Source organism: Hemitrygon akajei, chromosome 2, assembly GCF_048418815.1.
Source record: "Hemitrygon akajei chromosome 2, sHemAka1.3, whole genome shotgun sequence".
NCBI lineage: Eukaryota > Metazoa > Chordata > Chondrichthyes > Myliobatiformes > Dasyatidae > Hemitrygon > Hemitrygon akajei.
The window spans coordinates 173,345,545-173,465,863 of NC_133125.1; the positions used below are offsets into that span (position 1 = coordinate 173,345,545).

The 120,319-nt window shown below is 48.2% G+C and overlaps 1 protein-coding gene and 9 non-coding genes across 10 annotated transcripts; 9 read left to right on the plus strand and 1 right to left on the minus strand.

The window, feature by feature from the left end:
* The first annotated feature begins 3,830 nt into the window (after window positions 1–3,830).
* Window positions 3,831–3,994, plus strand: LOC140722562 (U1 spliceosomal RNA). Its single transcript, XR_012097662.1, has one exon. It is a non-coding gene; the product is annotated as a U1 spliceosomal RNA (small nuclear RNA).
* Window positions 3,995–11,781: 7,787 nt separating this feature from the next.
* LOC140722566 (U1 spliceosomal RNA) lies at window positions 11,782–11,945 on the plus strand. Its single transcript, XR_012097664.1, has one exon. It is a non-coding gene; the product is annotated as a U1 spliceosomal RNA (small nuclear RNA).
* A 7,976-nt stretch (window positions 11,946–19,921) lies between these two features.
* Window positions 19,922–20,085, plus strand: LOC140722585 (U1 spliceosomal RNA). Its single transcript, XR_012097677.1, has one exon. It is a non-coding gene; the product is annotated as a U1 spliceosomal RNA (small nuclear RNA).
* Window positions 20,086–28,062: 7,977 nt separating this feature from the next.
* LOC140722540 (U1 spliceosomal RNA) lies at window positions 28,063–28,227 on the plus strand. Its single transcript, XR_012097658.1, has one exon. It is a non-coding gene; the product is annotated as a U1 spliceosomal RNA (small nuclear RNA).
* Window positions 28,228–36,196: 7,969 nt separating this feature from the next.
* Window positions 36,197–36,360, plus strand: LOC140722641 (U1 spliceosomal RNA). The gene has a single exon (XR_012097702.1). It is a non-coding gene; the product is annotated as a U1 spliceosomal RNA (small nuclear RNA).
* Window positions 36,361–44,332: 7,972 nt separating this feature from the next.
* Window positions 44,333–44,496, plus strand: LOC140722591 (U1 spliceosomal RNA). The gene has a single exon (XR_012097678.1). It is a non-coding gene; the product is annotated as a U1 spliceosomal RNA (small nuclear RNA).
* A 7,973-nt stretch (window positions 44,497–52,469) lies between these two features.
* Window positions 52,470–52,633, plus strand: LOC140722601 (U1 spliceosomal RNA). Its single transcript, XR_012097682.1, has one exon. It is a non-coding gene; the product is annotated as a U1 spliceosomal RNA (small nuclear RNA).
* A 7,962-nt stretch (window positions 52,634–60,595) lies between these two features.
* Window positions 60,596–60,759, plus strand: LOC140722653 (U1 spliceosomal RNA). Its single transcript, XR_012097708.1, has one exon. It is a non-coding gene; the product is annotated as a U1 spliceosomal RNA (small nuclear RNA).
* A 6,453-nt stretch (window positions 60,760–67,212) lies between these two features.
* LOC140722525 (U1 spliceosomal RNA) lies at window positions 67,213–67,376 on the plus strand. Its single transcript, XR_012097651.1, has one exon. It is a non-coding gene; the product is annotated as a U1 spliceosomal RNA (small nuclear RNA).
* Window positions 67,377–69,534: 2,158 nt separating this feature from the next.
* LOC140738047 (zinc-binding protein A33-like) lies at window positions 69,535–104,330 on the minus strand. Its single transcript, XM_073065044.1, has 6 exons — window positions 103,910–104,330; window positions 80,263–80,358; window positions 78,159–78,392; window positions 72,242–72,264; window positions 71,137–71,249; window positions 69,535–70,194 (listed from the first exon to the last, which is right to left on the minus strand). Exons 1-6 carry the CDS (start codon window positions 104,306–104,308, stop codon window positions 69,647–69,649), a joined length of 1,413 nt encoding a protein of 470 aa, XP_072921145.1. The 5' UTR covers window positions 104,309–104,330; the 3' UTR covers window positions 69,535–69,646.
* Window positions 104,331–120,319: the final 15,989 nt, after the last annotated feature.

A 120,319-nucleotide genomic window follows, 5' to 3' on the forward strand; every position in this document is an offset into this window, starting at 1 on the left:
CCCGGCGACGTAGAAGGAGAGCGGCCGCCTTTCGTAGCCCAGGAAGATCCTGATCCGCTCGGGCTTGGCGTTGGCGCACGAGTGGGCCGAATCCAGCCCGTCCCGGGGGCAATGCACCCTGTCGTTCCACAGCCTGACCGTCCCCAAGCCGTTATCGGGTGCGGTAATCTCTTTGGCGGCGCCGACCATCCAGGCGGACGAAGCTTCCACCTCCCAGTGTTGGGTTCCGGAGGCGAAGCCTTGCTTCTTTTCAAATCTTTTTATTACTATTATCCAAAATAACAAGAGTACAGCGATGTAAGTAACACTTACAATGTCTCAAAAGAGAGAAGAAAAGAATATTAAGGTTTGAAAAGTATGGTGACGCAAAAAAAGAAGAAAAGAAAAAAAAACTACTAAAGCAAGAAAAAAGTGAGAAAAAGACCCATTCGGTGTTCAACCCCGGAGCCATGCGTCATACAGAAAGCTTCTAAAGATAAACATCAAACCGCCAGCAAAAAAAATTACACCAAAATTTACAATATAGATCGTGGAGGAATTCTATCAATTATCTCCAATGGTAGTAACGAGCAAATGAACCCCATCTTTTCTCAAAATCAAACATAGGCTCGAAGGTTCGACTTCTAATCTTCTCCAAACTAAGACATAACATCACTTCAGAGAACCATTGTGACAGAGTGGGAGCTGACGTATCCTTCCACTTCAACAGAATGGCCCTCTTAGCTATCAGTGTAAAAAACACAAAAACATGTTGCACAGACAAAAAAATACCGCGGATATTTTGAGGAATTATTCCAATGAGCACAGTTAATTTGTTAGGTTGTAAATTAATTTTAAGTGCTTTGGAAATTGTAGAAAAAACTGACTTCCAAAACTGTTTCAGTGTAGAACAAGACCAAAACATGTGTGTCAGTGTAGCTGTCTCAGTTTTACATCTATCACAATAACTACCAACATTAGGAAATATTTTAGACAATCTCTGCTTCGTCACATAGTAACGATGCACAATTTTAAATTGAATCAGTGAATGGCCGAGGCGTCAGCGCGGCGGCGCAGGAGGTGAAAATCCGGTCGCCCTCGGGCACCTGCCGCAGCTTGCTCCGCCTCTTCACCATGGTGTGGGCCTTGGACAGGATGAGAGAGGGGCTCGCCGTCTCCGGGTCCAGAGTCGGCGGCGCCGGAACTGGGTGTGGGAAGAAGGGGGAAGGTCAACAGCGGAGCGGCGGGGGTTGGAGCAAAGGGCGGAGGCCGAGGGGTAAGGAGGATGATGCAAGGGGTAGGATAGGACAAGAGGAGGAAGTGGGAGGTGAAGTAAGAGAGTGAGAACCGGGACAGGAAGCTCCGGGAAGGCAAGGGGAGAATGGTGCGAATGAGACTGGGGTTGCTGTGCAGAAACAGTCATGGGGTTCCGAGGGGTGACGGGCGCGCGTTCTGAAACGTTCCGGTGTAGGAGGGAGTTAGACGCGGACGGCTGAGGGGTGGTATAGGCCGTCGGAGGAAGACGATCATGGGGGTCGGTCAGGGATAACTCACACCGGATGGTGAGTGGGGAGTCTGTGGGATTTCCGGACGAAGGGAAGAGAGTTTTAGAGGGGGCCGATGTCCAGTGACGGGTAGGGTTGTGGCAGATAGGGCCTTTGGTGAACTAGTGGGTTGGGGGAGGGACAGTGTGTTTGGTGATTAGCGGTATAGGGCTGGATGGGATGGTAAGTCCTGGGAATTTGGTGTGGTGGGAGCAGTTGTAAAGGAGAGGTTTGTAGAGGTAAGCGCAAGGTGTGTTAGGAAGGAGTGGCGAGGTGTTCTCCGGGAGAGACAGTGGGGTGCCGGAAGACTATGTGTGAGTGTTGGAGGCAGAGCAAGTAAGGAGTGACGACCAACAGGATTTCGCAGTTAGGAGGTGAGTGAATTGCTCGGGCGGAAGACCTGGTGGAGTCCCTGATCCCGATGGCGTGAATGGGATCCCCGGGAGTTGTGAGTCCGTAATGAGGGACGACGGTCCCGGATGGAGGATGGAGGGTGGGAGGAAAGGTAAGAGAGGAGGATGTCTCGAGGTAGCACTGAGTTGTATGCGTATCCGGACAGAGAGCATATCGGGTGAGGAGTTTCGGTCTGAGGGAACGGGAGGGTAGTCAGGACCGCTGTTTTGGGACCTCACCTGGGCTGACGACGTTTAGCATCTGACTCCAGGACGCACACTATAGCGGGCCGCAGAACTCAACGACGCTCATCTCGGCCGGATGGAGCATCGGCTCCCGGTGCAGGTCGCTCCCGAAACGGCGGTAGTGCTGGCAGTCAGATACGTGGTCGAGAGCACGGCGCTCGTTATGATCGTGTGGGCGTGAGAGGCCACGTTTGCAACAAGGATTCTACATTTGAGATTGCGAGCAAAAGTGCGCACGTGAAGGGTTCACGTGGAAGAGCACGACTGTGAGTGCATGCTAGTAACGGAGAGGGCACATTTGGCCCAATCTCAGTTGGACAGTGGATATGGCTGAACAATTCGATAGAAGAGCGTTAATTAAAGGCCATGTATACGCGGCAGTGCAGTTGTGTGTGGGGGTGGGGGGTAGGGTGGAAGAGTGACATCATGTGACTGTAAATGGTGCACGAGTGTTTGAAAATGAGAGAATGTCATGTATCTATATGCATATGAGGAACTGTGCCAACATATGTATCTGCCCATTTAATTAATTAGTGGCTGGATACGTTTCTGGATAATATTTTGTTAATGTTATAGTGTGTGTGTATAAGTGTGAGTATCCAGGAGGGAGGAACGCACGGCCGGGGTATAAATACCACCGGACTAGAGAGGCCCGGGGATTATCCCTGATGACTATGGCAGAGTGTGTCAACGAAACGTCGGTTGTAATAGATACCTTTACCCGGCTGGAAGCCCGAGAAGAGTTTAATTGTATTGTACGCCGGGCAGGAACTAGATCCTTTTTGACCATACGGTGCATTCATCTTCCTCAGACAAACCTAATGCTTATGCTAACAACACACAGAAAATGCTGGTGGAACACAGCAGGCCAGGCAGCATCTATAGGGAGAAGCACTGTCGACGTTTCTGGCCGAGACCCTTCCACCAGCATTTTGTGTGTGTTGTTGTTTGAATTTCCAGCATCTGCAGAGTTCCTCGTGTTTGCTCTTTAAATCTTGTTTAGCACCGTTCTGACCAAGTTCAAGGATGCCTGCAGACCAGACTGGTATTGTCACTTTGCCTAGCGCATCCAACATGGTCACAGGCATAGTTGACCTGTTGACTGTTGGGATATTTACGCACTCAGAGAGTTGGCATATGAATTTTGGGTGCAAGTGGGATCTATTGTCCCCAGAAGGTTTGGGAGCATTCTTATTCATTGCTTTGTCCGAGGAAAGGAGTTTGTGCATTCAGATATGCCGAAGGTTAACTTAGTGGAGACATTGTCAGCCTCACCATATTGAAATAAAGAATGTCACTGTAAATCCTGAATTGCATTCAATCAGCAACTGTTAACTCTGATCTTAAGGGTTATACTCTAAACGTCACGTTCTGAGCCTTCCAGCCTCCTTGTTGCTCCTGCACTGACACCTCGTGGTCACTTTCAGAATAGCAACAAACAACGATTCCATGTATGGCAAATATACAAATTAGCACTTGCAGCAAATTAACGCAAAAAATCACAGCTGCGGCCCAAGAAGAACAGAAAGTAAGAATGAACTTCTACGTTTTCTTCTTGCTTAATAAGATAATGCAAAATTACGGACATGGATCTCCCGAAATGGTGTGTCACCTTTAACTGAAAGAGTAACGTTTAAGATTGGATCGTCACGTGGAGCTGTGATCAAACATACTTACCTGGCAGGGAACCGTTGGTGATCAGGAAGGCCGAGGTTCCAGGACGAGGCTATCCCATTGCACTTCGGGTGTGCTGACGCCTGCGATATCCCCAAATGCGGGATACTCGACTGCACAATTTGTGGTAGTGGGGGACTGCGTTCGCGCTCTCCCCTGATAATGCAATGAACGATAGAATAAGAATTTGCTTCCACTTAAAGTAACTAATCATGTGGAGGAGGGTGCAAGAGGCGTTGTCACGCTTCATCCCCAGCAGCTGCGTAACAGAGGACTCTCTGATCTACGGGCTGTTCCCGGGGACGCACACCGAGACCAACATCCGGTGCTGCTGGCAGATCATCAACTCGGTGAAAGACGCTCTTTGGTCGGCCCCGATACTTGATGGTCTACCAGCACACGGAGATGTCCGTGGGGGAATGCTGCCGACTGGCGCATTCTCGGCTGCAGGAGTACGTGCTGAGGGACGCACTCAAACTCGGTGCAGCCACCGCAAGGACCCGGTGGGGAAGGACCAAAGTCTAGGGTCCTTCTCCCATGGGAGTTGAGGGGTAGGGGCGTTGGGGTTTTCCCCCTAAATGTAAATATGAAAGAACAAACTGCCACGTGGGTGGCAAAACATTAGAACTTTGAAAATGTAAGGACAGCAATGGTACCAACTGTAAAGAATTGAAAGTCTTTGAATGGTTATTGTATATAACTTTAATTTGGAATAAAGTATATTTTGATTAATTTAAAAAAATAATCAAGCAGAGGCTTCACTGTGTTACTTTCTTTCTCCAATTGTTGTCGTTGCCATTTGTCTCCACACTACTGTCCAGTCGCAGACTTCCACCCCACCCCTGTCAGTTTGACTCAAGACTCTTCATTTCACTTTACCTACGGCCGAGTGACTCCATGGGGGCAGTTACACAGCAGTAGCAAACCACCATCTTTGCTACCACTTCCATCAGTTTTTTTATTAAACAAAATAGACTTTATTCAAAAAATAAAATTATATACAATAAACAATTCAATGACTTTCAATTCTTTACAATGTTTTCCATTACGGTCTTTACATTTTCACATTTTTCGCCACCCACGTGCCACTCTGTTCTTTCAGAGTTACATTCGAGGGGTATACACCCAACCCCCCCCCCCCCCCACCCACCCAACACCACTAAACTCCCGCGGGAGAAGAACCCTAGACTGTGGACCTTCCCCATCGGACCCCTGCGGTGGCTGCACCGAGTTTGAGTGCATCCCTCAGCACGTACTCCTGCAGCCGAGAATGTGCCAGTCGGCAGCATTCCCCCACGGACATCTCCGTGTGCTGGTAGACCATCAAGTTTCGGGCCGACCAAAGAGCGACTTTCACCGAGTTGATGATCTGCCAGCAGCACCAAATGTTGGTCTTGGTGTGCGTCCCCGGGAACAGCCCGTAGATCAGAGAGTCCTCTGTTACGCAGCTGCTGGGGATGAAGCGTGACACTGTCCCTTCCATCCTCCTCCACACCTTATCCGCGAACCCACAGTGTGCAAAGAGGTGGGTCACCGACTCCTCCTCTCTGCAGTCCTCCCGTGGGCAGAGGGGTGTGGAGACGACGTTCCGGGCGTACAGGAGGGATCGGACAGGGAGGGCCCCTCTCACCGCCAGCCAGGCGAGGTCTTGGTGCCTGTTGGTGAGGTCTGGTGATGAGGCATTTTGTCAGATGAACTGGACCGTCTGCTCAGGGAACCACCCCACTGTGTCCAACTCGTCCTTCTCTGCGGAGCCTATTCACATACCCGGGAAGACAACTACGTCTCAGGAATAAAGTCCAATTTCGAAAAGTTATTACATTAACATCAGAGGGTGAAATTTCAAAATAGTTTTATTATAATAATGCCTGCAACATTACGCTGTCTTACACGAACATGCACCTTGCGCTTTGTATCAACCTGTTCATCGGCAGGCCAAGCAATTCAGGGACCTGAGCTAATAGTATTTTGTGACACTATGTACTTGACTGTAACTATATGTGCTGCCTGTGACTCTGTACAGCGTTTTGCACCTTGGCCCCAGAGGAACGGTGTTTCGTTTAGCTGTTTGTCTGTACATGTGTATGGCTGAGTAACAATAAACTTGAACTACTACTGATCTCAGTAATGATAACCACAAAATCTGCTGGATTGTTATAAAAACAAAATCCTGCATCGCTGGTCTCCTTCCTAGCCCAATACAGCAAGGACTCAATGTGGATCACTCGCTTCCACTGCACAAACCTGTCCTCGGGACACGGATGGTACAAGCAATGGCCGATTAAAATTTACAACTTGGTCATTTTTGGTGCGTTTTAGCAAAGTGCGCAGTGCCCCAGCGGAGCGAAGTTTCTGTGCAGTGTGGACTTCAATCAGCAAAGGCAACAGTGCGGGTTTATACTGAAAGAATTCAATCAGTAAGAAATCGGGACAGACAAGAGTGACTCCGTGAACTGTTGTGTCTGTAGTTTGTTGGAGCCGGTGAGATAGGCAGTAGGAGGGACTCCAGCTTGAAGAACTTTAGCTCAGAATAGGTGAGATGGAGTCTAGGATTCAGACGTGGCGTGCTGCGACAGGAAGGGAGTACGGTACGTACCTGGACCATGTTCCAAAGTCAGTCACAGCGCATGTTTTGATGAATGGAAGGCTGCCACTGTGAGTTGCACGGTTCTGGGAAGGAGGTGTTGGAGGAACTTCCGCCCTACCCTAGTGGATGAGGTTAGTGACTACAAGGACGACGAGGAATCTGAGCATAGTGCCATGGTAAAGCAATGTAAGAGTGATCGGGGACCGCGGGGAAGGGAGAATGAATGGCAGCATCTGCGTTTGCCAGTGTGGGTCCAGAAGGCTGTCTTGCCCACCAGGTCGGGGTTAAAGACATCTGCTCGGGACCTTGCAGCAGGGGAGGAGGTTGTTACATCCTTGTGGGAACTCAGGGTTTGAGGACGACTGAGGAGGAGGTTCCTCTGAAGGCACGGGAGCAGCCAGTGCCTATATGGGGGGGGGGGGGGGGGAGCGGAATAGCAATGGTAGGGGTTAAGAGGGGACCGAGCGGTTTCACTCAGTGATATCAGGGAGGGTGCTGGAGAGCAGTAGGGATCCTGTCAGCTTCCACTGGGACTGGAACTGGATTCTTCCCGGTTGTGTGAATTAATCGGGGAAGAACTCTGCCGTGGCCACACCTATGTTTGGAGGGAGAAATGTCCCAGTAGACGTTACAAGAAGCTGAGAATAAATGAGTCCACCGGGGATGGAGAGGAGTAGTCTCTCCATTGTCTCAGACCGTGACCCTTGGTTCTAGACTTCTCAGAGAGCGAAAATGGCCTCCCTACCCAGCTCGCTGAACTCTGTAAGGATTTTATACCATTCCATGTGATCTCCTCTCGTTCTCCTGAGCTGTTAAATGGAGCAGCTTTAATGGTTAGCACAATCCTTTGAAGCTCCCTCTGTGAGATCTGTTTCAATTCTCGCCGCTGTATGTGAGGAGTTTGTACATTCTCCTTGTGACCTCATAGGTTTCCTCCGAGTGTTGCGGTTTCTTCGCACGTCGCCATGACGCACGGGTTAGGGTTAGGATGTTGTGGACATGCTCCTTTGGCGACGGAACGTAGCGACGTATGCTGGCTGCCCTGAGAACAATCCTCTCTGATGTGATTTGACGCAAGCAAAGTATTTCACTGTATGTGCCCATGTACTTCTGATAAATACATCTCATCTTTACTCTTCATCCCTATAGAGTCTGCAGTTCCTGTCGATACAATCTCATTCAGCAAACCTACCATCCCTGCATCCCGCCTCTTCGTTGCGTTCCCTCTCTGGAGATGAGATCTGCAAGACTCTGGGTAACTCCTGTAATGCACCGTGATCCCATACTCCAATCTCCTTGAGAGCTCGACTAATAAACGATTTCCCCAATCGAAAGCTTGTTCTGTGACTTTCAGTTCCTCTGGACAAGCCAGTCTGATCCCTTTCAACATCAACACCACCGACATTAAAAGAAAAATTCCGCGTCGATGCCAATGTGGTTGACTTCAGTATTTTTGACCCTATGCTCCTTTTGTAACTCACTCAAATAACCCTTTTCCTCCCTGAATTTTCTTTACATCTGCTGTCCCACCCGGCGACGTAGAAGGAGAGCGGCCGCCTTTCGTAGCCCAGGAAGATCCTGATCCGCTCGGGCTTGGCGTTGGCGCACGAGTGGGCCGAATCCAGCCCGTCCCGGGGGCAATGCACCCTGTCGTTCCACAGCCTGACCGTCCCCAAGCCGTTATCGGGTGCGGTAATCTCTTTGGCGGCGCCGACCATCCAGGCGGACGAAGCTTCCACCTCCCAGTGTTGGGTTCCGGAGGCGAAGCCTTGCTTCTTTTCAAATCTTTTTATTACTATTATCCAAAATAACAAGAGTACAGCGATGTAAGTAACACTTACAATGTCTCAAAAGAGAGAAGAAAAGAATATTAAGGTTTGAAAAGTATGGTGACGCAAAAAAAGAAGAAAAGAAAAAAAAACTACTAAAGCAAGAAAAAAGTGAGAAAAAGACCCATTCGGTGTTCAACCCCGGAGCCATGCGTCATACAGAAAGCTTCTAAAGATAAACATCAAACCGCCAGCAAAAAAAATTACACCAAAATTTACAATATAGATCGTGGAGGAATTCTATCAATTATCTCCAATGGTAGTAACGAGCAAATGAACCCCATCTTTTCTCAAAATCAAACATAGGCTCGAAGGTTCGACTTCTAATCTTCTCCAAACTAAGACATAACATCACTTCAGAGAACCATTGTGACAGAGTGGGAGCTGACGTATCCTTCCACTTCAACAGAATGGCCCTCTTAGCTATCAGTGTAAAAAACACAAAAACATGTTGCACAGACAAAAAAATACCGCGGATATTTTGAGGAATTATTCCAATGAGCACAGTTAATTTGTTAGGTTGTAAATTAATTTTAAGTGCTTTGGAAATTGTAGAAAAAACTGACTTCCAAAACTGTTTCAGTGTAGAACAAGACCAAAACATGTGTGTCAGTGTAGCTGTCTCAGTTTTACATCTATCACAATAACTACCAACATTAGGAAATATTTTAGACAATCTCTGCTTCGTCACATAGTAACGATGCACAATTTTAAATTGAATCAGTGAATGGCCGAGGCGTCAGCGCGGCGGCGCAGGAGGTGAAAATCCGGTCGCCCTCGGGCACCTGCCGCAGCTTGCTCCGCCTCTTCACCATGGTGTGGGCCTTGGACAGGATGAGAGAGGGGCTCGCCGTCTCCGGGTCCAGAGTCGGCGGCGCCGGAACTGGGTGTGGGAAGAAGGGGGAAGGTCAACAGCGGAGCGGCGGGGGTTGGAGCAAAGGGCGGAGGCCGAGGGGTAAGGAGGATGATGCAAGGGGTAGGATAGGACAAGAGGAGGAAGTGGGAGGTGAAGTAAGAGAGTGAGAACCGGGACAGGAAGCTCCGGGAAGGCAAGGGGAGAATGGTGCGAATGAGACTGGGGTTGCTGTGCAGAAACAGTCATGGGGTTCCGAGGGGTGACGGGCGCGCGTTCTGAAACGTTCCGGTGTAGGAGGGAGTTAGACGCGGACGGCTGAGGGGTGGTATAGGCCGTCGGAGGAAGACGATCATGGGGGTCGGTCAGGGATAACTCACACCGGATGGTGAGTGGGGAGTCTGTGGGATTTCCGGACGAAGGGAAGAGAGTTTTAGAGGGGGCCGATGTCCAGTGACGGGTAGGGTTGTGGCAGATAGGGCCTTTGGTGAACTAGTGGGTTGGGGGAGGGACAGTGTGTTTGGTGATTAGCGGTATAGGGCTGGATGGGATGGTAAGTCCTGGGAATTTGGTGTGGTGGGAGCAGTTGTAAAGGAGAGGTTTGTAGAGGTAAGCGCAAGGTGTGTTAGGAAGGAGTGGCGAGGTGTTCTCCGGGAGAGACAGTGGGGTGCCGGAAGACTATGTGTGAGTGTTGGAGGCAGAGCAAGTAAGGAGTGACGACCAACAGGATTTCGCAGTTAGGAGGTGAGTGAATTGCTCGGGCGGAAGACCTGGTGGAGTCCCTGATCCCGATGGCGTGAATGGGATCCCCGGGAGTTGTGAGTCCGTAATGAGGGACGACGGTCCCGGATGGAGGATGGAGGGTGGGAGGAAAGGTAAGAGAGGAGGATGTCTCGAGGTAGCACTGAGTTGTATGCGTATCCGGACAGAGAGCATATCGGGTGAGGAGTTTCGGTCTGAGGGAACGGGAGGGTAGTCAGGACCGCTGTTTTGGGACCTCACCTGGGCTGACGACGTTTAGCATCTGACTCCAGGACGCACACTATAGCGGGCCGCAGAACTCAACGACGCTCATCTCGGCCGGATGGAGCATCGGCTCCCGGTGCAGGTCGCTCCCGAAACGGCGGTAGTGCTGGCAGTCAGATACGTGGTCGAGAGCACGGCGCTCGTTATGATCGTGTGGGCGTGAGAGGCCACGTTTGCAACAAGGATTCTACATTTGAGATTGCGAGCAAAAGTGCGCACGTGAAGGGTTCACGTGGAAGAGCACGACTGTGAGTGCATGCTAGTAACGGAGAGGGCACATTTGGCCCAATCTCAGTTGGACAGTGGATATGGCTGAACAATTCGATAGAAGAGCGTTAATTAAAGGCCATGTATACGCGGCAGTGCAGTTGTGTGTGGGGGTGGGGGGTAGGGTGGAAGAGTGACATCATGTGACTGTAAATGGTGCACGAGTGTTTGAAAATGAGAGAATGTCATGTATCTATATGCATATGAGGAACTGTGCCAACATATGTATCTGCCCATTTAATTAATTAGTGGCTGGATACGTTTCTGGATAATATTTTGTTAATGTTATAGTGTGTGTGTATAAGTGTGAGTATCCAGGAGGGAGGAACGCACGGCCGGGGTATAAATACCACCGGACTAGAGAGGCCCGGGGATTATCCCTGATGACTATGGCAGAGTGTGTCAACGAAACGTCGGTTGTAATAGATACCTTTACCCGGCTGGAAGCCCGAGAAGAGTTTAATTGTATTGTACGCCGGGCAGGAACTAGATCCTTTTTGACCATACGGTGCATTCATCTTCCTCAGACAAACCTAATGCTTATGCTAACAACACACAGAAAATGCTGGTGGAACACAGCAGGCCAGGCAGCATCTATAGGGAGAAGCACTGTCGACGTTTCTGGCCGAGACCCTTCCACCAGCATTTTGTGTGTGTTGTTGTTTGAATTTCCAGCATCTGCAGAGTTCCTCGTGTTTGCTCTTTAAATCTTGTTTAGCACCGTTCTGACCAAGTTCAAGGATGCCTGCAGACCAGACTGGTATTGTCACTTTGCCTAGCGCATCCAACATGGTCACAGGCATAGTTGACCTGTTGACTGTTGGGATATTTACGCACTCAGAGAGTTGGCATATGAATTTTGGGTGCAAGTGGGATCTATTGTCCCCAGAAGGTTTGGGAGCATTCTTATTCATTGCTTTGTCCGAGGAAAGGAGTTTGTGCATTCAGATATGCCGAAGGTTAACTTAGTGGAGACATTGTCAGCCTCACCATATTGAAATAAAGAATGTCACTGTAAATCCTGAATTGCATTCAATCAGCAACTGTTAACTCTGATCTTAAGGGTTATACTCTAAACGTCACGTTCTGAGCCTTCCAGCCTCCTTGTTGCTCCTGCACTGACACCTCGTGGTCACTTTCAGAATAGCAACAAACAACGATTCCATGTATGGCAAATATACAAATTAGCACTTGCAGCAAATTAACGCAAAAAATCACAGCTGCGGCCCAAGAAGAACAGAAAGTAAGAATGAACTTCTACGTTTTCTTCTTGCTTAATAAGATAATGCAAAATTACGGACATGGATCTCCCGAAATGGTGTGTCACCTTTAACTGAAAGAGTAACGTTTAAGATTGGATCGTCACGTGGAGCTGTGATCAAACATACTTACCTGGCAGGGAACCGTTGGTGATCAGGAAGGCCGAGGTTCCAGGACGAGGCTATCCCATTGCACTTCGGGTGTGCTGACGCCTGCGATATCCCCAAATGCGGGATACTCGACTGCACAATTTGTGGTAGTGGGGGACTGCGTTCGCGCTCTCCCCTGATAATGCAATGAACGATAGAATAAGAATTTGCTTCCACTTAAAGTAACTAATCATGTGGAGGAGGGTGCAAGAGGCGTTGTCACGCTTCATCCCCAGCAGCTGCGTAACAGAGGACTCTCTGATCTACGGGCTGTTCCCGGGGACGCACACCGAGACCAACATCCGGTGCTGCTGGCAGATCATCAACTCGGTGAAAGACGCTCTTTGGTCGGCCCCGATACTTGATGGTCTACCAGCACACGGAGATGTCCGTGGGGGAATGCTGCCGACTGGCGCATTCTCGGCTGCAGGAGTACGTGCTGAGGGACGCACTCAAACTCGGTGCAGCCACCGCAAGGACCCGGTGGGGAAGGACCAAAGTCTAGGGTCCTTCTCCCATGGGAGTTGAGGGGTAGGGGCGTTGGGGTTTTCCCCCTAAATGTAAATATGAAAGAACAAACTGCCACGTGGGTGGCAAAACATTAGAACTTTGAAAATGTAAGGACAGCAATGGTACCAACTGTAAAGAATTGAAAGTCTTTGAATGGTTATTGTATATAACTTTAATTTGGAATAAAGTATATTTTGATTAATTTAAAAAAATAATCAAGCAGAGGCTTCACTGTGTTACTTTCTTTCTCCAATTGTTGTCGTTGCCATTTGTCTCCACACTACTGTCCAGTCGCAGACTTCCACCCCACCCCTGTCAGTTTGACTCAAGACTCTTCATTTCACTTTACCTACGGCCGAGTGACTCCATGGGGGCAGTTACACAGCAGTAGCAAACCACCATCTTTGCTACCACTTCCATCAGTTTTTTTATTAAACAAAATAGACTTTATTCAAAAAATAAAATTATATACAATAAACAATTCAATGACTTTCAATTCTTTACAATGTTTTCCATTACGGTCTTTACATTTTCACATTTTTCGCCACCCACGTGCCACTCTGTTCTTTCAGAGTTACATTCGAGGGGTATACACCCAACCCCCCCCCCCCCCACCCACCCAACACCACTAAACTCCCGCGGGAGAAGAACCCTAGACTGTGGACCTTCCCCATCGGACCCCTGCGGTGGCTGCACCGAGTTTGAGTGCATCCCTCAGCACGTACTCCTGCAGCCGAGAATGTGCCAGTCGGCAGCATTCCCCCACGGACATCTCCGTGTGCTGGTAGACCATCAAGTTTCGGGCCGACCAAAGAGCGACTTTCACCGAGTTGATGATCTGCCAGCAGCACCAAATGTTGGTCTTGGTGTGCGTCCCCGGGAACAGCCCGTAGATCAGAGAGTCCTCTGTTACGCAGCTGCTGGGGATGAAGCGTGACACTGTCCCTTCCATCCTCCTCCACACCTTATCCGCGAACCCACAGTGTGCAAAGAGGTGGGTCACCGACTCCTCCTCTCTGCAGTCCTCCCGTGGGCAGAGGGGTGTGGAGACGACGTTCCGGGCGTACAGGAGGGATCGGACAGGGAGGGCCCCTCTCACCGCCAGCCAGGCGAGGTCTTGGTGCCTGTTGGTGAGGTCTGGTGATGAGGCATTTTGTCAGATGAACTGGACCGTCTGCTCAGGGAACCACCCCACTGTGTCCAACTCGTCCTTCTCTGCGGAGCCTATTCACATACCCGGGAAGACAACTACGTCTCAGGAATAAAGTCCAATTTCGAAAAGTTATTACATTAACATCAGAGGGTGAAATTTCAAAATAGTTTTATTATAATAATGCCTGCAACATTACGCTGTCTTACACGAACATGCACCTTGCGCTTTGTATCAACCTGTTCATCGGCAGGCCAAGCAATTCAGGGACCTGAGCTAATAGTATTTTGTGACACTATGTACTTGACTGTAACTATATGTGCTGCCTGTGACTCTGTACAGCGTTTTGCACCTTGGCCCCAGAGGAACGGTGTTTCGTTTAGCTGTTTGTCTGTACATGTGTATGGCTGAGTAACAATAAACTTGAACTACTACTGATCTCAGTAATGATAACCACAAAATCTGCTGGATTGTTATAAAAACAAAATCCTGCATCGCTGGTCTCCTTCCTAGCCCAATACAGCAAGGACTCAATGTGGATCACTCGCTTCCACTGCACAAACCTGTCCTCGGGACACGGATGGTACAAGCAATGGCCGATTAAAATTTACAACTTGGTCATTTTTGGTGCGTTTTAGCAAAGTGCGCAGTGCCCCAGCGGAGCGAAGTTTCTGTGCAGTGTGGACTTCAATCAGCAAAGGCAACAGTGCGGGTTTATACTGAAAGAATTCAATCAGTAAGAAATCGGGACAGACAAGAGTGACTCCGTGAACTGTTGTGTCTGTAGTTTGTTGGAGCCGGTGAGATAGGCAGTAGGAGGGACTCCAGCTTGAAGAACTTTAGCTCAGAATAGGTGAGATGGAGTCTAGGATTCAGACGTGGCGTGCTGCGACAGGAAGGGAGTACGGTACGTACCTGGACCATGTTCCAAAGTCAGTCACAGCGCATGTTTTGATGAATGGAAGGCTGCCACTGTGAGTTGCACGGTTCTGGGAAGGAGGTGTTGGAGGAACTTCCGCCCTACCCTAGTGGATGAGGTTAGTGACTACAAGGACGACGAGGAATCTGAGCATAGTGCCATGGTAAAGCAATGTAAGAGTGATCGGGGACCGCGGGGAAGGGAGAATGAATGGCAGCATCTGCGTTTGCCAGTGTGGGTCCAGAAGGCTGTCTTGCCCACCAGGTCGGGGTTAAAGACATCTGCTCGGGACCTTGCAGCAGGGGAGGAGGTTGTTACATCCTTGTGGGAACTCAGGGTTTGAGGACGACTGAGGAGGAGGTTCCTCTGAAGGCACGGGAGCAGCCAGTGCCTATATGGGGGGGGGGGGGGGGGGAGCGGAATAGCAATGGTAGGGGTTAAGAGGGGACCGAGCGGTTTCACTCAGTGATATCAGGGAGGGTGCTGGAGAGCAGTAGGGATCCTGTCAGCTTCCACTGGGACTGGAACTGGATTCTTCCCGGTTGTGTGAATTAATCGGGGAAGAACTCTGCCGTGGCCACACCTATGTTTGGAGGGAGAAATGTCCCAGTAGACGTTACAAGAAGCTGAGAATAAATGAGTCCACCGGGGATGGAGAGGAGTAGTCTCTCCATTGTCTCAGACCGTGACCCTTGGTTCTAGACTTCTCAGAGAGCGAAAATGGCCTCCCTACCCAGCTCGCTGAACTCTGTAAGGATTTTATACCATTCCATGTGATCTCCTCTCGTTCTCCTGAGCTGTTAAATGGAGCAGCTTTAATGGTTAGCACAATCCTTTGAAGCTCCCTCTGTGAGATCTGTTTCAATTCTCGCCGCTGTATGTGAGGAGTTTGTACATTCTCCTTGTGACCTCATAGGTTTCCTCCGAGTGTTGCGGTTTCTTCGCACGTCGCCATGACGCACGGGTTAGGGTTAGGATGTTGTGGACATGCTCCTTTGGCGACGGAACGTAGCGACGTATGCTGGCTGCCCTGAGAACAATCCTCTCTGATGTGATTTGACGCAAGCAAAGTATTTCACTGTATGTGCCCATGTACTTCTGATAAATACATCTCATCTTTACTCTTCATCCCTATAGAGTCTGCAGTTCCTGTCGATACAATCTCATTCAGCAAACCTACCATCCCTGCATCCCGCCTCTTCGTTGCGTTCCCTCTCTGGAGATGAGATCTGCAAGACTCTGGGTAACTCCTGTAATGCACCGTGATCCCATACTCCAATCTCCTTGAGAGCTCGACTAATAAACGATTTCCCCAATCGAAAGCTTGTTCTGTGACTTTCAGTTCCTCTGGACAAGCCAGTCTGATCCCTTTCAACATCAACACCACCGACATTAAAAGAAAAATTCCGCGTCGATGCCAATGTGGTTGACTTCAGTATTTTTGACCCTATGCTCCTTTTGTAACTCACTCAAATAACCCTTTTCCTCCCTGAATTTTCTTTACATCTGCTGTCCCACCCGGCGACGTAGAAGGAGAGCGGCCGCCTTTCGTAGCCCAGGAAGATCCTGATCCGCTCGGGCTTGGCGTTGGCGCACGAGTGGGCCGAATCCAGCCCGTCCCGGGGGCAATGCACCCTGTCGTTCCACAGCCTGACCGTCCAGAAGCCGTTATCGGGTGTCTGAGCGCACGTCCTCGGTGCGCTCCGCCGTCTCTTTGGCGGCGCCGACGATCCAGGCGGACGAAGCTTCAACGTCCCAGTGTTGGGTTCCGGAGGCGAAGCCTTACTTCTTTTCAAATCTTTTTATTACTATTATCCAAAATAACAAGAGTACAGCGATGTAAGTAACACTTACAATGTCTCAAAAGAGAGAAGAAAAGAATATTAAGGTTTGAAAAGTATGGTGACGCAAAAAAAGAAGAAAAGAAAAAAAAACTACTAAAGCAAGAAAAAAGTGAGAAAAAGACCCATTCGGTGTTCAACCCCGGAGCCATGCGTCATACAAAAAGCTTCTAAAGATAAACATCAAACCGCCAGCAAAACAAATTACACCAAAATTTACAATATAGATCGTGGAGGAATTCTATCAATTATCTCCAATGGTAGTAACGAGCAAATGAACCCCATCTTTTCTCAAAATCAAACATAGGCTCGAAGGTTCGACTTCTAATTTCCTCCAAACTAAGACATAACATCACTTGAGAGAACCATTGTGACAGAGTGGGAGCTGCCGTATCCTTCCATTTCAACAGAATGGCCCTCTTAGCTATCAGTGTAACAAACACAACAACATGTTGGTCAGACAAAGAATTACCGCGGATATTTTGAGGAATTATTCCAAAGAGCACAGTTAATTTGTTAGGTTGTAAATTAATTTTAAGTGCTTTGGAAATTGTAGAAAAAACTGACTTCCAAAACTGTTTCAGTGTAGAACAAGACCAAAACATGTGTGTCAGTGTAGCTGTCTCAGTTTTACATCTATCACAATAACTACCAACATTAGGAAATATTTTAGACAATCTCTGCTTCGTCACATAGTAACGATGCACAATTTTAAATTGAATCAGTGAATGGCTGAGGCGTCAGCGTGGCGGCGCAGGAGGTGAAACTCCGGTCGCTCTCGGGCACCTGCCGCAGCTTGATCCGCCTCTTCACCATGGTGTGGGCCTTGGACAGGATGAGAGAGGGGCTCGCCGTCTCCGGGTCCAGAGTCGGCGGCGCCGGAACTGGGTGTGGGAAGAAGGGGGAAGGTCAACAGCGGAGCGGCGGGGGTTGGAGCAAAGGGCGGAGGCCGAGGGGTAAGGAGGATGATGCAAGGGGTAGGACAGGACAAGAGGAGGAAGTGAGAGGTGAAGTAAGAGAGTGAGAACCGGGACAGGAATCTCCGGGAAGGCAAGGGGAGAATGGTGTGAATAAGACTGGGGTTGCTGTGCAGAAACAGTCATGGGGTTCCGAGGGGTGACGGGCGCGCGTTCTGAAACGTTCCGGTGTAGGAGAGAGTTACACGCGGACGGCTGAGGGGTGGTATAGGCCGTCGGAGGAAGACGGTCATGGGGGTCGGTCACGGATAACTCACAGCGGATGGTGAGTGGGGAGTCTGTGGGATTTCCGGACGAAGGGAAGAGAATTTTAGAGGGGGTGATGTCCAGTGACGGGTAGGGTTGTGGCAGATAGGGCCTTTGGTGAACTAGTGGGTTGGGGGAGGGACAGCGTGTTTGGTGATGAGCGGTATCGGGCTGGATGGGATGGTAGGTCCTGGGAATTTGGTGTGGTGGGGGCAGTTGTAAAGGAGAGGTTTGTAGAGGTAAGGTCAGGGTGTGTTAGGAAGGAGTGGCGAGGTGTTCTCCGGGAGAGACAGTGGGATGCCGGAAGACATTGTTTGAGTGTTGGAGGCAGAGCAAGTAAGGAGTGACGACCAACAGGATTTCGCAGTTAGGGGGTGAGTGAATTGCTCGGGCGGATGACCTGATGCAGTCCCTGATCCCGATGGCGTGAATGGGATCCCCGGGAGTTGTGAGTCCGTAATGAGGGACGACGGTCCCGGATGGAGGATGGAGGGTGGGAGGAAAGGTAAGAGGGGAGGATGTCTCGAGGTAGCACTGAGTTGTATGCGTATCCGGATGGAGAGCATATCGGGTGAGGAGTTTCGGTCTGAGGGAACGGGAGGGTAGTCTTGGACCGCTGTTTTGGGACCTCACCTGGGCTGACGACGTTTAGCATCTGACTCCAGGACGCACACTATAGCGGGCCGCAGAACTCACCGACGCTCATCTCGGCCGGATGGAGCATCGGCTCCCGGCGCAGGTCACTCACGAAACGGCGGTAGTGCTGGCAGTCAGATACGTGGTCGAGAGCACGGCGCTCGTTATGATCCTGTGGCCGTGGGAGGCCACGTTTGCAACAAGGATTCTGCATTTGAGATTGCGAGCAAAAGTGCGCACGTGATGGGTTCACGTGGAAGAGCACGACTGTGAGTGAATGCTAGTAACGGAGAGGGCACGTTTGGCCCAATCTCAGTTGGACAGTGGATATGGCTGAACAATTCGATAGAAGAGCGTTAAATAAAGGCCATGTATACGCGGCAGTGCAGCTGTGTGTGGGGGTGGGGGGTAGGGTGGAAGACTGACATCATGTGACTGTAAATGGTGCACGAGTGTTTGAAAATGAGAGAATGTCATGTATGTATATGCATATGAGGAACTGTGCCAACATATGTATCTGCCCATTTAATTAATTAGTGGCTGGATACGTTTCTGGATAATATTTTGTTAATGTTATAGTGTGTGTGTGTATAAGTGTGAGTATCCAGGAGGGAGGAACGCACGGCCAGGGTATAAATACCACCGGACTAGAGAGGCCCGGGGATTATCCCTGATGACTATGGCAGAGTGTGTCAACGAAACGTCCGTTGTAATAGATATCTTTACCCGGCTGGAAGCCCGAGAAGAGTTTAATTGTATTGTACGCCGGGCAGGAACTAGATCCTTGACCATACGGTGCATTCATCTACCTCAGACAAACCTAATGCTTATGCTAACAACACACAGAAAATGCTGCTGGAACACAGCAGGCCAGGCAGCCTCTATAGGGAGAAGCGCTGTCGACGTTTCTGGCCGAGACCCTTCCACCAAAATTTTGTGTGTGTTGTTCGAATTTCCAGCATCTGCAGATTTCCTCGTGTTTGCTCTAATGCTTGTGCTAATTGGTCTGGATCAAACCCAGTAAATATTGTTTAGAACACAGCAGGCTAGGCAGCATCCTAGGCAGGGTGCTGCCTAGCCTGCTGTGTTCCACCAGCATTTTGTGTGTGTTGTTGTTTGAATTTCCAGCATCTGCAGAGTTCCTCGTGTTTGCTCTTTAAATATTGTTTAGCACCATTCTGACCAAGTTCAAGGATGCCTGCAGACCAGACTGGTATTGTCACTTTCCCTAGCGCATCCAACATGGTCACAGGCATAGTTGACCTGTTGACTGTTGGGATATTTACGCACTCAGAGAGTTGGCATATTAATTTTGGGTGCAAGTGGGATCTATTGTCCCCAGAAGGTTTGGGAGCATTCTTATTCATTGCTTTGTCCGAGGAAAGGAGTTTGTGCATTCAGATATGCCGAAGTTTAACTTAGTGGAGACATTGTCAGCCTCACCATATTGAAATAAAGAATGTCATTGTAAATCCTGAATTGCATTCAATCAGCAACTGTTAACTCTGATCTTAAGGGTTATACTGTAAACGTCACGTTCTGAGCCTTCCAGCCTCCTTGTTGCTCCTGCACTGACACCTCGTGGTCACTTTCAGAATAGCAACATACAACGATTCCATGTATGGCAAATATACAAATTAGCACTTGCCGCAAATTAACCCAAAAAATTACAGCTGCGGCCCAAGAAGAACAGAAAGTAAGAATGAACTTCTACGTTTTCTTCTGCTTAATAAGATAATTCAGAATTACGGACTTGGATCTCCCGAAATGGTGTGTCACCTTTAACTGAAAGAGTAACGTTTAAGATTGGATCGTCACGTGGAGCTGTGATCAAACATACTTACCTGGCAGGGAACCGTTGGTGATCAGGAAGGCCGAGGTTCCAGGACGAGGCTATCCCATTGCACTCCGGGTGTGCTGACGCCTGCGATATCCCCAAATGCGGGATACTCGACTGCACAATTTGTGGTAGTGGGGGACTGCGTTCGCGCTCTCCCCTGATAATGCAATGAACGATAGAATAAGGATTTGCTTCCACTTAAAGTAACTAATCATGTGGAGGAGGTTGCAAGAGGCAGTGTCACGCTTCATCCCCAGCAGCTGCGTAACAGAGGACTCTCTGATCTACGGGCTGTTCCCGGGGACGCACACCGAGACCAACATCCGGTGCTGCTGGCAGATCATCAACTCGGTGAAAGACGCTCTTTGGTCGGCCTGAAACTTGATGGTCTACCAGCACACGGAGATGTCCGTGGGGGAATGCTGCCGACTGGCGCATTCTCGGCTGCAGGAGTACGTGCTGAGGGACGCACTCAAACTCGGTGCAGCCACCGCAAGGGCCCGGTGGGGAAGGACCACAGTCTAGGGTCCTTCTCCCGTGGCAGTTGAGGGGAGGGGGGTTGGTGGTATATCCCCTGAATGTAAATATGAAAGAACAAAGTGCCACGTGGGTGGCAAAACATTAGAACTTTGAAAATGTAAGGACAGCAATGGTACCAACTGTAAAGAATTGAAAGTCTTTGAATGGTTATTGTATATAACTTTAATTTGGAATAAAGTATATTTTGTTTAATTTTAAAAAATAATCAAGCAGAGGCTTCACTGTGTTACTTTCTTTCTCCAATTGTTGTCGTTGCCATTTGTCTCCACACTACTGTCCAGTCGCAGACTTCCACCCCACACCTGACAGTTTGACTCCAGACTCTTCATTTCACTTTACCTACGGCCGAGTGACTCCGTGGGGGCAGTTACACAGCAGTAGCAAACCACCATCTTTGCTACCATTTCCATCAGTTTTTTTATTAAACAAAATAGACTTTATTCAAAAAATAAAATTATATACAATAAACAATTCAATGACTTTCAATTCTTTACAATGTTTTCCATTACTGTCTTTACATTTTCACACTTTTCGCCACCCACGTGCCACTCTGTTCTTTCAGAGTTACATTCAGGGGGTATACACCCAACCCCCCCCCCCCCCCCCCACCCACCCAACACCACTAAACTCCCGCGGGAGAAGAACCCTAGACTGTGGTCCTTCCTCATCGGACCCCTGCGGTGGCTGCACCGAGTTTGAGTGCATCCCTCAACACGTATTCCTGCAGCCGAGAATGTGCCAGTCGGCAGCATTCCCACACGGACATCTCCGTGTGCTGGTAGACCATCAAGTTTCGGGCCGACGAAAGAGCGACTTTCACCGAGTTGATGATCTGCCAGCAGCACCAAATGTTGGTCTCGGTGTGCGTCCCCGGGAACAGCCCGTAGATCAGAGAGTCCTCTGTTACGCAGCTGCTGGGGATGAAGCGTGACACCAGCCCTTTTATCCTCCTCCACACCTTCTCCGGGAACCCACAGTGTGTAGAGGTGGGTCACCGACTCCTCCCCTCTGCAGTCCTCCCGAGGGCAGAGGGGTGTGGAGACGACCTGCCGGGCGTACAGGAGGGATCGGACTGGGAGGGCCCCTCTCACCGCCAGCCAGGCGAGGTCTTGGTGCCTGTTGCTGAGGTCTGCCGATGAGGCATTTTGCCAGATGAACTGGACCGTCTGCTCAGGGAACCACCCCACTGTGTCCATCACGTCCTTCTCTGCGGAGCCTATTCACATACCCGGGAAGACAACTACGTCTCAGGAATAAAGTCCAATTTCGAAAAGTTATTACATTAACATCAGAGGGTGACATTTCAAAATAGTTTTATTATAATAATGCCTGCAACATTACGCTGTCTTACACGAACATGCACCATGCGCTTTGTATCAACCTGTTCATCGGCAGGCCAAGCAATTCAGGGACCTGAGCTAATAGTATTTTGTGACACTATGTACTTGACTGTAACTATATGTGCTGCCTGTGACTCTGTACAGCGTTTTGCACCTTGGCCCCAGAGGAACGGTGTTTCGTTTAGCTGTTTGTCTGTACATGTGTATGGTTGAGTAACAATAAACTTGAACTACTACTGATCTCAGTAATGATAACCACAAAATCTACTGGATTGTTATAAAAACAAAATCCTGCATCGCTGGTCTCCTTCCTAGCCCAATACCTGCAAGGACTCAATGTGGATCACCCGCTTCCACTGCACAAACCTGTCCTCGGGACACGGATGGTACAAGCAATGGCCGATTAAAATTTACAACTTGGTCATCTTTGGTGCGTTTTAGCAAAGTACGCAGTGCCCCAGCGGAGCGAAGTTTCTGTGCAGTGTGGACATCAATCAGCAAGGGCAACAGTGCGGGTTTATACTGAAAGAATTCAATCAGGAAGCAATCGGGACAGACAAGATTGACTCCGTGAACTGTTGTGTCTGTAGTTTGTTGGAGCCGGAGAGATAGGCAGTAAGAGGGACTCCAGCTTGAAGAACTTTAGCTCAGAATAGGTGAGATGGAGTCTAGGATTCAGACGTGGCGTGCTGCGACAGGAAGGGAGTACGGTACGTACCTGGACCATGTTCCAAAGTCAGTCACAGCGCATGTTTTGATGAATGGAAGGCTGCCACTGTGAGTTGCACGGTTCTGGGAAGGAGGTGTTGGAGGAACTTCCGCCCTACCCGAGTGGATGAGGTTAGTGACTACAAGGACGACGAGGAATCTGAGCATAGTGCCATGGTAAAGCAATGTAAGAGTGATCGGGGACCGCGGGGAAGGGAGAATGAATGGCAGCATCTGCGTTTGCCAGTGTGGGTCCAGAAGGCTGTCTTGCCCACCAGGTCGGGGTTAAGGACATCTGCTCGGGACCTTGCAGCAGGGGAGGAGGTTGTTACATCCTTGTGGGAACTCAGGGTTTGAGGACGACTGAGGAGGAGGTTCCTCTGAAGGCACGGGAGCAGCCAGTGTCCATATGGGGGGGGGGGGGGGGGAAGCGGAGTAGCAATGGTAGGGGTTAAGAGGGGACCGAGCGGTTGGACTCAGTGACATCAGGGAGGGTGTTGGAGAGCAGTAGGGATCCTGTCAGCTTCCACTGCGACTGGAACTGGATTCTTCCCGGTTGTGTGAATTAATCGGGAAAGAACTCTGCCGTGGCCATACCTATGTTTGGAGGGAGAAATGTCCCAGTAGTTACAAGAAGCTGAGAATAAATGAGTCCACCGGGGATGGAGAGGAGTAGTCTCTCCATTGTCTCAGACCGTGACCCTTGGTTCTAGACTTCTCAGAGAGCGAAAATGGCCTCCCTACCCAGCTCGCTGAACTCTGTAAGGATTTTATACCATTCCATGTGATCTCCTCTCGTTCTCCTGAGCTGTTAAATGGCGCAGCTTTAATGGTTAGCACAATCCTTTGAAGCTCCCTCTGTGAGATCTGGTTTCAATTCTCGCCGCTGTATGTAAGGAGTTTGTACATTCTCCTTGTGACCTCGTAGGTTTCCTCCGAGTGTTGCGGTTTCTTCGCACGTCGCCATGACGCACGGGTTAGGGTTAGGATGTTGTGGACATGCTCCTTTGGCGACGGAACGTAGCGACGTTTGCTGGCTGCCCTGAGAACAATCCTCTCTGATGTGATTTGACGCAAGCAAAGTATTTCACTGTATGTGCCCATGTACTTCTGATAAATACATCTCATCTTTACTCTTCATCCCTATAGGGTCTGCAGTTCCTGTCGATGCAATCTCATTCAGCAAACCTACCATCCCTGGATCCCGCCTCTTCGTTGCGTTCCCTCTCTGGAGATGAGATCTGCAAGACTGTGGGTAACTCCAGTAATGCACCGTGATCCCACACTCCAATCTCCTTGAGAGCTCGACTAATAAACGATTTCCCCAATCGAAAGCTTGTTCTGTGACTTTCAGTTCCTCTGGACAAGCCAGTCTGATCCCTTTCAACATCAGCACCACCGACATTAAAAGAAAAATTCCGCGTCGATGCCAATGTGGTTGACTTCAGTATTTTCGACCCTATGCTCCTTTTGTAACTCACTCAAATTATCCTTTTCCTCCCTGAATTTTCTTTACATCTGCTGTCCCACCCGGCGACGTAGAAGGAAAGCGGCCGCCTTTCGTAGCCCAGGAAGATCCTGATCCGCTCGGGCTTGGCGTTGGCGCACGAGTGCGCCGATGCTAGCCCATCCCGGGGGCAATGCACCCTGTCGTTCCACAGCCTGACCGTCCAGAAGCCGTTATCGGGTGTCTGAGCGCACGTCCTCGGTGCGCTCCGCCGTCTCTTTGGCGGCGCCGACGATCCAGGCGGACGAAGCTTCAACGTCCCAGTGTTGGGTTCCGGAGGCGAAGCCTTACTTCTTTTCAAATCTTTTTATTACTATTATCCAAAATAACAAGAGTACAGCGATGTAAGTAACACTTACAATGTCTCAAAAGAGAGAAGAAAAGAATATTAAGGTTTGAAAAGTATGGTGACGCAAAAAAAGAAGAAAAGAAAAAAAAACTACTAAAGCAAGAAAAAAGTGAGAAAAAGACCCATTCGGTGTTCAACCCCGGAGCCATGCGTCATACAAAAAGCTTCTAAAGATAAACATCAAACCGCCAGCAAAACAAATTACACCAAAATTTACAATATAGATCGTGGAGGAATTCTATCAATTATCTCCAATGGTAGTAACGAGCAAATGAACCCCATCTTTTCTCAAAATCAAACATAGGCTCGAAGGTTCGACTTCTAATTTCCTCCAAACTAAGACATAACATCACTTGAGAGAACCATTGTGACAGAGTGGGAGCTGCCGTATCCTTCCATTTCAACAGAATGGCCCTCTTAGCTATCAGTGTAACAAACACAACAACATGTTGGTCAGACAAAGAATTACCGCGGATATTTTGAGGAATTATTCCAAAGAGCACAGTTAATTTGTTAGGTTGTAAATTAATTTTAAGTGCTTTGGAAATTGTAGAAAAAACTGACTTCCAAAACTGTTTCAGTGTAGAACAAGACCAAAACATGTGTGTCAGTGTAGCTGTCTCAGTTTTACATCTATCACAATAACTACCAACATTAGGAAATATTTTAGACAATCTCTGCTTCGTCACATAGTAACGATGCACAATTTTAAATTGAATCAGTGAATGGCTGAGGCGTCAGCGTGGCGGCGCAGGAGGTGAAACTCCGGTCGCTCTCGGGCACCTGCCGCAGCTTGATCCGCCTCTTCACCATGGTGTGGGCCTTGGACAGGATGAGAGAGGGGCTCGCCGTCTCCGGGTCCAGAGTCGGCGGCGCCGGAACTGGGTGTGGGAAGAAGGGGGAAGGTCAACAGCGGAGCGGCGGGGGTTGGAGCAAAGGGCGGAGGCCGAGGGGTAAGGAGGATGATGCAAGGGGTAGGACAGGACAAGAGGAGGAAGTGAGAGGTGAAGTAAGAGAGTGAGAACTGGGACAGGAATCTCCGGGAAGGCAAGGGGAGAATGGTGTGAATAAGACTGGGGTTGCTGTGCAGAAACAGTCATGGGGTTCCGAGGGGTGACGGGCGCGCGTTCTGAAACGTTCCGGTGTAGGAGAGAGTTACACGCGGACGGCTGAGGGGTGGTATAGGCAGTCGGAGGAAGACGATCATGGGGGTCGGTCACGGATAACTCACAGCGGATGGTGAGTGGGGAGTCTGTGGGATTTCCGGACGAAGGGAAGAGAGTTTTAGAGGGGGGTGATGTCCAGTGACGGGTAGGGTTGTGGCAGATAGGGCCTTTGGTGAACTAGTGGGATGGGGGAGGGACAGCGTGTTTGGTGATGAGCGGTATCGGGCTGGATGGGATGGTAGGTCCTGGGAATTTGGTGTGGTGGGGGCAGTTGTAAAGGAGAGGTTTGTAGAGGTAAGGTCAGGGTGTGTTAGGAAGGAGTGGCGAGGTGTTCTCCGGGAGAGACAGTGGGATGCCGGAAGACATTGTTTGAGTGTTGGAGGCAGAGCAAGTAAGGAGTGACGACCAACAGGATTTCGCAGTTAGGGGGTGAGTGAATTGCTCGGGCGGATGACCTGATGGAGTCCCTGATCCCGATGGCGTGAATGGGATCCCCGGGAGTTGTGAGTCCGTAATGAGGGACGACGGTCCCGGATGGAGGATGGAGGGTGGGAGGAAAGGTAAGAGGGGAGGATGTCTCGAGGTAGCACTGAGTTGTATGCGTATCCGGATGGAGAGCATATCGGGTGAGGAGTTTCGGTCTGAGGGAACGGGAGGGTAGTCTTGGACCGCTGTTTTGGGACCTCACCTGGGCTGACGACGTTTAGCATCTGACTCCAGGACGCACACTATAGCGGGCCGCAGAACTCACCGACGCTCATCTCGGCCGGATGGAGCATCGGCTCCCGGCGCAGGTCACTCACGAAACGGCGGTAGTGCTGGCAGTCAGATACGTGGTCGGGAGCGCACCGCTCGTTATGATCCTGTGGCCGTGGGAGGCCACGTTTGCAACAAAGATTCTGCATTTGAGATTGCGAGCAAAAGTGCGCATGTGATGGGTTCACGTGGAAGAGCACGACTGTGAGTGAATGCTAGTAACGGAGAGGGCACGTTTGGCCCAATCTCAGTTGGACAGTGGATATGGCTGAACAATTCGATAGAAGAGCGTTAATTAAAGGCCATGTATACGCGGCAGTGCAGCTGTGTGTGGGGGTGGGGGGTAGGGTGGAAGACTGACATCATGTGACTGTAAATGGTGCACGAGTGTTTGAAAATGAGAGAATGTCATGTATGTATATGCATATGAGGAACTGTGCCAACATATGTATCTGCCCATTTAATTAATTAGTGGCTGGATACGTTTCTGGATAATATTTTGTTAATGTTATAGTGTGTGTGTGTATAAGTGTGAGTATCCAGGAGGGAGGAACGCACGGCCAGGGTATAAATACCACCGGACTAGAGAGGCCCGGGGATTATCCCTGATGACTATGGCAGAGTGTGTCAACGAAACGTCCGTTGTAATAGATATCTTTACCCGGCTGGAAGCCCGAGAAGAGTTTAATTGTATTGTACGCCGGGCAGGAACTAGATCCTTGACCATACGGTGCATTCATCTACCTCAGACAAACCTAATGCTTATGCTAACAACACACAGAAAATGCTGCTGGAACACAGCTGGCCAGGCAGCCTCTATAGGGAGAAGCGCTGTCGACGTTTCTGGCCGAGACCCTTCCACCAGCATTTTGTGTGTGTTGTTCGAATTTCCAGCATCTGCAGATTTCCTCGTGTTTGCTCTAATGCTTGTGCTAATTGGTCTGGATCAAACCCAGTAAATATTGTTTAGAACACAGCAGGCTAGGCAGCATCCTAGGCAGGGTGCTGCCTAGCCTGCTGTGTTCCACCAGCATTTTGTGTGTGTTGTTGTTTGAATTTCCAGCATCTGCAGAGTTCCTCGTGTTTGCTCTTTAAATATTGTTTAGCACCATTCTGACCAAGTTCAAGGATGCCTGCAGACCAGACTGGTATTGTCACTTTCCCTAGCGCATCCAACATGGTCACAGGCATAGTTGACCTGTTGACTGTTGGGATATTTACGCACTCAGAGAGTTGGCATATTAATTTTGGGTGCAAGTGGGATCTATTGTCCCCAGAAGGTTTGGGAGCATTCTTATTCATTGCTTTGTCCGAGGAAAGGAGTTTGTGCATTCAGATATGCCGAAGTTTAACTTAGTGGAGACATTGTCAGCCTCACCATATTGAAATAAAGAATGTCATTGTAAATCCTGAATTGCATTCAATCAGCAACTGTTAACTCTGATCTTAAGGGTTATACTGTAAACGTCACGTTCTGAGCCTTCCAGCCTCCTTGTTGCTCCTGCACTGACACCTCGTGGTCACTTTCAGAATAGCAACATACAACGATTCCATGTATGGCAAATATACAAATTAGCACTTGCCGCAAATTAACCCAAAAAATTACAGCTGCGGCCCAAGAAGAACAGAAAGTAAGAATGAACTTCTACGTTTTCTTCTGCTTAATAAGATAATTCAGAATTACGGACTTGGATCTCCCGAAATGGTGTGTCACCTTTAACTGAAAGAGTAACGTTTAAGATTGGATCGTCACGTGGAGCTGTGATCAAACATACTTACCTGGCAGGGAACCGTTGGTGATCAGGAAGGCCGAGGTTCCAGGACGAGGCTATCCCATTGCACTCCGGGTGTGCTGACGCCTGCGATATCCCCAAATGCGGGATACTCGACTGCACAATTTGTGGTAGTGGGGGGACTGCGTTCGCGCTCTCCCCTGATAATGCAATGAACGATAGAATAAGGATTTGCTTCCACTTAAAGTAACTAATCATGTGGAGGAGGGTGCAAGAGGCATTGTCACGCTTCATCCCCAGCAGCTGCGTAACAGAGGACTCTCTGATCTACGGGCTGTTCCCGGGGACGCACACCGAGACCAACATCCGGTGCTGCTGGCAGATCATCAACTCGGTGAAAGACGCTCTTTGGTCGGCCTGAAACTTGATGGTCTACCAGCACACGGAGATGTCCGTGGGGGAATGCTGCCGACTGGCGCATTCTCGGCTGCAGGAGTACGTGCTGAGGGACGCACTCAAACTCGGTGCAGCCACCGCAAGGGCCCGGTGGGGAAGGACCACAGTCTAGGGTCCTTCTCCCGTGGCAGTTGAGGGGAGGGGGGGTTGGTGGTATATCCCCTGAATGTAAATATGAAAGAACAAAGTGCCACGTGGGTGGCAAAACATTAGAACTTTGAAAATGTAAGGACAGCAATGGTACCAACTGTAAAGAATTGAAAGTCTTTGAATGGTTATTGTATATAACTTTAATTTGGAATAAAGTATATTTTGTTTAATTTTAAAAAATAATCAAGCAGAGGCTTCACTGTGTTACTTTCTTTCTCCAATTGTTGTCGTTGCCATTTGTCTCCACACTACTGTCCAGTCGCAGACTTCCACCCCACACCTGACAGTTTGACTCCAGACTCTTCATTTCACTTTACCTACGGCCGAGTGACTCCGTGGGGGCAGTTACACAGCAGTAGCAAACCACCATCTTTGCTACCATTTCCATCAGTTTTTTTATTAAACAAAATAGACTTTATTCAAAAAATAAAATTATATACAATAAACAATTCAATGACTTTCAATTCTTTACAATGTTTTCCATTACTGTCTTTACATTTTCACACTTTTCGCCACCCACGTGCCACTCTGTTCTTTCAGAGTTACATTCAGGGGGTATACACCCAACCCCCCCCCCCCCCACCCACCCAACACCACTAAACTCCCGCGGGAGAAGAACCCTAGACTGTGGTCCTTCCCCATCGGACCCCTGCGGTGGCTGCACCGAGTTTGAGTGCATCCCTCAACACGTATTCCTGCAGCCGAGAATGTGCCAGTCGGCAGCATTCCCACACGGACATCTCCGTGTGCTGGTAGACCATCAAGTTTCGGGCCGACGAAAGAGCGACTTTCACCGAGTTGATGATCTGCCAGCAGCACCAAATGTTGGTCTCGGTGTGCGTCCCCGGGAACAGCCCGTAGATCAGAGAGTCCTCTGTTACGCAGCTGCTGGGGATGAAGCGTGACACCAGCCCTTTTATCCTCCTCCACACCTTCTCCGGGAACCCACAGTGTGTAGAGGTGGGTCACCGACTCCTCCCCTCTGCAGTCCTCCCGAGGGCAGAGGGGTGTGGAGACGACCTGCCGGGCGTACAGGAGGAATCGGACTGGGAGGGCCCCTCTCACCGCCAGCCAGGCGAGGTCTTGGTGCCTGTTGCTGAGGTCTGCCGATGAGGCATTTTGCCAGATGAACTGGACCGTCTGCTCAGGGAACCACCCCACTGTGTCCATCACGTCCTTCTCTGCGGAGCCTATTCACATACCCGGGAAGACAACTACGTCTCAGGAATAAAGTCCAATTTCGAAAAGTTATTACATTAACATCAGAGGGTGACATTTCAAAATAGTTTTATTATAATAATGCCTGCAACATTACGCTGTCTTACACGAACATGCACCATGCGCTTTGTATCAACCTGTTCATCGGCAGGCCAAGCAATTCAGGGACCTGAGCTAATAGTATTTTGTGACACTATGTACTTGACTGTAACTATATGTGCTGCCTGTGACTCTGTACAGCGTTTTGCACCTTGGCCCCAGAGGAACGGTGTTTCGTTTAGCTGTTTGTCTGTACATGTGTATGGTTGAGTAACAATAAACTTGAACTACTACTGATCTCAGTAATGATAACCACAAAATCTACTGGATTGTTATAAAAACAAAATCCTGCATCGCTGGTCTCCTTCCTAGCCCAATACCTGCAAGGACTCAATGTGGATCACCCGCTTCCACTGCACAAACCTGTCCTCGGGACACGGATGGTACAAGCAATGGCCGATTAAAATTTACAACTTGGTCATCTTTGGTGCGTTTTAGCAAAGTACGCAGTGCCCCAGCGGAGCGAAGTTTCTGTGCAGTGTGGACATCAATCAGCAAGGGCAACAGTGCGGGTTTATACTGAAAGAATTCAATCAGGAAGCAATCGGGACAGACAAGATTGACTCCGTGAACTGTTGTGTCTGTAGTTTGTTGGAGCCGGAGAGATAGGCAGTAAGAGGGACTCCAGCTTGAAGAACTTTAGCTCAGAATAGGTGAGATGGAGTCTAGGATTCAGACGTGGCGTGCTGCGACAGGAAGGGAGTACGGTACGTACCTGGACCATGTTCCAAAGTCAGTCACAGCGCATGTTTTGATGAATGGAAGGCTGCCACTGTGAGTTGCACGGTTCTGGGAAGGAGGTGTTGGAGGAACTTCCGCCCTACCCGAGTGGATGAGGTTAGTGACTACAAGGACGACGAGGAATCTGAGCATAGTGCCATGGTAAAGCAATGTAAGAGTGATCGGGGACCGCGGGGAAGGGAGAATGAATGGCAGCATCTGCGTTTGCCAGTGTGGGTCCAGAAGGCTGTCTTGCCCACCAGGTCGGGGTTAAGGACATCTGCTCGGGACCTTGCAGCAGGGGAGGAGGTTGTTACATCCTTGTGGGAACTCAGGGTTTGAGGACGACTGAGGAGGAGGTTCCTCTGAAGGCACGGGAGCAGCCAGTGTCCATATGGGGGGGGGGGGGAAGCGGAGTAGCAATGGTAGGGGTTAAGAGGGGACCGAGCGGTTGGACTCAGTGACATCAGGGAGGGTGTTGGAGAGCAGTAGGGATCCTGTCAGCTTCCACTGCGACTGGAACTGGATTCTTCCCGGTTGTGTGAATTAATCGGGAAAGAACTCTGCCGTGGCCATACCTATGTTTGGAGGGAGAAATGTCCCAGTAGTTACAAGAAGCTGAGAATAAATGAGTCCACCGGGGATGGAGAGGAGTAGTCTCTCCATTGTCTCAGACCGTGACCCTTGGTTCTAGACTTCTCAGAGAGCGAAAATGGCCTCCCTACCCAGCTCGCTGAACTCTGTAAGGATTTTATACCATTCCATGTGATCTCCTCTCGTTCTCCTGAGCTGTTAAATGGCGCAGCTTTAATGGTTAGCACAATCCTTTGAAGCTCCCTCTGTGAGATCTGGTTTCAATTCTCGCCGCTGTATGTAAGGAGTTTGTACATTCTCCTTGTGACCTCGTAGGTTTCCTCCGAGTGTTGCGGTTTCTTCGCACGTCGCCATGACGCACGGGTTAGGGTTAGGATGTTGTGGACATGCTCCTTTGGCGACGGAACGTAGCGACGTTTGCTGGCTGCCCTGAGAACAATCCTCTCTGATGTGATTTGACGCAAGCAAAGTATTTCACTGTATGTGCCCATGTACTTCTGATAAATACATCTCATCTTTACTCTTCATCCCTATAGGGTCTGCAGTTCCTGTCGATGCAATCTCATTCAGCAAACCTACCATCCCTGCATCCCGCCTCTTCGTTGCGTTCCCTCTCTGGAGATGAGATCTGCAAGACTGTGGGTAACTCCAGTAATGCACCGTGATCCCACACTCCAATCTCCTTGAGAGCTCGACTAATAAACGATTTCCCCAATCGAAAGCTTGTTCTGTGACTTTCAGTTCCTCTGGACAAGCCAGTCTGGTCCCTTTCAACATCAGCACCACCGACATTAAAAGAAAAATTCCGCGTCGATGCCAATGTGGTTGACTTCAGTATTTTCGACCCTATGCTCCTTTTGTAACTCACTCAAATTATCCTTTTCCTCCCTGAATTTTCTTTACATCTGCTGTCCCACCCGGCGACGTAGAAGGAAAGCGGCCGCCTTTCGTAGCCCAGGAAGATCCTGATCCGCTCGGGCTTGGCGTTGGCGCACGAGTGCGCCGATGCTAGCCCATCCCGGGGGCAATGCACCCTGTCGTTCCACAGCCTGACCGTCCAGAAGCCGTTATCGGGTGTCTGAGCGCACGTCCTCGGTGCGCTCCGCCGTCTCTTTGGCGGCGCCGACGATCCAGGCGGACGAAGCTTCAACGTCCCAGTGTTGGGTTCCGGAGGCGAAGCCTTACTTCTTTTCAAATCTTTTTATTACTATTATCCAAAATAACAAGAGTACAGCGATGTAAGTAACACTTACAATGTCTCAAAAGAGAGAAGAAAAGAATATTAAGGTTTGAAAAGTATGGTGACGCAAAAAAAGAAGAAAAGAAAAAAAAACTACTAAAGCAAGAAAAAAGTGAGAAAAAGACCCATTCGGTGTTCAACCCCGGAGCCATGCGTCATACAAAAAGCTTCTAAAGATAAACATCAAACCGCCAGCAAAACAAATTACACCAAAATTTACAATATAGATCGTGGAGGAATTCTATCAATTATCTCCAATGGTAGTAACGAGCAAATGAACCCCATCTTTTCTCAAAATCAAACATAGGCTCGAAGGTTCGACTTCTAATTTCCTCCAAACTAAGACATAACATCACTTGAGAGAACCATTGTGACAGAGTGGGAGCTGCCGTATCCTTCCATTTCAACAGAATGGCCCTCTTAGCTATCAGTGTAACAAACACAACAACATGTTGGTCAGACAAAGAATTACCGCGGATATTTTGAGGAATTATTCCAAAGAGCACAGTTAATTTGTTAGGTTGTAAATTAATTTTAAGTGCTTTGGAAATTGTAGAAAAAACTGACTTCCAAAACTGTTTCAGTGTAGAACAAGACCAAAACATGTGTGTCAGTGTAGCTGTCTCAGTTTTACATCTATCACAATAACTACCAACATTAGGAAATATTTTAGACAATCTCTGCTTCGTCACATAGTAACGATGCACAATTTTAAATTGAATCAGTGAATGGCCGAGGCGTCAGCGCGGCGGCGCAGGAGGTGAAAATCCGGTCGCCCTCGGGCACCTGCCGCAGCTTGCTCCGCCTCTTCACCATGGTGTGGGCCTTGGACAGGATGAGAGAGGGGCTCGCCGTCTCCGGGTCCAGAGTCGGCGGCGCCGGAACTGGGTGTGGGAAGAAGGGGGAAGGTCAACAGCGGAGCGGCGGGGGTTGGAGCAAAGGGCGGAGGCCGAGGGGTAAGGAGGATGATGCAAGGGGTAGGATAGGACAAGAGGAGGAAGTGGGAGGTGAAGTAAGAGAGTGAGAACCGGGACAGGAAGCTCCGGGAAGGCAAGGGGAGAATGGTGCGAATGAGACTGGGGTTGCTGTGCAGAAACAGTCATGGGGTTCCGAGGGGTGACGGGCGCGCGTTCTGAAACGTTCCGGTGTAGGAGGGAGTTAGACGCGGACGGCTGAGGGGTGGTATAGGCCGTCGGAGGAAGACGATCATGGGGGTCGGTCAGGGATAACTCACACCGGATGGTGAGTGGGGAGTCTGTGGGATTTCCGGACGAAGGGAAGAGAGTTTTAGAGGGGGCCGATGTCCAGTGACGGGTAGGGTTGTGGTAGATAGGGCCTTTGGTGAACTAGTGGGTTGGGGGAGGGACAGTGTGTTTGGTGATTAGCGGTATAGGGCTGGATGGGATGGTAAGTCCTGGGAATTTGGTGTGGTGGGAGCAGTTGTAAAGGAGAGGTTTGTAGAGGTAAGCGCAAGGTGTGTTAGGAAGGAGTGGCGAGGTGTTCTCCGGGAGAGACAGTGGGGTGCCGGAAGACTATGTGTGAGTGTTGGAGGCAGAGCAAGTAAGGAGTGACGACCAACAGGATTTCGCAGTTAGGAGGTGAGTGAATTGCTCGGGCGGAAGACCTGGTGGAGTCCCTGATCCCGATGGCGTGAATGGGATCCCCGGGAGTTGTGAGTCCGTAATGAGGGACGACGGTCCCGGATGGAGGATGGAGGGTGGGAGGAAAGGTAAGAGAGGAGGATGTCTCGAGGTAGCACTGAGTTGTATGCGTATCCGGACAGAGAGCATATCGGGTGAGGAGTTTCGGTCTGAGGGAACGGGAGGGTAGTCAGGACCGCTGTTTTGGGACCTCACCTGGGCTGACGACGTTTAGCATCTGACTCCAGGACGCACACTATAGCGGGCCGCAGAACTCAACGACGCTCATCTCGGCCGGATGGAGCATCGGCTCCCGGTGCAGGTCGCTCCCGAAACGGCGGTAGTGCTGGCAGTCAGATACGTGGTCGAGAGCACGGCGCTCGTTATGATCGTGTGGGCGTGAGAGGCCACGTTTGCAACAAGGATTCTACATTTGAGATTGCGAGCAAAAGTGCGCACGTGAAGGGTTCACGTGGAAGAGCACGACTGTGAGTGCATGCTAGTAACGGAGAGGGCACGTTTGGCCCAATCTCAGTTGGACAGTGGATATGGCTGAACAATTCGATAGAAGAGCGTTAATTAAAGGCCATGTATACGCGGCAGTGCAGTTGTGTGTGGGGGTGGGGGGTAGGGTGGAAGAGTGACATCATGTGACTGTAAATGGTGCACGAGTGTTTGAAAATGAGAGAATGTCATGTATCTATATGCATATGAGGAACTGTGCCAACATATGTATCTGCCCATTTAATTAATTAGTGGCTGGATACGTTTCTGGATAATATTTTGTTAATGTTATAGTGTGTGTGTGTATAAGTGTGAGTATCCAGGAGGGAGGAACGCACGGCCAGGGTATAAATACCACCGGACTAGAGAGGCCCGGGGATTATCCCTGATGACTATGGCAGAGTGTGTCAACGAAACGTCCGTTGTAATAGATATCTTTACCCGGCTGGAAGCCCGAGAAGAGTTTAATTGTATTGTACGCCGGGCAGGAACTAGATCCTTGACCATACGGTGCATTCATCTACCTCAGACAAACCTAATGCTTATGCTAACAACACACAGAAAATGCTGCTGGAACACAGCAGGCCAGGCAGCCTCTATAGGGAGAAGCGCTGTCGACGTTTCTGGCCGAGACCCTTCCACCAGCATTTTGTGTGTGTTGTTCGAATTTCCAGCATCTGCAGATTTCCTCGTGTTTGCTCTAATGCTTGTGCTAATTGGTCTGGATCAAACCCAGTAAATATTGTTTAGAACACAGCAGGCTAGGCAGCATCCTAGGCAGGGTGCTGCCTAGCCTGCTGTGTTCCACCAGCATTTTGTGTGTGTTGTTGTTTGAATTTCCAGCATCTGCAGAGTTCCTCGTGTTTGCTCTTTAAATATTGTTTAGCACCATTCTGACCAAGTTCAAGGATGCCTGCAGACCAGACTGGTATTGTCACTTTCCCTAGCGCATCCAACATGGTCACAGGCATAGTTGACCTGTTGACTGTTGGGATATTTACGCACTCAGAGAGTTGGCATATTAATTTTGGGTGCAAGTGGGATCTATTGTCCCCAGAAGGTTTGGGAGCATTCTTATTCATTGCTTTGTCCGAGGAAAGGAGTTTGTGCATTCAGATATGCCGAAGTTTAACTTAGTGGAGACATTGTCAGCCTCACCATATTGAAATAAAGAATGTCATTGTAAATCCTGAATTGCATTCAATCAGCAACTGTTAACTCTGATCTTAAGGGTTATACTGTAAACGTCACGTTCTGAGCCTTCCAGCCTCCTTGTTGCTCCTGCACTGACACCTCGTGGTCACTTTCAGAATAGCAACATACAACGATTCCATGTATGGCAAATATACAAATTAGCACTTGCCGCAAATTAACCCAAAAAATTACAGCTGCGGCCCAAGAAGAACAGAAAGTAAGAATGAACTTCTACGTTTTCTTCTGCTTAATAAGATAATTCAGAATTACGGACTTGGATCTCCCGAAATGGTGTGTCACCTTTAACTGAAAGAGTAACGTTTAAGATTGGATCGTCACGTGGAGCTGTGATCAAACATACTTACCTGGCAGGGAACCGTTGGTGATCAGGAAGGCCGAGGTTCCAGGACGAGACTATCCCATTGCACTCCGGGTGTGCTGACGCCTGCGATATCCCCAAATGCGGGATACTCGACTGCACAATTTGTGGTAGTGGGGGACTGCGTTCGCGCTCTCCCCTGATAATGCAATGAACGATAGAATAAGGATTTGCTTCCACTTAAAGTAACTAATCATGTGGAGGAGGTTGCAAGAGGCAGTGTCACGCTTCATCCCCAGCAGCTGCGTAACAGAGGACTCTCTGATCTACGGGCTGTTCCCGGGGACGCACACCGAGACCAACATCCGGTGCTGCTGGCAGATCATCAACTCGGTGAAAGACGCTCTTTGGTCGGCCTGAAACTTGATGGTCTACCAGCACACGGAGATGTCCGTGGGGGAATGCTGCCGACTGGCGCATTCTCGGCTGCAGGAGTACGTGCTGAGGGACGCACTCAAACTCGGTGCAGCCACCGCAAGGGCCCGGTGGGGAAGGACCACAGTCTAGGGTCCTTCTCCCGTGGCAGTTGAGGGGAGGGGGGTTGGTGGTATATCCCCTGAATGTAAATATGAAAGAACAAAGTGCCACGTGGGTGGCAAAACATTAGAACTTTGAAAATGTAAGGACAGCAATGGTACCAACTGTGAAGAATTGAAAGTCTTTGAATGGTTATTGTATATAACTTTAATTTGGAATAAAGTATATTTTGTTTAATTTTAAAAAATAATCAAGCAGAGGCTTCACTGTGTTACTTTCTTTCTCCAATTGTTGTCGTTGCCATTTGTCTCCACACTACTGTCCAGTCGCAGACTTCCACCCCACACCTGACAGTTTGACTCCAGACTCTTCATTTCACTTTACCTACGGCCGAGTGACTCCGTGGGGGCAGTTACACAGCAGTAGCAAACCACCATCTTTGCTACCATTTCCATCAGTTTTTTTATTAAACAAAATAGACTTTATTCAAAAAATAAAATTATATACAATAAACAATTCAATGACTTTCAATTCTTTACAATGTTTTCCATTACTGTCTTTACATTTTCACACTTTTCGCCACCCACGTGCCACTCTGTTCTTTCAGAGTTACATTCAGGGGGTATACACCCAACCCCCCCCCCCCACCCACCCAACACCACTAAACTCCCGCGGGAGAAGAACCCTAGACTGTGGTCCTTCCCCATCGGACCCCTGCGGTGGCTGCACCGAGTTTGAGTGCATCCCTCAACACGTATTCCTGCAGCCGAGAATGTGCCAGTCGGCAGCATTCCCACACGGACATCTCCGTGTGCTGGTAGACCATCAAGTTTCGGGCCGACGAAAGAGCGACTTTCACCGAGTTGATGATCTGCCAGCAGCACCAAATGTTGGTCTCGGTGTGCGTCCCCGGGAACAGCCCGTAGATCAGAGAGTCCTCTGTTACGCAGCTGCTGGGGATGAAGCGTGACACCAGCCCTTTTATCCTCCTCCACACCTTCTCCGGGAACCCACAGTGTGTAGAGGTGGGTCACCGACTCCTCCCCTCTGCAGTCCTCCCGAGGGCAGAGGGGTGTGGAGACGACCTGCCGGGCGTACAGGAGGGATCGGACTGGGAGGGCCCCTCTCACCGCCAGCCAGGCGAGGTCTTGGTGCCTGTTGCTGAGGTCTGCCGATGAGGCATTTTGCCAGATGAACTGGACCGTCTGCTCAGGGAACCACCCCACTGTGTCCATCACGTCCTTCTCTGCGGAGCCTATTCACATACCCGGGAAGACAACTACGTCTCAGGAATAAAGTCCAATTTCGAAAAGTTATTACATTAACATCAGAGGGTGACATTTCAAAATAGTTTTATTATAATAATGCCTGCAACATTACGCTGTCTTACACGAACATGCACCATGCGCTTTGTATCAACCTGTTCATCGGCAGGCCAAGCAATTCAGGGACCTGAGCTAATAGTATTTTGTGACACTATGTACTTGACTGTAACTATATGTGCTGCCTGTGACTCTGTACAGCGTTTTGCACCTTGGCCCCAGAGGAACGGTGTTTCGTTTAGCTGTTTGTCTGTACATGTGTATGGTTGAGTAACAATAAACTTGAACTACTACTGATCTCAGTAATGATAACCACAAAATCTACTGGATTGTTATAAAAACAAAATCCTGCATCGCTGGTCTCCTTCCTAGCCCAATACCTGCAAGGACTCAATGTGGATCACCCGCTTCCACTGCACAAACCTGTCCTCGGGACACGGATGGTACAAGCAATGGCCGATTAAAATTTACAACTTGGTCATCTTTGGTGCGTTTTAGCAAAGTACGCAGTGCCCCAGCGGAGCGAAGTTTCTGTGCAGTGTGGACATCAATCAGCAAGGGCAACAGTGCGGGTTTATACTGAAAGAATTCAATCAGGAAGCAATCGGGACAGACAAGATTGACTCCGTGAACTGTTGTGTCTGTAGTTTGTTGGAGCCGGAGAGATAGGCAGTAAGAGGGACTCCAGCTTGAAGAACTTTAGCTCAGAATAGGTGAGATGGAGTCTAGGATTCAGACGTGGCGTGCTGCGACAGGAAGGGAGTACGGTACGTACCTGGACCATGTTCCAAAGTCAGTCACAGCGCATGTTTTGATGAATGGAAGGCTGCCACTGTGAGTTGCACGGTTCTGGGAAGGAGGTGTTGGAGGAACTTCCGCCCTACCCGAGTGGATGAGGTTAGTGACTACAAGGACGACGAGGAATCTGAGCATAGTGCCATGGTAAAGCAATGTAAGAGTGATCGGGGACCGCGGGGAAGGGAGAATGAATGGCAGCATCTGCGTTTGCCAGTGTGGGTCCAGAAGGCTGTCTTGCCCACCAGGTCGGGGTTAAGGACATCTGCTCGGGACCTTGCAGCAGGGGAGGAGGTTGTTACATCCTTGTGGGAACTCAGGGTTTGAGGACGACTGAGGAGGAGGTTCCTCTGAAGGCACGGGAGCAGCCAGTGTCCATATGGGGGGGGGGGGGGGGGGGAAGCGGAGTAGCAATGGTAGGGGTTAAGAGGGGACCGAGCGGTTGGACTCAGTGACATCAGGGAGGGTGTTGGAGAGCAGTAGGGATCCTGTCAGCTTCCACTGCGACTGGAACTGGATTCTTCCCGGTTGTGTGAATTAATCGGGAAAGAACTCTGCCGTGGCCATACCTATGTTTGGAGGGAGAAATGTCCCAGTAGTTACAAGAAGCTGAGAATAAATGAGCCCACCGGGGATGGAGAGGAGTAGTCTCTCCATTGTCTCAGACCGTGACCCTTGGTTCTAGACTTCTCAGAGAGCGAAAATGGCCTCCCTACCCAGCTCGCTGAACTCTGTAAGGATTTTATACCATTCCATGTGATCTCCTCTCGTTCTCCTGAGCTGTTAAATGGCGCAGCTTTAATGGTTAGCACAATCCTTTGAAGCTCCCTCTGTGAGATCTGGTTTCAATTCTCGCCGCTGTATGTAAGGAGTTTGTACATTCTCCTTGTGACCTCGTAGGTTTCCTCCGAGTGTTCCGGTTTCTTCGCTCGTCGCCATGACGCACGGGTTAGGGTTAGGATGTTGTGGACATGCTCCTTTGGCGACGGAACGTAGCGACATTTGCTGGCTGCCCTGAGAACAATCCTCTCTGATGTGATTTGACGCAAGCAAAGTATTTCACTGTATGTGCCCATGTACTTCTGATAAATACATCTCATCTTTACTCTTCATCCCTATAGGGTCTGCAGTTCCTGTCGATGCAATCTCATTCAGCAAACCTACCATCCCTGGATCCCGCCTCTTCGTTGCGTTCCCTCTCTGGAGATGAGATCTGCAAGACTGTGGGTAACTCCAGTAATGCACCGTGATCCCACACTCCAATCTCCTTGAGAGCTCGACTAATAAACGATTTCCCCAATCGAAAGCTTGTTCTGTGACTTTCAGTTCCTCTGGACAAGCCAGTCTGATCCCTTTCAACATCAGCACCACCGACATTAAAAGAAAAATTCCGCGTCGATGCCAATGTGGTTGACTTCAGTATTTTCGACCCTATGCTCCTTTTGTAACTCACTCAAATTATCCTTTTCCTCCCTGAATTTTCTTTACATCTGCTGTCCCACCCGGCGACGTAGAAGGAAAGCGGCCGCCTTTCGTAGCCCAGGAAGATCCTGATCCGCTCGGGCTTGGCGTTGGCGCACGAGTGCGCCGATGCTAGCCCATCCCGGGGGCAATGCACCCTGTCGTTCCACAGCCTGACCGTCCAGAAGCCGTTATCGGGTGTCTGAGCGCACGTCCTCGGTGCGCTCCGCCGTCTCTTTGGCGGCGCCGACGATCCAGGCGGACGAAGCTTCAACGTCCCAGTGTTGGGTTCCGGAGGCGAAGCCTTACTTCTTTTCAAATCTTTTTATTACTATTATCCAAAATAACAAGAGTACAGCGATGTAAGTAACACTTACAATGTCTCAAAAGAGAGAAGAAAAGAATATTAAGGTTTGAAAAGTATGGTGACGCAAAAAAAGAAGAAAAGAAAAAAAAACTACTAAAGCAAGAAAAAAGTGAGAAAAAGACCCATTCGGTGTTCAACCCCGGAGCCATGCGTCATACAAAAAGCTTCTAAAGATAAACATCAAACCGCCAGCAAAACAAATTACACCAAAATTTACAATATAGATCGTGGAGGAATTCTATCAATTATCTCCAATGGTAGTAACGAGCAAATGAACCCCATCTTTTCTCAAAATCAAACATAGGCTCGAAGGTTCGACTTCTAATTTCCTCCAAACTAAGACATAACATCACTTGAGAGAACCATTGTGACAGAGTGGGAGCTGCCGTATCCTTCCATTTCAACAGAATGGCCCTCTTAGCTATCAGTGTAACAAACACAACAACATGTTGGTCAGACAAAGAATTACCGCGGATATTTTGAGGAATTATTCCAAAGAGCACAGTTAATTTGTTAGGTTGTAAATTAATTTTAAGTGCTTTGGAAATTGTAGAAAAAACTGACTTCCAAAACTGTTTCAGTGTAGAACAAGACCAAAACATGTGTGTCAGTGTAGCTGTCTCAGTTTTACATCTATCACAATAACTACCAACATTAGGAAATATTTTAGACAATCTCTGCTTCGTCACATAGTAACGATGCACAATTTTAAATTGAATCAGTGAATGGCTGAGGCGTCAGCGTGGCGGCGCAGGAGGTGAAACTCCGGTCGCTCTCGGGCACCTGCCGCAGCTTGATCCGCCTCTTCACCATGGTGTGGGCCTTGGACAGGATGAGAGAGGGGCTCGCCGTCTCCGGGTCCAGAGTCGGCGGCGCCGGAACTGGGTGTGGGAAGAAGGGGGAAGGTCAACAGCGGAGCGGCGGGGGTTGGAGCAAAGGGCGGAGGCCGAGGGGTAAGGAGGATGATGCAAGGGGTAGGACAGGACAAGAGGAGGAAGTGAGAGGTGAAGTAAGAGAGTGAGAACCGGGACAGGAATCTCCGGGAAGGCAAGGGGAGAATGGTGTGAATAAGACTGGGGTTGCTGTGCAGAAACAGTCATGGGGTTCCGAGGGGTGACGGGCGCGCGTTCTGAAACGTTCCGGTGTAGGAGAGAGTTACACGCGGACGGCTGAGGGGTGGTATAGGCCGTCGGAGGAAGACGGTCATGGGGGTCGGTCACGGATAACTCACAGCGGATGGTGAGTGGGGAGTCTGTGGGATTTCCGGACGAAGGGAAGAGAATTTTAGAGGGGGTGATGTCCAGTGACGGGTAGGGTTGTGGCAGATAGGGCCTTTGGTGAACTAGTGTGTTGGGGGAGGGACAGCGTGTTTGGTGATGAGCGGTATAGGGCTGGATGGGATGGTAGGTCCTGGGAATTTGGTGTGGTGGGGGCAGTTGTAAAGGAGAGGTTTGTAGAGGTAAGGTCAGGGTGTGTTAGGAAGGAGTGGCGAGGTGTTCTCCGGGAGAGACAGTGGGATGCCGGAAGACATTGTTTGAGTGTTGGAGGCAGAGCAAGTAAGGAGTGACGACCAACAGGATTTCGCAGTTAGGGGGTGAGTGAATTGCTCGGGCGGATGACCTGATGGAGTCCCTGATCCCGATGGCGTGAATGGGATCCCCGGGAGTTGTGAGTCCGTAATGAGGGACGACGGTCCCGGATGGAGGATGGAGGGTGGGAGGAAAGGTAAGAGGGGAGGATGTCTCGAGGTAGCACTGAGTTGTATGCGTATCCGGATGGAGAGCATATCGGGTGAGGAGTTTCGGTCTGAGGGAACGGGAGGGTAGTCTTGGACCGCTGTTTTGGGACCTCACCTGGGCTGACGACGTTTAGCATCTGACTCCAGGACGCACACTATAGCGGGCCGCAGAACTCACCGACGCTCATCTCGGCCGGATGGAGCATCGGCTCCCGGCGCAGGTCACTCACGAAACGGCGGTAGTGCTGGCAGTCAGATACGTGGTCGGGAGCGCACCGCTCGTTATGATCCTGTGGCCGTGGGAGGCCACGTTTGCAACAAGGATTCTGCATTTGAGATTGCGAGCAAAAGTGCGCACGTGAAGGGTTCACGTGGAAGAGCACGACTGTGAGTGAATGCTAGTAACGGAGAGGGCACGTTTGGCCCAATCTCAGTTGGACAGTGGATATGGCTGAACAATTCGATAGAAGAGCGTTAAATAAAGGCCATGTATACGCGGCAGTGCAGCTGTGTGTGGGGGTGGGGGGTAGGGTGGAAGACTGACATCATGTGACTGTAAATGGTGCACGAGTGTTTGAAAATGAGAGAATGTCATGTATGTATATGCATATGAGGAACTGTGCCAACATATGTATCTGCCCATTTAATTAATTAGTGGCTGGATACGTTTCTGGATAATATTTTGTTAATGTTATAGTGTGTGTGTGTATAAGTGTGAGTATCCAGGAGGGAGGAACGCACGGCCAGGGTATAAATACCACCGGACTAGAGAGGCCCGGGGATTATCCCTGATGACTATGGCAGAGTGTGTCAACGAAACGTCCGTTGTAATAGATATCTTTACCCGGCTGGAAGCCCGAGAAGAGTTTAATTGTATTGTACGCCGGGCAGGAACTAGATCCTTGACCATACGGTGCATTCATCTACCTCAGACAAACCTAATGCTTATGCTAACAACACACAGAAAATGCTGCTGGAACACAGCAGGCCAGGCAGCCTCTATAGGGAGAAGCGCTGTCGACGTTTCTGGCCGAGACCCTTCCACCAGCATTTTGTGTGTGTTGTTCGAATTTCCAGCATCTGCAGATTTCCTCGTGTTTGCTCTAATGCTTGTGCTAATTGGTCTGGATCAAACCCAGTAAATATTGTTTAGAACACAGCAGGCTAGGCAGCATCCTAGGCAGGGTGCTGCCTAGCCTGCTGTGTTCCACCAGCATTTTGTGTGTGTTGTTGTTTGAATTTCCAGCATCTGCAGAGTTCCTCGTGTTTGCTCTTTAAATATTGTTTAGCACCATTCTGACCAAGTTCAAGGATGCCTGCTGACCAGACTGGTATTGTCACTTTCCCTAGCGCATCCAACATGGTCACAGGCATAGTTGACCTGTTGACTGTTGGGATATTTACGCACTCAGAGAGTTGGCATATTAATTTTGGGTGCAAGTGGGATCTATTGTCCCCAGAAGGTTTGGGAGCATTCTTATTCATTGCTTTGTCCGAGGAAAGGAGTTTGTGCATTCAGATATGCCGAAGTTTAACTTAGTGGAGACATTGTCAGCCTCACCATATTGAAATAAAGAATGTCATTGTAAATCCTGAATTGCATTCAATCAGCAACTGTTAACTCTGATCTTAAGGGTTATACTGTAAACGTCACGTTCTGAGCCTTCCAGCCTCCTTGTTGCTCCTGCACTGACACCTCGTGGTCACTTTCAGAATAGCAACATACAACGATTCCATGTATGGCAAATATACAAATTAGCACTTGCCGCAAATTAACCCAAAAAATTACAGCTGCGGCCCAAGAAGAACAGAAAGTAAGAATGAACTTCTACGTTTTCTTCTGCTTAATAAGATAATTCAGAATTACGGACATGGATCTCCCGAAATGGTGTGTCACCTTTAACTGAAAGAGTAACGTTTAAGATTGGATCGTCACGTGGAGCTGTGATCAAACATACTTACCTGGCAGGGAACCGTTGGTGATCAGGAAGGCCGAGGTTCCAGGACGAGGCTATCCCATTGCACTCCGGGTGTGCTGACGCCTGCGATATCCCCAAATGCGGGATACTCGACTGCACAATTTGTGGTAGTGGGGGACTGCGTTCGCGCTCTCCCCTGATAATGCAATGAACGATAGAATAAGGATTTGCTTCCACTTAAAGTAACTAATCATGTGGAGGAGGTTGCAAGAGGCAGTGTCACGCTTCATCCCCAGCAGCTGCGTAACAGAGGACTCTCTGATCTACGGGCTGTTCCCGGGGACGCACACCGAGACCAACATCCGGTGCTGCTGGCAGATCATCAACTCGGTGAAAGACGCTCTTTGGTCGGCCTGAAACTTGATGGTCTACCAGCACACGGAGATGTCCGTGGGGGAATGCTGCCGACTGGCGCATTCTCGGCTGCAGGAGTACGTGCTGAGGGACGCACTCAAACTCGGTGCAGCCACCGCAAGGGCCCGGTGGGGAAGGACCACAGTCTAGGGTCCTTCTCCCGTGGCAGTTGAGGGGAGGGGGGGTTGGTGGTATATCCCCTGAATGTAAATATGAAAGAACAAAGTGCCACGTGGGTGGCAAAACATTAGAACTTTGAAAATGTAAGGACAGCAATGGTACCAACTGTAAAGAATTGAAAGTCTTTGAATGGTTATTGTATATAACTTTAATTTGGAATAAAGTATATTTTGTTTAATTTTAAAAAATAATCAAGCAGAGGCTTCACTGTGTTACTTTCTTTCTCCAATTGTTGTCGTTGCCATTTGTCTCCACACTACTGTCCAGTCGCAGACTTCCACCCCACACCTGACAGTTTGACTCCAGACTCTTCATTTCACTTTACCTACGGCCGAGTGACTCCGTGGGGGCAGTTACACAGCAGTAGCAAACCACCATCTTTGCTACCATTTCCATCAGTTTTTTTATTAAACAAAATAGACTTTATTCAAAAAATAAAATTATATACAATAAACAATTCAATGACTTTCAATTCTTTACAATGTTTTCCATTACTGTCTTTACATTTTCACACTTTTCGCCACCCACGTGCCACTCTGTTCTTTCAGAGTTACATTCAGGGGGTATACACCCAACCCCCCCCCCCCCCCACCCACCCAACACCACTAAACTCCCGCGGGAGAAGAACCCTAGACTGTGGTCCTTCCCCATCGGACCCCTGCGGTGGCTGCACCGAGTTTGAGTGCATCCCTCAACACGTATTCCTGCAGCCGAGAATGTGCCAGTCGGCAGCATTCCCACACGGACATCTCCGTGTGCTGGTAGACCATCAAGTTTCGGGCCGACGAAAGAGCGACTTTCACCGAGTTGATGATCTGCCAGCAGCACCAAATGTTGGTCTCGGTGTGCGTCCCCGGGAACAGCCCGTAGATCAGAGAGTCCTCTGTTACGCAGCTGCTGGGGATGAAGCGTGACACCAGCCCTTTTATCCTCCTCCACACCTTCTCCGGGAACCCACAGTGTGTAGAGGTGGGTCACCGACTCCTCCCCTCTGCAGTCCTCCCGAGGGCAGAGGGGTGTGGAGACGACCTGCCGGGCGTACAGGAGGGATCGGACTGGGAGGGCCCCTCTCACCGCCAGCCAGGCGAGGTCTTGGTGCCTGTTGCTGAGGTCTGCCGATGAGGCATTTTGCCAGATGAACTGGACCGTCTGCTCAGGGAACCACCCCACTGTGTCCATCACGTCCTTCTCTGCGGAGCCTATTCACATACCCGGGAAGACAACTACGTCTCAGGAATAAAGTCCAATTTCGAAAAGTTATTACATTAACATCAGAGGGTGACATTTCAAAATAGTTTTATTATAATAATGCCTGCAGCATTACGCTGTCTTACACGAACATGCACCATGCGCTTTGTATCAACCTGTTCATCGGCAGGCCAAGCAATTCAGGGACCTGAGCTAATAGTATTTTGTGACACTATGTACTTGACTGTAACTATATGTGCTGCCTGTGACTCTGTACAGCGTTTTGCACCTTGGCCCCAGAGGAACGGTGTTTCGTTTAGCTGTTTGTCTGTACATGTGTATGGTTGAGTAACAATAAACTTGAACTACTACTGATCTCAGTAATGATAACCACAAAATCTACTGGATTGTTATAAAAACAAAATCCTGCATCGCTGGTCTCCTTCCTAGCCCAATACCTGCAAGGACTCAATGTGGATCACCCGCTTCCACTGCACAAACCTGTCCTCGGGACACGGATGGTACAAGCAATGGCCGATTAAAATTTACAACTTGGTCATCTTTGGTGCGTTTTAGCAAAGTACGCAGTGCCCCAGCGGAGCGAAGTTTCTGTGCAGTGTGGACATCAATCAGCAAGGGCAACAGTGCGGGTTTATACTGAAAGAATTCAATCAGGAAGCAATCGGGACAGACAAGATTGACTCCGTGAACTGTTGTGTCTGTAGTTTGTTGGAGCCGGAGAGATAGGCAGTAAGAGGGACTCCAGCTTGAAGAACTTTAGCTCAGAATAGGTGAGATGGAGTCTAGGATTCAGACGTGGCGTGCTGCGACAGGAAGGGAGTACGGTACGTACCTGGACCATGTTCCAAAGTCAGTCACAGCGCATGTTTTGATGAATGGAAGGCTGCCACTGTGAGTTGCACGGTTCTGGGAAGGAGGTGTTGGAGGAACTTCCGCCCTACCCGAGTGGATGAGGTTAGTGACTACAAGGACGACGAGGAATCTGAGCATAGTGCCATGGTAAAGCAATGTAAGAGTGATCGGGGACCGCGGGGAAGGGAGAATGAATGGCAGCATCTGCGTTTGCCAGTGTGGGTCCAGAAGGCTGTCTTGCCCACCAGGTCGGGGTTAAGGACATCTGCTCGGGACCTTGCAGCAGGGGAGGAGGTTGTTACATCCTTGTGGGAACTCAGGGTTTGAGGACGACTGAGGAGGAGGTTCCTCTGAAGGCACGGGAGCAGCCAGTGTCCATATGGGGGGGGGGGGGGGAAGCGGAGTAGCAATGGTAGGGGTTAAGAGGGGACCGAGCGGTTGGACTCAGTGACATCAGGGAGGGTGTTGGAGAGCAGTAGGGATCCTGTCAGCTTCCACTGCGACTGGAACTGGATTCTTCCCGGTTGTGTGAATTAATCGGGAAAGAACTCTGCCGTGGCCATACCTATGTTTGGAGGGAGAAATGTCCCAGTAGTTACAAGAAGCTGAGAATAAATGAGTCCACCGGGGATGGAGAGGAGTAGTCTCTCCATTGTCTCAGACCGTGACCCTTGGTTCTAGACTTCTCAGAGAGCGAAAATGGCCTCCCTACCCAGCTCGCTGAACTCTGTAAGGATTTTATACCATTCCATGTGATCTCCTCTCGTTCTCCTGAGCTGTTAAATGGCGCAGCTTTAATGGTTAGCACAATCCTTTGAAGCTCCCTCTGTGAGATCTGGTTTCAATTCTCGCCGCTGTATGTAAGGAGTTTGTACATTCTCCTTGTGACCTCGTAGGTTTCCTCCGAGTGTTCCAGTTTCTTCGCACGTCGCCATGACGCACGGGTTAGGGTTAGGATGTTGTGGACATGCTCCTTTGGCGACGGAACGTAGCGACATTTGCTGGCTGCCCTGAGAACAATCCTCTCTGATGTGATTTGACGCAAGCAAAGTATTTCACTGTATGTGCCCATGTACTTCTGATAAATACATCTCATCTTTACTCTTCATCCCTATAGGGTCTGCAGTTCCTGTCGATACAATCTCATTCAGCAAACCTACCATCCCTGGATCCCGCCTCTTCGTTGCGTTCCCTCTCTGGAGATGAGATCTGCAAGACTGTGGGTAACTCCAGTAATGCACCGTGATCCCACACTCCAATCTCCTTGAGAGCTCGACTAATAAACGATTTCCCCAATCGAAAGCTTGTTCTGTGACTTTCAGTTCCTCTGGACAAGCCAGTCTGATCCCTTTCAACATCAGCACCACCGACATTAAAAGAAAAATTCCGCGTCGATGCCAATGTGGTTGACTTCAGTATTTTCGACCCTATGCTCCTTTTGTAACTCACTCAAATTATCCTTTTCCTCCCTGAATTTTCTTTACATCTGCTGTCCCACCCGGCGACGTAGAAGGAAAGCGGCCGCCTTTCGTAGCCCAGGAAGATCCTGATCCGCTCGGGCTTGGCGTTGGCGCACGAGTGCGCCGATGCTAGCCCATCCCGGGGGCAATGCACCCTGTCGTTCCACAGCCTGACCGTCCAGAAGCCGTTATCGGGTGTCTGAGCGCACGTCCTCGGTGCGCTCCGCCGTCTCTTTGGCGGCGCCGACGATCCAGGCGGACGAAGCTTCAACGTCCCAGTGTTGGGTTCCGGAGGCGAAGCCTTACTTCTTTTCAAATCTTTTTATTACTATTATCCAAAATAACAAGAGTACAGCGATGTAAGTAACACTTACAATGTCTCAAAAGAGAGAAGAAAAGAATATTAAGGTTTGAAAAGTATGGTGACGCAAAAAAAGAAGAAAAGAAAAAAAAACTACTAAAGCAAGAAAAAAGTGAGAAAAAGACCCATTCGGTGTTCAACCCCGGAGCCATGCGTCATACAAAAAGCTTCTAAAGATAAACATCAAACCGCCAGCAAAACAAATTACACCAAAATTTACAATATAGATCGTGGAGGAATTCTATCAATTATCTCCAATGGTAGTAACGAGCAAATGAACCCCATCTTTTCTCAAAATCAAACATAGGCTCGAAGGTTCGACTTCTAATTTCCTCCAAACTAAGACATAACATCACTTGAGAGAACCATTGTGACAGAGTGGGAGCTGCCGTATCCTTCCATTTCAACAGAATGGCCCTCTTAGCTATCAGTGTAACAAACACAACAACATGTTGGTCAGACAAAGAATTACCGCGGATATTTTGAGGAATTATTCCAAAGAGCACAGTTAATTTGTTAGGTTGTAAATTAATTTTAAGTGCTTTGGAAATTGTAGAAAAAACTGACTTCCAAAACTGTTTCAGTGTAGAACAAGACCAAAACATGTGTGTCAGTGTAGCTGTCTCAGTTTTACATCTATCACAATAACTACCAACATTAGGAAATATTTTAGACAATCTCTGCTTCGTCACATAGTAACGATGCACAATTTTAAATTGAATCAGTGAATGGCTGAGGCGTCAGCGTGGCGGCGCAGGAGGTGAAACTCCGGTCGCTCTCGGGCACCTGCCGCAGCTTGATCCGCCTCTTCACCATGGTGTGGGCCTTGGACAGGATGAGAGAGGGGCTCGCCGTCTCCGGGTCCAGAGTCGGCGGCGCCGGAACTGGGTGTGGGAAGAAGGGGGAAGGTCAACAGCGGAGCGGCGGGGGTTGGAGCAAAGGGCGGAGGCCGAGGGGTAAGGAGGATGATGCAAGGGGTAGGACAGGACAAGAGGAGGAAGTGGGAGGTGAAGTTTAGAGAGTGAGAACCGGGACAGGAATCTCCGGGAAGGCAAGGGGAGAATGGTGTGAATAAGACTGGGGTTGCTGTGCAGAAACAGTCATGGGGTTCCGAGGGGTGACGGGCGCGCGTTCTGAAACGTTCCGGTGTAGGAGAGAGTTACACGCGGACGGCTGAGGGGTGGTATAGGCAGTCGGAGGAAGACGATCATGGGGGTCGGTCACGGATAACTCACAGCGGATGGTGAGTGGGGAGTCTGTGGGATTTCCGGACGAAGGGAAGAGAGTTTTAGAGGGGGTGATGTCCAGTGACGGGTAGGGTTGTGGCAGATAGGGCCTTTGGTGAACTAGTGGGATGGGGGAGGGACAGCGTGTTTGGTGATGAGCGGTATCGGGCTGGATGGGATGGTAGGTCCTGGGAATTTGGTGTGGTGGGGGCAGTTGTAAAGGAGAGGTTTGTAGAGGTAAGGTCAGGGTGTGTTAGGAAGGAGTGGCGAGGTGTTCTCCGGGAGAGACAGTGGGATGCCGGAAGACATTGTTTGAGTGTTGGAGGCAGAGCAAGTAAGGAGTGACGACCAACAGGATTTCGCAGTTAGGGGGTGAGTGAATTGCTCGGGCGGATGACCTGATGGAGTCCCTGATCCCGATGGCGTGAATGGGATCCCCGGGAGTTGTGAGTCCGTAATGAGGGACGACGGTCCCGGATGGAGGATGGAGGGTGGGAGGAAAGGTAAGAGGGGAGGATGTCTCGAGGTAGCACTGAGTTGTATGCGTATCCGGATGGAGAGCATATCGGGTGAGGAGTTTCGGTCTGAGGGAACGGGAGGGTAGTCTTGGACCGCTGTTTTGGGACCTCACCTGGGCTGACGACGTTTAGCATCTGACTCCAGGACGCACACTATAGCGGGCCGCAGAACTCACCGACGCTCATCTCGGCCGGATGGAGCATCGGCTCCCGGCGCAGGTCACTCACGAAACGGCGGTAGTGCTGGCAGTCAGATACGTGGTCGGGAGCGCACCGCTCGTTATGATCCTGTGGCCGTGGGAGGCCACGTTTGCAACAAGGATTCTGCATTTGAGATTGCGAGCAAAAGTGCGCACGTGAAGGGTTCACGTGGAAGAGCACGACTGTGAGTGAATGCTAGTAACGGAGAGGGCACGTTTGGCCCAATCTCAGTTGGACAGTGGATATGGCTGAACAATTCGATAGAAGAGCGTTAAATAAAGGCCATGTATACGCGGCAGTGCAGCTGTGTGTGGGGGTGGGGGGTAGGGTGGAAGACTGACATCATGTGACTGTAAATGGTGCACGAGTGTTTGAAAATGAGAGAATGTCATGTATGTATATGCATATGAGGAACTGTGCCAACATATGTATCTGCCCATTTAATTAATTAGTGGCTGGATACGTTTCTGGATAATATTTTGTTAATGTTATAGTGTGTGTGTGTATAAGTGTGAGTATCCAGGAGGGAGGAACGCACGGCCAGGGTATAAATACCACCGGACTAGAGAGGCCCGGGGATTATCCCTGATGACTATGGCAGAGTGTGTCAACGAAACGTCCGTTGTAATAGATATCTTTACCCGGCTGGAAGCCCGAGAAGAGTTTAATTGTATTGTACGCCGGGCAGGAACTAGATCCTTGACCATACGGTGCATTCATCTACCTCAGACAAACCTAATGCTTATGCTAACAACACACAGAAAATGCTGCTGGAACACAGCAGGCCAGGCAGCCTCTATAGGGAGAAGCGCTGTCGACGTTTCTGGCCGAGACCCTTCCACCAGCATTTTGTGTGTGTTGTTCGAATTTCCAGCATCTGCAGATTTCCTCGTGTTTGCTCTAATGCTTGTGCTAATTGGTCTGGATCAAACCCAGTAAATATTGTTTAGAACACAGCAGGCTAGGCAGCATCCTAGGCAGGGTGCTGCCTAGCCTGCTGTGTTCCACCAGCATTTTGTGTGTGTTGTTGTTTGAATTTCCAGCATCTGCAGAGTTCCTCGTGTTTGCTCTTTAAATATTGTTTAGCACCATTCTGACCAAGTTCAAGGATGCCTGCAGACCAGACTGGTATTGTCACTTTCCCTAGCGCATCCAACATGGTCACAGGCATAGTTGACCTGTTGACTGTTGGGATATTTACGCACTCAGAGAGTTGGCATATTAATTTTGGGTGCAAGTGGGATCTATTGTCCCCAGAAGGTTTGGGAGCATTCTTATTCATTGCTTTGTCCGAGGAAAGGAGTTTGTGCATTCAGATATGCCGAAGTTTAACTTAGTGGAGACATTGTCAGCCTCACCATATTGAAATAAAGAATGTCATTGTAAATCCTGAATTGCATTCAATCAGCAACTGTTAACTCTGATCTTAAGGGTTATACTGTAAACGTCACGTTCTGAGCCTTCCAGCCTCCTTGTTGCTCCTGCACTGACACCTCGTGGTCACTTTCAGAATAGCAACATACAACGATTCCATGTATGGCAAATATACAAATTAGCACTTGCCGCAAATTAACCCAAAAAATTACAGCTGCGGCCCAAGAAGAACAGAAAGTAAGAATGAACTTCTACGTTTTCTTCTGCTTAATAAGATAATTCAGAATTACGGACTTGGATCTCCCGAAATGGTGTGTCACCTTTAACTGAAAGAGTAACGTTTAAGATTGGATCGTCACGTGGAGCTGTGATCAAACATACTTACCTGGCAGGGAACCGTTGGTGATCAGGAAGGCCGAGGTTCCAGGACGAGGCTATCCCATTGCACTCCGGGTGTGCTGACGCCTGCGATATCCCCAAATGCGGGATACTCGACTGCACAATTTGTGGTAGTGGGGGACTGCGTTCGCGCTCTCCCCTGATAATGCAATGAACGATAGAATAAGGATTTGCTTCCACTTAAAGTAACTAATCATGTGGAGGAGGGTGCAAGAGGCATTGTCACGCTTCATCCCCAGCAGCTGCGTAACAGAGGACTCTCTGATCTACGGGCTGTTCCCGGGGACGCACACCGAGACCAACATCCGGTGCTGCTGGCAGATCATCAACTCGGTGAAAGACGCTCTTTGGTCGGCCTGAAACTTGATGGTCTACCAGCACACGGAGATGTCCGTGGGGGAATGCTGCCGACTGGCGCATTCTCGGCTGCAGGAGTACGTGCTGAGGGACGCACTCAAACTCGGTGCAGCCACCGCAAGGGCCCGGTGGGGAAGGACCACAGTCTAGGGTCCTTCTCCCGTGGCAGTTGAGGGGAGGGGGGTTGGTGGTATATCCCCTGAATGTAAATATGAAAGAACAAAGTGCCACGTGGGTGGCAAAACATTAGAACTTTGAAAATGTAAGGACAGCAATGGTACCAACTGTAAAGAATTGAAAGTCTTTGAATGGTTATTGTATATAACTTTAATTTGGAATAAAGTATATTTTGTTTAATTTTAAAAAATAATCAAGCAGAGGCTTCACTGTGTTACTTTCTTTCTCCAATTGTTGTCGTTGCCATTTGTCTCCACACTACTGTCCAGTCGCAGACTTCCACCCCACACCTGACAGTTTGACTCAAGACTCTTCATTTCACTTTACCTACGGCCGAGTGACTCCATGGGGGCAGTTACACAGCAGTAGCAAACCACCATCTTTGCTACCACTTCCATCAGTTTTTTTATTAAACAAAATAGACTTTATTCAAAAAATAAAATTATATACAATAAACAATTCAATGACTTTCAATTCTTTACAATGTTTTCCATTACTGTCTTTACATTTTCACACTTTTCGCCACCCACGTGCCACTCTGTTCTTCAAGAGTTACATTCAAGGGGTATACACCCAACCACCCCCCCCCACCCACCCACCACCACTAAACTCCCGCGCGAGAAGAACCCTAGACTGTGGACCTTCCCCATCGGACCCCTGCGGTGGCTGCACCGAGTTTGAGTGCATCCCTCAGCACGTACTCCTGCAGCCGAGAATGTGCCAGTCGGCAGCATTCCCCCACGGACATCTCCGTGTGCTGGTAGACCATCAAGTTTCGGGCCGACCAAAGAGCGACTTTCACCGAGTTGATGATCTGCCAGCAGCACCAAATGTTGGTCTTGCTGTGCGTCCCCGGGAACAGCCCGTAGATCAGAGAGTCCTCTGTTACGCAGCTGCTGGGGATGAAGCGTGACACTGCCCCTTCCATCCTCCTCCACACCTTATCCGCGAACCCACAGTGTGCAAAGAGGTGGGTCACCGACTCCTCCTCTCTGCAGTCCTCCCGTGGGCAGAGGGGTGTGGAGACGACGTTCCGGGCGTACAGGAGGGATCGGACTGGGAGGGCCCCTCTCACCGCCAGCCAGGCGAGGTCTTGGTGCCTGTTGGTGAGGTCTGGTGATGAGGCATTTTGTCAGATGAACTGGACCGTCTGCTCAGGGAACCACCCCACTGTGTCCAACTCGTCCTTCTCTGCGGAGCCTATTCACATACCCGGGAAGACAACTACGTCTCAGGAATAAAGTCCAATTTCGAAAAGTTATTACATTAACATCAGAGGGTGAAATTTCAAAATAGTTTTATTATAATAATGCCTGCAACATTACGCTGTCTTACACGAACATGCACCTTGCGCTTTGTATCAACCTGTTCATCGGCAGGCCAAGCAATTCAGGGACCTGAGCTAATAGTATTTTGTGACACTATGTACTTGTCTGTAACTATATGTGCTGCCTGTGACTCTGTACAGCGTTTTGCACCTTGGCCCCAGAGGAACGGTGTTTCGTTTAGCTGTTTGTCTGTACATGTGTATGGTTGAGTAACAATAAACTTGAACTACTACTGATCTCAGTAATGATAACCACAAAATCTGCTGGATTGTTATAAAAACAAAATCCTGCATCGCTGGTCTCCTTCCTAGCCCAATACCTGCAAGGACTCAATGTGGATCACTCGCTTCCACTGCACAAACCTGTCCTCGGTACAAGCAATGGCCGATTAAAATTTACAACTTGGTCATCTTTGGTGCGGTTTAGCAAAGTGCGCAGTGCCCCAGCGGAGCGAAGTTTCTGTGCAGTGTGGACTTCAATCAGCAAGGGCAACAGTGCGGGTTTATACTGAAAGAATTCAATCAGTAAGAAATCGGGACAGACAAGAGTGACTCCGTGAACTGTTGTGTCTGTAGTTTGTTGGAGCCGGTGAGATAGGCAGTAAGAGGGACTCCAGCTTGAAGAACTTTAGCTCAGAATAGGTGAGATGGAGTCTAGGATTCAGACGTGGCGTGCTGCGACAGGAAGGGAGTACGGTACGTACCTGGACCATGTTCCAAAGTCAGTCACAACGCATGTTTTGATGAATGGAAGGCTGCCACTGTGAGTTGCACGGTTCTGGGAAGGAGGTGTTGGAGGAACTTCCTCCCTACCCTAGTGGATGAGGTTAGTGACTACAAGGACGACGAGGAATCTGAGCATAGTGCCATGGTAAAGCAATGTAAGAGTGATCGGGGACCGCGGGGAAGGGAGAATGAATGGCAGCATCTGCGTTTGCCAGTGTGGGTCCAGAAGGCTGTCTTGCCCACCAGGTCGGGGTTAAGGACATCTGCTCGGGACCTTGTAGCAGGGGAGGAGGTTGTTACATCCTTGTGGGAACTCAGGGTTTGAGGACGACTGAGGAGGAGGTTCCTCTGAAGGCACGGGAGCAGCCAGTGTCCATATGGGGGGGGGGGGGGGAGCGGAATAGCAATGGTAGGGGTTAAGAGGGGACCGAGCGGTTTCACTCAGTGATATCAGGGAGGGTGCTGGAGAGCAGTAGGGATCCTGTCAGCTTCCACTGGGACTGGAACTGGATTCTTCCCGGTTGTGTGAATTAATCGGGGAAGAACTCTGCCGTGGCCACACCTATGTTTGGAGGGAGAAATGTCCCAGTAGACGTTACAAGAAGCTGAGAATAAATGAGTCCACCGGGGATGGAGAGGAGTAGTCTCTCCATTGTCTCAGACCGTGACCCTTGGTTCTAGACTTCTCAGAGAGAGAAAATGGCCTCCCTACCCAGCTCGCTGAACTCTGTAAGGATTTTATACCATTCCATGTGATCTCCTTTCGTTCTCCTGAGCTGTTAAATGGAGCAGATTTAATGGTTAGCACAATCCTTTGAAGCTCCCTCTGTGAGATCTGTTTCAATTCTCGCCGCTGTATGTAAGGAGTTTGTACATTCTCCTTGTGACCTCATAGGTTTCCTCCGAGTGTTCCGGTTTCTTCGCAGGTCGCCATGACGCACGGGTTAGGGTTAGGATGTTGTGGACATGCTCCTTTGGCGACGGAACGTAGCGACATTTGCTGGCTGCCCTGAGAACAATCCTCTCTGATGTGATTTGACGCAAGCAAAGTATTTCACTGTATGTGCCCATGTACTTCTGATAAATACATCTCATCTTTACTCTTCATCCCTATGGGGTCTGCAGTTCCTGTCGATGCAATCTCATTCAGCAAACCTACCATCCCTGCATCCCGCCTCTTCGTTGCGTTCCCTCTCTGGAGATGAGATCTGCAAGACTGTGGGTAACTCCAGTAATGCACCGTGATCCCACACTCCAATCTCCTTGAGAGCTCGACTAATAAACGATTTCCCCAATCGAAAGCTTGTTCTGTGACTTTCAGTTCCTCTGGACAAGCCAGTCTGATCCCTTTCAACATCAGCACCACCGACATTAAAAGAAAAATTCCGCGTCGATGCCAATGTGGTTGACTTCAGTATTTTCGACCCTATGCTCCTTTTGTAACTCACTCAAATTATCCTTTTCCTCCCTGAATTTTCTTTACATCTGCTGTCCCACCCGGCGTCGTAGAAGGAGAGCGGCCGCCTTTCGTAGCCCAGGAAGATCCTGATCCGCTCGGGCTTGGCGTTGGCGCACGAGTGGGCCGATGCTAGCCCGTCCCGGGGGCAATGCACCCTGTCGTTCCACAGCCTGACCGTCCAGAAGCCGTTATCGGGTGTCTGAGCGCACGTCCTCGGTGCGCTCCGCCGTCTCTTTGGCGGCGCCGACGATCCAGGCGTACGAAGCTTCCACGTCCCAGTGTTGGGTTCCGGAGGCGAAGCCTTACTTCTTTTCAAATCTTTTTATTACTATTATCCAAAATAACAAGAGTACAGCGATGTAAGTAACACTTACAATGTCTCAAAAGAGAGAAGAAAAGAATATTAAGGTTTGAAAAGTATGGTGACGCAAAAAAAGAAGAAAAGAAAAAAAAACTACTAAAGCAAGAAAAAAGTGAGAAAAAGACCCATTCGGTGTTCAACCCCGGAGCCATGCGTCATACAAAAAGCTTCTAAAGATAAACATCAAACCGCCAGCAAAAAAAATTATACCTAAATTTACAATATAGATCGTGGAGGAATTCTATCAATTATCTCCAATGGTAGTAACCAGCAAATGAACACCATCTTTTCTCAAAATCAAACATAGGCTCGAAGGTTCGACTTCTAATTTCCTCCAAACTAAGACATAACATCACTTGAGAGAACCATTGTGACAGAGTGGGAGCTGATGTATCCTTCCACTTCAACAGAATGGCCCTCTTAGCTATCAGTGTACAACCACAACAACATGTTGGTCAGACAAAGAATTACCGCGGATATTTTGACGAATTATTCCAAAGAGCACAGTTAATTTGTTAGGTTGTAAATTAATTTTAAGTGCTTTGGAAATTGTAGAAAAAACTGACTTCCAAAACTGTTTCAGTGTAGAACAAGACCAAAACATGTGTGTCAGCGTAGCTGTCTCAGTTTTACATCTATCACAATAACTACCAACATTAGGAAATATTTTAGACAATCTCTGCTTCGTCACATAGTAACGATGCACAATTTTAAATTGAATCAGTGAATGGCTGAGGCGGCGGCGCAGGAGGTGAAACTCCGGCCGCCCTCGGGCACCTGCCGCAGCTTGATCCGCCTCTTCACCATGGTGTGGGCCTTGGACAGGATGAGAGAGGGGCTCGCCGTCTCCGGGTCCAGAGTCGGCGGCGCCGGAACTGGGTGTGGGAAGAAGGGGGAAGGTCAACAGCGGAGCGGCGGGGGTTGGAGCAAAGGGCGGAGGCCGAGGGGTAAGGAGGATGATGCAAGGGGTAGGACAGGACAAGAGGAGGAAGTGGGAGGTGAAGTTTAGAGAGTGAGAACCGGGACAGGAAACTCCGGAAAGGCAAGGGGAGAATGGTGTGAATAAGACTGGGGTTGCTGTGCAGAAACAGTCATGGGGTTCCGAGGGGTGACGGGCGCGCGTTCTGAAACGTTCCGGTGTAGGAGGGAGTTACACGCGGACGGCTGAGGGGTGGTATAGGCCGTCGGAGGAAGACGATCATGGGGGTCGGTCAGAGATAACTCACACCGGATGGTGAGGGGGAAGTCTGTGGGATTTCCGGACGAAGGGAAGAGAGTTTTAGAGGGGGTGATGTCCAGTGACGGGTAGGGTTGTGGCAGATAGGGCCTTTGGTGAACTAGTGGGTTGGGGGAGGGACAGTGTGTTAGGTGATTAGCGGTATAGGGCTGGATGGGATGGTAGGTCCTGGGAATTTGGTGTGGTGGGGGCAGTTGTCAAGAAGAGGTTTGTAGAGGTAAGCGCAGGGTGTGTTAGGAAGGAGTGGCGAGGTGTTCTCCGGGAGAGACAGTGAGGTGCCGGAAGACATTGTTTGAGTGTTGGAGGCAGAGCAAGTAAGGAGTGACGATGAACAGGATTTCGCAGTTAGGGGGTGAGTGAATTGCTCGGGCGGAAGACCTGGTGGAGTCCCTGATCCCGATGGCGTGAATGGGATCCCCGGGAGTTGTGAGTCCGTAATGAGGGACGACGGTCCCGGATGGAGGATGGAGGGTGGGAGGAAAGGTAAGAGGGGAGGATGTCTCGAGGTAGCACTGAGTTGTATGCGTATCCGGATGGAGAGCATATCGGGTGAGGAGTTTCGGTCTGAGGGAACGGGAGGGTAGTCTTGGACCGCTGTTTTGGGACCTCACCTGGGCTGACGACGTTTAGCATCTGACTCCAGGACGCACACTATAGCGGGCCGCAGAACTCACCGACGCTCATCTCGGCCGGATGGAGCATCGGCTCCCGGCGCAGGTCGCTCCCGAAATGGCGGTAGTGCTGGCAGTCAGATACGTGGTCGGGAGCGCACCGCTCGTTATGATCGTGTGGCCGTGAGAGGACACGTTTGCAACAAAGATTCTGCATTTGAGATTGCGAGCAAAAGTGCGCACGTGAAGGTTTCACGTGGAAGAGCACGACTGTGAGTGCATGCTAGTAACGGAGAGGGCACGTTTGGCCCAATCTCAGTTGGACAGTGGATATGGCTGAACAATTCGATAGAAGAGCGTTAAATAAAGGCCATGTATACGCGGCAATGCAGCTGTGTGTGGGGGTGAGGGGGTAGGGTGGAAGACTGACATCATGTGACTGTAAATGGTGCACGAGTGTTTGAAAATGAGAGAATGTCATGTATGTATATGTATATGAGGAACTGTGCCAACATATGTATCTGCCCATTTAATTAATTAGTGGCTGGATACGTTTCTGGGTAATATTTTGTTAATGTTATAGTGTGTGTATAAGTGTGAGTATCCAGGAGGGAGGAACGCACGGCCGGGGTATAAATACCACCGGGCTGGAGAGGCCCGGGGATTATCCCTGATGACTATGGCAGAGTGTGTCAACGAAACGTCGGTTGTAATTGATACCTTTACCCGGCTGGAAGCCCGAGAAGAGTTTAATTGTATTTTACGCCGGGCACGGACTAGATCCTTTTTGACCATACGGTGCATTCATCTACCTCAGACAAACCTAATGCTTATGCTAACAACACACAGAAAATGCTGGTGGAACACAGCAGGCCAGGCAGCCTCTATAGGGAGAAGCGCTGTCGACGTTTCTGGCCGAGACCCTTCCACCAGCATTTTGTGTGTGTTGTTCGAATTTCCAGCATCTGCAGATTTCCTCGTGTTTGCTCTAATGCTTGTGCTAATTGGTCTGGATCAAACCCAGTAAATATTGTTTAGAACACAGCAGGCTAGGCAGCATCCTAGGCAGGGTGCTGCCTAGCCTGCTGTGTTCCACCAGCATTTTCTGTGTGTTGTTGTTTGAATTTCCAGCATCTGCAGAGTTCCTCGTGTTTGCTCTTTAAATATTGTTTAGCACCATTCTGACCAAGTTCAAGGATGCCTGCAGACCAGACTGGTATTGTCACTTTGCCAAGCGCATCCAACATGGTCACAGGCACAGTTGACCTGTTGACTGTTGGGATATTTACGCACTCAGAGAGTTGGCATATTAATTTTGGGTGCAAGTGGGATCTATTGTCCCCAGAAGGTTTGGGAGCATTCTTATTCATTGCTTTGTCCGAGGAAAGGAGTTTGTGCATTCAGATATGCCGAAGTTTAACTTAGTGGAGACATTGTCAGCCTCACCATATTGAAATAAAGAATGTCATTGTAAATCCTGAATTGCATTCAATCAGCAACTGTTAACTCTGATCTTCAAAGTTATACTCTAAACGTCACGTTATGAGCCTTCCAGCCTCTGTGATCTCCTTGTTGCTCCTGCACTGACACCTCGTGGTCACTTTCAGAATAGCAACATACAACGATTCCATGTATGGCAAATATACAAATTAGCACTTGCAGCAAACTAACGCAAAAAATTACAGCTGCGGCACAAGAAGAACAGAAAGTAAGAATGAACTTCTACGTTTTCTTCTTGCTTAATAAGATAATGCAGAATTACGAACAATGATCTCCCGAAATGGTGTGTCACCTTTAACTGTAAGAGTAACGTTTAAGATTGGATCGTCACGTGCAGCTGTGATCAAACATACTTACCTGGCAGGGAACCGTTGGTGATCAGGAAGGCCGAGGTTCCAGGACGAGGCTATCCCATTGCACTCCGGGTGTGCTGGCGCCTGCGATATCCCCAAATGCGGGATACTCGACTGCACAATTTGTGGTAGTGCGGGACTGCGTTCGCGCTCTCCCCTGATAATCCAATGAACGATAGAATAAGGATTTGCTTCCACTTAAAGTAACTAATCATGTCGAGGAGGGTGCAAGAGGCAGTGTCACGCTTCATCCCCAGCAGCTGCGTAACAGAGGACTCTCTGATCTACGGGCTGTTCCCGGGGACGCACACCGAGACCAACATCCGGTGCTGCTGGCAGATCATCAACTCGGTGAAAGACGCTCTTTGGTCGGCCTGAAACTTGATGGTCTACCAGCACACGGAGATGTCCGTGGGGGAATGCTGCCGACTGGCGCATTCTCGGCTGCAGGAGTACGTGCTGAGGGACGCACTCAAACTCGGTGCAGCCACCGCAAGGGCCTGGTGGGGAAGGACCACAGTCTAGGGTCCTTCTCCCGTGGCAGTTGAGGGGTAGGGGGGTTGGGGTTTACCCCCTAAATGTAAATATGAAAGAACAAAGTGCCACGTGGGTGGCAAAACATTAGAACTTTGAAAATGTTAGGACAGCAATGGTACCAACTGTAAAGAATTGAAAGTCTTTGAATGGTTATTGTATATAATTTTATTTTGGAATAAAGTATATTTTGTTTAATTTTTAAAAAAATAATCAAGCAGAGGCTTCACTGTGTTACTTTCCTACTCCAATTGTTGTCGTTGCCATTTGTCTCCACACTACTGTCCTGTCGCAGACTTCCACCCCACACCTGACAGTTTGACTCAAGACTCTTCATTTCACTTTACCTACGGCCGAGTGACTCCATGGGGGCAGTTACACGGCAGTAGCAAACCACCATCTTTGCTACCACTTCCATAAGTTTTTTTTATTAAACAAAATAGACTTTATTCAAAAATAAAATTATATACAATAAACAATTCAATGACTTTCAATTCTTTACAATGGTTTCCATTACTGTCTTTACATTTTCACACTTTTCGCCACCCACGTGGCACTCTGTTCATTCATAGTTACATTCAGGGGGTATACACCCAACCCAACCACCCCACCCACCCACCACCACTAAACTCCCGCGGGAGAAGAACCCTAGACTGTGGTCCTTCCCCATCGGACCCCTGCGGTGTCTGCACCAAGTTTGAGTGCATCCCTCAGCACGTACTCCTGCAGCCGGGAATGTGCCAGACAGCTCCATGTGCCGCTAGATCATCAAGTTTCGACCAAAAGCGAAACTTTTGGTTCCGACCAAAGAGCGTCTTTCACCTAGTTCATGATCTGCCAGCAGCACCGGATGTTGATCTCGGTGTGCGTCACCGGGAACAGCCCGTAGATCAGAGAGTCCTCTGTTACGCAGCTGCTGGGGATGAACCTCGACACTGCCCCTTCCATCCTCCTCCACACCTTCTCCGCAAACACGCAGTGTGTAGAGGTGGGTCACCGACTGCCCTCTGCAGTCCTCCCGTGGGCAGAGGGGTGTGGAGACGACGTTCCGGGCGTACAGGAGGGATCGGACTGGGAGGGCCCCTCTCACCGCCAGCCAGGCGAGGTCTTGGTGCCTGTTGCTGAGGTCTGGCGATGAGGCATTTTGTCAGATGAACTGGACAGTCTGCTCAGGGAATCACCCTACTGTGTCCATCTCGTCCTTCTCTGCGGAGCCTATTCACATACCCGGGAAGACAACTACGTCTCAGGAATAAAGTCCAATTTCGAAAAGTTATTACATTAACATCAGAGGGTGAAATTTCAAAATAGTTTTATTATAATAATGCCTGCAACATTACGCTGTCTTACACGAACATGCACCTTGCGCTTTGTATCAACCTGTTCATCGGCAGGCCAAGCAATTCAGGGACCTGAGCTAATAGTATTTTGTGACACTATGTACTGGACTGTAACTATATGTGCTGCCTGTGACTCTGTACAGCGTTTTGCACCTTGGCCCCAGAGGAACGGTGTTTCGTTTAGCTGTTTGCCTGTACATGTGTATGGTTGAGTGACAATAAACTTGAACTACTACTGATCTCAGTAATGATAACCACAAAATCTGCTGGATTGTTATAAAAACAAAATCCTGCATCGCTGGTCTCCTTCCTAGCACAATACCTGCAAGGACTCAATGTGGATCACTCGCTTCCACTGCACAAACCTGTCCTCGGGACACGGATGGTACAAGCAATGGCCGATTAAAATTTACAACTTAGGTCATCTTTGGTGCGTTTTAGCAAAGTACGCAGTGCCCCAGCGGAGCGAAGTTTCTGTGCAGTGTGGACATCAATCAGCAAGGGCAACAGTGCGGGTTTATACTGAAAGAATTCAATCAGAAAGCAATCGGGACAGACAAGAGTGACTCCGTGAACTGTAGTGTCTGTAGTTTGTTGGAGCCGGTGAGATAGGCAGTAAGAGGGACTCCAGCTTGAAGAACTTTAGCTCAGAATAGGTGAGATGGAGTCTAGGATTCAGACGTGGCGTGCTGCGACAGGAAGGGAGTACGGTACGCACCTGGACCATGTTCCAAAGTCAGTCACAGCGCATGTTTTGATGAATCGAAGGCTGCCACTGTGAGTTGCATGGTTCAGGGAAGGAGGTGTTGGAGGAACTTCCGCCCTACCCGAGTGGAAACTCACTGCGGATGGTGAGTGGGGAGTCTGTGGGATTTCCGGACGAAGGGAAGAGAGTTTTAGAGGGGGTGATATCCAGTGACGGGTAGGGTTGTGGCAGATAGGGCCTTTGGTGAACTAGTGTGTTGGGGGAGGGACAGTGTGTTTGGTGATGAGCGGTATAGGGCTGGATGGGATGGTAGGTCCTCGGGATTTGGTGTGGTGGGGGCAGTTGTAAAGGAGAGGTTTGTAGAGGTAAGGGCAGGGTGTGTTAGGAAGGAGTGGCGAGGTGTTCTCCGGGAGAGACAGTGGGGTGCCGGAAGACATTGTTTGAGTGTTGGAGGCAGAGCAAGTAAGGAGTGATGACCAACAGGATTTCGCAGTTAGGGGGTGAGTGAATTGCTCGGGCGGAAGACCTGGTGGAGTCCCTGATCCCGATGGCGTGAATGGGATCCCCGGGAGTTGTGAGTCCGTAATGAGGGACGACGGTCCCGGATGGAGGATGGAGGGTGGGAGGAAAGGTAAGAGGGGAGGATGTCTCGAGGTAGCACTGAGTTGTATGCGTATCCGGATGGAGAGCATATCGGGTGAGGAGTTTCGGTCTGAGGGAACGGGAGGGTAGTCTTGGACCGCTGTTTTGGGACCTCACCTGGGCTGACGACGTTTAGCATCTGACTCCAGGACGCACACTATAGCGGGCCGCAGAACTCACCGACGCTCATCTCGGCCGGATGGAGCATCGGCTCCCGGCGCAGGTCGCTCCCGAAATGGCGGTAGTGCTGGCAGTCAGATACGTGGTCGGGAGCGCACCGCTCGTTATGATCGTGTGGCCGTGAGAGGCCACGTTTGCAACAAGGATTCTGCATTTGAGATTGCGAGCAAAAGTGCGCACGTGAAGGGTTCACGTGGAAGAGCACGACTGTGAGTGAATGCTAGTAACGGAGAGGGCACGTTTGCCCCAATCTCAGTTGGACAGTGGATATGGCTGAACAATTCGATAGAAGAGCGTTAAATAAAGGCCATGTGTACGCGGCAGTGCAGCTACACACGGATGTGATCGTGTTTGTGCGCGTGTGTGGGGGGGGGGATGTCGAAGAGTGACATCATGTGACTAAATGGTGCACGTGCGTTTGATAATGAGATAATGTCATGTATGTATATGTATATGAGGAACTGTGCCAACATATGTATCTGCCCATTTAATTAATTAGTGGCTGGATACGTTTCTGGGTAATATTTTGTTAATGTTATAGTGTGTGTATAAGTGTGAGTATCCAGGAGGGACGCACGACCGGGGTATAAATACCACCGGAATAGAGAGGCCCGGGGTATTTATCCCTGATGGCTATGGCAGAGTGTGTCAACGAAACGTCGGATGTAATCGATACTTTTACCCGGCTGGAAGCCCGAGAAGAGTTTAATTGTATTGTACGCCGGGCAGGGACTAGTTCCTTTTTAACCATACGGTGCATTCATCTACCTCAGACAAACCTAATGCTTGTGCTAACTGGTCTGGATCAAACCCAGTAAATATTGTTTAGCACCGTTCTGACCAAGTTCAAGGATGCCTGCAGACCAGACTGGTATTGTCACTTTGCCAAGCGCATCCAACATGGTCACAGGCATAGTTGACCTGTTGACTGTTGGGATATTTACGCACTCAGAGAGTTGGCATATCGATTTTGGGTGCAGGTGGGATCTATTGTCCCCAGAAAGTTTGGGAGCATTCTTATGCATTGCTTTGTCCGAGGAAAGTTATTTGTACATTGAGAGATGCCGAAGTTTAACTTAGTGGTGACATTGTCAGACTCACCATATTGAAATAAATTATGCCATTGTAAATCCTGAATGCTATTCAGTCAGCAACTGTTACCTAAACCCTCTATGACTGATGTAATTGTTAAAGATTGGGATAGACTGTGTACTAAATGCTTCCAGGATGTATTTGTTGGAGGAAGTCTCTTCTCATTTGAGTAGTTGTCAACTAAATATAGCTGACCAAAAACCCACTTTTTTCGATATGTACAAATCAGAGACTTTCTGCAGTCTCAATTACAGGTACATACATCTCCTAAAAGTCCTGATAAGAATTTCTTAGATGTAATTTTAAATTTAAATCTTTTTCGTTATGGATCAATATCTAATGTTTATAGTATGTTGTTGGGAGTGAGAAACGGTCCTTCAGACAAAATTAAAAATCTCTGGGAACAAAATTTATGGACTTCAGTTTCTGAGGAAACTTGGAATGAAGTTTTTAAATTGGTTAATACTTCATCATAGTGTGCCCGTCACTCCAACAACTTAAAGTGGTCCATAGGGCCCACATTACTAAAGATAAGCTGTCTCAATTTTATTTGGATATATCTCCCTATTGTGACAGATGTAACAATGGAGAGGCTGCATTAATTCATATGTTCTGGACATGCTCAAGTCTAGAAAAATACTGGAAGGAAGTATTTCAAACTTTTTCTGTACTTTTTAAAGTAAATTTTAAACCAAACCCTTTGACTGCCTTATTCGGTATTGCTGGGGGTAAAGATATTATCTTGGAGACACCTGATTTGCACATTTTGGCTTTTATTTCTCCTATAGCTGGGAGGGCATTGTTGCTTGGGTGGAAGGGTGTTGCTCCGCCTACTCATGCTCAATGGCTAAGCGATGTTATGCCATGCTTAACTTTAGAGAAGATTTGTTGTTCAATTTCTGAATCACAAAACTTTCTAACATTGTGGGGATCTTTTTTGAATTATTTTCAAAATCTTTGATTTGTTATCAAGTACAGATGTTGGCTAATAATATGTTTTACTATATGATAAGGATTTTTGTTCCTTTTTCTTTCTTAACCAAACAGCTTTTCTTGGTAGTGGGTTTAGATTTTTTGTATAATAAAATTATTACTTTTCAATATTACGATTCAATTTAATTTACATGAATATGGGGTAATGAGACTATAAGTGTGATTCACATATATTTATACATCCTCCTGTACTCTGTATTCTTTTTTGAAAGAAATCAATAGAAATATTGAAAAACAGAGGCCCAGGGATCATCCCTGATGACTATGGCACAGTGTGTCAACGAAACTTTGCTTATAATCGATACCTTTACCCGGCCGGAAGCCGGAGAATAGTTTAATTGTATTGTACGCAGGGAAGGCACCAGATACTTTTTGATCATAAGGTGCTTACATCAACCTCAGACAAACCTAATGCTTATGATAATTGGCCTGTATCAAACCCAGTAAATATTCTTTAGCACCATTCTGATCAAGTTCAAGGATGCCTGCAGCCCAGACTGGTATTGTCACTTTACCTAGCGCATCCAACATGGTCACAGGCATAGTCGACCTGTTGGGATATTTATGCAGTCAGGGAGTTGGCATATCAATTTTGGGTGCAAGTGGGTTCTATTGTCCCCAAAAGGTTTGAGATCATTCTTCTGCATTGCTTTGTCCGAGAATAGGTGTTTGAACATTCAGAGATGCAGAACGGTAACTTTGTGGAGACATTGTCAGACTCACCTTATTGAAATAAATTATGTCATTGTAAATCCTGATTTGTAATCTATCACCTACTGTCACCTCTGATCTAAAGGGTTACTGTATAATTTTTGAGCCCTCAGCCTCTGTCCTTTATGCATCTGTGCTGACACCTCGTGGTCAATTTCAGAATAGCAACTTACAGCGAATCGTGGTGCTTCTTCCATGTATGGCAAATATACAAATGAGCATTTCCAGCAAATTATCGCAAAGAAATTACAGCAGCTGTTCAAGAAGAACAGAAAATAAGAATGAACTTCTACGTTTTTGTGTTATTCAAAAGATAATGCAAAATTATAGGAAATGGATCTCCAAAACGTAGCGTCACCTTTAGTTTAAAGAGTAACGTTTCAGATTGGATTGTCACGTGGAGCTGTGATCAAACATACTTACCTGGCAGGGAACCGTCGGTGATCAAGAAGGCCGAGGTTCCAGGACGAGGCTATCCCATTGCACTCCGGGTGTGCTGACGCCTGCGATATCCCCAAATGCGGGATACTCGACTGCACAATTTGTGGTAGTGGGGGACTGCGTTCGCGCTCTCCCCTGATAATGCTTTGAACGAAAGAACTCGACCCTGCTTTGGCTTTATATTACTCACCTCTTTTGAATCTACAAATCTTAAGCTTATCCTCCTTCTCCAATTATCCTGTTTTCTTCCGGCTTCTCAGTATGGTTCTATATTCAGAACACTTTGCTTTATTACCTCACTTCAAGGTTAAAACCAACGTCCTAAGTACACGTGTAACTCTTGGCCAATTTCATTCAACTGAATTTGTTCTTGCCTTCCATTTAATTCCATAACAGCTTTTCATTCCTTGCTCTCCTTCTGACACAGTCGGTAGATGCGCAGCCGCTCTTCTTGACCTTTGCCGGTTTCATCCCGTCACGAATGCATGGCAGCACCGTCTTGTGACGATCCCGTTGTTGCTCAGCATGGAAAATGAGATCCTATTCACAACATGTGGATAGGGGGTCGGAGGGAGGAGAGAGAGAAAATCGGGCGGCTTTAAGGCGTTTGGGGAACAAAGGCGACAGGAAGTAATAAAGTTCATCTTTGCAGCTTCGCATTTTAATGCCGAGAGTGAACGGAGCCCGGCGTGTTCGAAAGGAGAGCTACGAACAATGTCCCAATTGGCGTGTAACAACTTCAATTTCACCACAGCATGTCACCAATACCTTTCTCAACGATGAAACATTAGTTGTGCTGACACCTTGTAAGAGAATAAATGAAGGGCTTGCAGCGATTCCATTTACCGTAAATATCATGAATAAAATATGGCTGCAAAAAAATCTCGGTTAATAATCTGGAAGTTACATTCAGTTGATAAGCGTCCGTCACGATTAATTTGTTCAGTCAGTGTAGACAATGTCCCCTAGACTGTTTTACTGTGTCTTGGGAATAAAGTCTAATTTCGAAGAGTAATTACATTAACATCAGAAGGTGAAATATGAAAATAGTTTTATTATAATAATGCCTGCAACATTATGCTGTCTTACACGAACATGCACCTTGTGCTTTGTATCAACCTGTTTATCGGCAGGCCAAGCAATTCAGGGACCTGAGCTAATATTATTTTGAGACTGTACGTACTTGACTATATGCGCTGCGTGTGACTCTATTGACTGCGTTTTGTACCTTGAGGAGCAGACAGGGTCCAAATGGGGGGAAAAAACACGGAGAATGGTAGGGGTTAAGAGGAGACCAGCAGGTTGGGGTGAGTGACAACAGGGAGCGTGTTGGAAAGCAGTGGTGATCCTGCGAATTTGAACTAGTATGTGAATTAATCGGCAAAGAACTCTGCCGTGGCCATGCCTATGTTTGGAGGGAGAAATGTCCCAGTAGACGTTACAAGAAGCTGAGAATGAGTCCAACGGAGATGGAGAGGAGTAGTCTTTCCATTGTCTCAGACCGTGACCCTTCTTTTTAGATTTCTCAGACAGGGAAATTGTCCTCCCTACCCAGCCTGTTGAACTCTGTACGGATTTTATACGTTTCCATGTGGTGTCCTCTCGTTGACCCGAACGGTTAGCACAACGCTTTACAGCCCCCTCCGTCAGATCGGGTTTCAATTCCCGCAGCCGTTTGTCTGTGAGCGCGCAGGTTTCCTCCAAGTACTCCGGTTTACTCGCACGTCGCTAAGACGTACGGGTCAGGGTTAGATACATGCTCTGTTAGTGACATTTTCTGCCGGCCCTGAAAACAATCGTCTCTGATGTGAGTTGCCGCAAACGACGCATTTCACTGCATGTGTCGATGTAGTTGCGACAAGTAAATCTCATCTTTAATCTTTATCCCTATAGAGTCTGCAGCTACACAATCTCATTCAGCAAACCCACCATCCCCGGATCCGGTCTCTTCGCTGCGTTCCCTCTCTGGAGATGAGATCTCCAAGAATGTGGGTAACTCCAGTAAGGCACCGTGACCACACACTCCAATCTCCTTGCTATCTGGACGAATAGGCGATTTCCCCTTTGAAATTCATCTGGACACAAATGCATTTGGTCCATTAAAAATGTTCTGCTTCTCTGCCAATGTGGTTGACTATAGTATATTCCGCCCCATGTTCCTTTTGTCACTCACTCAGATGACCCTTTACTACCTGAAGTTTGTTTACACCCGCTTCCCCATTCATAATCCCCTCCGGCTAAACCTCCGTCCCCCACGACTCCCCCCCCCCCCCCCACCCTAAACTGGTTGTGCCAATCGGTTTTGCATACGCATCCCAGAGAAAGGTTACTCCGCGGGACAGCAAACCCCTACCCTCTCCCATCCTCACTACCCGGGCCGGAGAATCATTATTCCTCGGGATGGCAGCTCACAACCGCAGGTGGAAAAGCCGGAGCACCTCAGTGTCGGCCGTTTCCAGGCCGGAGAGAGGGAAGACAAAGGGGTAGAGCCTCTCTGAGAAGCGTTCAAAGAAGGTACAGAGATGCGACATGTCGCCGGCGTCGTAGAAGGAGAGCTGCCCCTTTTCGTAGTCCAGGAAGATCCCGATCCGCTCGGGCTTGGCGTTGGCGCACGAGTGGGCCGATGCCAGCCCGTCCCGGGGGCAGTGCACCCTGTCGTTCCACAGCCTGACCGTCCAGAAGCCGTTATCGGGTGTCAACAGCACGTCCTCGGTGCGCTCCGCCGTCTCTTTGGCGGCGCCGACGATCCAGGCGGACGAAGCTTCCACGTCCACCTCCCAGTAGTGGGTCCCCGAGGCAAAACCCTCCGTGGTTAGCGCGGCGGCGCAGAAGGTGAACCTCCGGTAGCTCTCGGGCACCTGCCGCAGCTTGATCCGCCTCTTCACCATGGTGTGGTCCTTGGACAGGATGAGAGAGGGGCTCGCCGTCTCCGGGTCCAGAATCAGCGACTCCGGAACTGGGTGGGCGAGAAGGGGAAGGTCAACGAGGGAGAGGGAGCGACTGGGGAGGGGGGGTGGGGGGTGGAGCAAAGGGCGGAGTTGTGGGGGCAAGGAGAACGATGCAAGGGGAAAGAGGGGCAAGAGGAGGAAGGGAGATGTGAAGTAAGCGGCAGGGAACTCTGGCAATGGGAGGGGGGAGGATGGGAATGGTGGGAGTAAGACTGGGGATCCTGAGCTTTCACAGTGAAGGAGTTCCGAGGAGTGACGGGCAGGCGATCTGCAATGTGTCCTACCGGGGACAATACAGGCGGACAGCTGAGATGCGGTATAGGGTCCGTCGGAGGAAGACGGTCATGGGAGAGTGGTTGGGTCGGTAATGGGTAATACCCAGCGGAGTGTGAGTGGGGAATATCTGGGATTTCCGGACGGAGTGGTGGCAGGGTAGGGTAGGAATAGGGCGATGGCTAAGTAGTGGGTCGGCGGAGGGGCGGTAGATGTGGTATGAGCGGTATCGGAGAGAATTGGGAAAGTGTCTCCTAAGGGTTTGCTGTGGTAGGGGAAGTTGGTGGCAGTAAGGGTAGGGCGAGGTAGGAAAGGGTGGCGAGAGATTCACCGGGAGAAACAGTGGGATGCCGGAGGACAGGGTTTGAGTATTGGAGGCAGAACAGGTGAGGGGTGCCGATGAACAGGATTTCGGAGTGAGGGGGCGAGAGAATTTTAGAATATTGTTCGGCCAGGAGACGCGGTGGAATCCGAGATTTCGATGACGTGAACAGGATCCCGGGGAGTTGTGAGTCTCCAACGAGGTGCCACGGGACGGGGAGCTGGAGGATGCGGCGAAAGATAGGAGGGGAGAATATCTTGGGGTAGTGCTGAGGTGTGGGGTATCCGGATGGAGAGAATATCGGTCCAGGTGAGTGCGTCGGTCTCAGGAAACGGGAGGGGTGTCGGGACCTCACCTGGGCTGACGACGTTTAGCATCTGTTTCCACGCCGCGTACTGCAACGGGCCATGGAACTCACCGACGTTCATCTCGGGCGGCTGGAGCACCGGCTCCCGGTGCAGATCGCTCCTGAAACGGCAGCGGTCGCCGTGAGAGGCACGGTCGCGCGCGCAGAGCTAGTTGTGATCGTGCACACGTGGGTGGATACGTGTGCAACAAAGGTTCTGCATTTGAGGGTGCGAGCGTAAGTGCGCACGCGAAGCATTACGTATGTGTGAGTGTGACTGAGATTATGTGTGTTGCATGTGGGCGACTGTGCACGTGCTATTGTTACCGGTAAGTGTCAGTAACCACATGGGAGAGCACATGCGTGAGTGTGCAAGATTGTGTACACGTGGAAGAGCACGACTGTGAGTGTGCGTTTGACCGTATGTGTGTTTGGGAAGGGACATGGTTGAACAAGTCGACAGAAGAGGATTAAATAAAAGTCATGTATACGAGACAGTGTTGGTGCACGCGTGTCTGATCGTGTTTTGTGCGGTGGGTGAATGACAAAATGTGAATGTACATGATGCACGTGTGCGTGAAAATGAGTGAATAACATGTATATACATGTGAAACTGCCAAAATATGCGTCTGCAGATGTTATATTAGTTTGTGGCTTGACACGTTTCTGGGTAATATTTTGTTATAGTATGGTATAAGTGTGAGTGTCTGTGTACGTGATGATGAGGGCACACACTCTGACGTAAAACTGCACTCACACAATCACTCAGTGAGTTAAATCCGCTCTCAACCTTTAGCACGCTGCCACCTGTGCATATAGACTCTGCCCCCCCCCCGTATGCTCCCGTGCAAACGCTGTCATTCTTTCATATGTTCAAACACATTTAATACACACAAACACACACACACACACACACACACACACACACACACACACACACACACACACACACACACACACACACACACACACACACACACACACACACACACACACACACACACACACACACACACACACACTTCCTGCCTATCACGGTGTCACGGTCGCCTCGCTGATTGGGCCAAACAGCTCCACTTTGATTTGGAAGCACAGCGACGGCGAGGAAACTCACCTTTGAATGATGTTCTTGATTTCCTAAATAAATCAAAACCAAGCACAATTAATGATCCAAGTGTTCACCTTTAGCGCCGAGTCACCCCCACCCCCACCCCCACCCGCCCTTCCCCGCACACCCATACAAACACACCGCAGCCCGTAAGGAGTTGGTACGCGATTCCCTTACTCTTCTACAAACATTTACTCTCTCTGACATGAACATCATCTTTCAATCATTTAGCACCTACCTGCACTTGGGGGTGGGGGTTGTGGGGAGTTTAAAAGCAGCCGATGAGCCTACCGTCATATCCCTGAGGAACACAAAAATACAACTGCAGATGTTGTGGATCAAAGAATACGTACACAACGCTGGAAGAACTCAGCAGGTCAGGCAGCATCCGTGAGGAAAGAGTAGCCAACGTTTCGGGCCGAGACCCTTCATTAGGAATGGGGGGGGCGGAAGAGAGGGCCGAAGCCCAGTAATGGAGATAGGGGAGGGGGAAGGGCGACAGGCGCCAGGTGGAAAACCAACCATCTACCGTCTGGGTAGCCTCCAGCCTGGAGGTATGAACATTGAATTCTCCAATTTCCGGTCATTTCCCTCCACCTCCCCCTATCCCAGTACCTCTCTCCCCTTTCAACTTTCTGCTTTATCTCTACAGTTCTTTCATGCTTATCCCCTCCCCTCCCCCTTTATCTTTCCTCTGATTGGTTTTCCACCTGGCGCCTCTAGCTCTTCCCCCTCCCCTATCTCCATTACTGGGCTTCCCCCCAGCCCCAGCTCTTCCCCCTTCCCTATCTCCATTACTGGGCTTCGGCCCTCTCTTCCCCCCCTCACCATTCCTGATGAAGGGTCTCGGCCCGAAACGTTGGCTACTCTTTTCTCACGGATGCTGCCTGACCTGCTGAGTTCTTCCAGCGTTGTGTACATATCCCTGAGGAAACTTTAGACTCTTCAACACCATCCACCTCTTTCTAACAACCTTGAAAGCAAGAGGAGAGATTCCTTGCTCAAGCTAGACAGGGTGCTGGTGAGACCGCACCCTGAGTGTCCAATGAGGCCCGCACTCGCTTTGCAACCTACCGAATATCGAAAGGCCTAGAGTGGAGGTGGACAGCATGTTCCCAATAGTAGGAAAAAGGGCACAGCCTCAGAATTTAAGGACGGCCCATTAGAACAGAAATGAAGAGGAATTTCTTTAGCCAGGAGTGGCAAATCCGAATGGGAGACGCGTCAATGGTGTTACGTGACCAGGGTTTCGTTCACTGTGGACTGTCACTTTAAAAGACGCCAGGATGAGGCGGGACTATGATGACAATACTGCGTCGGTCCGCTGAGACTCGGAGTAAGAAAGGAGAGAGAAAGGAGGTTTCGGACCGCCAGTGCCTCCAGCACTTGTAAATGGGTAAAGTCTGTTACTTTCCCACGCCCAAAAGATTGGGTTGAATAATAGACTGGATGTGTGACTGTCACTTCGTGTGATCCATATGTGGATTCCGTCGGAGTATTCTGTGGCGACCACTTTCGTTAACCCTTGCCTGGAATCGGGTGTGCTGTGGTAACCACTAGTGTGAAAGTGACCGTCACTTTGTGATATTTCTAAGTGGATTTCGGAACGACTCGACTGATACCCCAGCGTGGAATCCGTGGCATTTTCCGTCATTGCCTTCTCTCTACATTTTAATGTGGATTTACAACTCTCTCCCATCATTCATTCCGTGGATTACTGAACCTTTCTACTTGGCCGCCTGAATCTTAAGACTTAAATAATTGTTCCTAAACTTGACTGTTTGGGAGCCGCATACACACATATACGTAGAACACTGTTAACTTCTGTTTATTTCGTTTGATATTCTATATTTTGAGTAGATGCTAATAAACATAGTGGTTTTAACATCAAAACCAGATTCAATTTGTCGTCTTTTGCTGCTGGTACGCAACAATGGGTATATTTAAAGCAGAGGTGGATAGGTACTGAATTAGTAAGGGCATCAAAGGTTATGGGTAGAAGGCAGGAGAATGGCGTTGAGAAGGACAATCAACTGACCTTCATCAAATGGAACGGCAGGTTAGATGGAACGAGTAGCATAATTCTGCTCCAATGTCTTAAGTTCAGAGCAGATCTGACCTCCACAGGAGAGGAAGGGTTTCGCTCTGATGAGTAGAATGGTGGCAAATGTTCAGCAGATTGATGACTGGGGCAGGGAATGGTCCTCTGTGGCGAAATTAAAGCAGACTAGGACCATACTCACTCGAAAGGTTTGCAGTGAACTCTTTCTCCTCTACTTGCTTCCTGCTCTCTTCTCACCGTTACCGTCAGGAAGAAGGGAAAGCAGCCTCAGGACTCACGCCAAAGCGGGATCAGGAGCAGTTATTACCCCTCAACCATCAGGTTCTTGACATTCACTCAACTTCAATTGAAATGCTCCCACAACCAATGGGTTCACTTTCAGGGACTCTTCGTCTCATGTTCTCGATATTTACTGCTTATTTATTTATGATTTTAAAAAATTATATCTTTTTGTATTTGCACAGTTTGTTAACTTTTACACACTGGTTGAATGCCTATGTCGGTGTGGACTTCCATTGATTCTGTTATGGTTATTAATCTATTATGGATTTATTGAGTATGCCCACAAGAAAATGAATCTCAGGGCTGTATATGGAGACATATATGTACTTTGAAAATAAATTTACTTCAAGCTTTGAAATCTACAAAGCCCTTGCAGGGCTTTTCAGGCAGATGTAGGGAGAGTGTTTCTGCTAGTTGGGGTATGTAAAGCCAGAGTTCACAGTCTCAAAGTAATGCGGGGGATGGGGTGTCAGACGTTCAGGACAGTCAAGAAGAAATGTCTTGACATAGTGAGTGGAGATCATTCGGAAATTTCTACCAACAGTCTCAGTCACTGAACACATTCTATAAACATCTTGATAGATTTTGAAATATTGTGAGGTTGGTGCAGGGAAATAGCACTGAGAAGTGATGGACTTATAGATAACAAACAAGAGAAAATCTGCAGATGCTGGAAATCCGAGCAACAAGACACAGAAAACGCTGCAGGAATTCAGCAGGTCAGGCCTATAGCACTGATGGAAAAAAGTACAGTCGATGCTTCAGACTGAGGCCCTTCAGAAGGACTGGAGAAGAAAAGGATGAGGAGTCGAGTTAAAAGGCGCAGGGAGGGGAGGGAAAAACACAGGTGATAGATGAAATCGGGAGGGGTGGGGGAGGAGTGAAGCAAAGAGCTGGGAAGTTGATTGGTGAAAGAGATTCGGGGCTGGAGAAGGGGAAATCCTATAGGAGAGGCGAGAAGGAGATGGAGCTGAGTTTATGGACAGATCAGCCATGATCTTATTGAATGGCGGGGCAGGTTCGATGGGCAGGATGGCCTACTCCTGCTCCTATCTCTTATGTTCTTATTAAGGCATTGGGTGAAAGAAAAGGGGGAAGGAGTTCCAGAGGGAGGTGATGGGCAGGCAAGGAGATAAGGAGAGAGAGGGAACAGGGGATGGGTACTGATGAAGGGGCAGGGGCATCACCAGAAGTTTGAGAAATCTATGTTCATGTTAACAGGTTGGAGGCTAACCAAATGGAATATAAGCATTGCTGTTCCAACCTGAGAATGGCCTTGTCATGCCACTATAGGAAGCCATGGATAGACATATTGGAATGGGAATGGGAAGTGAAATTAAAATGGGTGACCAGTGAGAGATCCGGCTTTTTCCGGCACACAGAACGTAGGTGCTTGGTGAAGCTGTTTCCCAATCTATGCCAGGTTTCAATGATATACAGGAGGCTACACCAGGAACACTGGACACAGTATATGAGCCCATCAGACTCACAGGTGAAGTGTCACCTCGCATGGAAGGACTATTTGGGGCTCTGAATGGAGGAGGTGTAGGAACAGCTGTAGTACTTGTTCCACGTGCAAGGATAAGTGCCAAGAGGAAGATCAGTGGGGAGGAGCGAATGGACAAGGCAGTCGCTTAGGGAGTGATCCAGGCAGAAAGCAGAGAGTGGCGGGTAGGAGGGAAAGAGGTAGTGGTGGGATCCCATTGGAGATGGCAGAAGTTGTGGAGAATTATATGCTGGACGCAAAGGCTGGTGGGGTGGTAGGTGAGGACAAGACAACCTTATCCCTGGTAGGGTCACAGAAGGGTAAGAGCAGGTGTGTGTGAAATGGAAGAGGGCAGTTGAAGGCAGTGTTGATGGTGGAGGAAGGGAAGCCCCTTTCCCTTTGAAGAAGGAGGACATCTCCTTCATTATAGAAGGAAAAGCCTCATCCTGAGAGCAGATACAGCAGAGATGGAGGAATTAAGAAAAGGGGATGACAATTGAGAGAAGTGGGCCTCACCTTTGTCCCCCTGCACTCGCGCGCCTGCCAGGACGCTGAGCTCTTCTGCTGCCACCTCCACCTCCGAGCTTATTTCTTTGACAAGGACTCTCCATCCTGCACCGATGACCTCTTCTCCCACTTTCAAACTGCCTCCTCCTCCTGGACACCCCGCCCTGGTCTCTGCCTCCTCTGGACCTTTTCATTGACAACTGCCAACGGGACATCAACTGTCTCAACTTCAACACTCCTCTCTCCAATTCCAAACTCACCCCTTCCAAATGCTGTGCTCTCCACTCCCTCTGCACTAATCATAACCTCACCATCAAACTGCAGATAAGGGGGCTGCTGTAGTAGTTTGGTGTTCTGACCTCTACATTGCTGAGGCCCAGCGCCAACTCTCAAACACCTCCTATTACTTACACCTCTGTCAGGAGAGGACAGAAGGCCATGGAAGAAGAAAAAGGGTACAGTGGGTAAAGCTGCTGCCTAACAGCTCCAGTGATCTAGGTTCAGTCCTGATCTGGGTTCAGCCACTGTCTGTGTGTAGTTTGCTTGTTTCTCTATGTGACCGTATGGTTCTAGAACAGGAACAGGCCCTTCAGCCCACGATGTCCGGCCTGAACATGGTGCTCAATTTCTTCTGCATGCCAGTGCATATTCCTCCAGCTTCTGCATACTGAGGGGCATAAACTGTTAATCCACTCCTTTCATGAAAGCCCATTAAACATCTGTTTCGTATTTGCTCCCACCATGGCTACTGTCAGCTCATTCCAGACACCCACACTCTCATGTTGAAAATTTGCCCCACTGATCCCTCTTAAACCTTCCTCCTCTCATTTTAGATTATCCCCTTTGCACTGGAGCAAAAAATATGCTCTGTCTATCTGCCCTATTTACATCATGCACAAGTTTATAAACTTCCAACCATTTTCCCTGGGTGCTCTGCTTTCTTCCCACTTCCAAAACATATATGGCATCTATCACTAAGGACACTCATTCACCTGTACATGCCCTCTTCTCATTATTATCATAGAGGAGGAAGAACAGGAGCCTGAAGACTCATATTCAATGACTTAGGAGCAGCTTCTTCCCCTCCATCATTTTGGCTCTTTCCCTTTTGCACTTTTTACTTATCTAGTTTTGTAACTTACAGTAATTTCTACGTCTTGCACTATACTGCTGCCACAAAAGAACAAATTTTATGACGCATGTCAGTTATAATTATCCAGATTTCAGCATTGATTCTGGTTTGGGTCAGCAGGTTAAGTGGTTGCAACAAATTGTCGGCATTTTGTAGGTGAGGATAAGAATCTGAAGGAAAAGTGTAATTGGCATGAATGGGTGCTTGTTGGTTAACACATATTAGATGGGCCAAAGGGCTGGTTCCTAAGTGGTGTAATCTATGATTCCCATTTGAAGACCCTAATTAATTTCATTCAATCTCCTCCCCCCTCAACACACATGTTAGCCATTCCCTCTGGATCAGGGAATCCAACCTTTTTTATGCCATGGACCAATACCATTAGGCAAGAGGGTTCATGGACCTCAGGGTGGAAACCACCCCTCGGGATCTCCCTGGATGAATTGTGTCTCACCGTCAGGAGCCTATCTTGGTCCTCAGTGTGGATCAGCGAGCGTATCTCTGCAATGAGCTTCTCGATGGAGGTGGTCCTCTTGGAGACCAGCGTGAGGTTCCCCTCCAGAGTCTGAACCAGTTCCTGGGACTCCTTGGTCAGCCGCTCACTCAGACTCGTCTCCTGCTCCCACAGGAATTGGTGCATCTTGGAAAATTGTGCCTCGATGTTCTCTTGGAGGTTCTTCGCCAATTCCTGAGTGGGAAAGAGGCAGGACGAATTAATAGACATAACACACACAAAAGGCTGGAGGAGCTCAGCAGGCCAGGCATCATCTATGAAAAAGAGATGCTTTTGTAGATGAGGTCGACATTTCAGGCCAAAACCCTTCAACAGAACTGGAGAAGAAAAGATGAGGAGACAGAGAGAGTTAAAAGGTGGGGGGGGGGGGGGGGGTGGTCGAGGAAGAAACACAAGGTGATAGGTGAAACTGGGAGGGGGAGGGGTGAAGTAAAGAGCAGGGAAGTTGATCGGTGAAAGTTATGCAGGGCTGGAGAAGGGGCAGGGAATCTGATAGGAATCTCTCTTATCTTTTCAGAGACTGTCTGACTAAACGCTGTCAAATATTGCTCCACCGCCAGGTGGCAGCAGAAGCAGGAGTTGATTGTAGAGATCACAGACCCGGACTTATCCTGAAACCCCAAGCAGAGTGCAAGGGTCCCAGTACCAGAAAAGACTCCCAAGCCCCGGCTGAGAGCAGGGTCCCAGTCTGGGTTCTGGTCCATAACCTCGAGCTGAGTCTAAGACTCCCCGCCCGGGAACTAATTCTCGAATCCTGTCTGAACGCACTGGTCCCAGTCTTCGGGCTGGAGTAACTACCCCCGTTTCAGTAGAAAGGTCTCAGTACCACAAATGACCTTCCATCACACCTCCTCCCCTCTCGCACGGCTGATACTCCATTCCGCATGTCTCCCAGAGCCGTTCTAACTCTCCCCGTGAACCCGTGCACCGGCAGGCGGCGGAGAACTGGAGACGGAACTTCAAGCCTTGATCGACACCATCGCTTGTTAGCACGCCGTGGGATCGTGCTGTGCACTAAAATAAGAAAGGCTGCCGGACCTGCCACAGAACCACGGTGCGGAAAAATTCTGCGGATTAAAGGGCCGGCGATGCTACAGAAGTGAAACCTTCACCCAATATTTTGCAAATGTTTTCCCGCTGAATGCGTCCCTCCTTCGCTCGGAGTCTCCAGCAGCCTGCTGAGCACATCCCACCCAACCACCCTCACCCTTCCCTCGCCAGCTTCCCGCGGTCCATCACTAAGGTGATATACTCCACAGGGATCCCAAGCCAATCCCCCAGTGACGATCCCTTCCCACGGGATAGAAACCAAACACTCCCCTCAGATCCAGGCCGCTAAGATCGGGGTTGTGCGGCCGCGAGAGGAGGCACCACGGGCGCCCCTCTGGCAGAAGGTGGAGGAGACGCTGACCTCAGCATCCAGTGCTCGCTGCTTCTGGGGCAGGTATTTGCCAGCACTGCCGAAACGCCCTCGGTCGTGGCGGTTCGCGGGAGACCCGGCAGGGATCATATGAAGGGAGGTCAGTCGGCGGTCCGCGAGAGTTAGGTCGGGGTCGGGGGGATTGTGTGGGTGCACTATTATAGTGTAGGGAAGTGAGCAGGAGTTTGGGTGGGGGAGCTCCAGAGTGGGACAGAGATCGGGGATGGGGGATGAGATGATTGGGACAGATATATAGGATCCAATGCGGATTGGAGAGGGCAGATCCAGTTTACGGATCAGAGGCAGGGTGAGAAGCTGGGATCCAATTATTTCACTGGGGTCACAGGGGTGGGTCTGTCTGATCGCGTGTAAGACAGCGAACAGGACGGAGAGCGTGTGGGATCCGGTGTAGGGAATTAGAACCAATGGGTGGATGGGATCCACTGCAGGGCAATGAGTGGGGATGGGGAGATCCATTTCAAGGATCACGGGGCCGGCAGGGTGAGTGGCTGGGCAGAAATCACAGGTGACTTGGGGGAGGGATGCAGAGATTGGTGGTGTCCCTGAACACTGGGTGATAGGATATCCCGAGCTCCACTCCCCCATGACAGGTAATGTTCTCACCAGCGTCTCAGAGATCCGGGTCCCCTGGCTGCACTCCGCCGTCCGGTACTCCAACAGTCTTTTCTCCAGGAAAGCAGCCGAGTTCTCCAGCTTTGCCTTCGAGAAAGCACATCGCCTGGTCAGTACGTGGGCATGGTGGGATTCCATCTCAAGGCAAGGGCCGGCCAAGGACCTGGGTTCCCACGATCTCACAGGGACCGAGAGAAGATCATGCTCCATGAACCAGCCAGAGCAGATCTGGCCAGGACCCCAGTTTCACCAGCCTTTCTTTGCTTCACATCAACCCTATGCCCTGAGCAACAATCCATCGATCCCTGGAATGGGATGGAGGAGTTCTGCCTGGGCCCATTGAAACCTCTTCAACATTTAAAACCATTTTTACACCTCAATATTTTGCAAAAGAACACAAAGGACAGGAGCAGGAGTAGGCCATTCTGCCCCTCAAACATTGTTATGCCATTCAGTGTGATCATGGCTGACATTGTGCACCATTCCCCATGTCCCCTGATTCTCTTAATCTCCAGAAAATGTCTCTTATGAACGCATTTGGTGACTGAACCTCCTTTCGCTCCCTAATAGTGAATTCCTAAAGTCCCTCTGCCCTCTGTATGAAGGTATTTACGTTACCTCTATACTGGAAGCCCAGCCATTTATATTCTGTGAGCTTTGGTCCTTGACTGCTCAGCCAGGGGAGCCAGCTTCCTTGCTTCATCCTGAGAATTTTCTAAGTTTCACTGTTATTTCCTCTCCTGCTGAATGCAAGAAAGTGTGGCACGAAGACAAGGAAGTGTGCAGATACTGGAAATCCAAAGCAACACACACAAAATGCTGGAGGAACTCAGCAGGTCAGGAAACATCTATGGAAAATAGTAAACAGTTGACTTCCAAGGCCGAGACCCTTCATCAGGACTGGAACGTCGCCCGTTTACTCTTTTCCACAGATGCTGCCTGACCTGCTGAGTTCCTCCAGCATTTTGTGTGTGTTGCAAGGAAGTGTAGGCTCAGTTTCCTCAAAGGGCAAACCCTCCCTCCCTCCATCCTTCCTTCGATAGGGATCTCAGCCCTTCTCACACCACACCTGGTGCACTCTCACTGGTCTCTGAACATTGCAGTGTTCAAATCCTCTTGCAATTTCAGCCTGATTTACTTAATTCCTTTAAAAAAGTATAATTAACTTTTTGTAACTGAATATTGACCTTGAAAGACTGAATGGGAGCACCCCTGGTTTGCTGAACGCCACCACATCACCAGTTAAAAAATATTCCATTTTGCTTTTACGAAAATGCATGCACTCGCACTTCTTCACATTGCGTTCCCTACGTCAGGTCCTTGCCCATTCACTTAACCTGTCCATATCCCACCGAAACACTTCTGCATCCTTCTCACTGCCACCTGGCCTCAAATTATCAGCAAACCTGGAGATAGTACACTTGGCCCTCTAATCCTGTCATCGATGCTGATCATGAACCAAATCCACTGCCCACCACTCCCTACTTTCTCCCGTCCAATGTATCTGGCTCCTCTGTTTTCTGTCCATTAACCAGTCGTCAATACATCCCAGTACTTAACTCCATCTCACAGGCTGCTCAATAATATCTTGCGCGGTACAGTACTTAACTGAAAACTTTCTGAAACTCCAAAAAACCCATGCCAACTGGTTCCCCCTTATCTATTCTGCCAGTCACTATCCCAAAACAGTGAAACAGGTTTGTCAAGCTTAATGTCCCATTCATAACTGCGTGTTGACCAAGTTCAACCCTGTAATTTTCCACTATTCCCAGCATTATTTTTATTTCTTCTTCTATGAAGGCAGAAGTTAAATATTTGTTTCAACCCCTTACATTCCCTTATTTCAGACTGTAATTTCTCCACCATGTGCGAAGGACCCAATTACATTTTGCTGTGCATTCCCCTGTTTGCACATTGTACTTTCTCTGTGACTTTAACACAGTATTCTGCACCCTGTTATTGTTTTCTTTTGATGAACTGAAGTAATGCAATTATCTATATTGTTATGCCTGCAGCCCCCTCCTTTGTGAGAATCGCAAGATCACTATTGGGTTGGGTCAGGGGGCTCAGGAAATGAGAGAGAGACGTGCGGAATGTCTCGTTCCCCGGCGATGTAAAGCTACGGGACATGGCCATTGTCTCTTGGAGACAAATTTGTGGATTGAGATACTATGCTACGTGAACGCCCTCAGGCAAAGTGGGCTGGTTGAGGGAGAGATTGCATCACCCCAACCTGATTGACATCTACGACCCTGCGAGTCAGGATAAAAGAGGGTCTGTAAGAACAGCCCCTCAGACGCACCAGAAGAAACGCTAGAAATCCTGTAACAACGTAATAGCGAAAGCCGGTGGAAAGCCACGTGCGTCCTTTTCCATTTGCCTCGGAATTGGTGGGTCTTGCCACAGAAGAACGGCTTTAGCTAACAACCAAGGAGAAATCAGCCCCCAACGACTCTCGAAGGATTGACATCATAAAAGGAATAGGCAAGTTTTAATCCGTCTCTCTCTCCAACCAAAAGCTGCAGCTTGAATGAACTTGAGTGACTTTTATATTTCCATCGGACAATACATTATCCCCTAGACAACGATAGAGCTATTTCTTATTGAGTATTATTATACCCGCACTTTTAGATTTAGTATTGATGACGTATATTATCTGTATGTTTGCATTGATATTATTTTTGTGTATTTTTATCAATAAATACAGTTAAAAATAGTACCATCAGACTTCAGCGGACCTCTCTATCTTTGCTGGTAAGTGACCCAGTTACGGGGTACGTAACAGCACAAACCGGGACAGACATCAGGAAGCCATCACCTCAGTGAAGGGTGTCTTTTGGCCTGCCCGAAACCTGTTGGGCTCCCAGCACAGTGAGATGTCCATGAGGGAATGCTGCTAACTAGCACGTTCCAGACTTTGGGCTGCATACCGAGGGAAGCACTGTAGCTCAGTGCGACTAATGCAAAGCAAAGGCACAGTGGGTGGGGGGAAGGACCACAGTCTCTGCCTCTGAACACTGAGGGCCGGATCTCAGGTAGAAACCTCTCAGACATTTGGTTAGTATGATCCCAGGAGGCTGTGCGAGCAGCGATGGTGCTCTTTACAGTTCATGAAACGTACTCAGCCTGTGCTGAATCAATACACTGTGAGTGTATAGACTGTGCTATAAATACACTGTGCTCTTTGAACTTGTATATATTTGTCTTTAAAGAATGAGGTTTATTTTTGAATGAAGGCAAAGATTGGTGGGGTGGGGGAGGTGAGGTGGATCTGGTCCACTTTCCCTCCGATGGGATGCACGGGAACCTGTAGGAACAATGTCCCTCCAGAGTGCTTCTAGCAGTGACTGTATATCAGTAGCAAAGCAGTAACTCACTCTGAGGTTTCTGGAGACACCAAGAGATACGTGCCTCTGCTCTCACAGTCCGCCACGCAGAGAGGAAGTGGCTTACTCTTATCATCTGCTTCAGTAAAATCCTCCACTGTCTGACCATTTCCCCCATTCCTCCACCTCAGTCTAGTTCTTACCCGCACAGCTGGGGGATGGGAGAGAGTCCAAGTCAATCAGCTCACAGACAAGCAGCCTGCGATATCCTACTGAGCTGTCCATACTTGCTGGGACCTACCCACGCACTCCAACCCAATCCACCCCCCATGTACGCCGAACAGTTCAGTGAAACCAGTCCCTTAGGACCACCAGGTCTGGGAACAGGAGGCCATTTAGACCTCTCGAATATGCGCTAGCTTCCAGTGGGACCTGATGTTCTGCAAGTCCACTCCTCTGCCCTCTCACCACCACCCTCAGTTCCTCCGGACAAGAAACCACTCTATCTCTGCCAGGGGAATAGGGGTCTCTGCTCCCAAATCTCTCCATGCTGAGGAGTTCCAAAGACTCCAAACACCCAGAGAGAAGCAATTCACCACCCTTTATCCTCTGTTATTCTGGGACTGTGCCCTCTGGCTCTGGAGAGGAAATACCCTCCAGGCATCTACTGTGTCCAGCTCCCAACAATCTTCCATGTTGCTATCACCTCTCCAGTGAGCAGATTCTCAACTGTTTAGCTCTCTTCATCGGAAAAAACCTCCGGTCACAGGACCATCCAGTGAACCTCCTCTGAATCGCATCTAACAAAACAGTTATTTGTTAAAAAGAGGACTCAGCAGCGTTTCTGGTCCAGTAAACCTAAAACAAATTATCACCCTCAGATTGTGTGATGCTGGGTTGGTAGATCTTCCAGACTATTGGATATCAGTATCCTATTATGCTATAAATTCACTCCATTTTTAATATGTAATGCCTACAGTATAATATATTTTCCAGTGAAACTGATCAATCCAAATGAAATTTGGGAAATGATGATGGCAAACCAACAGCATTTCTGAATGCAGGGATACCAAACAATTTGATATCACTGAAATCGTTGACAGTGGGCCCACAAACTCAGCTGGCTGTCAAAATCATGAAACAATCTAAGAGTGACTGAATATCATTGACCACAAGCCCATAAGACACAGGAGCAGAATTTCAGCTGATTGAGTTTGCTGCACCATTCCATCATGGCTGATTTACAATCCTTCACAAGTCCATTCTCCTGCCTTCTCCCCATAACTTTTGACACCCTTACTAATCAAGAACTATCAACCTCCACTTTAAATAAACCCAATGATTGACCCTCTACAGCCATCTGAGGCAATGAATTCCACATATTCACCAGCCTCTGGTTAAAGAAATTCCTCCTCATCTCTGTTCTAAAGGGACATCCTTCAATTTGGATCCTAGACTGTAACCAGTCAATTTATCATTGCCTTGGTGATTTTACAAACCTCCATAAGGTCATCCTTCAGCCTCCTTTGCTTCATGATAAACAGGCGCAGCCCATCCAGTTCACCCATAAAACCATAAGATATAGGAGCAGAATGCAGCCCATCGAATCTGTTCCGCCATTTCATCATAGCTGATGCATTTCCCTCTCAGCCCCAATCTCCTGCCTTCATCCCATATCTCTTCATTCCCCGACTAATCAAGAATCTATTAACCTCTTAAATATATTCAATGACTTGGCCTCCACAGCAACCTGTGGCAATGAATTCCACACATTCACCACTCTCTGGCTAAAGGAAATTCCTCATAATATCCATTCTAAATGGACATCCCTCTATTCTGAGGATGTGTCCTCTGGTTAGACTCTTCCACCATAGGAAACATCCTCTTCATATCCACTCTTTTGAAGGCTTTCAAAATTCGATAGGTTTCGATGAGGTTGCCCCTCATTCTTCTGAATTCCAGTGTGTACAGGCCCAGAGCTATCAAACACTTCATATGTGATGCACCATCAATAACTCTAGGAGACTGGAAGTGAACGACAGGCTTTTATTAACAGCAAAAAGGGGAGCACAACCATGTTGAAGACTGAGGGAGGAGCAGTGCCCCAATCGCCTTTATACAGGGGTTTGTGGGAGGAGCCACAGGAGCAGTCAGCAGAGGGGCGTGTCCAGACAGGTATACATAGTTTACCACAATATGAAAAGCCTTTCAATCGTGGAATCATTTTCATAAACCTCCTTTGAACCCTCTGCAATGTCAACACTTCTTTTCTTAGATAAAGAGTCCCAAGCTGCTCACAACACTCCAAGTGCTTTATAAACCCTCAACATTACAATGTTACATTTATATTCTAGCCTCTTGAAATGAATGCTAACATTGCATTTGCCTTCCTCACCATAGATTCAATCTGCAAACTCAGATTTTCAATTTTCTCTCCATTTAGAAAATTGTCTACTTTTTTATTTCTTCTACCAAAGTGCATGACCATACACTTCCCAGCACCGTATTCCATCTGCCATTGCTTTGCCTATTCGCCTAATCATTTGTTATTATGTAGCCTCTCTACTTTCTCAAAACCACCTGCTCTTCCACTTAACTTCATATTGTCTGCAACCTTTGCCAAAAGGCCATCAATTCCATCAACTATCTTTGACATTTAATGCAAAAAGGAGTGGTCCCAACACCGTACCCTGTGGAAGTCACCAGCAGCCAACCAGAAAAGGAGCCCTTTATTCCTACTCTTTTCCTCCTGCCAATCAGCCACTGCTTTATCCATGATAGTATCTTTCCTGCAATACCATGGACTCTTAACTTGTTAAGCAGCCTCACGAGTGGCAACTTGTCAAAGGCCTTCTGAATATCCAAGTACAAATCAACCAATTCTCCTTTGTCCATCCTGCTTGTTACTTCTTCAAAAAATTCCAACGGATTTGTCAGGAAAGATTTTTCCTGGAGGAACCCATGCTGACCACAGCCTATTTTATCATGTCCCTCCAAGTACCTTGAGATCTCATCCGTAGTAATTGACTCCAACATCTTCCCAACCACTGAGGTCAGACTAACTGTAGTTTCCTTTCTTCTGTCTTTCTCCCTTCTTGAAGAATGGAGTGGGATTTGAAGTTTTCCATTCCTCTGGAACTATTCCAGAACCTGGTGATTCATGAAAGATCATTACTAATGCTCTTTAGCCACCTCCTTCGGAACTCTGGAGTGTACACCATCTGGTCCAAGTGATTTATCTACCTTCAGAAATTTCAGTTTCCAGAGAGGCTTCTCCCTAGTAACGGCAATGTCAGGCACTTCTGCCCCCCGACACTCTCAAACTTCTGGCACAGTGTCTTTCACAGTGAAGACAGATGCAAAATACTTCAGTTCGTCCACCATTTCTTTGTCCCCCGTTACTAACTTTCCAGAGGTTTGATAAACACTCTCTTTTACACTTTATGAATCTGAAGAAACTTTTGGTATCCCCCTTTAAGATTATTGGTTAGCTTACCTTCGTATTCCATCTTTACCTTCTTAATAACCTTTTTAGTTGGTTTGTAAAAGCTTCCCAATCCTCTCACTCCCTGTTAATTTTTTGCTCTATTATATGCCCTCTCTTTGGCTTTTATGTGCTCATAACTCAATCCCCTGAGTCCCAGTAACATGCTTGTGAATCTTTCCAGCACTCTCTCTAACCTACTGCGTAATTTTGAATTTTTTTTCCTCTTCTGTATTTGCACACTTGTTGTCTGTCCCTACAGTGCAGTCTTTCATTGATTCTATTGTGTTTCTTGGATTTACTGTGCATGCCCACAAGAAACAAAGCTCAGAGTGTGTATGGTGACATATACAGTATGTACTTTGATAATGGATTTACTTTGAACTTTGGAGTTAATCACATCCTTTCTGTTATGGTGACCTGGCACCCTCTCTAACTTAAGTATATCCTTCTTATAGCATGGTAACCAGAACTGCAAGCAATATTCCAGATGTGGTTTTGCCAAACCTCCTACACACCTGTAACATGACACCCAACTCTTCAGTGCCCTGTCCAATCAAGGCAACCAATCCAAATCGCTGATCCACCCCTCTGTCTACCTGTGCTGACACTTTCGGTGTTGTACCCCAAAGTCTCTCACCTGGGCCCTGCATTTCTTTCACTGGTGAATCAGTGGAAATCATTGCCATTGACGGCTGTGGAGGCCAAGTCATTAGGCACATTTAAAGCGGAGCTTGAGAGATTGCTGACTAGTCAGGGCGTCAAAGGTGGGACAATGACGTTGAGAGGGATAATTCGGCCATGATGGAATGGGGAAGCAGACCCAATGGGCTGAATGGCCTGATTCTGCTCCTATATCTTATGGTCTTATTAACATCACAGAATACATGGCACTTTTGCCCACATTCTGATGTTGCAAGCAATTAGAACAATTCAGATTAATGAAGTTGTTAAAAAGTTTTTAAAGTAAGTGAATTAGAATATATCCTATAAAGACATTCCAGCCCGCTGTGGAATCAGCAGGCACCTTCCTGGAGTAACCATCGGGGACGCAGGAAGCCGTTCCATCAGTTCCGGATGTCCGAGTCGGAAAATCGGGAAACTGCCAGCGGGGCTACCTCCAGAGGGTGTGAAACATCTGCTCCGGTGCAGGCTTTTACCGGAGTCCTCAGCAGTTCCGATTCGAACTGCCACCACGGCCCCGGAAAATCCAGTCACGCCGGATCCTGCCAGACAGGAGGAGGCCATTTGGTCTCTGTGCTGGCCCTTTGAAAGAAATTAGCCGCGCTCTCTTTAGTCCTTTTCAGAAGAAAAAACAACTTGAAATTGTTGTGTTTTGCTGACTGACCCTGTGGGTGGGGGATTCTGGATTAATTTAGTCTGAGTCTGAAAAACTGCAAACCACCCCAGAACAAACGTGGGGAAGGAGAACAATGAAGTGGATAGTTAATTTTCTTTGGCAAATTTTATCTTGTGTGTCGGTAAGGGGTAGAACATGGAAATAAACCACAGTACTGGCCCTTCGATCCACAATGTTGTACTACCATTTTAACCTACTCCAACTCTTCCCTCCCACATAGCCCTCCATTTTTCTATCATCTATGTACCTATCTACAAGTCTCTTAAATGCCTTTAATGGATCTGCTGCAAACACCTCTCCTGGCAGGGTATTCCACACACCCACAACTCTGTGTATAGGAAAACTTACCTCTTGACATCTGCCTTACACTCTCCTCCAATCACCTTCAAATGATGCTCCCTCGTATTAACAATTAGATAGATAGATAGATAGATACTTTATTCATCCCCATGGGGAAATTCAACTTTTTTCCAATGTCCCATACACTTGTTGTAGCAAAACTAATTACATACAATACTTAACTCAGTAAAAATATGATATGCATCTAAATCACTATCTCAAAAAGCATTAATAATAGCTTTTAAAAAGTTCTTAAGTCCTGGCGGTAGAATTGTAAAGCCTAATGGCATTGGGGAGTATTGACCTCTTCATCCTGTCTGAGGAGCATTGCATCGATAGTAACCTGTCGCTGAAACTGCTTCTCTGTCTCTGGATGGTGCTATGTAGAGGATGTTCAGAGTTATCCATAATTGACCGTAGCCTACTCAGCGCCCTTCGCTCAGCTACCCTGTGACAGAAGTGCTGACTGTCAGTCTATCTTCGCCTGTTATCAGTTTGTACACCTGTATAATCCTGTACCTCTACTTCTTTTACACCAAGATTCAGATGGGCCATACTCATGTAAATGGGTCAGTAGCGACTGGGTGGGCCGAAGGGCTGGTTTCAGTGCTGTCTGATACCGAAGCCAGAGAGCAAACAGAGGAACATTGCTTCATATAGAACGGTCAGCCAGAGTTGGAACACACCAGGTGGGATGGGATAGGCGGTGGCGGTGGGCAGAATGTGAGATGCGTTTAAAAGAGAGTAGGTAACTTACAGAAAAATTAGCAGTAACAGAACTGTAGGGCAGTGGGGCCAATTGGATTTGAGCCGGGGCATCCACTGCGGGCCAAATGGCCTCTCATTAGACTTAGAGAGGCCCTACAGCCCAACGCATCTACTCTGATTACCAAGCACCCTCTTGCCCTTATCGTGGTGTCACCCAGCAAGAAACAGGCTGAATATGCACTGACCTCAAGCTCTGCACTTTGTTCTCCCCCACACTGCCTCCACACCTTCCCCTCTGTGCGATATTTCTTTTCAGATATATTTGTCACATCCTCTGCTTATCTCTGAGCTTTTAGGCATTGCTGTGTTTCCTCCCTCCCCTGCAAAGTGAGTTTAGCAGTACAGTGAAGTACAGTTCAGCAGATAACGGCGACATGGGTGTAATTGGGTGGGCCAGAGGACCCATTACAGTGCCATATCTCTAGATAAAATATAAAGAAAATAATCTTGTGTCCTGATGAAGGGTTTCAGACGGAAGGGTCGAGTGTTTATTCCTCTCCGTAGATGCTGCCTGACCTGCTGATTTTGTGTGTGTTGCTCTAGGTTTCCAGCATCTACAGAATTTCTTGTGTTGATACCTTAATCACTCAGGAGGTCAGTCAGCATCTGCAGAGAGAGAAGCAATGAACGTGAACGTTCATCAGAAGCCTGTTTTTCATTTCCCATCCTCGGGTTTTCTGTGAATTTTGTTTTTAAAACTTCGCCACGGCCCTAACTTAGCCCATCACAGTGTCGTCAGTGGTGCTGTAGGAAAGCTGGCCTAGACAGAGTGAGATTCCTGGGGACCCAGCTGGATCTCCAGACCAAAGCATGGCCAGTGCTGGAAAGAGGTCAGCGGCTCCTGTGTTAGGGAGGAGTGAGAGCTGACTCTTCTTTCCAGGAAGGTCGGTTTGGTAAGAACCGAGAGCAATGGTTAGAACAGGAATAAGCTGCCTGGCCCATGATATTGTGGCAATCTAATTATTAACTACCTAACTGGACCAATCCCTTCCTCCCACACAACGTCCATATCACTCCATCTAATGCACATTCATGTGCCTCTTGCTTATATGCTTCTACCATTATCCTGTGTAAAAAAATACTTGTCCCGCACATTTCCTTTGAACGTGCCCCCTCCCTCACCTTAAATGAATGCCCTCTCGTATTAGATATTTGGATGCTGGGGGATAGCTATCAACTGTCTATCTATGCTTCTCAAAATCTTATAAACCCCGGTCAGGATTCCCCCTCAGTGTCCACCACTCCAGAGAAAACAGCACAAGCTTGTTCCACCTCTTCTTGTACCTTATTCTATCCAATCCAGGCAGCATCCGGGTAAATCTCCTCTGCACCCTCTCCAAAGCCTCCACATGCGCCCTGTAATGGGGCGACCAAAATTGAATGCAATACTGCAGGTGCAGCCTAACCTGTTGCTGGAATGAATGTCCAGGGAGATCCCTGCTCTGAAAATCGGGAGGTCCTTTCATGTCCTAACACAGGGAGAGAGGTGTTCAGCAGGCAGACTGTCCCAAATGGGGCCATTCAGCCCATTGACTCGCTGCTGACTCTGATCAGTCCTATCAGTTGCATTCTCCCCTTAGCTTCCTGTAAGTGTTCCTGATCCTCTCAACACCCTTGGAGCAACTTACACAACCTTTGCAACTACTAAGGAAACCATTCGGCCCATTGAGTCTATGCTGGATCTCGGGAAAAACCCATTCCCCTACTTATATCCTGCCAGGCTATTTCCCCATCAACTGTTCCCTGATTTCCCTTCCACCCACCCACAAACTAGCGGCAGCTTGCAGTGACCAATTAACCCAGCAACTAGTGGGTCAAGCAGCAACTATAGAGGGGAATAAGCAGTCACTGGGAGTCAACTCAATGAGTTGCTCCAGCATTTTGAGTGCATTGCACAAGATTTCCAGCATCTCTTGTGTCCTCAATTCACCAACCAGCATGTCTTTAGGATGTGGGAGGGAACTGGAGCACCCAGGGGAAAGCTCATGTGGCCACAGGTAGAACATGCAAACTCCACACAGAAAGCGCCAGCGGTCAGGATCGATATGGGATCACTGGAACCGTGAGGCAGTGACACTACCCGATGCCCCATTCACTCACCTGCTAAAATACCCTCAGGGAGGAGCTTCAGAGGATTAATGGCGCCTAACGGCACTCCTTTGCATCTTTGGAAACAGCTCTATTTCCATTTTTAGTATCTTTATTTTTCCCTTTCAGGGTTTTTTTGGAGATCCTGACCTGGAGTTACACGCTGACTACGGTCCTTTGTGGGAATGGGACCCGCTGTCAGGATTTCACAAATGGCCGTTGTTCAGCATACCAAGGGCTCAGCCTAAGCGCTTTGCTCACCTTTGAAATTCCGTGGCTCTGGAGAGGGGGGGCATCGGAGGTTGATGACTCTGCAGGAAGATCTCTGGCTTTGTGCCCACACACCCGAGATCTTTGGGCACAGAGCTCGAAAAAAGCGACGCAACGGACTTTTAACATCGTAAACCAGACTGTTGTTTGTTCTGTCTCCCCTGTCACTGTGAAACAGAGGCACCTTTTCATCCCTTATTAGGGGGAGAGAGCGAGAGAGCCTGTGGTATGTCAAATGCTGGGTGAACAAGTAGTCTTTGGGGTAACTGCAAATCTGTGTCTTTGCTGTTGCTTTGCTCACGCTAGAGTGCTCAGTGGCGGGTGCCAATGCTCGTTTCTCTGCCGGCAGGGGGAGGGGGGATTGCTGTTTGCTGCCACTTACATGTGGAAGGAAGGGGAGCTGGGGTTTTAACATTTAACTGTCGTTCGTTCTCTGGGGGCACTCCTCCGTTTTCGTGGATGGTTGCGAAGAAAAAGCATTTCAGGATGTACAGTATATTGTAAATATTTCTCTGACATTAAATGTCCCTATTGAAACTTTTGAAATTCAGCCTGTGGTACACTGCTCAACATACAGTGTGTGTAGAGTGGGATCAGAATCCACCCGCCATCTGAACCATCTCTGGCAACCACAACTGCTGGAAAAGGAACTGAGAACAGGAAATGCTACCCAAAAGCTTCCTCCAACTGACATCAGCAAATGTCTGATTCACCCAGCAGGACACACAACAGCTGTCTACTTTTCCTGGACTGGGGCAGTGTTGAGAGTGGAATTAACGTTCTGTTGGCGGGGTGGGGGGGCAGTGGCGGAGAGGAGAGGGATGGTGCCAACAGGGTCACCAGCAGGATCAGAACCTTCATCAATTTGGTTCTTGAACCAACTGAATAAACCATAATCACCATAATTTAGCAGCACGCTGACTTTGATCACATTGCACTAATATGGGGATTTTTAAAATTCTAGTTTTGTTCCTCCTTTTAAAAATTGTGTTTAATTCATTTTTCTTTGGAATGATAGTTATATGTGTCTGTGATGCCGATGAAGACAAGTTTATCAACGTCGTGTGTGTACTTGTACATATTCCACTTTGAGAGAAGGGCAGGAGAGGATAAAAGATGCAAGGGGGAAGTAACTTCATCTCATGTGCTCCATGTTTATTGTTTAATTATTTATTATTATTATTTTCTCTCTTTTGTATTCGCACAGTTTGTTGTCTTTTGCACATTGGTTGTTCTTCCACCCTGCTGGGTGCGTTCTTTCACTGATTATTTATTGTTCTTGGATTTACAGAGTATTACTGCAAGGAAACAAATCTCAAGCTGACAGATGTGCACCATGTTAACAAATTTACTTTGAACTTCTGCCAAGAGAAAAGTCAAGCAATCGGTGTAATGGGAGGCCATGTTGTAGTCACCCCTTTTGGATGTGGTTTAAAAACTCCCTGTACATTCATCCTCACCCCTGTCAGAGCTCTGGGCTCTGAAATCTGTAGGTCTGAACACGGGCAAGAATGAGCTACAACTATTATATGGAGAAGAAGGTCAAAAAGATTAAATATTCAAAGGTGAGCTTTACATGTTAGATCAGGCATGGGCAAACTACGGCCCGCGGGTCATATGCGGCCCGTTAAGCCTTTTAATCCGGCCCGCAGAACTTGATGAAATTATATTAATAAACCTTGTTAACACCTCAGATCCATCCTGAGAATCGCCACAACAAAACTAAATCCAGACTTTGATGCGCTGGCTAAAAAGGGAGATCAACAAAACTGTTCCCACTGAAATTAAAAATAAGTTTCTTCGTTGTGTTATGTAAAAAATGCATTTGAAAATATTTTTTTCAATAAGCCTTACATGTTACTTGTCATTTCTGTTAAGTGATGGACATGAGTAGTGCGCAGGTGCACGTACGTTCTCAAAATAAAAAATGCGCTCCAGATCAAATAACGCGTTCCGCATACTGGCGCGCTGTCACTGTTCTGTCCTTGCGCTGGTCGTTGTTGAGTTTTGACACAGGGGACAATTGAATAAGAAGGAGCAGGACAAGTAGACCTGCATCTCCTACCGTTTTTGAAATAAAGACAGTCAGGAGGAGAGTGATGATGATAATATCTTGAAGGATAACAGAATTTTCAGTGCTTTAAAATAATAACTGTTACTATTAAAAAAAGCTGTATTTTATTCATTTAATTTTCAGTGTTTTAAAAGTCATTTCAATAAATAGCTAAATACCATGGGACTTCAAAGACAGATATTTTGTTGTAATGCATTTGTTCATTTTCAATTGAAATTAAAGCACATGTTTTCTACATATCCCATGATATTTTATTTTCTCTTATGAGGTGTATTACCAAAACACTCCGTCCATCTGCTCCTGGTCCGGCCCCCCTGTCAAATTTTAGAACCCTTTGTGGCCCACAAGTCAAAAAGTTTGCCCACCCCTGTGTTAGATGTACATTGAGACATTCTGTAAAATGCATTGTTCTATGTCAATGACCAACATAGTCTGAGTATTGTACTGGGGTGAGCCTGCAAGCTTCAATGGCACCAACGTAGCATGCCCGCAGCTCACTAACACTAACCAAACGTTAGGGAGGCTGGAGCACCAGGAGGAAACCCCTGCAGCCATGGGGAGAACATACAAACTCCCCATGACTGCATACAGACAGCGGCAGGAATCAAACTCTGATAAAAGATTGCTAGCATTTTAATAGCATTACAGTCTCCATTAGGCTGGCGAGATCTGGATCCTGTTTTCCTCACCATAGACACTCCTGAGCTGCTGAGTGCTTCCAGCATTCTCGATAGGCCTTCTGCGATTCCCTAATTTATGGAAGGTAGGTGTTCCTGGAAAATGCTACATCAAATAGTCTTTCATAAATCAGAAAGGCATCGTGCAAGGGTGCACGATATACCTACCGTGTCTACTGTATCACAGGGTGACTACACAAAAAAATCACGAGCTCTGAGATCCTGAGCTCATGAAAAGTACTCCACAATAACCCTTGCCGTATACTGCAGCGATTTCATTTCAAGTATTTATTTCTCTGCTGCTATATTTATTTTTCTCACCTCGTTGATTCTACTCGCAATGGCAAACCAATATGCAAGGTGCAAGAAAAGGCTAGTCAGTCCCTCAGGCTTGTCCCCGCTTCTCTGTATTTCAATGGGTGATCTGCCCCAGGCCTCGGCTCCTCGTCTGCGCCTGTTCCTAGTTAATTAGGAAACCAGCAAGAACTGGTGTTACTGTCAATGGTCTCATAACTTAAGTGTACTCTTCTTTCAGAAGTTTGCAAGGAGCCAGGAGACAACAGGTGAGATGCTGTGCGAAAGGAGCCAGCCAGCGCCCTGTGGGTACGACGGTCGTAGGTGTTGTAATCACTCCACAACTCCACAGTCCTACCTGAGATTGTAAGCTTAAACACAACAGCTTCTGCAGAGCAGGAGATCCAGAATAACACACAGAAAATGCCGGAGGGACTCAGCAGGTCAGGTAGCATCTATGACCAGGCCGAGACCCTTCATAAAGACTGGAAGAGAGGAAGAAGCCGGAATTGGGGGGGGGGGGGGGGGGGAGGCAGTGAAAATTCAAGCTGGAAGGTGATTGGCGAAGGAGCACATGACTGAAAATTCCAAGATCGCAGAGGGTCTTCAGTCCTGATGCAGAGCGTCGGCCTGAAACATTGACTATTCCTCTCCATAGACACCACCTAACCTGCTGAGTTTCTCAGCATTGTGTGTGTGTGTGTTACTGTGGAATGCAATCTGAAGTTTCAGCAGAGTTTGAGTGTCTACAGTGTGGGCCCTGTAAGAAAGGCAATTTGCAAAAGTAAGAGCAGAAGTATGGCTTAATGTTCAACTGAAATACCACAGGATTAAAAATATTCATTTATTTTTGACGTAGTGAAGTAGTCTTTGATAGGTCTGTGACCACGTGTCTGGAGGGGCTGTGCTCTTCTCCATGTAAAAGCCTTTGTTCTAAATTTGTAAGCTATCACAGATATTGTGAAGCTCGATTTGTAACAAAAGAACATTGTAGTTATTGAGTTTAAATAACTTGTTAACAGAACAGGCGGTGTTTTGTAACGAGTGTGTGGGGAGCTGACGGAAAGCATGGTGGTCCCATCTAGAACATAGAACTGTACAGCACAGGAAAGGCTCTGTAGTGAATGGTGATGAGCTGAACTAATTAAATTAGTAATTAGACACCAAACTAAGCCAATCCCTTGTGGCTACATACTGTCCATATTCCTTCATTTTTGCACATTCATGCATCTTTGTAAGACCCCTTAAATATCTCTGTAGCATCTGCCTCCACCACCATCACTGGCAGCACGTCCAAGGCAACACTCACCCTACATAAAAATCCTTGTCCCACATATCTCTATCTAGCACACTCGCCTTAAACGCATGTCCCGTAGTGTTAGACATGTTGACCTTGGATACCGGCTGCCCACTCTATCTATGCCTCTGATAATCTTATAGTTCTCCATCGGGCCTCCCCTTAGCCACTGGCACACCAGAGAAAGCAACCCGAGTTTGTCCCACATCTTCTTATTCTCGTGACCTCTAGTCCAAGCTTCCTCATTCGAGCTTTCATAGAACATCCAGGTTTGAATGCAGTAGTCTGCATCCTCCCGAACCTGATTGATATAAAGTTGCATACAAAGAAAACTTGTGCTGCATAACTTCTTTAATTATTCCCCCCTTAGCCTCCAGAATTTGACATTGGACCCCATAAAAGCCTCACATAATCTTATACACATCTAACTGGTTCTCCCCTCGGGCTTCAAAGCTGCAGAGAGTTGTAGACTGAGCCAGCTCCATTGTGAGTACGACACTCCCTGCTATCGAGGACATCTTCAAAAGGCGATGTCTCAAAACAGCAACGTCCATCATTAAGGTCACTCACCACCTGCGAAATGCTTTCTTCTCATTTTACTATCAAGAAGGAAGTACAGGAATCTGAAAGCACACACTCAACATTGTAGGCTTAGCTTCTTCTGCTCTGCCATCAGATTTATGAACAGTTCATGAACCCATGAAGAGCACCTGACAATTTTGCTGTTTTTGCATTGTATTTATTAATGTAACTTACAGTATTTCATGTACTGCAGCTGCAAAACAACAAACCTCATGACATGTCAGTGTTAATGGGAAACCTGATTCCCATTTCAGAGAAAAATAGCAACACTTTGTCCAACCTGTTGTCCAGGAAGCATCCTGGCAAATCTCTTCTGCACCCTCTCCAAAGCCCACAATCCGTTTCTATAATGGGGCAAGCAGAAATGAATGCAATACTCTTGTGTAATATCGACCAGAAGTGTCCGCAGCCGGAGGACGTGAGTTGGAGTCTGAGTTTTGGACACTGGAACACATCTGGAAAACTTACCCCACCTGCTGGGCACTGGGCAGTAGTATTGGTGGTAGTAGTATCGGGTTACTATTGTCACACATACCAAGATACAGAGAAAAACTCATCATGCATTCTGTTCATATAGATCAAATCATTACACTGTGCGTTGAGGTAGAACAAGCTTTCAAACTTCTGCCGATGGGAGAAAGGGGGTATGTCCATGGTGGATGGGGTATTTGAATAGGCTGGCCTCTTCACTGAGGCATCAAGAAGCATTGAGACAGCGTCCATAAAGAGAATGCTGGTTGACGTGATGAGATGAGTGAGCCACAATTGGCAAGAGGAAACCTCGCTCCACTCGCAGACTGAGTCCGAGGGGCAGTTAGCCCAGGTGTAGGCACAGGACTCCCTAGACACTGTGCTGGTACCTGACCCAGCCTGTGAATTGAGGAATGGGGTCCACGACTCAGTGAGGGTGTTACATACCAGGCTACACTGTCACAGGGAGCAGGGCCTCTTGCTTGGCAAGCAGGGTGGTACAATTGGTGGAGCCAGTGCCTCAGGGTCCTGGCAACGCTGGTTCGATCCCAACCCCTGGATGTGAAGCCTGCACGTTCTCCCTGTGACCACCTGGATTTCCCCCAGTTACTCCGGTTTCCTCTGAGATGTGAGTCAGTAGGTTGATTGGCCGCTGTAAATTGTCCCCTGGCATCTAGCTAGTTTGGGGGTCAGTTAATGGGAATTTGGGGAGAATGAAATGGGATTAACATAAAGCAGATGCTTAATGCTCAACAAAGACTCAATAGGCCAAAGGGGCCACTTTCATGTTCAGTGCCCCTATGGAGCTTTGACTAATTGTGGTACAGATCAGAATCAGGTAGACAGTATATCGTGAAAATTTACAGCAGCAGTACAGAGCGAGACGTAAAAAGACTGCTATAAACACAAGAGATTCTGCAGATGCTGGAACTACCGATTAACACACACAGAATGCTGGAAAAACTCTGCAGGTGAGGCAATATCAATGGAAAGGAATAGAGAGTCGTTGTTCTGGTCAGAAATTCTTGAGGCAGGAGTCCTGATGAAGGGCCTCGGCCCAAAGCATTGACTCTTTGTTCCTTTGCATTGACACTGCCTGACCAGCTGCTTCTTCCAGCATTCTGAGTGCCTAAAGTTACAATAAGAAATATTTTTTTAAAAAGTAGTGCAGAAAGTGTGATTTCCAGCATCTGCAGAATCTCTTGTGTTTGTGATTTGCAAAACAATAACGTAGTGTTCACGGGTTGACAGACGTTCGGAAATCTGATAGCAGAGGGAGAGAAGCTGTTCCTAAAAAGTTGAGTGTGTGTCTTCAAACTCCTGTATCTCCTCCCTGATGGTAGCAGTGAGAGAAGGGCATGCCCAGAATGGTGGGGTCCTTAATCTTCTTGAGGCATCGCCTTTTCAATAACTCCTCAATGGTAAAATATAGTCATGAGTTGAAGGATTTCCTGTGCTAGGCATTGCTTGTCATGTATTTCCTGTTGGTCTTCCAGTTCCACCACAGCAGACCAGTCCTGGTTTCTTGCCTTCCCTCCAGCTGCCTCAAGTCTTGCACGTTGCCCAGTCCCACGGATCTCTCCTCCCATTCCTCACTGTCTCATGCACCTGCTCTGAAGCAAGAGGCCATTCACCCCATCCTGTCCTTGCCAGCTCCCAGAAGGGCAATTCCAACCACCCCTGCAACATACTTCCCCTAAAGGTGCCCCACCCAACCGTCACCCTGATTCTCCTCTCTCCCATGATTAGCAGTGGCTGATCAACCTACACCCTGCTCACTACTGACGTCACATGGTGGTCAAGGCTGAACCTACGCGGATAAGATCTCTCTTCTAAAATTCAGCCTCCTTGTTTGCTTTCTAAGAGGCAGTGGCTCTCACATTCTCGCCTGTTCTCATGCTGAGCATTCTGTTCTGCTTCTATCAAGGCAAGCAGGATTGAAGAAGAGCTGGCCATTGATTTTAGAGTGTGCTCGAGCTCCTGTCTACATCGACAATGCTGAGGTTGAGGGGACTGAGAGCTTCACCTTCCAATAGCCTGTCCTGGTCCAACCATGTAGGCGTCACAGCCAAGGAAACTCACCATCCTATACTTCCTCATGAGGCTAGAGAAATTAGGCATGCCCCCCATTGACTCTTAATTTTAATTGACTCACAGTAAAAACCATTCCATTTGAACGCATCAGGTTTGGTATAGCAACTGCTTTGTACACGACTTCAAGAATCTGTTGAGAGTTGTAGACACAGCTCTAAACAAAAATCAGCCTCAGAAATCAGCCTCCTCTCCATGGACTCTGTCTATACTTCTCACTGCCTTGGTAAGGTGGCTAGCGTAGTCAAGGGCCTCACCAACATTTTCACTTTTCTCCTCTTCCACTGGGCAGAAAACACAAAAGCATGAAAGCACATACCACCATGCCTAAGGACAACTTCTTCCCACTCTTAAAAGACTATTAAATATTTCCCTAGTACGATAGGTTGGAGTCTTGACCTCACAATCTACCTTGCACCTTATTGTCTACCTGGATTGCATTTCCGCTGTCACTGTTACACTTTATTCTGCATTCCGCTATTGTTTTAGCTTGTACTATCTCAATACGCCGTGTAATGATCTGATCGGTATGAGCAGTACGCAAGACAAGTTTTTCACTGTCTCTCTGTGCACGTGTCCCCTCACAATCAATTCAGTTCAATTCACCACCCAGGACATGGCCTCTTCTCATCGTTACTGTCAGGAAGGAGGCTATGAAGCCTGAAGGCACACACTCAGCTATTCAGGAACAGTTCCTTCCCCGCTGCCATCTGTTTTCTAAATGAACACTGAAACCACGAACACTACCTCACTACTCACTTCCATAACGCAACACACACAAAAAGCTGGTGGAACACAGCAGGCCAGGCAGCATCTATAGGGAGAAGCGCTGTCAACGTTTCGGGCCGAGACCCTTCGTCAGTCCTGATGAAGCATTTTGTGTGTGTTGTTGTTTGAATTTCCAGCATCTGCAGATTTCCTCGTGTTTGCTCACTTCCATTTCCATTTTCGCACTACTTATTTAATTTAACTCTTCAATATACATATACTTACTGTAATTACGCTGTTTTTCTATGTTTGTATCACATGGTATTGTTGCCACAAAGTTAACGAATTTCACCAACAGTGATATTAAACATGATTCCCATGTGGCAATAATAAACCAATATCAATTCCAAGTAATGTAGCAAAATTATCTTCGTTCACCTGCCTCTTCCTCATCTCCTTTGTGCCATTTCTCCTTAGCTCACAATTCCCTGATCTTTCCAATACTCATCTCTTTTCTTCTTAAACTCTCACAAAGGTTTACCTTCCACACGCCACTGGGGCAGACAGCTCCAGAGATTCACTACCTTCACCTCAGCTTTAAATGAAAATCCCCGAACCTTATTTCCCAGCCCCCCAACCCCATTTGAACCGCTTCCAGCGTGGACACATCCAGCCTCCTTCCTTCTCAAACTCCATTTGGATATTATGCAATTGAATAAGTTCGCTCTTCATCTGATAAAGCTCCAAAGAATACAGGTCTGATATTGTTGGCCACTAGTGACAGGGCAATTCTCTCACCCCAGGAATCAGTGGACTGAAACTCTTTTGGACAGTCTCCCACAACTGCTTAAATAAGGGGACTGAAACTGTGCACAGTACTCCAGCTGTAGCCTCACCGATGCCCTGTTAAAACCTATCTCTAACCGCCAACCCCCCCTGCAATATAGACCAATGTGCCATCAGCCCTTCTGACCACACCTCTTTTCAACCTGTGTACACAATCACCCGGATCCCTCTGCACTTCATGTATTTGCAATAATCTCTCCTTTTAGAAATAAGCTGCCTTTAGATACCCATGTGACCATGAGCAGAACAGAGGCTGGAGACCCACAGGTGGTCTGTCTTGGGGTTTGAGGACACTGGGTGGATGGGAGGGAGGAAATGGGCTTCCTTTGTTGCTGCTGTTCTGCTGAACATTGTGGGTATGCTCTGTTGGTGCCCGAGTGTGTTGCTGCTGTTCTGCTGAACATTGTGGGTATACTTCCTCATGTGGTTAGAGAAATTAGGCATGCCCCCCATCGACTCTTAATTTTAAAAGCCATTCCATCCGAATGCCTCAGGTTTCTATGCTCTGTTGGTGCCCGAGTGTGTGGCCACACTTGTGAGCTTTTCCCTAGCACAGCTTTAGATTGTGTTGGTTCTTCGTGCAAACGGCACCACTTCTCTGTTTGTTTCTATGATGAATAAGATCCCAATATGAATATGGATTCCTCTTGTCAAAGGGCAGGGCCCCGGTCTTTCCCCATCTGCTCTCTCAACCCCATCTGTACCCTGATGCAGAGTCCAAATGTCCTCAGCTCTGCGTGCCCTCTCACCTCTTTTCGTGTCGTTGGCAAACGTGGGCACTTTACCGCAGGTCAGTGGTAACAGACAGCAAGCCCCACACCCCTGTCTCCATGGCAGCAGCCACAGTGGGTACACCACCATCTGCACTTCATCAAATCACATACCGCACCGCTTCGGGAATAGATCAGCAACACTGGGTTCTCAGGTCTGGATCTCCCTCCCGAACGGTACAGTGGCAGCCCCTTCGCTAGAGGGCTGCGGCGGTTTGCGAAGTCCAATCAGTCCCTTTTTATCCCCCCACCTTCTCAGGCACAGTCAGTGACGTGGATCAAATACTAGTCTTGCCAATGACCCCACATCCCTGATAACACGTCAATGGAAAGGAATAGAGAGTCGTTGTTCTGGTCTGAAACTCTTGAGGCAGGAGTCCTGATGAACAGCCTCGGCCCAAAACGTTGACTCTTTGTTCCTTTGCATTGACACTGCCTGACCAGCTGCTTCTTCCAGCATTCTGAGTGCCTAAAGTTACAATAAGAAATATTTTTTTAAAAAGTAGTGCAGAAAGTGTGATTTCCAGCATCTGCAGAATCTCTTGTGTTTGTGATTTGCAAAACAATAACGTAGTGTTCACGGGTTGACAGACGTTCGGAAGTCTGATAGCAGAGGGAGAGAAGCTGTTCCTAAAAAGTTGAGTGTGTGTCTTCAAACTCCTGTATCTCCTCCCTGATGGTAGCAGTGAGAGAAGGGCATGCCCTGAATGGTGGGGTCCTTAATCTTCTTGAGGCATCGCCTTTTCAATAACTCCTCAATGGTAAAATATAGTCATGAGTTGAAGGATTTCCTGTGCTAGGCATTGCTTGTCATGTATTTCCTGTTGGTCTTCCAGTTCCACCACAGCAGACCAGTCCTGGTTTCTTGCCTTCCCTCCAGCTGCCTCAAGTCTTGCACGTTGCCCAGTCCCACTGATCTCTCCTCCCATTCCTCACTGTCTCATGCACCTGCTCTGAAGCAAGAGGCCATTCACCCCATCCTGTCCTTGCCAGCTCCCAGAAGGGCAATTCCAACCACCCCTGCAACATACTTCCCCTAAAGGTGCCCCACCCAACCGTCACCCTGATTCTCCTCCCTCCCATGATTAGCAGTGGCTGATCAACCTACACCCTGCTCACTACTGACGTCACATGGTGGTCAAGGCTGAACCTACGCGGATAAGATCTCTCTTCTAAAATTCAGCCTCCTTGTTTGCTTTCTAAGAGGCAGTGGCTCTCACATTCTCGCCTGTTCTCATGCTGAGCACTCTGTTCTGCTTCTATCAAGGCAAGCAGGATTGAAGAAGAGCTGGCCATTGATTTTAGAGTGTGCTCGAGCTCCTGTCTACATCGACAATGCTGAGGTTGAGGGGACTGAGAGCTTCACCTTCCAATAGCCTGTCCTGGTCCAACCACGTAGGCGTCATAGCCAAGCAAACTCACCATCCTATACTTCCTCATGAGGCTAGAGAAATTAGGCATGCCCCCCATCGACTCTTAATTTTAAAAGCCATTCCATCCGAATGCCTCAGGTTTCAATGCTCTGTTGGTGCCCGAGTGTGTGGCGACACTTGTGAGCTTTTCCCTGGCACAGCTTTAGGTTGAGTTGGTTCTTCGTGCAAACGGCACCACTTCTCTGTTTGTTTCTATGATGAATAAGATCCCAATATGAATATGGATTCCTCTTGTCAAAGGGCAGGGCCCCGGTCTTTCCCCATCTGCTCTCTCAACCCCATCTGTACCCTGATGCAGAGTCCAAATGTCCTCAGCTCTGCGTGCCCTCTCACCTCCTTTTGTGTCATTGGCAAACGTGGGCACTTTCCAGCAGTTCAGTGGTAACAGACAGCAAGCCCCACACCCCTGTCTCCATGGCAGCAGCCACAGTGGGTACACCACCATCTGCACTTCATCAAATCACATACCGCACCGCTTCGGGAATAGATCAGCAACACTGGGCTCTCAGGTCTGGATCTCCCTCCCGAACGGTACAGTGGCAGCCCCTTCGCTAGAGGGCTGCGGCGGTTTGCGAAGTCCGATCAGTCCCTTTATATTACCCCGCTCCCCCCACCTTCTCAGGCACAGTCAGGGACGTGGATCAAATGTTAGTCTTGCCAATGACCCCACGTCCCTGATAACACACAAAATCACAAGCTCCTGGTGGTGGAGATACCCCAAAGCTTTGGCAAGTTACCTCTGAGATCCAAGTCTCCTTACCTGGCAGAATGTGTAGGCTTCCTCTGGAGGCATTAAGGATTTCCTTCCATCCGGTTCCTGTGCCAGGCAGCTGGGGCACACCAGCGCAAGATCCTTGGGGCAGAAGAGCATCAGCTGTGCCCAGTGGGAAGGGCACCTCTGCCCGGTCAGCGCAGGTTCGGGGTCCAGTCGCAGGACGCCCAGGCTGGTCACCAAGGTGGCCAGCAGCTGGTTGGTCTTCAGCTCCCTCCTGGGGAATGTCTGGCCGCACTGAGGGCACGGCACGGTGCCCTCCTGCCCGGCCCACAGCCCCAAGACGCAGGGTCTGCAGAAGTTGTGTCCGCAGTCCAGGGTCACGGGCTCAGTGTAGGTCTGCGTGCAGACGCCACAGCACAAGCTCTCAGTCAGTCTCTCAGCCATTCGCCTCAGTTCAACTGCACCACACTGCACTCATCCAGGACTGTATTTTTAGATGCTTCACTTCCTGCTTTCAGTGTTACAGTTCTACGCGGCGGTCAGCGATACAGCCCACAAAGGGAACCCTCTGAGCCAATGAATTAGCAAGTGTTTCAGCTGAGGGCAGTAAGCAGGGGAACAAAATGCCCATCTGGCCAAAACACCCAGCACAAGAAGGATCCTTCAACACTATCCCATCACACACTCCCAGGGCAGGGACAGCACCGGTTAGATGCAGAGTGAAGCTCACCCCAGGCTGTCCCGTCACACACTCCCAGGGCAGGGAAAGGAATGGGTTAAACTCAGAGTGCAGTTCCTTCTGCACTTTCCTGTCACACTCTCCCTGGATAGAGACAACATGGTTTAGAAATAAAGAACAGTATATGGTAAGATACAAGAAGATAAGATTAACTTTATTTTTCACATTGTAGCATACAGCGAAATACATTGTTTGCGTCAAGTCAAATCAGTGAGGATTTACCGGTGGCCCTCGAGTGCCATCCTGTTTCTGACGCCGATGTAGCCTGCCCACAACTCGCTGTCTCCTGGCTGTACATCTTTGGGATGTGGGAGGAAACCGGAACACTCAGGGGAAACTCACATGGTCATAAATTCCCTCTACACCAGGGGTTCACAACCACTTTTTTTATGCCTTGGAGCCTTTACCATTAACCAAGGGGTCCATGGACCACGGTTTGGCAACCCCTGCTCTATACAGGCCCATTACACTCGCCTGGGGCAGGGTGAGGCATGAGTTAGACACAGACTGAAGTTCCTTTCACACTGCCTCATCACCGACTCTCAGAGCATTTACAGCACAGGCTGAACAAAGAGCGAAGGTCCTTCTACACTGTCCCACCACACTCTCCCGGAATAGGGACTGCACTTCCTGCCTCTCTTCCTTGGATATATGGCTCCTCAAGGTTATTGTAGCCGGGGACAAGCTCCCACTGCCTATTAAATGATCCCACTGGTGTACGACCCAATAGCCTCTGACAACCATGTCCAGCTCCTCACCTTCACATGTGGCTTAGCTACTTAGACGGTGGAGCCATTTCTACTGACAGGAGAAGGGGTAAAGATGGGCTACTGGCGTCTTAAAGCCAGTGGCTTCGGGCAGATGGGGCTTGTTAGCTGTGGTTGGCAGTTCACCCAGGAGAAGGAAAACTCGGATCTCAAACCTCCGCTGCCTTGTGGCCACACCCACTTATGGGGAAGGCTTTGGGAGTAAACCCAGGGAATAATCTGGAGCTGGAGTCCCTAAGGCAGTCCTATGCTGAGCTCTATGCTGACTGACAACTCCCGTGATGCTGCTGGAGCCAAACTGTATCGTTCTCTGCTGTTCCATTGGGTTCATCAGATGTGTGGAGAGGGGGAGCTTGCTACACGGGCAACAGCTTGCCCTCCACATTGTACTGCCCTGGCTTACGTATCTCGACAGCTAAGATGCCACATCCACGGTTGACCATGACCAACAGAGACCTTGTCTCATTTCTCGTCATCTCCTAAGATATGTCCATGCCCCAGTGTCTCTGGAGAGAGTGAGAGAGCACAGTGTCTGTTGGTACATTGGAGGTCTTCAAGGACCAGGGGGTCCTCAGGGGCTGGTGTGCATCCTGGATACGGAAGGTAATGGGTTAACGTAATGCTTACAATAGGATGCAAAACTGGGCTGAGAAGTGGCAGATGGCGTTCAACCCAGATAAGTGTGAAGTGGTTCATTTTGGTAGGTCAAATACGATGGCAGAATATAGGATTTATCAGAATCAGAATCAGAATCAGACTTTAATCGCCAAGTACCTATGCACATACAAGGAATTTACTTCCGGCAGATGTTGTCTCTCTGCTCATAACAATAATAATGATAAATATAAATGAAAATATAGATTATACATACAGGTAGTGCAATCCAAGTAATTGTTAGCCGACAGTTAACCGGCAGTTAACTGTTCAGCAAAGTGACCGCAGTAGGGAAAAAACTTCTCCAGTGCCTATTAGTCTTAGTCTGGAGGGATCTGAAGCGCCTACCAGACGGAAGCAGATCAAACAGTCCGTGCGCAGGATGGGAGGAGTCCTTTATGATGTTCCCCGCCCTCTTCTTCAACCTGGAAGAGTACAGGTCCACAATAGAGGGCAGGGAGACTCCAATGATGCGCTCGGCAGTCCTCACTGTGCGCTGTAGTCTGGTTCTACCCTGCTTGGTGGCGGCTCCAAACCACACAATGATGGAGGTGCACAGGACAGACTCAATGACTGCAGTGTAGAACTGCAGCAGCAATTCCTGAGGCAGACCGTATTTCCTCAAGAGCCGCAGGAAATACATCCGCTGCTGGGCCTTCTTCAGGATGGAGCTGATGTTCTGCTCCCACTTCAGATCCTGAGAGATGGTGGTTCCCTGGAACCTGAGGTTCTCCACGGTGGACACAGGGCTGCTGAGGACTGTGAGGGGAGACATAGCAGGGGGATGTCTCCTGAAATCCACTATCATCTCCTTTGTCTTGAGCGTGTTCAGCTCCAGATTGTTCCGACTGCACCAGAGCGCCAGTTGGTCCACCTGCTGTCGATATACAGACTCATCACTATTCTGGATGAGTCCGATGACGGTAGTGTCGTCTGCAAACTTCAAAAGATTCACATAGGGGTTGGAGGAGGTGCAGTCATTGGTGTAGAGGGAGAACAGCAGTGGAGAGAGGACACACCCCTGGGGGGCGCCGGTGTTGGTGATTCGAATATCCGAGGTGACCTGTCCCATCCTTACCTGCTGATTTCTGTTGGTCAGGAAGCTGTAAATCCAATCGCAGAGGTCAGGTGGCACAGTAAGGTGAGACAATTTGGAGCAGAGGGTATGAGGGACGATGGTGTTAAACGCCGAACTGAAATCCACAAACAGCATCCGAGCATAGGTCCCAGGATGATCCAGGACGATGGTAAGACTCTTGGCAGTGTGGAGGATCAGAGGGATCTTGGGGTCCGAGTCCATAGGACACTCAAAGCAGCTGCGCAGGTTGACTCTGTGGCTAGGAAGGCGTACGGTGTATTGGCCTTCATCAATCATGGGATTGAATTTAAGAGCCGCGAGGTAATGTTGCAGCTATATAGGACTCTGGTCAGACCCCACTTGGAGTACTGTACTCAGTTCTGGTCGCCTCACTACAGGAAGGACGTGGAAGCCATAGAAAGGGTGCAGAAGAGAGTTACAAAGATGTTGCCTGAATTGGGGAGCATGCCTTATGAGAATAGGTTGAGTGAACTTGGTCTTTTCTCCTTGGAGCTACGGAGGATGAGAGGTGACCTGACAGAGGTGTATAAGATGATGAGAGGCGTTGATCGTGTGGATAGTCAGAGGCTTTTTCCCAGGGCTGAAATGGTTGCCAGAAGAGGACACAGGTTTAAGGGGCTGGGGAGTAGGTACAGAGGAGATGTCAAGGGTTAGATGTCAGAGTGGTGAGTGCGTGGAATGGGCTGCCGGCAACGGTGGTGGAGGTGGACACAATAGGGTCTTTTAAGAGACGTTTGGATAGGTACATGGAGCTTAGAAAAATAGAGGGCTATGGGTAAGCCTAGTAATTTCTAAGGTAGGGTCATGTTCGGCACAACTTTGTGGGCCAAAGGGCCTGTATTCTGTAGGTTTTCTTTGTTTTTAATGTAGTAAAATGGAACCTCGAGAGTCCACCTAAACCAAGAGCAGGTTTGGATGAACCTAAGCCTACTCTGAATCCTTTGAATCATTGGGATGTGGGAGGACATAGGAGCAGAATTCGGCTCACTGTCTGCTCTGCCATTCCATCATGGCTGATCGATTGTCCCTCTCAACTCTATTCTCCTGCCTTCTCCCCGTAACATTTGATGCCCTTACTAATCAACAAACCTTTCAGCCTCTGCGGTAAATACATCCAATGAAAGGCACTGAAGAAACTGGTGTCATGAAGCTTGTTGTTATGAAGCAGCAGTAGATTCCAATTCATAATAATAATATTTGTAAATGAATGTAAGTATATACGAGGGGTGATTGATAAGTTCATGGCGTAAGGTAGAAGGAGATGAGTTATACAGCTCTCGTTACACGCGCAGGCAGTTCAACTCCTTAAGTGATTATGCAGAAAGTTTCAAGTTAATAACGCATCAGGGGGTGATTGATAAGTTTGTGGCCTAAGGTAGAAGGAGATGAGTTATTAACTTCAAAATTTTTGCATAATCACTCAAGGAATTGAACTGCATGTGCACGTAACAAGAGCTGTATAACTCATCTCCTTCTACCTTAGCCCAGGAACTTATCAATCACCCATCTGTGGACACTTTCTGGAGGTCAAAGATCCGTATGCTCCACGACTGCTAGACTAAATGTGTAAGTGTAGGTGCAGACTATGTTGAAAAATAAATGTACTAGGTTTTCTAAAATTGACTCCTTCTACCTTAGGCCACAAATTTATCAATCACCCCTCGTATATTAAAAAGTTAAATTAACTAAGTCGTGCAAAAAGAGAAAAAAGAAGTAGTGAGGTAGTGTTCATGGGTTCAGTGTCCATTCAGAAGTCGGATGGTAGAGGGGAAAGAAGCTGTTCCTGGATTGTTGAGTGTGTGCCTTCAGGCTTCATTGGCTTGAAGGTTCTGTATTTCACAAATCTTATGATATTTTGAAATAAGAAGTAACATTTCAAACCAAGACATTTGGTGGAAATTCACTTGTGGGAAACAATATTTTGAACTGAGAGAATTTCCACTTGCAAAAGGAGCTGTCAATGTATGGAGCCAATAGCACAGGCCTGTGAAGCTAAATGCCTGTCGGGAGAGCTCTGATAGTCACATAGGCCTCTGCTCCTCTGTTACCCAGGCTCTCCTGCCTTCCTCTATGGATCTTAAATGGAAGCATTAGAGCAACCAGAAGCACATGTAAAGGAGTAAGAATGGGGATGGGTTGATTCTCTTCAGGCAAGGCAGAGAGTTCAGGCGAGATAGAGGTATAGCTTGATTTAAAAGTTAAATATATCACATTATTTATTTTAAAAGAAGTCTTGTTCTGTAACTCTTGTCTCATTTTGGTTAATTGTGCTGAAGCTGAATGAATAAGAATGTTTTATATTTTCTGGATGTCTTGGTTGTCTTTGTGAAGTGGATTGTAGCTCTGAGGTACCATTCTGCTTAGGAAATGCGGTAATCAGTTAAAGACACAGAAAGGACTGGATAATGCACAGGAAAGACCCCATCAAAGGAATGCTGAAGGTCTTGGTTGAACATTATTGGGAGCTGAGCTGTATTAAGGGCTAGTTCCTTGTTATTCACTGTGTTCTCACCAGAGGGCAGCAGTGAGAAAGTAGGGAGTTGAGATGGGGGTGGAGCTTCAGGCGTTGGGTTTATTAACTGTTAAATATCCAATACTAAACTAACTCTAGGTAGAACTGATCTGAGAAGCATCTTGCCGACGCTTTACTGAGTTAAGTATTGTATGTAATTAGTTTTGCTACAACAAGTGTATGGGACATTGGAAAAAAAGTTGAATTTCCCCATGGGGATGAATAAAGTATCTATCTATCTATCTATCTATCTATCTATCTATCTAAATTCCCTGGAAAGACAAGGAGTTCAATGTCAATGTCCTCCCCCAGCCAACATCCTCACGACTGAATGTCTATAGATGGGCAGTGGCAAACAGTCTGGATGGTTGGATCATGGCCTGGAATTCAAACTCCAATGTACACAGGAGCACAAGAGGCTACAGAGAGCAGTGGCTCTCCCCTCCAGCGAGGACACTGATGGTATCTCAGGAAGGCAACATCCATCATCAGTGACCCCCACCATCACAAGTCATGCACTATTCTCGATGCTAACATCAGGCAGGAGGTACAGGAGTGTGAAGGCTCTCAAGGTTCAGTAGTAGCTTCTTCCCCTAACACTACCTCAAGCTGTTCCATTTTCTCTCTCTCTCTCTCGATTTGTACTAGAGTCATTATTCTGTAGTCCTGGTAGGACGGTGGTGTGCTCAGACACAGTGGCCTTTTGGGGTCCAGTCAAAGGTGCATTCGTTCATCCTGTACATCTTTTTTTTTACAATTTTCAAATCACCACTGGATACTAAGAACATCAAGTATTGCAGATATCCCACCACCAATTTGCTCGATAGCTATGGAGCGAAACTTACTGCTTATCATTGTTGTTTTGTTGGCTGGACTTGTTGCGTACCATTGTGCCAGGACAGTGTGTGATCAAACAAAGATGATGTTTTTAAGATGTTTTTATTGGGACCGCAAGACCCTGTTGGACATTGGTGCTGCTCTCTGATATTCACTCAGTGCTGCTCTCTGGTATTCGCTCAGTGCTGCTCTCTGGTATTCGCTCAGTGCTGCTCTCCTGGTGTTTGCTAGGTGCTGCTCTCTGGTATTCGCTCAGTGCTGCTCTCCTGGTGTTTGCTAGGTGCTGCTCTCTGGTATTCGCTCAGTGCTGCTCTCCTGGTGTTCGCTAGGTGCTGCTCTCTGATATTCACTTGGTGCTGCTCTCCTGGTGTTTGCTAGGTGCTGCTCTCCAGTGTTCACTCAGTGGAAGGACAAGCTGGACCAAGAAAGTCTACAGTTTTGCCACTCAGAGACTTGTGCTGCATATCTTTTTCTTTGTGATGGTATGTGTTTCTGAAATTGTAACCATGTGTGCTATTTGCACTGTGCTGTGTGCTGTTGGTAATGCATTTTGGACCTTGGCCCCAGAGGAATGCTGTTTTGTTTGCTTATATTCTTGTATATTTGAATGATAATTAAACTTGAACTTGAACTCGGTTTGCTTATTTTGTGTATGTTTTTTAAGGTATGTATAATTTATGTTAATTAAAATTTATGTTAATTTATGTTTTTCCTGTATGTAATTGACTTTTTTGCTGCTGTAATGGCTAATTTTCATGACATTTACATTCTGTGCTTCTATTCCTATGATAATAAACTTGAATCTGTAATGACGACATTACTGTAGTTGACTCCATTGAGTGGGACACACCATTCACATGTGCAATACCAGAGTCCTGAGGTGATGTCTTGTTCTAGTCTGAACCAACCTGGAGGGAAAAAACGTGCATGTATGTATTCACCCTATCTATACCTCTCAAAATTTGTATACTGTACCTCTATAAGATCTCCCCTCATTGTTCTGCACTTCGGGAAATGAACTCCTAACCTATTCAACATTTCCCAATAACTCAGTGTCCTGGAAGAAATGTAACCTCCACACTGACTCCTGGGAATCTCTAGCCCATGGCTGCTGTTAGTGGAAAAGGAATGCTTAAAATGGTATTAGGAAGTTCTTGGCCAGGCATTGGGAATGTGCAGACTTCCTGCATAAGTGGCTGAAGCAGCCTCTCCACTGACTCCGGGAATATTTGGCCCACTGCTGCTGTTCATGGAGAAGGAATGTTTGGGATGGAATTGAAAACCACAAGACTGTGCAACAGAAATGTGCAAATATGTAATTGTGACACTATTACAGCTGGGGCCATCGGAATTCTAAGTCCAATTCTGGCCATCCTCTGGCAGGAAGTTTGGTGTGTGTGTGTGTGTGTGTGTGTGTGTGTGTGTGTGTGTGTGTGTGTGTGTGTGTGTGTGTGTGTGTGTGTGTGTGTGTGTGTGTGTGTGTGTGTGTGTGTGTGTGTGTGTGTGTGTGTGTGTGTGTGTATTGCTTCTTCCAGCTGCTCTGGTCTCCTTCCTCAAAGTTACAGGTTGTGGTCATTTGGTCATGCAAAGTAGATCTGATTGTTGTAATGTATGTATGAATGGTTTCCTCCCACAGTCCAAAGATGTACTGGTTTGTAGGTTAGTTGGTCATTGTAAATTGTCCTTTGATCAGGCTAGGGTGGCATGGCTCAGGGGGGCCAGGAAGGCCTATTTCATGTGTATCTCAATAAAATAAAAGATAAGAAGTCAAATAAAATAATATTGGAGGCCATTTGGGCCATTCTCTCTATACCAGCTCACAGATCCTATTCATTCTCTTATTATATTTAACAATAAAGCATGGAGACGGCCTTTCTGGCCCCTCAAGCCAGACCATTCCAGCAACCCGCAACCCTGATTAACCCTAACCAAATCATGGGACCATTTTACCATGATCAATTAACCTACCTGGTAAGTCTGGACTGTGGGAGGAAACCAGAGCTATTTATGCCTCTCAGGATCTGGGCAAAACCCACGCATTCCACTGAACGGTGCTGAAATTCAGCTCCGAACTCGGGAATGATCTAAACTGTAATAGTGTCATGCTGACTGCTCTGCTACTGTAGCCTCAGTTATTTATCCTCCCTCACATCCATTCAACTCATTGCAGGTTCCATCTCTCAACTACACCCTGGGGACAATTTAATATCCTACTAACCTGCCAATCCACTCGTGCTTGGGATGTGGGAGCACCCGAGGGAGCCCGATGTGTTCACAGAGGGAAGGTGAGGACTCTATGCTGACAGCAGCTGAGGTCAGGATCGAACCTGGGTCACTGGCACTCTGAGGGAGCGTCTCTACCAACTGTGCCACGTGTCGCTCCCCCCCCCCCCCCATGCCTGTGGGTTCGACGTTAACATTGGTCACCAGAGGACTCATCAATGAAGAGTGGATGGAGGTCTCCCAAGGGTATATGGACAGGAACAGAGAAGGCATAGAGAGAGAGATGGGTGTATTACAGGCAAAAGGGATTGGTGGAGATATAGAGACATCAGGGGCAGGGTGAGGTAGTCCAAAGGGTCCATTTCCATGAGTCTATGATGGTCATCACACTATAGGAAGGACGTGCTTACACTGGTAATGGTGTGAAAAAGGCTCATAAGGAGGTTACAAGGATTGGAGAGCTTGAGTTATTTGAGGTAGGACCTACTTGGTTTGTTTATTCCAAGCATAGCAGGCTGAGAGATGACATGACAGAAGTGTATAAAATTATGAGGGCATAAATAGCTAGTGTTTGTTCCCCATGGTACAGTTATCTAAAAATATAGGGCAAAAATTAAAGGAAAGAGGATTAATGCAGATTGGAGGAAAATATTTTTCACGTAAAGGGTAGCTTGTTTCTTGAGTAAACAGAGGAAGAGGGGTGGAGGCAAGAACAGTAGTAACGTTTAAGAGACTCCTTGACAGGTCCTTGAAGGGTCAGGACATGGAGGGATATTGAATTAATGCAACAAGTTGCATTGAGAATAGATAGATATGACAGTCAGCATAGATGTGGTGGGCCGAAGGGCCTGGTTATATGCTGGTCAGCTCTGTAACTGTGAGAATGTGCTAGCTCAGAGATCGGTCAGAGAAGAAGACCAAGTAGGTCAGTAAACCAGGAGCCAGGATAATGTTCAAATCACACCACTGCAGCTGAGCACTTAATGGATTACAAAGCAGGCTTCAGAATTGTCTCTAACGGCAATGGTGAAGCCGCTGGAAGACTGAAGGCACCACAGCTCCGAGAGAAGGAATCTGACATGGCAACTTGTTCTGGCCTGACCCTTCCAGGGACGCGTTGACCCCGGTGGGCTCTTCACACAGGTTCGACGGGGACTGGGCACAGTCTTAGATCCTTCTGCCGTTGCAAGGAAAAGCTGAATGGGGAGATCACTTGGAGAGTTTATATGGAAATAATAAGTTTATCGAACACTGATCAGGCAAAAAGTGGATTGAGACGTCCCTAGTGTGGCCAATGCAGCACCAAGTGCACCCATACCACACCGTCAGACACATCTTCCCAACACACTGTGTTCTGCATCTGCATGTTTACAGTGAGGTAGACTTTTGCAAATATAATGATCACCTGTTTCCTGTGACTGAAGAAATATTATTTCCGGAGTATGAAGTCAATAGGCTGCAGATGTGGTGAATTTATTGTTTTCAAAATATATATATTTTTAGCTGATATCTTTTTTTTAGGTCATATTGTTTTTGGATTTTGCAGTGGCCGAGGGAGATATGATTCCCCGGGGGTCTCAGCACTGCGGTTGTAACGTAACTGTTGTTTATGTTTGTGCATGTCCACACCTGCGTGTTCGTGTGTGCCTGTGTACTCTGCACATGTTAATAGTAGAAAATTGGCTAACTGGCCAGAGGCAAAGAGTGGGAATAAAGGGGGCCTTTTATGGCTGGCTGCAGCGAATAGTGGTGTTCCTCACAGGCTGGTTTTGGGGCTGTCTCTTTTTATGCTATATGTCAATAATTTGGATGATGGAACAGATGGCTTTGTGGCCAAGTGTGCAGATGATGCGAAGAGAGGTGGAGGGTCAGGTAGTGTTGAGGAAGCAGGGAGTGCAGATGGACTTAAGCAGATGGGGAGAATGTGCAAAGAAGTAGCAGATGGGATGGAATGTAGGGTAGGAAATGTATGGTCATGAACTTTGGCAGAAGGAATAAAGACGTAGACTATTTTCCGAATGGGGAAAACATTCAAAACTCAGAGGTGCAAAGGGACTTGGGAATCCTCGTGCAGGATTCCCCAAAGGAGAACTTGCAGATTGAGTCGGTGGTGAGGAAGGCAAATGCAACGTTAGCATTCATTGCTGGAGGATCAGAATACAAAAGCAAGGGTGTAATGCTGAGGCATTTGGGGTATTGTGGGCAGTTTTGTGCCCCTCATCTATGAAAACATCTACTGCATTGGAGTGGGTCCAGAGAAGGTTCATGAGAATGATCTTGGGAATGAAAGGGTTAGCATATGAGGAGCATCTGATGGCTCTAGGCCTGTGTTTGTTGGAGTTTAGAAGAATGAAGGGAGATCTTATTGAAACCTATCAAACATTGAAAGGCCTAGATACACTGAATGTGGAGAGGATGTTTCCTATAGTGGGAGAGTCTAGGACCAGAGGGCTCAGCCTCAGAACAGAGCTCAGTTCCCAACCCTGTTTATGCCATGTACCAATACCATTAAGCAAGCGGTTCTTGGGAATCAGATTGGGAATCCCTGGAATAGAGGGACGTTCATTTAGGACAGAGATAATAAGGAATTTCTTTTGTCACGTTGTTGTGAATTTGGGAAATTCATTGCCACAGACAGCTGTGGAGGTCTAGTTGTTGGGTATATTTAAAGCAGAGTTTGTTAGATTCTTGATTAGTCGAGGCATCAAGGTTTACAAGGAGGAGGCTGGAGAATGGAATATAGAGGGGTAATAAATCAGCAATGGTGGTGTTCTCGATGGGCTGAATGGCCTAATTTTGCTCCTATGTCTTATGCTTGGATCTTGCGATTTACCTCTGTATCCGCATGCATATGTCTGTAATTCATCTTTGCTTATAAATATGTAAATATCTGTTTATAAAGTTAAATCTGTAATCATTCAATGATTATTGTGTGCTTGTCAGTGCTTGTGTGTGATGTGCCTCTGTATATTCAGGGATGCATTTGTACGTGTGTCTGTCTCCCTCTGTGCATGACTCTGTACTTGTGCAATGTCACTATGTGTGTCTGTAGTTGATGGCTTCAGTGCAACGTGCCTTTCTGACTGTCCACCTTTCTAATATATGTGGGTCAGTTAGTTGGTCATTGTAAATTGTCCTGTGATTAGGTTAGGGTTAGTTGGGCATGTTGGGGTTGCTGGGTGGCAAAACGCGAAGGACTGGCAGAGACTACTCCACGCTGTCCCACTAAGCAAATAAATCAGTGTGGGGCATGTGTTGTTCTTTAATCTGTGTCTCATTGTTTGCCTGTGTATGGCTATGGATACAACTGTCATTTCCTTATGGTATAGTGGAGGCTGTTCGGCCCATTGTGTCAATGCCTGATCACAAAACAATCCTGTCAGTCCATTTCTCCCAGTTGTTTGCCTATAACCAATTCTCCCTACACTTCCATCACTATGATTAGGAATGCTTACGGCTCCATGCCTAGAGCACACTTGGTGAAATTTGATGGGTTAGCTGCCTGCCTACAGGCTGAGACTAAGGTTCAAGGCTCCAAAGGTCATGAAAACATGTATGGTGGAGAGTATATTGACTGGTTGCATCATGGCCCGGTATGGAGACACCAATGCCCTTGGACAGAAAAACCTACAGAAAGTTGTGGATACGGCCCAGTCCATCACAAGTGAAGCCTCCCCACCATGGAGCACATCTACACGGTGTGCATCCCTCGTTAAGGACTCCCATTATCCAGCCATGCTGCCATTGGGTAGCAAGTACAGGAGCCCCAGGGTCCACAACACCAGGTTCAGGAATAGTTAATACCCTTACAACCATCAGGCTCGTGAACCAGAGGGAATAACTTCACTCAGCTTCACTTGTCCCATCAAGACTCTTCATCTCATGTTCTTGAAATTGATTGCTTATTTCTCTGTTATTATTGTTATCTTTTATTTTTTTCCTCATCCGTCCTGTTGGGATCATTGATTCTGTTATATTTACTGTGAATCCACGGGTTGTTTAAGGTGACATGTATGTACTTTGATAATAAACTTACTTTGAACGTTAAACACGTGTACTAGGGGTAACCTACAGCGGCCAATTAACCCAACAGTCTGTGTGTCTTTTGGACAGAGGAAGAAACCAAAGCATCCGGTGGAAATCCATGTGGTCGCTGGGAGAACATGCAAACTCCACACAGACCGCTCTGGAGGCCAGGGCTGAACAGTGTGCAACTTATAAAGAGGCTTTGCAAATAGACATTCCATCTCCACGTGAACGTGAGTATGTGCCTACGGGTGCACACGTGTATGGCTGTCCTTTTGTAATCTGTGTGCACCTACCTGTGGCTTCTTGTACAAACACAGTGTGTTTGTGTATGTGTGTCGTTGTATTCGTGCATATGTCTATTGAAACGTTCGCGTATGTGTCTGTGTACCTAGGTTTCAGTGCGTAGTGAGCTGTGCCTGTGTGAACGTGTGTCTGTGGACTGAAGGGGTTACTGTAGTTTGCTGATATAACTAGCTCGGTACGAACTGTGGGCTGAACGGCCTGTTTCAATGCTTTCTGTGCTCTGTGTTTGTGTACCCGTTCGTGTGTCTTGTCTGTGTTTCTATGTTTGTGTATTTTCATGCACCTGCGGATTCATATGTCTCTGTATACTTCATTCACTGTGTGTGTATGTGTGTGTCTATCTTTGTAAGTGTAAATATGAGTTTTTCATGCTGTTTGTGTCTGTGTATGTCTGTGTTTGTCAGTTTCTGTGTGTATACGTGTGTCTCTCTCTGCCTCTGCGTTGTGCGTATGTGTATTTTGTGCGTTTGTGTGTGCATGTGTGTTTATCTGTCTGTATGTCCACACGCCTGTAACCTGCAGAACGGGCGGGAGGGACGCCCGAGGAAGCTGCGCCGAGCCCCGGCTCCGCCTGTAGCAAGAGAGGGAGGGAGAGAGGGAAGGAAGGAGGGGGCAGGGAGAGACAACAAGACTGCAGACAGGCAGCCAGGAGGTGGAATGAATTACCCAGCACTTAGTGCCAACCAGCAGCCGAGAGCCTTGACAATTAGAGCAATTACGACAATTAAAGCAGCTAATTAAAAACCAATTACACCAGTAAAGTGTGGTGATTATAGGATTTTAAATGATAATAGAGATGGAAATTAGATTAATTACATATTCATAGGAGCCAAATTAGAACAGGGTATCCTCCCTGGCGCTCGCCCTCCGAATATAAATCTAAATGGTTTTAATCAGCCACTTGTCGGCACTTACAGCGCGGAGAGGGAGGACCGATCGAATCTTATTTAACTGTAATGAGACTGACAGATTGTGATGGTGTCGCTCAAAGGGCTGGCAACTTCACAAGAGAGCCCGCCTCCCACTTAAAGGGGAAGTCCGCCTCTCCCATTAAAGGTATGGGTTGTTTTTATTTGCCGACTGCTTTTTTTTTGTGTATTGCTGCATTCGGCCAAGCTGGCGTTATACATTCAAAAATAGCTGGTGTTATAACGCCGAGAAGTTGTCTGATCAAAGTTTGCACATTTTAATTTTTTAAATATTTATTTTATTTAAAGATACAGTACATAATAGACACTTCTGGCACATTGAGCTAGGCCGCCCAGCAACCCCCGACTTAATCACCAGACAATTTACAATGGCCTGTTAACCTACCCGGTAAGTCTTTGGACTGTGGGAAGAAACCGGAATATCCAAGGGAAAAACATGTATTCCAGGGGGAAACCAGACTGAACTCCGAACTCCGACTCCCCGAGCAAACTGCTACCCTACCAGTGGCACACAAAAATCACTTCAACTGCGAAGTATTACAATATTGGATGTAAAAGGTGACGATAAGCCGCTGCAGTCCTGTTATATTAAAAATAAACTTCATAATAAAAATGCAAAAGAATAAAGACAATCCAAACATTTTACATATGATCAACACTTTCAGTAAAGTTAACAACTTTTTTGAATCCTAGACCCCCCCCCCCGCATGATACACTAATACACTATTTGAATGTTTGAGGGGCTTCCCCGCCGCCCCAGCCCCTCCATGTATGGTTGTGGATTGCGGAAGGCTGCTGGACAGTGGCCCATCCACATAGATCCCCTGCATTGGCTGTACGATGCAATCCCAAAGAAAGTCCACCTGCCACCTGGAATGTCCCTTACGGCTGTCCCGCTGTGCTGGGAGCCCAGGAAGTTTCGAGCTCACTGCAGCACACCGATGACCGTCCAGCAGCACTTGGTGACTGATTTGGAGTGTGCCCCCGGGAACTGCGAGAGATCAGAGCAAGCCTTCCGGTGGAGGTGCTGTTGGCCAGAGAGTTCTGGCGTTCAAATCGTGTAGCGATATACAGGGTGGCGTTTCCCTGTGACTGCTGCCCTTGACTTTCCGGCTGTTGGGCTTGCTGTTTATGTTTTTGACCTGCAGGAAGGGGAAAACACCGTGTAAATCTGCCAATGACGTTAGGTTTGGTGGGAGAGACGTGCTTCATGGAAAGTGACCCTCCAGCCCAGCTGAACATTGAGGGCATGTTATACTGATACCAGAATGTGTGGCAACACTTGCCGGTTGCCCCCAGCACATCCGTAGGTTTGTTGGTTTTTAAGGCAAATGACACATTTCACTGTGTGTTTCAGTCCGAACTTGACCCAGCCGACAAAGCTGCCTCAGCTTGGGCTCAAAACCTTTCATATCCATGTACCAGTTTCAATGGGTTGAGTGAGTGGGTGGGTAAAGTGTGAGGTCGTGCACTTTGATACATGGGATCGAAGGGCAGGTTATTATCGGAGAGGGATTTCAGATGAGTGAAGTTTAGAGGGATCCAGTGAGTTTGTAGATAATGGTATATATAGATAGTAGAAGATAACGGGAGGGCCATTGATGAATGAAACTCTGGCAATGTGTGGGGGGTGGGTTCAGGTGGGGATGTACCTCAATGACTGCAGAACCCGGGTGCAATTCGGACCCAGCTGGTTCCCTCCTGCCCTTCATGGCAGGAAATTTGCTATCCTGATCTGGTCCAGGTTGTCCAGGACTCCAGTTCAGCTTTACATCCTGGAATTTCCTTTCCCCTCTGAGTCGATTTCTCCATTTGCAGATCATTCTCGATGAGGTTCCTGAGTTTATCTCCTGGGGTCTTCTCTCTCTTTCTCACTGTAACACTTCAGACATGTCAGTGGAAAAATTAACCACTTTATTTGATTCTGTTTCTCTCCCAAACTCAAATCCCCACCCCTCACTGAGATCAATAAGGCATCTCCATCATCTGGAGTCACGTTGTTTGAGGAGACAATAGTGAGACTACATCTGCATTTTTCCCATTTATCATCACCTTCCTCGTCCTAGTAATAGTCTCATTTCCAATCCAGATGGCTAATTTTCCATTAATCCTGGATGCTTTCATTGTGTTTAAAAGCCTGAGAAGTGAACTGTGGTTTTAAATATCTCCTCGAGAGACTGAAATATGGGTCTGAAGACTATGCAGATTTCTAAGGAGTCTCCACGGTTAAAACTCTCAAGGTACAACGATCTGAGTGTGAGCATCCTCCGATATAATACCTGAACAAATCAACCTAATGGCGGGATGTCAGGGGGTGAGGGTCGAAGGACAGAATTTCCAGCCAGTAAGGTTCTGAGGATGGA

Bases quoted from the DNA above. Each gene is read 5' to 3' on its own strand.
- LOC140738047 (XM_073065044.1), bottom strand. From the start codon at position 104,308: ATGGCTGAGAGACTGACTGAGAGCTTGTGCTGTGGCGTCTGCACGCAG. The intron at 80,359-103,909 runs GTAAGGAGACTT...GCTTTCTCGAAG, and splicing joins AAGCCTACACATTCTGCCAG to GCAAAGCTGGAGAACTCGGC. The intron at 71,250-72,241 runs GTGAGTTTCCTC...CTGCCGTTTCAG, and splicing joins ATCAAGAACATCATTCAAAG to GAGCGATCTGCACCGGGAGC.